The 144,179-nt window shown below is 37.4% G+C and overlaps 2 protein-coding genes and 1 long non-coding RNA gene across 6 annotated transcripts; all 3 read right to left on the bottom strand.

Annotated features, from left to right (window-relative positions):
• Window positions 1–12,362: 12,362 nt before the first annotated feature.
• Window positions 12,363–21,647, bottom strand: LOC133643627 (uncharacterized). Of its 3 annotated transcripts, none has more exons than XR_009824714.1 (4): window positions 21,466–21,647; window positions 21,317–21,391; window positions 15,379–15,503; window positions 12,363–12,671 (listed from the first exon to the last, which is right to left on the bottom strand). It is a non-coding gene; the product is annotated as an uncharacterized LOC133643627 (long non-coding RNA). The 3 variants fall into 3 exon arrangements; XR_009824713.1 differs by having other exon boundaries at window positions 12,363–12,651; XR_009824715.1 differs by having other exon boundaries at window positions 12,363–12,651; window positions 21,321–21,391.
• Window positions 21,648–79,355: 57,708 nt separating this feature from the next.
• On the bottom strand, window positions 79,356–126,619 carry LOC133643443 (ras-related protein Rap-1A-like). Of its 2 annotated transcripts, none has more exons than XM_062038022.1 (8): window positions 120,415–120,435; window positions 101,445–101,533; window positions 92,716–92,784; window positions 92,379–92,435; window positions 91,560–91,700; window positions 84,762–84,905; window positions 83,201–83,333; window positions 79,356–80,398 (listed from the first exon to the last, which is right to left on the bottom strand). In XM_062038022.1, exons 2-7 carry the CDS (start codon window positions 101,499–101,501, stop codon window positions 83,244–83,246), a joined length of 558 nt encoding a protein of 185 aa, XP_061894006.1. In that variant the 5' UTR covers window positions 101,502–101,533; window positions 120,415–120,435; the 3' UTR covers window positions 79,356–80,398; window positions 83,201–83,243. The 2 variants fall into 2 exon arrangements, with proteins under 2 accessions (XP_061894006.1, XP_061894005.1); XM_062038021.1 differs by lacking the exon at window positions 120,415–120,435 and adding an exon at window positions 126,464–126,619 and having other exon boundaries at window positions 79,357–80,398.
• A 2,922-nt stretch (window positions 126,620–129,541) lies between these two features.
• LOC133643575 (mitochondrial import inner membrane translocase subunit Tim17-A) lies at window positions 129,542–142,042 on the bottom strand. Its single transcript, XM_062038234.1, has 6 exons — window positions 141,917–142,042; window positions 135,620–135,719; window positions 134,120–134,183; window positions 133,912–134,040; window positions 133,694–133,804; window positions 129,542–130,536 (listed from the first exon to the last, which is right to left on the bottom strand). Exons 1-6 carry the CDS (start codon window positions 141,940–141,942, stop codon window positions 130,460–130,462), a joined length of 507 nt encoding a protein of 168 aa, XP_061894218.1. The 5' UTR covers window positions 141,943–142,042; the 3' UTR covers window positions 129,542–130,459.
• Between the last annotated feature and the right edge of the window lie 2,137 nt (window positions 142,043–144,179).

Genomic DNA, 144,179 nt, shown 5'->3' with positions numbered 1-144,179 from the left:
CCAGAATTGTGCTGCTGAAGCAAGTCCGTTTTTTGGAATTTTTTTTTGTAAAAAAAAAGTTTTCCCAAAAAAAGCATTTTATGCCATTTTTAGGTTTTGTAGGGACTCCTGATGACGTTTTGAGACATCTCCTACAACTACAGCACCAGAATTGTACTGCTGAAGCAAGTCTGTTTTTTGGCATTTTTACGACAGGGTCCCCCCTTACGACATTTTAGCAAAACATTTTTTTCTTAAAAAATGCATTTTCTTACATTTTCTTACATTTACGGGTTTAGTCGGGACTCCTGATGACGTTTTGAGACATCTCCTACAACTACAGCACCAGAATTGTGCTGCTGAAGCAAGTCTGTTTTTTGAAATTTTTTTTGTAAAAAAAAAGTTTTCCCAAAAAAAGCATTTTCTGCCATTTTTAGGTTTTGTAGGGACTCCTGATGACGTTTTGAGACATCTCCTACAACTACAGCACCAGAATTGTACTGCTGAAGCAAGTCCGTTTTTTGGCATTTTTACGACAGGGTCCCCCCTTACGACATTTTAGCAAAAACTGTTTTTCGTAAAAAATGCATTTTCTTACATTTTCTTACATTTACGGGTTTAGTCGGGACTCCTGATGACGTTTTGAGACATCTCCTACAACTACAGCACCAGAATTGTGCTGCTGAAGCAAGTCTGTTTTTTGAATTTTTTTTTGTGAAAAAAAAGTTTTCCCAAAAAAAGCATTTTCTGCCATTTTTAGGTTTTGTAGGGACTCCTGATGACGTTTTGAGACATCTCCTACAACTACAGCACCAGAATTGTACTGCTGAAGCAAGTCGGTTTTTTGGCATTTTTACGACAGGGTCCCCCCTTACGACATTTTAGCAAAAAATGTTTTTCTTAAAAAATGCATTTTCTTACATTTTCTTACATTTACGGGTTTAGTCGGGACTCCTGATGACGTTTTGAGACATCTCCTACAACTACAGCACCAGAATTGTGCTGCTGAAGTAAGTCAGTTTTTTGGAATTTTTACGACAGGGCCCCTTACGACATTTTAGCAAAAAATGTTTTTCGTAAAAAATGCATTTTCTTACATTTTCTTACATTTACGGGTTTAGTCGGGACTCCTGATGACGTTTTGAGACATCTCCTACAACTACAGCACCAGAATTGTGCTGCTGAAGCAAGTCTGTTTTTTGAATGTTTTTTTGTAAAAAAAAAGTTTTCCCAAAAAAAGCATTTTATGCCATTTTTAGGTTTTGTAGGGACTCCTGATGACTTTTTGAGACATCTCCTACAACTACAGCACCAGAATTGTACTGCTGAAGCAAGTCCGTTTTTTGGCATTTTTACGACAGGGTCCCCCCTTACGACATTTTAGCAAAAAATGTTTTTCTTAAAAAATGCATTTTCTTACATTTTCTTACATTTACGGGTTTAGTCGGGACTCCTGATGACGTTTTGAGACATCTCCTACAACTACAGCACCAGAATTGTGCTGCTGAAGCAAGTCTGTTTTTTGAATTTTTTTTTGTAAAAAAAAAAGTTTTCCCAAAAAAAGCATTTTATGCCATTTTTAGGTTTTGTAGGGACTCCTGATGACGTTTTGAGACATCTCCTACAACTACAGCACCAGAATTGTACTGCTGAAGCAAGTCCGTTTTTTGGCCTTTTTACGACAGGGTCCCCCCTTACGACATTTTAGCAAAAAATGTTTTTCTTAAAAAATGCATTTTCTTACATTTTCTTACATTTACGGGTTTAGTCGGGACTCCTGATGACGTTTTGAGACATCTCCTACAACTACAGCACCAGAATTGTACTGCTGAAGCAAGTCCGTTTTTTGGCATTTTTACGACAGGGTCCCCCCTTACGACACTTTAGCAAAAAATGTTTTTCTTAAAAAATGCATTTTCTTACATTTTCTTACATTTACGGGTTTAGTCGGGACTCCTGATGACGTTTTGAGACATCTCCTACAACTACAGCACCAGAATTGTGCTGCTGAAGCAAGTCCGTTTTTTGTAATTTTTTTTTGGAAAAAAAAAGTTTTCCCAAAAAAAGCATTTTATGCCATTTTTAGGTTTTGTAGGGACTCCTGATGACGTTTTGAGACATCTCCTACAACTACAGCACCAGAATTGTACTGCTGAAGCAAGTCCGTTTTTTGGCATTTTTACGACAGGGTCCCCCCTTACGACATTTTAGCAAAAAATGTTTTTCTTAAAAAATGCATTTTCTTACATTTTCTTACATTTACGGGTTTAGTCGGGACTCCTGATGACGTTTTGAGACATCTCCTACAACTACAGCACCAGAATTGTGCTGCTGAAGCAAGTCCGTTTTTTGTAATTTTTTTTTGGAAAAAAAAAGTTTTCCCAAAAAAAGCATTTTATGCCATTTTTAGGTTTTGTAGGGACTCCTGATGACGTTTTGAGACATCTCCTACAACTACAGCACCAGAATTGTACTGCTGAAGCAAGTCCGTTTTTTGGCATTTTTACGACAGGGTCCCCCCTTACGACATTTTAGCAAAAAATGTTTTTCTTAAAAAATGCATTTTCTTACATTTTCTTACATTTACGGGTTTAGTCGGGACTCCTGATGACGTTTTGAGACATCTCCTACAACTACAGCACCAGAATTGTGCTGCTGAAGCAAGTCCGTTTTTTGTAATTTTTTTGGGGGAAAAAAAAGTTTTCCCAAAAAAAGCATTTTATGCCATTTTTAGGTTTTGTAGGGACTCCTGATGACGTTTTGAGACATCTCCTACAACTACAGCACCAGAATTGTACTGCTGAAGCAAGTCGGTTCTTTGGCATTTTTACGACAGGGTCCCCCCTTACGACATTTTAGCAAAAAATGTTTTTCTTAAAAAATGCATTTTCTTACATTTTCTTACATTTACGGGTTTAGTCGGGACTCCTGATGACGTTTTGAGACATCTCCTACAACTACAGCACCAGAATTGTGCTGCTGAAGCAAGTCTGTTTTTTGAAATTTTTTTTGTAAAAAAAAAGTTTTCCCAAAAAAAGCATTTTCTGCCATTTTTAGGTTTTGTAGGGACTCCTGATGACGTTTTGAGACATCTCCTACAACTACAGCACCAGAATTGTACTGCTGAAGCAAGTCCGTTTTTTGGCATTTTTACAACAGGGTCCCCCCTTACGACATTTTAGCAAAAAATGTTTTTCTTAAAAAATGCATTTTCTTACATTTTCTTACATTTACGGGTTTAGTCGGGACTCCTGATGACGTTTTGAGACATCTCCTACAACTACAGCACCAGAATTGTGCTGCTGAAGCAAGTCCGTTTTTTGGAATTTTTTTTTGTAAAAAAAAAGTTTTCCCAAAAAAAGCATTTTCTGCCATTTTTAGGTTTTGTAGGGACTCCTGATGACGTTTTGAGACATCTCCTACAACTACAGCACCAGAATTGTACTGCTGAAGCAAGTCGGTTTTTTGGCATTTTTACGACAGGGTCCCCCCTTACGACATTTTAGCAAAAAATGTTTTTCTTAAAAAATGCATTTTCTTACATTTTCTTACATTTACGGGTTTAGTCGGGACTCCTGATGACGTTTTGAGACATCTCCTACAACTACAGCACCAGAATTGTACTGCTGAAGCAAGTCGGTTTTTTGGCATTTTTACGACAGGGTCCCCCCTTACGACATTTTAGCAAAAAATGTTTTTCTTAAAAAATGCATTTTCTTACATTTTCTTACATTTACGGGTTTAGTCGGGACTCCTGATGACGTTTTGAGACATCTCCTACAACTACAGCACCAGAATTGTGCTGCTGAAGCAAGTCCGTTTTTTGGAAAAATTTTTTGTAAAAAAAAAGTTTTCCCAAAAAAAGCATTTTATGCCATTTTTAGGTTTTGTAGGGACTCCTGATGACGTTTTGAGACATCTCCGACAACTACAGCACCAGAATTGTACTGCTGAAGCAAGTCGGTTTTTTGGCATTTTTACGACAGGGTCCCCCCTTACGACATTTTAGGAAAAAATGTTTTTCTTAAAAAATGCATTTTCTTACATTTTCTTACATTTACGGGTTTAGTCGGGACTCCTGATGACGTTTTGAGACATCTCCTACAACTACAGCACCAGAATTGTGCTGCTGAAGGAAGTCCGTTTTTTGGAATTTTTTTTTGTAAAAAAAAAGTTTTCCCAAAAAAAGCATTTTATGCCATTTTTAGGTTTTGTAGGGACTCCTGATGACGTTTTGAGACATCTCCTACAACTACAGCACCAGAATTGTACTGCTGAAGCAAGTCCGTTTTTTGGCCTTTTTACGACAGGGTCCCCCCTTACGACATTTTAGCAAAAAATGTTTTTCTTAAAAAATGCATTTTCTTACATTTTCTTACATTTACGGGTTTAGTCGGGACTCCTGATGACGTTTTGAGACATCTCCTACAACTACAGCACCAGAATTGTCCTGCTGAAGCAAATCTGTTTTTTGAATTTTTTTTTGTAAAAAAAAAGTTTTCCCAAAAAAAGCATTTTCTGCCATTTTTAGGTTTTGTAGGGACTCCTGATGACGTTTTGAGACATCTCCTACAACTACAGCACCAGAATTGTACTGCTGAAGCAAGTCGGTTCTTTGGCATTTTTACGACAGGGTCCCCCCTTACGACATTTTAGCAAAAAATGTTTTTCTTAAAAAATGCATTTTCTTACATTTTCTTATATTTACGGGTTTAGTCGGGACTCCTGATGACGTTTTGAGACATCTCCTACAACTACAGCACCAGAATTGTACTGCTGAAGCAAGTCCGTTTTTTGGAATTTTTTTTTGTAAAAAAAAAGTTTTCCCAAAAAAAGCATTTTATGCCATTTTTAGGTTTTGTAGGGACTCCTGATGACGTTTTGAGACATCTCCTACAACTACAGCACCAGAATTGTACTGCTGAAGCAAGTCCGTTTTTTGGCATTTTTACGACAGGGTCCCCCCTTACGACATTTTAGCAAAAAATGTTTTTCTTAAAAAATGCATTTTCTTACATTTTCTTACATTTACGGGTTTAGTCGGGACTCCTGATGACGTTTTGAGAAATCTCCTACAACTACAGCACCAGAATTGTGCTGCTGAAGCAAGTCTGTTTTTTGAATTTTTTTTTTGTAGAAAAAAAAGTTTTCCCAAAAAAAGCATTTTATGCCATTTTTAGGTTTTGTAGGGACTCCTGATGACGTTTTGAGACATCTCCTACAACTACAGCACCAGAATTGTACTGCTGAAGCAAGTCAGTTTTTTGGCATTTTTACGACATTTTAGCAAAAAATGTTTTTCTTAAAAAATGCATTTTCTTACATTTTCTTACATTTACGGGTTTAGTCGGGACTCCTGATGACGTTTTGAGACATCTCCTACAACTACAGCACCAGAATTGTGCTGCTGAAGCAAGTCTGTTTTTTGAATTTTTTTTTTGTAAAAAAAAAGTTTTCCCAAAAAAAGCATTTTATGCCATTTTTAGGTTTTGTAGGGACTCCTGATGACGTTTTGAGACATCTCCTACAACTACAGCACCAGAATTGTACTGCTGAAGCAAGTCAGTTTTTTGGCATTTTTACGACAGGGTCCCCCCTTACGACATTTTAGCAAAAAATGTTTTTCTTAAAAAATGCATTTTCTTACATTTTCTTACATTTACGGGTTTAGTCGGGACTCCTGATGACGTTTTGAGACATCTCCTACAACTACAGCACCAGAATTGTGCTGCTGAAGCAAGTCCGTTTTTTGGAATTTTTTTTTGTAAAAAAAAAGTTTACCCAAAAAAAGCATTTTATGCCATTTTTAGGTTTTGTAGGGACTCCTGATGACGTTTTGAGACATCTCCTACAACTACAGCACCAGAATTGTACTGCTGAAGCAAGTCCGTTTTTTGGCCTTTTTACGACAGGGTCCCCCCTTACGACATTTTAGCAAAAAATGTTTTTCTTAAAAAATGCATTTTCTTACATTTTCTTACATTTACGGGTTTAGTCGGGACTCCTGATGACGTTTTGAGACATCTCCTACAACTACAGCACCAGAATTGTGCTGCTGAAGCAAGTCCGTTTTTTGGAATTTTTTTTTGTAAAAAAAAAGTTTTCCCAAAAAAAGCATTTTATGCCAATTTTAGGTTTTGTAGGGACTCCTGATGACATTTTGAGACATCTCCTACAACTACAGCACCAGAATTGTACTGCTGAAGCAAGTCCGTTTTTTGGCATTTTTACGACAGGGTCCCCCCTTACGACATTTTAGCAAAAAATGTTTTTCTTAAAAAATGCATTTTCTTACATTTTCTTACATTTACGGGTTTAGTCGGGACTCCTGATGACGTTTTGAGACATCTCCTACAACTACAGCACCAGAATTGTACTGCTGAAGCAAGTCCGTTTTTTGGCATTTTTACGACAGGGTCCCCCCTTACGACATTTTAGCAAAAAATGTTTTTCTTAAAAAATGCATTTTCTTACATTTTCTTACATTTACGGGTTTAGTCGGGACTCCTGATGACGTTTTGAGACATCTCCTACAACTACAGCACCAGAATTGTACTGCTGAAGCAAGTCGTTTTTTTGGCATTTTTACGACAGGGTCCCCCCTTACGACATTTTAGCAAAAAATGTTTTTCTTAAAAAATGCATTTTCTTACATTTACGGGTTTAGTCGGGACTCCTGATGACGTTTTGAGACATCTCCTACAACTACAGCACCAGAATTGTGCTGCTGAAGCAAGTCCGTTTTTTGTAATTTTTTTTTGGAAAAAAAAAGTTTTCCCAAAAAAAGCATTTTATGCCATTTTTAGGTTTTGTAGGGACTCCTGATGACGTTTTCAGACATCTCCTACAACTACAGCACCAAAATTGTACTGCTGAAGCAAGTCCGTTTTTTGGCATTTTTACGACAGGGTCCCCCCTTACGACATTTTAGCAAAAAATGTTTTTCTTAAAAAATGCATTTTCTTACATTTTCTTACATTTACGGGTTTAGTCGGGACTCTTGATGACGTTTTGAGACATCTCCTACAACTACAGCACCAGAATTGTGCTGCTGAAGCAAGTCCGTTTTTTGGAATTTTTTTTGGTAAAAAGAAAGTTTTCCCAAAAAAAGCATTTTATGCCATTTTTAGGTTTTGTAGGGACTCCTGATGACGTTTTGAGACATCTCCTACAACTACAGCACCAGAATTGTACTGCTGAAGCAAGTCCGTTTTTTGGCATTTTTACGACAGGGTCCCCCCTTACGACATTTTAGCAAAAAATGGTTTTCGTAAAAAATGCATTTTCTTACATTTACGGGTTTAGTCGGGACTCCTGATGACGTTTTGAGACATCTCCTACAACTACAGCACCAGAATTGTACTGCTGAAGCAAGTCGGTTTTTTGGCATTTTTACGACAGGGTCCCCCCTTACGACATTTTAGCAAAAAATGTTTTTCTTAAAAAATGCATTTTCTTACATTTTCTTACATTTACGGGTTTAGTCGGGACTCCTGATGACGTTTTGAGACATCTCCTACAACTACAGCACCAGAATTGTGCTGCTGAAGCAAGTCCGTTTTTTGGAATTTTTTTTTGTAAAAAAAAAGTTTTCCCAAAAAAAGCATTTTATGCCATTTTTAGGTTTTGTAGGGACTCCTGATGACGTTTTGAGACATCTCCTACAACTACAGCACCAGAATTGTACTGCTGAAGCAAGTCTGTTTTTTGGCATTTTTACGACAGGGTCCCCCCTTACGACATTTTAGCAAAACATTTTTTTCTTAAAAAATGCATTTTCTTACATTTTCTTACATTTACGGGTTTAGTCGGGACTCCTGATGACGTTTTGAGACATCTCCTACAACTACAGCACCAGAATTGTGCTGCTGAAGCAAGTCTGTTTTTTGAATTTTTTTTTGTAAAAAAAAAGTTTTCCCAAAAAAAGCATTTTCTGCCATTTTTAGGTTTTGTAGGGACTCCTGATGACGTTTTGAGACATCTCCTACAACTACAGCACCAGAATTGTACTGCTGAAGCAAGTCCGTTTTTTGGCATTTTTACGACAGGGTCCCCCCTTACGACATTTTAGCAAAAACTGTTTTTCGTAAAAAATGCATTTTCTTACATTTTCTTACATTTACGGGTTTAGTCGGGACTCCTGATGACGTTTTGAGACATCTCCTACAACTACAGCACCAGAATTGTGCTGCTGAAGCAAGTCTGTTTTTTGAATTTTTTTTTGTGAAAAAAAAGTTTTCCCAAAAAAAGCATTTTCTGCCATTTTTAGGTTTTGTAGGGACTCCTGATGACGTTTTGAGACATCTCCTACAACTACAGCACCAGAATTGTACTGCTGAAGCAAGTCGGTTTTTTGGCATTTTTACGACAGGGTCCCCCCTTACGACATTTTAGCAAAAAATGTTTTTCTTAAAAAATGCATTTTCTTACATTTTCTTACATTTACGGGTTTAGTCGGGACTCCTGATGACGTTTTGAGACATCTCCTACAACTACAGCACCAGAATTGTGCTGCTGAAGTAAGTCAGTTTTTTGGAATTTTTACGACAGGGCCCCTTACGACATTTTAGCAAAAAATGTTTTTCGTAAAAAATGCATTTTCTTACATTTTCTTACATTTACGGGTTTAGTCGGGACTCCTGATGACGTTTTGAGACATCTCCTACAACTACAGCACCAGAATTGTGCTGCTGAAGCAAGTCTGTTTTTTGAATGTTTTTTTGTAAAAAAAAAGTTTTCCCAAAAAAAGCATTTTATGCCATTTTTAGGTTTTGTAGGGACTCCTGATGACTTTTTGAGACATCTCCTACAACTACAGCACCAGAATTGTACTGCTGAAGCAAGTCCGTTTTTTGGCATTTTTACGACAGGGTCCCCCCTTACGACATTTTAGCAAAAAATGTTTTTCTTAAAAAATGCATTTTCTTACATTTTCTTACATTTACGGGTTTAGTCGGGACTCCTGATGACGTTTTGAGACATCTCCTACAACTACAGCACCAGAATTGTGCTGCTGAAGCAAGTCTGTTTTTTGAATTTTTTTTTGTAAAAAAAAAAGTTTTCCCAAAAAAAGCATTTTATGCCATTTTTAGGTTTTGTAGGGACTCCTGATGACGTTTTGAGACATCTCCTACAACTACAGCACCAGAATTGTACTGCTGAAGCAAGTCCGTTTTTTGGCATTTTTACGACAGGGTCCCCCCTTACGACATTTTAGCAAAAAATGTTTTTCGTAAAAAATGCATTTTCTGACATTTTCTTACATTTACGGGTTTAGTCGGGACTCCTGATGACGTTTTGAGACATCTCCTACAACTACAGCACCAGAATTGTGCTGCTGAAGCAAGTCTGTTTTTTGAATTTTTTTTTGTAAAAAAAAAGTTTTCCCAAAAAAAGCATTTTATGCCATTTTTAGGTTTTGTAGGGACTCCTGATGACGTTTTAAGACATCTCCTACAACTACAGCACCAGAATTGTGCTGCTGAAGCAAGTCCGTTTTTTGGAATTTTTTTACGACATTTTGCAAAATATTTTTTTTCCCGTAAAATATGCATTTTCTTCTAATTTCTTCCATTTTCGGGTTTTGTCGGGACTCCTGATGACGTTTTGAGACATCTCCTACAACTACAGCACCAGAATTGTGCTGCTGAAGCAAGTCCGTTTTTTGGAATTTTTACGACAGGGTCCCCCCTTACGACATTTTAGCAAAAAATGTTTTTCGTAAAATATGCGTTTTCTTACATTTTCTTACATTTACGGGTTTAGTCGGGACTCCTGATGACGTTTTGAGACATCTCCTACAACTACAGCACCAGAATTGTGCTGCTGAAGCAAGTCTGTTTTTTGAATTTTTTTTTGTAAATAAAAAGTTTTCCCAAAAAAAGCATTTTATGCAATTTTTAGGTTTTGTAGGGACTCCTGATGACGTTTTGAGACATCTCCTACAAAAAAAGCAAGTCCGTTTTTTGGAATTTTTTGTAAGGGTCCCCCCTTACGACATTTTAGCAAAAAAATTGTTTCGTAAAATATGCATTTTCTTCCATTTTCGGGTTGTGTCGGGACTCCTGATGACGTTTTGAGACATCTCCTATAACTACAGCACCAGAATTGTGCTGCTGAAGCAAGTCCGTTTTTTTGAATTTTTTTACGACATTTTAGCAAAAAAAAAATTCCGTAAAATATGCTTTTTTTTACGATTTCTTACATTTACGGGTTTAGTCGGGACTCCTGATGACGTTTTGAGACATCTCTTACAGTTGCGCCTAATGTAATGAACAAGTTTGGTTGAGCTTACCCACCTCGAGGCTATTTTATTTGGTACATGGTGTAATTATAAGTGTGAGCAGTAGATGGCAGTCAAACATAAGAGATACGTGTAGCCTGCACTATGATGGGTTTTAAGTAAACAACAGCAACATTTTAAATGTTCCGTTGAAAATATAGAACATTAGACACGGCGCTCAAAAATCCATCAAAATGTTTTAGCACGACTTTGGTCAGCTATGAAGCCGCACCGCTTGAAGGATTGTCGGCGCATTAAACATACGACTATTATTATGGTGTGTGTATAAGGTAAGACATTATCTGGCGTTTTGTTTCGCAATATTATGCAACTTTTCTTAACTTCTGGTACCTGCTGATCTGTACTTGGGATCTGCATGAGTCCTGAAAAATTGTGTGTCCGCCTTTGTAGTTAATAAGCTTCTTCTTTTTCTCTATCTTCTTGTTATTCATCCTCCGCTGTTGCCATTTCTAATATAAAGTAGTGTCAAGTTCTCACTTATATCTGTCAGTAAACTTGCCATGAAAGCGCTAAAACATACCGGTGTAGTGAGTTTACATTATTCACCCAAGGAAGTTTACCGTAATTTCCGGACTATAAGCCGCACCTGACTATAAGCCGCACCAGCTAAATTTAGGGGAAAATACAGATTGCTCCATATATAAGCCGCACCCGACTATAAGCCGCAGGGTTTTGATGTGTAATTAGCGTAGTATATAGGGGTTCCTGCTACCACGGAGGGGATTGTCGGGACAGAGATGACTGTTTGGGAACGCAAAGCGTCCCATTTATTAACAATAAATCTTTCAATCATTCAATCAAACTTTCACATCTTTGACATGGCGAACAGCATTCGTGCAGAGTACAAATAATTAGGGATGTCCGATAATGGCTTTTTGCCGATATCCGATATTCCGATATTGTCCAACTCTTTAATTACCGATACCGATATCAACCGATGCCGATATCAACCGATATATGCAGTTGTGGAATTAACACATTATTATGCCTAATTTGGACAACCATGTATGGTGAAGATAAGGTACTTTTTTAAAAAATAAAATAAAATAAGATAACTAAATTAAAAACATTTTCTTGAATAAAAAAGAAAGTAAAACAATATAAAAACAGTTACATAGAAACTAGTAATTAATGAAAATGAGTAAAATTAACTGTTAAAGGTTAGTACTATTAGTGGACCAGCAGCACGCACAATCATGTGTGCTTACGGACTGTATCCCTTGCAGACTGTATCGATATATATTGATATATAATGTAGGAACCAGAATATTGATAACAGAAAGAAATGGGGGAGGGAGTTTTTTTGGGTTGGTGCAATAATTGAAAGTGTATCTTGTGTTTTTTATGTTGATTTAATAAAAAACAAAAAAACAAAAAAACGATACAGATAATAAAAAAAACGATACCGATAATTTCCGATATTACATTTTAACGCATTTATCGGCCGATAATATCGGCCTGCCGATATTATCGGACATCCCTAGTGCAAAGTAATACAAAGTGCTCGCCTGTACGTTATCAAAATAACCAGCCTACCGGTATATGAAAAGTCAGTCTTTAATCATTGTGTCATCGTCTTCCTCCTGCGTACTAAAACCACCGAAATCCTCTTCGTCGGTGTCGGAGAAGAACATGCCGTAAATAAGCCGCACCCTTGTATAAGCCGCAGGGACCAGAACAAGGGGAATAAGTAGCGGCTTATAGTCCGGAAATTACGGTAGTTATTAGAGAGTTCCGGTTGAACGGTTTTTCACGGGACACATTTCCGGTGTGGTTGTTTCCGGATGAGGAGATGCTGCTCCATTATTGATTTGATTTTATTTCGTGTAGACCGCAATATGACTCAAGTAAACAACACCAACATTGTATATGCTCCATTGAAAATATAGAACATTACACACGGCGCTCAAAAATCTATCAAAACGTTTTAGTAGGACTTTGGTCAGCTATGAAACTGCACCGCTTGATGGATTGTACTGTGCTTCAACATAGGAGTATTATTATGGTGTGTGTATAAGGTAAGACATATTTTCTGGTGTTTTGTTTTGCAATATTATGCAAAAGAAACTTTTCTTACCTTCTGGTACCTGAAAATTTGTGCAGGTCCGCCTTTGTAGTCCGTGCCGACACCGTAGTCGATAAGCTTCTTCTTTTTCTCCACCTTCTTGTTATGGGACATCCATCCTCTGCTGTTGCCATTTCTAATAAAAAGCAGTGTAAAGTTATTACTTATTTCAGTCAGTAAACTCGCCATGAAAGCCCTAAAACATACCGGTGTAGTGAGTTACCATTATTCACCCAAGGAACTTTAGTTATTAGAGTTCTGGTCGGACGGTTTTTCACGGGACACATTTCTGGTGTTGTTGTTTCTGGATGAGCAGATGCTGCTCTGTTATTGATTGAAGTAAAGTCTGAATGTCATTAAAACAGTTAGCTCCATCTTTTGACACTTCACAACAAAGATGACGGGGAGAAGACGCTGCCGAAGGTGAGCCACGTAAATAAGACCGCCCACAAAACGGCGCACCCGGAAGCGGCTTGAAGATGATGTGTAAAACATCATCTATGCAACATTTTGAGCAAAGAACCACCATTACATGTTATGTAGACCCCAAGGAAGTCTTTTACATTTAGAAAAAAATATATATATTATGACTCCTTTAATGCGCCTTATAATCCGGTGCGCCTTATATATGAAAAAAAGATCAAAAATAGACCATTCATCGGCAGTGCTCCTTATAATCCGGTGTGCCCTATGGTCCGGAAAATACGGTTATGCTTTATATCAATATTTGTGAGGATGTTTACCAATTTATCTAGGCCAGAGGTGTCAAACTCATTTTAGATCGGGGGCCACATTGAGAAAAATCTACTCCCAAGTGGGCCGGACTGGTAAAATCACGGCACGATAACTTAAAAATAAAGACAACTTCAGATTGTTTTCTTTGTTTAAAAATAGAATTTCTCAAAAATAAACAAATCATGTTGTTTTTTTACACTTACATGTTGCAGTTAATAGTGTTCTACCTTTAATTGTCGTTATTTATACTTTCTGAATAAATGACGTGATAATGTTCATCAGTCAACTCATTGGTGTTCATTTTCAATCTAACAAGATTTTTAAAAAAATATCAAAATCAAATTACAGGATGTTATTTATGCAGTTTGCTAATTTTCTTCGACTGTTGCACTAACATCATGTGTTTTATTTTTTTTGTACATACTGTATGTAGCATCATCTACAAAGATACAAAGAATTGCCATTGCCACATCTAGTGGACACATTCAAAACAGCAGTTTCTTTCATACAAAAATTTCAGCTCATTTGTATACTTAGCAAATTCATCCGGATAGAACCTGTTCACGGGCCTGATCCGTTTCATCCCAGCGATCGTATTTGTCACGTTTCATGTGTCAGGTAAAGCGCAATGAATGACTCCGCTTCCTAGTGTAAGAGTGAGCTTTTAGAAGTGTGCCATGACAGCAGACTCTCTAATCGGTGATTAAAACAGCTGAAAAAAAATCAAGTCTTCCAGAGATGGGCACAGTCTACACTACCTGCTGTCTGAGGCGAGTGCACAGCATCCTGCGTGACCAACAACACCCTGCTCCTCACCTGCGGCCCTCAGGTAGAAGGAACAGGTCTATACGTGCCAGGACAACTTGCCAACAGCTCGTCTGTATCCTCAGGCAGTGACCCTCTCTCACATCCCACCCATGAACTGCAACGTCTAATTATCACTTCTATTGATCTGCCCTTTATACTGTACACTGCATCCGGAAAGTATTCACAGCGCTTCATTTTTTGCCACATTTTGCTATGTTACAGCCTTATTCTAAAATGGTATCAATTCATTTTCGTCCTCAAAACTCTGCGTTTCTGGGTGTTGTTGATAAATGCAACAACACCCAGAAACGCCGCTGGCTTCGCTCGGCCCGAGCTCATCTAAGATGGACTGATTGGTTGGAATCTGCGCTTTTGCATGATATACTAGTTACTACGGTAATCTTCTCAGAAAGCACGTAGTCTCAAAGTTGTATTTGTGTTGGTACTGCATCAAAAAGCGACATCAGTGTGTAAAGGATATCACCACATGGACTCAGGAACACTTCAGAAAACCACTGTCAGTAACTACAGTTCGTCGCTACATCTGTAAGTGCAAGTTAAAACTCCACAATGCAAAGCGAATGCCATTTATCAACAACACCCAGAAACGCCGCCGGCTTCGCTCGGCCCGAGCTCATCTAAGATGTACTGATGCAAACTGGAAAAGTGTTCTGTGGTCTGACAAGTCCACATTTCAAATTGTTTTTGGAAACTGTGGACGTCGTGTCCTCCGGTCCAAAGAGGAAAAGAACCATCCGGATTGTTCTAGGCGCAAAGTTGAAAACCCAGCGTCTGTAATTGTATGGAAAACTTGTTTTGTTTTGTTTTTAATGTATGTTTTTATTGTTTTGTTTTTTAATGTATTATATTCTGTTTTTATATGTTTAAATGGATCTGAAGGTCTGCAATAAAGATTGATGATATGGGGGTGTATTAGTGGGTAACTTACACGTTTGTGAAGGCACCATTAATGCTGAAAGGTACATACAGGTTTTGGAGCAACAAAAGTTGCCATCCAAGCGACGTCTTTTTCATGGCCGCCCCTGCTTATTTCAGTAAGATATCGCCGAGCCACATTCTGCACGTGTTACAACAGCGTGGCTTCGTAGTAAAAGAGTGCGGGTACTAGACTGGCCTGCCTGTAGTACGAACTGTGCTCTGTAAATAAACTCGCCTTGCCGACCGTTTTCTGTCGTGGACAACGACAATTTCAATAAACTACAAGTTAAAAAAAAGGCATGAACATTTCCCTCTTTTGGGTATTGAAAAAATGTATCGAACGGCGCCGCTCAAGTACCGATCCATACCAGACTGTGAATTTTGTGCATCGTTCGTGGCACCCTTTGTGTTTACGCGTTTCATGGGTCAGGATTGCACCACCTAACGCATTTTTGATACATGGTTACTATGCAGTGTGTGTGTTATTCACTATGACAATGACAATAAATGCATTGAACTGAATACAAATCATGTTCGAGTAAATGAATACTTCTCTGATTTGAGGGCGAAGGCTTGTTCATGTGTCCTGTGATGAACTGGCGGCCAGTCTAGGGTGTAGGCCGGGGGTCAGCAACCCGCGTCTCTTTAGCACCGCCCTCGTGGCTCCCTGGACCTCTTTCAGAGATGTGTGAAGATGGAAAAAGATGAAGAACATTTTTATTTAAATATATTTTCTGTAGGAGAACAAACATGACACAAACCTTCCTAATTGTTAGAAGTCCCACTGTTTATGTTAAACATGCTTCACTGATGAGAGGATTTAGCAAGCACTGTTTTGTCCTACTAATTTCAGCGATCCTTGAACTCATTGTTGTTTGTTTACATGTACAACTTTCTCCGACGCTGCCACAGAAAGACGTGTTTTATGCCACTTCTTCTTTGTCTCATTTTGTCCACCAAACGTTCTACGCTGTGCGCGAATGCACAAAAGGTGAGCTTTGTTGATGTTATTGACTTGTTGGAGTGCTAATCGGGCATGTTTGGTCAGAGCATGACTGCAAGCTAATCAATGCTAACATGCTATTTAAGCTAGCTGTATGTACATATTGCATCATTATGACTCGTTTTTAGGAATATTTGAGCTCATTTAATTTCCTTTACTTATGTCCTCTGTGCATTTCATTTATATTTGCATGTCTCATGACACATTATCTGTACGTAATATTGGCTGCATTTCTGATAGTTGTTTGTGCGCCATGTTGTTCCAGACCACAGCAAACGTTACCCAGCTTGTAAAGATTGTAATAAATCCATTAGAAGAAGACACCCTGCCTTTTCCTTTAACTTGGACACACACATTTATACCTTTGACCCTTATGAGCCAGTCATTTCCAGAAGTTATCTCATCATGTGAGAAGCCTCCATTTAAATAACATATTATTCTGTTATCTTAATGGATTAAAAATGAACACCAATGAGTTGACTGATGAACATTATCACATCATTTAATCAGAAAGTATACATATCGACAAATAAAGGTAGAATACTATTAACCGCAACATGTAAGTGTAAAAAAAAAAACAACAACATTATGATTTGTACATTTTCAGAATGTGCTTGCTCTATTTTTAACAAAGAAAAAAACAAACAATCTGAAGTTGTCTTTATTTTTAAGTTATCGTGCCTTGATTTTACCAGTCCGGCCCACTTGGGAGTAGATTTTTGTCCATGTGGCCCCCGATCTAAAATGAGTTTGACACCTCTACATTAGAACTTACGAATAATGGATTGGTAGGTTCATCGTAGCCAGCCTTGTGTATTATTCTAATGACCCTTTTTTCAAGTTGAATTATTGAGCCTGTGTTTGTTCTATAAACATTTCCCCAAAGTTCAACACAGTATGTTAGATATGGAAAAATAAAAGAATAATATAACTACAGATGCAGCTATCGAATATTTTAGTAATCGAGTATTCTATCGAATATCCCGATCGATTAATCGAATAAATCATAATTTTGTTTAATTATACACGTTAAGATGTGCCCTCAATTATTGTGGTTGGCCTAATCGTCTTATTTCCTAAAACGCCTGTTTTCATTATTGAAGGCTGACACGCACAGCTAAAAATGTGTATGTGCTAATAAAAACAGGTGCGCTCACAGCCCTATGTGCTGTGTGGTGTGACCGCATAAACAAAGTTCTTGTCTCTCGTGCGTTTTTGATGATTATCATACGGTGCCGTTTAAACGTTTTCTAAACTGGAGCGTACTTAAAAGAGCGGTGTCGTGCAGTGCAAGGGGGGGATGATCTGTGACGTAAACACGCTGTGCAACACCTAAACAGTCTGTGCGAAACGTGAGCTTTGACTACTGTTTAGTGAACCAGGCAAAATGCCGTAAAAAAAAATATATACGACACCTCGAGGCAGCAACTAAGGCTGAAACGACGCGTCGACGTGGTCGACGTCATCGGTTATGTAAATACGTCGACGCCGTTTTTGTGCGTCGACGCGTCGCATAATTACGTCACACTACCGTCATGGCGGAGCGCAAAGCAGACTGTGCGAGCGAGGGGAAAAACGCACGCCAAAAGTCGTCAAAAATGTGGGAGTATTTCAATACACAGCCTAATAATGTTGTTGTATGCACACTGTGTCGAGCGTAAATGGCCTATCATAGCAGCACAACGGCTATGAACGAACATTTGAAAAGAAAACCATCAACCATCAACTAGTCAATCGTCCGCGTTAGCATACGTTGTCATCATTACACAAAAACATGAATGTGTCATTTGTATCTGCTAGGGGTGTAACGTTATGTGTTTTGTATTGAACCGTTTCGGTACGGGGCTTTAGGTTCGGTACGGGGGTGTACCGAACGAGTTTCTAAGCTAAAGCTAACTTTAGCTGCTAAAGTCTTAACAAGTTGCTTTGCTCCTTCTGCGGCTGCCTCTGTCTCAGCACGCAGCATTGTCCCACCCACACAACCATCTGATTGGTACACACGCAGCATTGTCCCACCCATACAACCATCTGATTGGTACACACGCAGCATTGTCCCACCCACACAACCATCTGATTGGTACACACGAAGCATTATCAGCCAATCAGCAGTGCGTATTCAGAGCGCATGTAGTCAGCGCTTCAGCGTCGAGCAGATAGGTGTTTAGCAGGTGAGCATCAGGCAGCGGACTCTCCCCAAATGATAATAAACACCTCCCAGTCAACTACTAGTAACATCACTATGAGCCCGTTGACCTACTAGAAACTTAAACTGCAGCTCAGCTCACTCGCAGTCCTGGCTTGAGGTGAAGGCTAATTACCTCTCAGTTCCAGCCACATCGACCCCTTCTGAGCGCCTATTTTCAGCTGCTGGGAATATTGTAAACAAGAAAAGAAGCAAAGCAAGTAGACATGCTAACCTTTCTTCATTACAACTGTTAGTCACTCACTGGAATGAGTAGAATTGGTTACTGTGTACTGTGTTGGACTGGATGTTTATTTTGCACATTTTAAAAGCAATACTTAACGTTTACAGTGCTCCAGAATATTTAGATTGGCACTTTTTTGTATTGATGTTTATCTTTATTTTTGCACATTTTAGCAAATAAGCAATACTTTCACTTTTGTTGAAATGTTTACAGTGTTACAGAATATTTCGTTTTGCACTTTTTTGTATTGGATGTTTATCTTTATTTTTGCACATTTTAAAGCAAAATAAGCAATACTTTTACTTTTGAAATGCTTAAGATTTGCACTGGATGTTTACTTTTATATTTGCACATTAAAAAGCAAATAAGCTACTTTTAATTTTGTTAAATGTTAAAAGTTTTAAATGTTTACATTGTTACAGAATATTTTGTCATGTTGTTGTCAATGTTGACTGAGTGGCCATACTTTTTTTTTTGTAAATAAAAGCCATGCCTTTTGAAAAAACTGGCCTACTTTTATTTTTTCATCTTCATTTTAAATAAAATAAAATAAAAAATAATCGGTAAAAGGAAAAATAATCTATAGATGAATCGAAAAAATAATCTATAGATTAACTGATTAATCGAAAAAATAATCTATAGATTAATCGATAGAAAAATAATCGTTAGCTGCAGCCTTAGCAGCAACAATTCCTCGAATGTATTTTGTAATCGAATTACTCAAGGAATCATGTGCAGATATCTCTTATTCAGCATGTGTCTTACTTTATATAAAGAATAGCAATGGATTTGGATGTTTTTAGAATAGAATAGAAAGTACTTTATTGATCCCTCGGGGAAATTCAGCACCACAGTTCGCTCACAATAAAAATAAACACTAAGGTATTTTTTACATGTGAATAATATAAATACAGTCTATTATACAGCATTATTCACTTGTGAATAATATAAATACAGTCTATTATACACAGTGTTGGGTTAGTTACTGAAAACCAGTAACTAGTTACAGTTACTAGTTACTTTATTTCAAAAGCAACTCAGTTACTAACTCAGTTACTTACACCAAAAAGTAATGCGTTATTGTGAAAAGTAACTATTTAGTTACTTGTTTTTTTCTTCTTCTTTTTTTAAAGCTACCATTAATGCCCTTTAAGCCTTCATTTAAGTACTGTTATTGCACTGGAGAATAATACAATCTGTTGATCAGCGCTAGGAATTTTCAAAATGGGGTCCCAGGGACCCCATCAAGTCATAAAAATGGGGTCCTACAGTACATTTTTGGGGTCCCACTTTTTGGTAAGCGTTTTGACAACAAAAAAGATAAACGTATGCATTATCCTGTTATATCTCACATTATATATTGTGTTTTGGAAAAAGGTTGTCATAAACGTTACTTAATTCATAAAAAAAAAAAAATAAAGAAAACAAATTTGTATACATATAATGTATTCAGTTATAAACATTCATTCACTTTCTTCTTTCCTTCATGGATCTAAACTTTACCGCTGCTGGTAGTTTTTTCTATGTTTTTATTGAATAAGTTGTAGGTGTATTTATTTCAGTATAAAAGTGTAAAAAGTGTTTTGCTTGGGTCATGAAATGATGATAATGGTGTGCCAGGGCATACAAACATTTTATATTTAACGCTTAAATCTCTGGAGTCTACATCAACTTCAGATCTATCCCTCATTTCAAAATGTTTTAGTTATGTTGTTTTTTTGTCTGTTTGTTTTCCGCCCTTTTTTGTCAAACAAAACTATGTTTTTAATGGCAAACACACAAAATATGCAAAATCTTCCACCAAAAATATTTTTCAAAGTGGAATATTGGATGTGAAGTAATGGGAACCTTGGATAGGTCAATAATTCATAATAACATTGATTTTGATTCAATATTATGTTTTGAGCAATGACAGTTTGAAATAAATTGATTAATGTGGACCCCGATTTAAACAAGTTGAAAAACTTATTGGGGTGTTACCATTTAGTGGTCAATTGTACGGAATATGTACTGTACTGTGCAATCTATTAATAAAAGTCTCAATCAATCAATCCACTCCCTCGCTCTCTCTGTCCCTCCCTCACGAATGCTGCTGCGTGTGCACAATTACTTTGGTTTTTAACCCCATCTTAACCCTGAACGTACATTGAAAATATACGCAACCCTGCCGGACATTTGAGGCATTTAAGAAACTCCGCCCGGACAGCCCCGCAAAGGAAGACACATGGTCAGTCTAGAATATCTCCATGTTAAGAAACTCGGCTTCAGCTCCACCATGATGTCTTGTAAGTAAACACAGACACGCCCCCCCGCCCCCCACCCCTCTCCACACCCACACACAGACACACACACACACACCCACACACAGACACACACACACACACACACACACACACACACACACACACACACACACACACACACACACACACACACACACACACACACACAGCGCCTCTTCTCTTGTCCCCGTTGTGACACAGGAAGAATTAAGTTAAGTTCAAGTTAAAGTACCAATGATTGTCACACACACACTAGGCGTGGTGAAATTTGTCCTCTTTATTTGACCCATCCCCTTGGGGAGCAGTGGGCAGCAGCGGCGCCGCGCCCGGGAATCATTCAGAAGGACGACACTGCAACTCTCCAATAACACACACTCAGATCTTCTGTTTTTAGCCGATACTACATAAGAAATGACATCAAATAACGCAGTAACGCATCATGTAGTAACGGTAACTGAGTTACTGAATATAAAAAATAACGTGTTAGACTACTAGTTACTTTGTAACGCGTTAGTCCCAACACTGATTATACAGCATTATTCACATGTCAATAACATAAATACAGTCTATTATACAGCATCATTCACATTTGAATAATATAAATACATTTAAGCACAGTTAAGTACTGTTTTCCCTTTAACATCACCAATGAGTTTGACATTTGAAGTTAATTGCTGACATGAATGGACTTTTCCAGCATATTATGTGTGTATGACTTTCACCTGTGTAATAGAATGACTTCATGCAACTTTTCTCGGAGGACAATTGAACACTCACCTACCGAAAATGCAAACTTCGTCGCTGCTCGGTGACCTTCGTCTAGCGGCAGAATGTCTCTCTCGTCGTGTTGATCTAAATGAGAAGGAATGAATGACATTGGAACAAATAACAGCGCTGACATGATAGGAGGCGTGTTAGCTAGCAACCTGTTGTATTCTGATGACGTGCTAGCGTCACTTCCGCTGGGACGAGACCAGAGCGGTTACAAAACGTGACTTTCATTTATAATAATTGAATGGTGTGTGTTCAAATAACCCTCCTCGGCCTTATAGTTGTTACAAGTCGCGCTGTTGACATCTTTTCTTGGGAAATGGAGTCGACTCCAGGGGTCTTTCCGCGGGCTCTGCCATTTTGAAATATGACGTCACGACGCGACGTCATCACCACCCGGAAGTGTGGATCTTCTTCTTCTTTTGTTTTTATAGCTGGTTGGCAAGCAACCTTCTGGTGTGCATTACCGCCACCTACTGACATGGAGTGTGGACCACTTCTAGAGATCACCTTAGCACAGACCTGGGCAGATGAACGTCCGGGGGCCACATGCGGCCCCTTAAGCTTTTCAATCTGAATAATATGAATAACATCATTAAAAGTTCAGTTAAAGTGCCAATGATTGTCACACACACACACACTAGGTGTGGCGAAATTATTCTCTGCATTTGAACCATCACCCTTGATCACCCCCAGGGAGGTGAGGGGAGCAGTGAGCAGCAGCGGTGGCCGCGCCCGGGAATCATTTTGGTGATTCAACCCCCAATTCCAACCCTTGATGCTGAGTGCCAAGCAGGGAGGTAAGGGCTCCCATTTTTATATAATAAAATACATGAATAAATCTTATTCATACACTCTTATTCATACACTCTTATTCATACACTCTTATTCATATACTCTTATTCATGAATTCTTATTCATACACTCTTATTCATGCATTCTTATTCATATACTCTTATTCATACACTCTTATTCATATACTCTTATTCATACACTCTTATTCATATACTCTTATTCATACACTCTTATTCATCCACTCTTAGTCATCCACTCTTATTCATCCACTCTTATTCATCCACTCTTATTCATCCACTCTTATTCATATACTCTTATTCATATACTCTTATTCATACACTCTTATTCATATACTCTTATTCATACACTCTTATTCATATAATCTTATTCATCCACTCTTATTCATCCACTCTTATTCATATACTCTTATTCATATACTCTTATTCATACACTCTTATTCATATACTCTTATTCATACACTCTTATTCATATAATCTTATTCATACACTCTTATTCATACACTGTTATTCATATAATCTTATTCATACACTCTTATTCATACACTCTTATTCATACACTGTTATTCATATAATCTTATTCATACACTCTTATTCATACACTCTTAGTCATACACTCTTATTCATGCATTCTTATTCATATAATCTTATTCATACACTCTTATTCATGCATTCTTATTCATATAATCTTATTCATACACTCTTAGTCATCCACTCTTATTCATACACTCTTATTCATACACTGTTATTCATATAATCTTATTCTTACACTCTTATTCATACACTCTTATTCATACACTGTTATTCATATAATCTTATTCATACACTGTTATTCATATACTCTTATTCATCCACTCTTATTCATATACTCTTATTCATACACTCTTATTCATACACTCTTATTCATCCACTCTTATTCATCCACTCTTATTCATATACTCTTATTCATACACTGTTATTCATATAATCTTATTCATACACTCTTAGTCATACACTCTTATTCATACACTCTTATTCATACACTGTTATTCATATAATCTTATTCATACACTCTTATTCATACACTCTTAGTCATACACTCTTATTCATACACTCTTATTCATACACTCTTATTCATGCATTCTTATTCATATAATCTTATTCATACACTCTTATTCATATACTCTTATTCATCCACTCTTATTCATACACTCTTATTCATACACTCTTATTCATACACTGTTATTCATATAATCTTATTCATACACTCTTATTCATATACTCTTATTCATACACTCTTATTCATACACTCTTATTCATCCACTCTTAGTCATCCACTCTTATTCATCCACTCTTATTCATCCACTCTTATTCATCCACTCTTATTCATATACTCTTATTCATATACTCTTATTCATACACTGTTATTCATATAATCTTATTCATACACTCTTATTCATACACTCTTATTCATGCATTCTTATTCATATAATCTTATTCATACACTCTTAGTCATCCACTCTTATTCATATAATCTTATTCATACACTCTTATTCATACACTGTTATTCATATAATCTTATTCTTACACTCTTATTCATACACTGTTATTCATATAATCTTATTCATACACTGTTATTCATATACTCTTATTCATCCACTCTTATTCATATACTCTTATTCATACACTCTTATTCATACACTCTTATTCATCCACTCTTATTCATCCACTCTTATTCATATACTCTTATTCATACACTCTTATTCATATAATCTTATTCATACACTCTTACTCATACACTCTTAGTCATACACTCTTATTCATACACTCTTATTCATACACTGTTATTCATATAATCTTATTCATACACTCTTATTCATACACTCTTATTCATGCATTCTTATTCATACACTCTTATTCATACACTCTTATTCATACACTGTTATTCATATAATCTTATTCATACACTCTTATTCATGCATTCTTATTCATATACTCTTATTCATCCACTCTTATTCATATACTCTTATTCATCCACTCTTATTCATCCACTCTTATTCATATACTCTTATTCATATACTCTTATTCATACACTCTTATTCATATACTCTTATTCATACACTCTTATTCATACACTCTTATTCATATACTCTTATTCATACACTGTTATTCATATACTCTTATTCATACACTCTTATTCATACACTCTTATTCATACACTCTTATTCATATACTCTTAGTCATCCACTCTTATTCATATAATCTTATTCATACACTCTTATTCATACACTCTTATTCATACACTGTTATTCATATAATCTTATTCATACACTCTTATTCATATACTCTTATTCATATACTCTTAGTCATCCACTCTTATTCATACACTCTTAGTCATCCACTCTTATTCATATACTCTTATTCATACACTCTTATTCATACACTGTTATTCATATAATCTTATTCATACACTCTTATTCATATACTCTTATACATACACTCTTATTCATACACTGTTATTCATACACTCTTATTCATCCACTCTTATTCATCCACTCTTAGTCATACACTCTTATTCATATACTCTTATTCATACACTCTTATTCATACACTGTTATTCATATAATCTTATTCATACACTCTTATTCATATACTCTTATACATACACTCTTATTCATACACTGTTATTCATACACTCTTATTCATCCACTCTTATTCATACACTCTTATTCATACACTCTTAGTCATCCACTCTTAGTCATACACTCTTAGTCATATACTCTTATTCATATACTTTTATTCATACACTGTTATTCATACATTCTTATTCATACACTCTTATTCATATAATCTTATTCATATACTCTTATTCATATAATCTTATTCATATACTCTTAGTCATACACTCTTATTCATACACTCTTATTCATGCATTCTTATTCATGCATTCTTATTCATACACTCTTATTCATACACTCTTATTCATATAATCTTATTCATCCACTCTTAGTCATCCACTCTTAGTCATACACTCTTAGTCATCCACTCTTATTCATACACTCTTAGTCATCCACTCTTATTCATACACTCTTATTCATACACTCACACATTATCTCAATTAACTCAATTGTAATTATCTCAATTGCAATTACATGACAGACATGTTTTTTTTAATCTTATTTTTTTATTATCCAATTATTTATTTTTTTTATTTTATCAATTGCAGTTTTTTTATTTTCTCAACTGCAATTAGTCAGACCAGGAGAGCTGATTGGTCAACACTCACAATGAATTAATTATCTATCTTTCTATTCCTGCCCATCCCAGCCAACTTTAGCCTCGGCAAGGAGGAGGAGCTAACCCCCGAGGTTACCCTTGACTTTTGGACTATAGACTATTTGTTATTATTATTACTCATACTTACCTTTTTAACTATAAGTTAATTAACAAGCTACCACTTGACTTTAATCTGTGTTGGGGAGGTGATACACCCCCACATAACGCTACTCCCCTCCCTTGCTTGGACCTTGGACTGGGATTGAACCCATGAACCCTTTGTTGGGAGCTAGATGTTTAACCATTCAGCTCTCCTCGGCCATACAATTGCCAGATTTCCGGGCCCCAATGACATATATAATTGAGAACTGTCTCAGTAAACTTTCATTTAAAAGATTAATTGCTCTGAGTGGATATTTAGTAGTTGTAGAGTGACCAGACTGGGATTGAACCCAGAACCCTTTGATTGTAAGCTAGCTGTTTAACCATTCAGCCATTCTTGTTCTTTTTATTACCAGATTTCCGGGCCCCAATGACATATATATTTGAGAACTGTCTCAGTAAACTTTCATTTAAAAGACTAATTGCTCCGAGTGGATATTTAGTAGTTGTAGAGTGACCTGACTGGGATTGAACCCAGAACCCTTTGATTGAGAGGTAGCTGTTTAACCATTCAGCCATCCTTGCTCTATTTGTTACCAGATTTCCGGGCCCCAATGACATATATAATTGAGAACTGTCTCAGTAAACTTTCATTTAAAAGACTAATTGCTCTGACTCGATATTTACTAGTTGTAGAGTGACCTGACTGGGATTGAACCCAGAACCCTTTGATTGGGAGGTAGCTGTTTAACCCTTCAGCTATCTTTGGTCTTCTAGAACAAAGTTTTCGGGCCCCAATGAAACATTTAATTGAGAACCTGTCTCAGTAAACTATGATATAAAACTGTAAGTGGGACTTGAACCCAGTACCCCTTGGCTAACAGTATTGATGTAACCCACTGAGCTACCTTGGGTTTTCTTAAGACCAGATGTAATGGTGAACCTGTGTCTGTAAACTATGATAGAGATGTGATAAAACACTGTCCACAACACTTTCTCCCATGACTCCTCTGGATCATCCAAATGGTCATTGGCAAACTTAAGACGGGCCTTAACATGTTCTGGTTTAAGCAGGGGAACCTTCCGTGCCATGCATGATTTCAAACCATGACGTTATTACCAACAGTGACCATGGAAACAGTGGTCCCAGCTCTTTTCAGGTCATTGACCAAGTCCTGCCGTGTAGTCCTGGGCTGATTCCTCACCTTTCTTAGCATCATTGAGACCCCACCAGGTGATATCTTGCATGGGGCTCCACTCCCATTGAGATTGACCGTCATGTTTAGCTTCTTCCATTTTCTAATGATTCCTCCAACAGTGGACCTTTTTTCACCAAGCTGCTTGGCAATTTCTCCGTAGCCCTTTCCATCCTTGTGGAGTTGTACCATTTTGTCTCTGGTGTCTTTGGACAGCTCTTTGCTCTTAGCCATGCTGAATGTTTGGCTCTTACTGATTGTATGGGGTGGACAGGTGTCTTTATGCAGCTAACGACCTCACACAGGTGCATCTGATTCAGGATAATACAGTGGAGTGCTCCTGTCACAGAACACTAATCAAAGATCTTGTTTGACGGGAGCACTGTACTGTGGAAAAATGCAGGTCAAAGATCCTTTCTAAGACAGGAGAACTCTGTTGTTTTAAATACATGTTACAAAACACAAATCAAAGATCATTGATCTGACTGGGATTGAACGCAGAACCCTATGATTGGAAGCTAGCTGTTTAACCATTCAGCTATCCTTAGTCTTTTTGTTACTAGATTTTGGGCCCCAATAACATATATAATTGAGAACCTTTAAACTATCACACAAAAGATTTATTTCTCTGACTAGATCTTTACTACCTTCAGAGTGACCTGACTGGGATTTGAACCCAGAACCCTTTGATTGGGAGCTAGCTGCTATAACCATTCAGCTATCTGTGGTCTTCTTGACAGGAGATTTCCGTCCCCAATGACATATTTAGTTGAGAACCTGTCTCAGTAAACTATGATATAAAGGAGTAATTTCTCTGACTGGATCTTTCCTAGTCACCAAACGATCTGACTGGGATTCGAACCCAGTCCCATTTGATTGGGCACTAGCTGCTTTGACCACTAAGCTATTCCTGGTCTTCTTGAAGCTAGATTTCGGGCCCCAATGACATATTTAATTGAGAACGTGTCTCACAAAATCACAATGATAGTGAAACAAAACACTAACTCCCTACTGGGATTTGAACCCAGTAACCCTTGCTTGGTGGCCAACAGTGTTAACCACTCAGGTCTTGCAGAGCTAGATTCCAGGCCCTAATGACAAATATAATCGAGGACCCGTCTTAGTGAACTACGATGGAGGTGAACCAAAACTTTGGAGCTTTGTTAAGTTACTGATCAAGCAAATAGTCAATCATGACATTGCTGGTTTTACTGCTGTTGGGCAGCACACACACACAGAGTACTTACAAGCAGACACAGTGTGTAGACAGAAAAGGGAGAATGGACGCATTTTGGTGTAAAAAGTCAAGATAAAGGTGAAGTTATAACACTGAAACACCCTCAGGAAGAGCTGCTTTAAGACATGGCTAACTAGCTCGCAGCTAACACACATCCACAGTGTTTCAGCTACTTCTAAATCACTAATCCTGGCCTCCATGGCGACAAATAAAGTAAGTTTTTTACAAGTAGCATTATCACTGGAGGACGAGGAATACCTAAACATGCTTCACTACACACCGTAGGAGGATAAAATATCTCACCGCCACCACAATGTAAACAAATGCCATGGGTGGATCTACACCTGACATCTACTGTAATGATACCAAGTACAAGAGCGTATCTAGTCGATACTACTGTGATTACATCGATATTTTTTATCGTCACAAAATCTTTTTTCCTTTTTTTTGTAAATGTATATTATGTTTATAAAGTCAGTAAATACGTCCCTGGACACATGAGGACTTTGAAAATGACCAATGTATGATCCTGTAACTACTTGGTATCAGATCGATACCTAAATGTGTGGTATCATCCAAAACTAATGTAAAGTATCAAAGAAGAGAAGAATGAGTGATTATTACATTTGAACAAAAGTGTAGATAGAAAATGTTGAAACAGAAAATAAGCAGATTTTAACAGCAAATGAACAAGTAGATTAATAATCAATTTTTGCAGTTTGTCCCTCATAATGTGTACAAAATAATAGGTGTATAAATGACACAATATGTTAATGCATACGTCAGCAGACTAATTAGGAGTCTTTGTTTGTTTACTTATTACTAAAAGACAAGTTGTCTAGTATGTTCACTATTTTATTTAAGGACTAAATGACAATAATAAACATATGTTTCATGTACACTAAGATGTTTTGTTCAAATAAAGCTAATAATGCAATTTTTTGTGGTACCCTTTTTTTTTTAGAGAAGTATCAAAATACATTTTACGTAAGACGAAGGGGGAAGGAGACGGTACGACAGCAGGAGGTCTAGCTCAACGGGTTTTATTTGAGCTTGATGATTACGTCGGGTGTGTATGCTACTATGTGTGTGGATGCAGGGCTATGTGTAGAAGTTAACAAATATAAGTTACCAGGGGTTATTGTAAGTGTGTGTTGGTTGTGGCAGCAAAGAAGTCCAGAGGGGCAAAGCAAAAGAGGTTCGTGATCCGAGCGAGGTCCGTGGGGGCAGGAGAGAGGCGTCCAGAAGTCCAGGTCCGAGTGCGGGGGTCGAGGAAGGCAGTCAGAGTCCAGGGGGAAGATCGGCAGGTGAGGCGCACGGCTCACTGCGGAGACACGGATGTACTGTGGGAACAGGAGATGCCATTTTTAGGTTTTGTAGGGACTCCTGATGACGTTTTGAGACATCTCCTACAACTACAGCACCAGAATTGTACTGCTGAAGCAAGTCCGTTTTTTGGCATTTTTTTACGACATTTTGCAAAATATTTTTTTTCCCGTGAAATATGCATTTTCTTCTAATTTCTTCCATTTTAGGGTTTAGTCGGGACTCCTGATGACGTTTTGAGACATCTCCTACAACTACAGCACCAGAATTGTGCTGCTGAAGCAAGTCCGTTTTTTGGAATTTTTACGACAGGGTCCCCCCTTACGACATTTTAGCAAAAAATGTTTTCCGTAAAAAATGCATTTTCTTACATTTTCTTACATTTACGGGTTTAGTCGGGACTCCTGATGACGTTTTAAGACATCTCCTACAACTACAGCACCAGAATTGTGCTGCTGAAGCAAGTCCGTTTTTTTGAATTTTTTTTTACGACATTTTGCAAAATATTTTTTTTCCGTAAAATATGCATTTTCTTCCAATTTCTTCCATTTTCGGGTTTAGTCGGGACTCCTGATGACGTTTTGAGACATCTCCTACAACTACAGCACCAAAATTGTGCTGCTGAATCAAGTCCGTTTTTTGGAATTTTTACGACAGGGTCCCCCCTTACGACATTTTAGCAAAAAATGTTTTTCTTAAAAAATGCATTTTTTTTACATTTTCTTCCATTTACGGGTTTAGTCGGGACTCCTGATGACGTTTTGAGACATCTCCTAAAACTACAGCACCAGAATTGTGCTGCTCAAACAAGTCCGTTTTTTGAATTTTTTTTTGTAAAAAAAAAGTGTTCCCAAAAAAAGCATTTTATGCCATTTTTAGGTTTTGTAGGGACTCCTGATGACGTTTTAAGACATCTCCTACAACTACAGCACCAGAATTGTGCTGCTGAATCAAGTCCGTTTTTTGGAATTTTTACGACAGGGTCCCCCCTTACGACATTTTAGCAAAAAATGTTTTCCGTAAAAAATGCATTTTCTTACATTTTCTTACATTTACGGGTTTAGTCGGGACTCCTGATGACGTTTTAAGACATCTCCTACAACTACAGCACCAGAATTGTGCTGCTGAAGCAAGTCCGTTTTTTTGAATTTTTTTTTACGACATTTTGCAAAATATTTTTTTTCCGTAAAATATGCATTTTCTTCCAATTTCTTCCATTTTCAGGTTTAGTCGGGACTCCTGATGACGTTTTGAGACATCTCCTACAACTACAGCACCAGAATTGTACTGCTGAAGCAAGTCCGTTTTTTGGAATTTTTACGACAGGGTCCCCCCTTACGACATTTTAGCAAAAAATGTTTTTCTTAAAAAATGCATTTTTTTACATTTTCTTCCATTTACGGGTTTAGTCGGGACTCCTGATGACGTTTTGAGACATCTCCTAAAACTACAGCACCAGAATTGTGCTGCTCAAACAAGTCCGTTTTTTGAATTTTTTTTTGTAAAAAAAAAGTGTTCCCAAAAAAAGCATTTTATGCCATTTTTAGGTTTTGTAGGGACTCCTGATGACGTTTTAAGACATCTCCTACAACTACAGCACCAGAATTGTGCTGCTGAATCAAGTCCGTTTTTTGGCATTTTTACGACAGGGTCGCCCCTTACGACATTTTAGCAAAAAATGTTTTTCTTAAAAAATGCATTTTCTTACATTTTCTTACATTTACGGGTTTAGTCGGGACTCCTGGTGACGTTTTGAGACATCTCCTGCAACTACAGCACCAGAATTGTGCTGGTCAAACAAGTCCGTTTTTTGAATTTTTTTTTGTAAAAATTTTTTTTCCCAAAAAAAGCATTTTATGCCATTTTTAGGTTTTGTAGGGACTCCTGATGACGTTTTAAGACATCTCCTACAACTACAGCACCAGAATTGTGCTGCTAAATCAAGTCCGTTTTTTGGAATTTTTACGACAGGGTCCCCCCTTACGACATTTTAGCAAAAAATCTTTTTCGTAAAACATGCCTTTTCTTACATTTTCTTACTTTTACGGGTTTAGTCGGGACTCCTGATGACGTTTTGAGACATCTCCTACAACTACAGCACCAGAATTGTGCTGCTGAAGCAAGTCCGTTTTTTGGAATTTTTACGACATTTTAGCAAAAAATGTTTGTCTTAAAAAATGCATTTTCTTACATTTATGGGTTTAGTCGGGAATCCTGATGACGTTTTGAGACATCTCCTACAACTACAGCACCAGAATTGTGCTGCTGAAGCAAGTCCGTTTTTTTTAATTTTTGCGACAGGGTCCCCCCTTACGACATTTTAGCAAAAAATGTTTTCTTAAAAAATGCATTTTCTTACATTTACGGGTTTAGTAGGGACTCCTGATGACGTTTTGAGACATCTCCTACAACTACAGCACCAAAATTGTGCTGCTGAAGCAAGTCCGTTTTTTTGAATTTCTTTACGACATTTTGCAAAATATTTTTTTCCCCGTAAAATATGCATTTTCTTCTAATTTCTTCCATTTTCGGGTTTTGTCGGGACTCCTGATGACGTTTTGAGACATCTCCTACAACTACAGCACCAGAATTGTGCTGCTGAAGCAAGTCCGTTTTTAGCAAAAAATGTTTTTCGTAAAAAATGCATTTTCTTACATTTAAGTGTTTAGTCGGGACTCCTGGTGACGTTTTGAGACATATCCTACAACTACAGCACCAGAATTGTGCTGCTGAAGCAAGTCTGTTTTTTTGATTTTTTTTTACGACATTTTGCAAAATATTTTTTTTCCGTAAAATATGCATTTTCTTCTAATTTCTTCCATTTTCGGGTTTAGTCGGGACTCCTGATGACGTTTTGAGACATCTCCTACAACTACAGCACCAGAATTGTGCTGCTGAAGCAAGTCTGTTTTTTTGAATTTTTTTTACGACATTTTGCAAAATATTTTTTTTCCGTAAAATATGCATTTTCTTCTAATTTCTTCCATTTTCGGGTTTAGTCGGGACTCCTGATGACGTTTTGAGACATCTACAGCTACAGCACCAGAATTGTGCTGCTGAAGCATGTCCGTTTTTTGGAATTTTTTTACGACATTTTGCAAAATATTTTTTTTCCCGTAAAATATGCATTTTCTTCTAATTTCTTCCATTTTCGGGTTTTGTCGGGACTCCTGATGACGTTTTGAGACATCTCCTACAACTACAGCACCAGAATTGTACTGCTGAAGCAAGTCCGTTTTTTGGCATTTTTACGACAGGGTCCCCCCTTACGACATTTTAGCAAAAAATGTTTTTCGTAAAAAATGCATTTTCTTACATTTTCTTACATTTACGGGTTTAGTCGGGACTCCTGATGACGTTTTGAGACATCTCCTACAACTACAGCAACAGAATTGTGCTGCTGAAGCAAGTCTGTTTTTTGAATTTTTTTTTTGTGAAAAAAAAGTTTTCCCAAAAAAAGCATTTTATGCCATTTTTAGGATTTGTAGGGACTCCTGATGACGTTTTGAGACATCTCCTACAACTACAGCACCAGAATTGTACTGCTGAAGCAAGTCCGTTTTTTTGAATTTCTTTACGACATTTTGCAAAATATTTTTTTCCCCGTAAAATATGCATTTTCTTCTAATTTCTTCCATTTTCGGGTTTTGTCGGGACTCCTGATGACGTTTTGAGACATCTCCTACAACTACAGCACCAGAATTGTGCTGCTGAAGCAAGTCTGTTTTTTTGAATTTTTTTTACGACATTTTGCAAAACATTTTTTTTCCGTAAAATATGCATTTTCTTCTAATTTCTTCCATTTTCGGGTTTAGTCGGGACTCCTGATGACGTTTTGAGACATCTCCTACAACTACAGCACCGGAATTGTGCTGCAGAAGCAAGTCTGTTTTTTTGAATTTTTTTTACGACATTTTGCAAAATATTTTTTTTCCGTAAAATATGCATTTTCTTCTAATTTCTTCCATTTTCGGGTTTTGTCGGGACTCCTGATGACGTTTTGAGACATCTCCTACAACTACAGCACCATAATTGTACTGCTGAAGCAAGTCCGTTTTTTGGCATTTTTACGACAGGGTCCCCCCTTACGACATTTTAGCAAAAAATGTTTTTCGTAAAAAATGCATTTTCTTACATTTTCTTACATTTACGGGTTTAGTCGGGACTCCTGATGACGTTTTGAGACATCTCCTACAACTACAGCACCAGAATTGTACTGCTGAAGCAAGTCCGTTTTTTGGCATTTTTACGACAGGGTCCCCCCTTACGACATTTTAGCAAAAAATGTTTTTCTTAAAAAATGCATTTTCTTACATTTACGGGTTTAGTCGGGACTCCTGATGACGTTTTGAGACATCTCCTACAACTACAGCACCGGAATTGTGCTGCAGAAGCAAGTCCGTTTTTTGGAATTTTTACGACAGGGTCCCCCCTTACGACATTTTAGCAAAAAATGTTTGTCTTAAAAAATGCATTTTCTTGCATTTTCTTACATTTACGGGTTTAGTCGGGACTCCTGATGACGTTTTGAGACATCTCCTAAAACTACAGCACCAGAATTGTGCTGCTCAAACAAGTCCGTTTTTTGAATTTTTTTTTGTAAAAAAAAAGTGTTCCCAAAAAAAGCATTTTATGCCATTTTTAGGTTTTGTAGGGACTCCTGATGACGTTTTAAGACATCTCCTACAACTACAGCACCAGAATTGTGCTGCTGAATCAAGTCCGTTTTTTGGCATTTTTACGACAGGGTCGCCCCTTACGACATTTTAGCAAAAAATGTTTTTCTTAAAAAATGCATTTTCTTACATTTTCTTACATTTACGGGTTTAGTCGGGACTCCTGATGACGTTTTGAGACATCTCCTGCAACTACAGCACCAGAATTGTGCTGGTCAAACAAGTCCGTTTTTTGAATTTTTTTTTGTAAAAATTTTTTTTCCCAAAAAAAGCATTTTATGCCATTTTTAGGTTTTGTAGGGACTCCTGATGACGTTTTAAGACATCTCCTACAACTACAGCACCAGAATTGTGCTGCTAAATCAAGTCCGTTTTTTGGAATTTTTACGACAGGGTCCCCCCTTACGACATTTTAGCAAAAAATCTTTTTCGTAAAACATGCCTTTTCTTACATTTTCTTACTTTTACGGGTTTAGTCGGGACTCCTGATGACGTTTTGAGACATCTCCTACAACTACAGCACCAGAATTGTGCTGCTGAAGCAAGTCCGTTTTTTGGAATTTTTACGACATTTTAGCAAAAAATGTTTGTCTTAAAAAATGCATTTTCTTACATTTATGGGTTTAGTCGGGAATCCTGATGACGTTTTGAGACATCTCCTACAACTACAGCACCAGAATTGTGCTGCTGAAGCAAGTCCGTTTTTTTTAATTTTTGCGACAGGGTCCCCCCTTACGACATTTTAGCAAAAAATGTTTTCTTAAAAAATGCATTTTCTTACATTTACGGGTTTAGTCGGGATTCCTGATGACGTTTTGAGACATCTCCTACAACTACAGCACCAGAATTGTGCTGCTGAAGCAAGTCCGTTTTTAGCAAAAAATGTTTTTCGTAAAAAATGCATTTTCTTACATTTAAGTGTTTAGTCGGGACTCCTGGTGACGTTTTGAGACATATCCTACAACTACAGCATCAGAATTGTGCTGCTGAAGCAAGTCTGTTTTTTTGATTTTTTTTTACGACATTTTGCAAAATATTTTTTTTCCGTAAAATATGCATTTTCTTCTAATTTCTTCCATTTTCGGGTTTAGTCGGGACTCCTGATGACGTTTTGAGACATCTCCTACAACTACAGCACCAGAATTGTGCTGCTGAAGCAAGTCTGTTTTTTTGAATTTTTTTTACGACATTTTGCAAAATATTTTTTTTCCGTAAAATATGCATTTTCTTCTAATTTCTTCCATTTTCGGGTTTAGTCGGGACTCCTGATGACGTTTTGAGACATCTACAGCTACAGCACCAGAATTGTGCTGCTGAAGCATGTCCGTTTTTTGGAATTTTTTTACGACATTTTGCAAAATATTTTTTTTCCCGTAAAATATGCATTTTCTTCTAATTTCTTCCATTTTCGGGTTTTGTCGGGACTCCTGATGACGTTTTGAGACATCTCCTACAACTACAGCACCAGAATTGTACTGCTGAAGCAAGTCCGTTTTTTGGCATTTTTACGACAGGGTCCCCCCTTACGACATTTTAGCAAAAAATGTTTTTCGTAAAAAATGCATTTTCTTACATTTTCTTACATTTACGGGTTTAGTCGGGACTCCTGATGACGTTTTGAGACATCTCCTACAACTACAGCAACAGAATTGTGCTGCTGAAGCAAGTCTGTTTTTTGAATTTTTTTTTTGTGAAAAAAAAGTTTTCCCAAAAAAAGCATTTTATGCCATTTTTAGGATTTGTAGGGACTCCTGATGACGTTTTGAGACATCTCCTACAACTACAGCACCAGAATTGTGCTGCTGAAGCAAGTCTGTTTTTTTGAATTTTTTTTACGACATTTTGCAAAACATTTTTTTTCCGTAAAATATGCATTTTCTTCTAATTTCTTCCATTTTCGGGTTTTGTCGGGACTCCTGATGACGTTTTGAGACATCTCCTACAACTACAGCACCAGAATTGTGCTGCTGAAGCAAGTCTGTTTTTTTGAATTTTTTTTACGACATTTTGCAAAACATTTTTTTTCCGTAAAATATGCATTTTCTTCTAATTTCTTCCATTTTCGGGTTTAGTCGGGACTCCTGATGACGTTTTGAGACATCTCCTACAACTACAGCACCGGAATTGTGCTGCAGAAGCAAGTCTGTTTTTTTGAATTTTTTTTACGACATTTTGCAAAATATTTTTTTTCCGTAAAATATGCATTTTCTTCTAATTTCTTCCATTTTCGGGTTTTGTCGGGACTCCTGATGACGTTTTGAGACATCTCCTACAACTACAGCACCAGAATTGTACTGCTGAAGCAAGTCCGTTTTTTGGCATTTTTACGACAGGGTCCCCCCTTACGACATTTTAGCAAAAAATGTTTTTCGTAAAAAATGCATTTTCTTACATTTTCTTACATTTACGGGTTTAGTCGGGACTCCTGATGACGTTTTGAGACATCTCCTACAACTACAGCACCAGAATTGTACTGCTGAAGCAAGTCCGTTTTTTGGCATTTTTACGACAGGGTCCCCCCTTACGACATTTTAGCAAAAAATGTTTTTCTTAAAAAATGCATTTTCTTACATTTACGGGTTTAGTCGGGACTCCTGATGACGTTTTGAGACATCTCCTACAACTACAGCACCGGAATTGTGCTGCAGAAGCAAGTCCGTTTTTTGGAATTTTTACGACAGGGTCCCCCCTTACGACATTTTAGCAAAAAATGTTTGTCTTAAAAAATGCATTTTCTTGCATTTTCTTACATTTACGGGTTTAGTCGGGACTCCTGATGACGTTTTGAGACATCTCCTACAACTACAGCACCAGAATTGTGCTGGTCAAACAAGTCCGTTTTTTGAATTTTTTTTTGTAAAAAAAAAGTTTTCCCAAAAAAAGCATTTTATGCCATTTTTAGGTTTTGTAGGGACTCCTGATGACGTTTTAAGACATCTCCTACAACTACAGCACCAGAATTGTGCTGCTAAATCAAGTCCGTTTTTTGGAATTTTTACGACAGGGTCCCCCCTTACGACATTTTAGCAAAAAATCTTTTTCGTAAAACATGCATTTTCTTACATTTTCTTACTTTTACGGGTTTAGTCGGGACTCCTGATGACGTTTTGAGACATCTCCTACAACTACAGCACCAGAATTGTGCTGCTGAAGCAAGTCCGTTTTTTGGAATTTTTACGACATTTTAGCAAAAAATGTTTGTCTTAAAAAATGCATTTTCTTACATTTACGGGTTTAGTCGGGAATCCTGATGACGTTTTGAGACATCTCCTACAACTACAGCACCAGAATTGTGCTGCTGAAGCAAGTCCGTTTTTTTTAATTTTTGCGACAGGGTCCCCCCTTACGACATTTTAGCAAAAAATGTTTTCTTAAAAAATGCATTTTCTTACATTTACGGGTTTAGTAGGGACTCCTGATGACGTTTTGAGACATCTCCTACAACTACAGCACCAAAATTGTGCTGCTGAAGCAAGTCCGTTTTTTTGAATTTCTTTACGACATTTTGCAAAATATTTTTTTCCCCGTAAAATATGCATTTTCTTCTAATTTCTTCCATTTTCGGGTTTTGTCGGGACTCCTGATGACGTTTTGAGACATCTCCTACAACTACAGCACCAGAATTGTGCTGCTGAAGCAAGTCTGGTTTTTTGAATTTTTTTTACGACATTTTGCAAAATATTTTTTTTCCGTGAAATATGCATTTTCTTCTAATTTCTTCCATTTTCGGGTTTAGTCGGGACTCCTGATGACGTTTTGAGACATCTCCTACAACTACAGCACCAGAATTGTGCTGCTGAAGCAAGTCTGTTTTTTTGAATTTTTTTTACGACATTTTGCAAAATATTTTTTTTCCGTAAAATATGCATTTTCTTCTAATTTCTTCCATTTTCGGGTTTTGTCGGGACTCCTGATGACGTTTTGAGACATCTCCTACAACTACAGCACCAGAATTGTACTGCTGAAGCAAGTCCGTTTTTTGGCATTTTTACGACAGGGTCCCCCCTTACGACATTTTAGCAAAAAATGTTTTTCGTAAAAAATGCATTTTCTTACATTTTCTTACATTTACGGGTTTAGTCGGGACTCCTGATGACGTTTTGAGACATCTCCTACAACTACAGCACCAGAATTGTACTGCTGAAGCAAGTCCGTTTTTTGGCATTTTTACGACAGGGTCCCCCCTTACGACATTTTAGCAAAAAATGTTTTTCTTAAAAAATGCATTTTCTTACATTTTCTTACATTTACGGGTTTAGTCGGGACTCCTGATGACGTTTTGAGACATCTCCTACAACTACAGCACCAGAATTGTGCTGCTCAAACAAGTCCGTTTTTTGAATTTTTTTTTGTAAAAAAAAAGTTTTCCCAAAAAAAGCATTTTATGCCATTTTTAGGTTTTGTAGGGACTCCTGATGACGTTTTGAGACATCTCCTACAACTAAAGCACCAGAATTGTGCTGCTGAATCAAGTCCGTTTTTTGGAATTTTTACGACAGGGTGCCCCCTTACGACATTTTAGCAAAAAATGTTATTCGTAAAAAATGAATTTTCTTACATTTTCTTACATTTACGGGTTTAGTCGGGACTCCTGATGACGTTTTGAGACATCTCCTACAACTACAGCACCAGAATTGTGCTGCTGAAGCAAGTCTGTTTTTTGAATTATTTTTTGTAAAAAAAAAGTTTTCCCAAAAAAAGCATTTTATGCCATTTTTAGGTTTTGTAGGGACTCCTGATGACGTTTTGAGACATCTCCTACAACTACAGCACCAGAATTGTGCTGCTGAAGCAAGTCCGTTTTTCGGCATTTTTACGACAGGGTCCCCCCTTACGACATTTTAGCAAAAAATGTTTTTCTTAAAAAATGCATTTTCTTACATTTTCTTACATTTACGGGTTTAGTCGGGACTCCTGATGACGTTTTAAGACATCTCCTACAACTACAGCACCAGAATTGTGCTGCTGAATCAAGTCCGTTTTTTGGCATTTTTACGACAGGGTCCCCCCTTACGACATTTTAGCAAAAAATGTTTTTCTTAAAAAATGCATTTTCTTACATTTTCTTACATTTACGGGTTTAGTCGGGACTCCTGATGACGTTTTGAGACATCTCCTACAACTACAGCACCAGAATTGTTCTGCTCAAACAAGTCCGTTTTTTGAATTTTTTTTTGTAAAAAAAAAGTTTTCCCAAAAAAAGCATTTTATGCCATTTTTAGGTTTTGTAGGGACTCCTGATGACGTTTTGAGACATCTCCTACAACTACAGCACCAGAATTGTACTGCTGAAGCAAGTCCGTTTTTGGCATTTTTACGACAGGGTCCCCCCTTACGACATTTTAGCAAAAAATTTTTTTCTTAAAAAATGCATTTTCTTACATTTTCTTACATTTACGGGTTTAGTCGGGACTCCTGATGACGTTTTGAGACATCTCCTACAACTACAGCACCAGAATTGTGCTGCTGAATCAAGTCCGTTTTTTGGCATTTTTACGACAGGGTCCCCCCTTACGACATTTTAGCAAAAAATGTTTTTCTTAAAAATGCATTTTCTTACATTTTCTTACATTTACGGGTTTAGTCGGGACTCCTGATGACGTTTTGAGACATCTCCTACAACTACAGCACCAGAATTGTGCTGCTGAAGCAAGTCTGTTTTTTGAATTTTTTTTTGTAAAAAAAAAGTTTTCCCAAAAAAAGCATTTTATGCCATTTTTAGGTTTTGTAGGGACTCCTGGTGACGTTTTGAGACATCTCCTGCAACTACAGCACCAGAATTGTACTGCTGAAGCAAGTCGGTTTTTTGGCATTTTTACGACAGGGTCCCCCCTTACGACATTTTAGCAAAAAATTTTTTTCTTAAAAAATGCATTTTCTTACATTTTCTTACATTTACGGGTTTAGTCGGGACTCCTGATGACGTTTTGAGACATCTCCTACAACTACAGCACCAGAATTGTACTGCTGAAGCAAGTCCGTTTTTTGGCATTTTTACGACAGGGTCCCCCCTTACGACATTTTAGCAAAAAATGTTTTTCGTAAAAAATGCATTTTCTTACATTTTCTTACATTTACGGGCTTAGTCGGGACTCCTGATGACGTTTTGAGACATCTCCTACAACTACAGCACCAGAATTGTGCTGCTGAAGCAAGTCTGTTTTTTGAATTTTTTTTTGTAAAAAAAAAGTTTTCCCAAAAAAAGCATTTTATGCCATTTTTAGGTTTTGTAGGGACTCCTGGTGACGTTTTGAGACATCTCCTACAACTACAGCACCAGAATTGTACTGCTGAAGCAAGTCGGTTTTTTGGCATTTTTACGACAGGGTCCCCCCTTACGACATTTTAGCAAAAAATGTTTTTCTTAAAAAATGCATTTTCTTACATTTTCTTACATTTACGGGTTTAGTCGGGACTCCTGATGACGTTTTGAGACATCTCCTACAACTACAGCACCAGAATTGTACTGCTGAAGCAAGTCGGTTTTTTGGCATTTTTACGACAGGGTCCCCCCTTACGACATTTTAGCAAAAAATGTTTTTCTTAAAAAATGCATTTTCTTACATTTTCTTACATTTACGGGTTTAGTCGGGACTCCTGATGACGTTTTGAGACATCTCCTACAACTACAGCACCAGAATTGTACTGCTGAAGCAAGTCCGTTTTTTGGCATTTTTACGACAGGGTCCCTACGACATTTTAGCAAAAAATGTTTTTCTTAAAAAATGCATTTTCTTACATTTTCTTACATTTACGGGTTTAGTCGGGACTCCTGATGACGTTTTGAGACATCTCCTACAACTACAGCACCAGAATTGTGCTGCTGAAGCAAGTCTGTTTTTTTGAATTTTTTTTACGACATTTTGCAAAATATTTTTTTTCCGTGAAATATGCATTTTCTTCTAATTTCTTCCATTTTCGGGTTTAGTCGGGACTCCTGATGACGTTTTGAGACATCTCCTACAACTACAGCACCAGAATTGTGCTGCTGAAGCAAGTCTGTTTTTTGAATTTTTTTACGACATTTTGCAAAATATTTTTTTTCCGTAAAATATGCATTTTCTTCTAATTTCTTCCATTTTCGGGTTTAGTCGGGACTCCTGATGACGTTTTGAGACATCTCCTACAACTACAGCACCAGAATTGTACTGCTGAAGCAAGTCCGTTTTTTGGCATTTTTACGACAGGGTCCCCCCTTACGACATTTTAGCAAAAAATGTTTTTCGTAAAAAATGCATTTTCTTACATTTTCTTACATTTACGGGTTTAGTCGGGACTCCTGATGACGTTTTGAGACGTCTCCTACAACTACAGCACCAGAATTGTGCTGCTGAAGCAAGTCTGTTTTTTGAAAAATTTTTTTGTGAAAAAAAAGTTTTCCCAAAAAAAGCATTTTATGCCATTTTTAGGATTTGTAGGGACTCCTGATGACGTTTTGAGACATCTCCTACAACTACAGCACCATAATTGTACTGCTGAAGCAAGTCCGTTTTTTGGCATTTTTACGACAGGGTCCCCCCTTACGACATTTTAGCAAAAAATGTTTTTCTTAAAAAATGCATTTTCTTACATTTACGGGTTTAGTCGGGACTCCTGATGACGTTTTGAGACATCTCCTACAACTACAGCACCAGAATTGTGCTGCTCAAACAAGTCCGTTTTTTGAATTTTTTTTTGTAAAAAAAAAGTTTTCCCAAAAAAAGCATTTTATGCCATTTTTAGGTTTTGTAGGGACTCCTGATGACGTTTTGAGACATCTCCTACAACTAAAGCACCAGAATTGTGCTGCTGAATCAAGTCCGTTTTTTGGAATTTTTACGACAGGGTGCCCCCTTACGACATTTTAGCAAAAAATGTTATTCGTAAAAAATGCATTTTCTTACATTTTCTTACATTTACGGGTTTAGTCGGGACTCCTGATGACCTTTTGAGACATCTCCTACAACTACAGCACCAGAATTGTGCTGCTGAAGCAAGTCTGTTTTTTGAATTATTTTTTGTAAAAAAAAAGTTTTCCCAAAAAAAGCATTTTATGCCATTTTTAGGTTTTGTAGGGACTCCTGATGACGTTTTGAGACATCTCCTACAACTACAGCACCAGAATTGTACTGCTGAAGCAAGTCCGTTTTTCGGCATTTTTACGACAGGGTCCCCCCTTACGACATTTTAGCAAAAAATGTTTTTCTTAAAAAATGCATTTTCTTACATTTTCTTACATTTTCTTACATTTACGGGTTTAGTCGGGACTCCTGATGACGTTTTGAGACATCTCCTACAACTACAGCACCAGAATTGTGCTGCTGAATCAAGTCCGTTTTTTGGCATTTTTACGACAGGGTCCCCCCTTACGACATTTTAGCAAAAAATGTTTTTCTTAAAAAATGCATTTTCTTACATTTTCTTACATTTACGGGTTTAGTCGGGACTCCTGATGACGTTTTGAGACATCTCCTACAACTACAGCACCAGAATTGTTCTGCTCAAACAAGTCCGTTTTTTGAATTTTTTTTTGTAAAAAAAAAGTTTTCCCAAAAAAAGCATTTTATGCCATTTTTAGGTTTTGTAGGGACTCCTGATGACGTTTTGAGACATCTCCTACAACTACAGCACCAGAATTGTGCTGCTGAATCAAGTCCGTTTTTTGGAATTTTTACGACAGGGTGCCCCCTTACGACATTTTAGCAAAAAATGTTATTCGTAAAAAATGCATTTTCTTACATTTTCTTACATTTACGGGTTTAGTCGGGACTCCTGATGACCTTTTGAGACATCTCCTACAACTACAGCACCAGAATTGTGCTGCTGAAGCAAGTCTGTTTTTTGAATTATTTTTTGTAAAAAAAAAGTTTTCCCAAAAAAAGCATTTTATGCCATTTTTAGGTTTTGTAGGGACTCCTGATGACGTTTTGAGACATCTCCTACAACTACAGCACCAGAATTGTACTGCTGAAGCAAGTCCGTTTTTCGGCATTTTTACGACAGGGTCCCCCCTTACGACATTTTAGCAAAAAATGTTTTTCTTAAAAAATGCATTTTCTTACATTTTCTTACATTTTCTTACATTTACGGGTTTAGTCGGGACTCCTGATGACGTTTTGAGACATCTCCTACAACTACAGCACCAGAATTGTGCTGCTGAATCAAGTCCGTTTTTTGGCATTTTTACGACAGGGTCCCCCCTTACGACATTTTAGCAAAAAATGTTTTTCTTAAAAAATGCATTTTCTTACATTTTCTTACATTTACGGGTTTAGTCGGGACTCCTGATGACGTTTTGAGACATCTCCTACAACTACAGCACCAGAATTGTTCTGCTCAAACAAGTCCGTTTTTTGAATTTTTTTTTGTAAAAAAAAAGTTTTCCCAAAAAAAGCATTTTATGCCATTTTTAGGTTTTGTAGGGACTCCTGATGACGTTTTGAGACATCTCCTACAACTACAGCACCAGAATTGTACTGCTGAAGCAAGTCCGTTTTTGGCATTTTTACGACAGGGTCCCCCCTTACGACATTTTAGCAAAAAATGTTTTTCTTAAAAAATGCATTTTCTTACATTTTCTTACATTTACGGGTTTAGTCGGGACTCCTGATGACGTTTTGAGACATCCCCTACAACTACAGCACCAGAATTGTGCTGCTGAATCAAGTCCGTTTTTTGGCATTTTTACGACAGGGTCCCCCCTTACGACATTTTAGCAAAAAATGTTTTTCTTAAAAATGCATTTTCTTACATTTTCTTACATTTACGGGTTTAGTCGGGACTCCTGATGACGTTTTGAGACATCTCCTACAACTACAGCACCAGAATTGTGCTGCTGAAGCAAGTCTGTTTTTTGAATTTTTTTTTGTAAAAAAAAAGTTTTCCCAAAAAAAGCATTTTATGCCATTTTTAGGTTTTGTAGGGACTCCTGATGACGTTTTGAGACATCTCCTACAACTACAGCACCAGAATTGTACTGCTGAAGCAAGTCGTTTTTTTGGCATTTTTACGACAGGGTCCCCCCTTACGACATTTTAGCAAAAAATGTTTTTCTTAAAAAATGCATTTTCTTACATTTTCTTACATTTACGGGTTTAGTCGGGACTCCTGATGACGTTTTGAGACATCTCCTACAACTACAGCACCAGAATTGTGCTGCTGAAGCAAGTCTGTTTTTTGAATTTTTTTTTGTAAAAAAAAAGTTTTCCCAAAAAAAGCATTTTATGCCATTTTTAGGTTTTGTAGGGACTCCTGATGACGTTTTGAGACATCTCCTACAACTACAGCACCAGAATTGTACTGCTGAAGCAAGTCGTTTTTTTGGCATTTTTACGACAGGGTCCCCCCTTACGACATTTTAGCAAAAAATGTTTTTCTTAAAAAATGCATTTTCTTACATTTTCTTACATTTACGGGTTTAGTCGGGACTCCTGATGACGTTTTGAGACATCTCCTACAACTACAGCACCAGAATTGTGCTGCTGAAGCAAGTCCTTTTTTTGGAATTTTTTTTTGTAAAAAAAAAGTTTTCCCAAAAAAAGCATTTTATGCCATTTTTAGGTTTTGTAGGGACTCCTGATGACGTTTTGAGACATCTCCTACAACTACAGCACCAGAATTGTACTGCTGAAGCAAGTCCGTTTTTTGGCATTTTTACGACAGGGTCTCAAAACGTCATCAGGAGTCCCTACAAAACCTAAAAATGGCATAAAATGCTTTTTTTGGGAAAACTTTTTTTTTTATTAAAAAAAATTCAAAAAACAGACTTGCTTCAGCAGCACAATTCTGGTGCTGTAGTTGTAGGAGATGTCTCAAAACGTCATCAGGAGTCCCGACTAAACCCGTAAATGTAAGAAAATGTAAGAAAATGCATTTTTTAAGAAAAACATTTTTTGCTAAAATGTCGTAAGGGGGGACCCTGTCGTAAAAATGCCAAAAAACGGACTTGCTTCAGCAGTACAATTCTGGTGCTGTAGTTGTAGGAGATGTCTCAAAACGTCATCAGGAGTCCCTACAAAACCTAAAAATGGCATAAAATGCTTTTTTTGGGAAAACTTTTTTTTTACAAAAAAAAATTCAAAAAACGGACTTGTTTGAGCAGCACAATTCTGGTGCTGTAGTTGTAGGAGATGTCTCAAAACGTAATCAGGAGTCCCGACTATACCCGTAAATGTAAGAAAATGTAAGAAAATGCATTTTTTAAGAAAAACATTTTTTGCTAAAATGTCGTAAGGGGGGACCCTGTCGTAAAAATGCCAAAAAACGGACTTGCTTCAGCAGTACAATTCTGGTGCTGTAGTTGTAGGAGATGTCTCAAAACGTCATCAGGAGTCCCTACAAAACCTAAAAATGGCATAAAATGCTTTTTTTGGGAAAACTTTTTTTTTACAAAATTTTTTTCAAAAAACAGACTTGCTTAAGCAGCACAATTCTGGTGCTGTAGTTGTAGGAGATGTCTGAAAACGTCATCAGGAGTCCCTACTAAACCCTTAAATGTAAGAAAATGTAAGAAAATGCATTTTTTAAGAAAAACATTTTTTGCTAAAATGTCGTAAGGGGGGACCCTGTCGTAAAAATGCCAAAAAACGGGCTTGCTTCAGCAGCACAATTCTGGTGCTGTAGTTGTATGAGATGTCTCAAAACGTCATCAGGAGTCCCGACTAAACCCGTAAATGTAAGAAAATGTAAGAAAATGCATTTTTTAAGAAAAACATTTTTTGCTAAAATGTCGTAAAAATTCCAAAAAACGGACTTGCTTCAGCAGCACAATTCTGGTGCTGTAGTTGTAGGAGATGTCTCAAAAACGTCATCAGGAGTCCAGACAAAACCTGAAAATGGAATAAAATGCATAATTTCCCAAAAAAAATTCTTGCTAAAATGTCATAAGGGGGCACCCTTACAAAAAATTCAAAAAAACGGACTTGCTTCAACAGCATAATTCTGGTGCTGTAGCTGTAGGAGATGTCTCAAAACGTCATAAGGAGTCCAGACAAAACCTGAAAATTGAATAAAATGCATATTTTCCGGAATTTTTTTTTTGCTAAAATCTCCTAAAGGGGGACCCTTACGAAAAATTAAAAAAAACAGACTTGCTTCAGCAGAATTATTCTGGTGCTGTAGTTGTAGGAGATGTCTCAAAACGTCATCAGGAGTCCCGACAAAACCAGAAAATAGCGGAAAATGCTCTTTTTGGGAAAACTTTTTTCGCTAAAAAAAAAATTCGAAAACGGACTTGCTTCAGCAGCACAATTCTGGTGCTGTAGTTGTAGGAGATGTCTCAAAACAACAACAGGAGTCCCAACAAAATCTGAAAATGAAAGAAAATGCATATTTTACGGAGTAAAATTTTTGCTAAAATGTCGTAAGGGGGGACCCTTACAAAAAAATTAAAAAAACGGACTTGCTTCAACAGCCCAATTCTGGTGCTGTAGTTGTAGGAGATGTCTCAAAATGTCATCAGGAGTCCAGACAAAACCTGAAAATGGAATAAAATGCATATTTTCCGGAATTTTTTTTTCCTAAAATGTCGTAAGGGGGGACCCTTACAAAAAATTCAAAAAAACAGACTTACTTGAACAGCCCAATTCTGGTGCTGTAGTTGTAGGAGATGTCTCAAAACGTCATCAGGAGTCCAGACAAAACCTGAAAATGGAAGAAAATGCATATTTTACGGAAAAAAAATTTTTGCTAAAATGTCGTAATGGGGGACCCTAAAAAAAATTCAAAAAAACGGACTTGCTTGAACAGCCCAATTTTGGTGCTGTAGTTGTAGGAGATGTCTCAAAACGTCATCAGGAGTCCAGACAAAACCTAAAAATATAATAAAATGCATATTTTCCGAAAAACATTTTTTGCTAAAATGTCGTAAAAAAAAATTCAAAAAAACGGACTTCCTTGAACAGCGCAATTCTGGTGCTGTAGTTGTAGGAGATGTCTCAAAACGTCATCAGGAGTCCAGACAAAACCTGAAAATGGAATAAAATGCATATTTTCCGAAAAAAAATTTTTGCTAAATTGTCGTAAGGGGGGACCCTTACAAAAAATTCAAAAAAACAGACTTGCTCGAACAGCCCAATTCTGGTGCTGTAGTTTTAGGAGATGTCTCAAAACGTCATCAGGAGTCCAGACAAAACCTGAAAATGGATTCAAATGGATATTTTCCGAAAAAAATGTTTTGCTAAAATGTCGTTAGGGGGGACCCTTACAAAAAATTTAAAAAAACGGACTTGCTTCAACAGCCCAATTCTGGTGCTGCAGTTGTAGGAGATGTCTCATAACGTCATCAGGAGTCCAGACAAAACCTGAAAATTGAATAAAATGCATTTTTTACGAAAAAAATTTTTTGCTAAAATGTCGTAAGGGGCTACTTTTACAAAATATTCAAAAAAACGGACTTGCATCAACAGCCCAATTCTGGTGCTGTAGTTGTAGGAGATGTCTCAAAACATCATCAGGAGTCCAGACAAAACCTGAAAATGGAATAAAATGCATATTTCCAGAATTTTTTTTTGCTAAAATGTCGTAAGGGGGGTCCCTTACAAAAAATTCAAAAAAACGGACTTGCTTCAACAGCCCAATTCTGGTGCTGTAGTTGTAGGAGATCTCTCAAAATATCATCAGGAGTCCAGACAAAACCTGAAAATGGAATAAAATGCATATTTTCCTGAATTTTTTTTTCGCTAAAATGTCGTGAGGGGGGACCCTTACAAAAAATTCAAAAAAACGGACTTGCTTCAACAGCCCAACTTTGGTGCTGTAGTTGTAGGACAGGGGTCGGCAACCCGCGGCTCCGGAGCCGCATGCGGCTCCTTGACCACTCTGATGCGGCTCAGCTACATACATGCCGACCCCCTCGATTTTCCCAGGAGACTTATGGATGTCAGTGCCTCTCATGGACTACTCTCAGGAAAAAATAATACTATTAACACTCTAATTACTATATAAAGGGCGTGCCCTAATTGCACTGCAGTAATTGTCCTCTATAGCATTTACTTAAAGCGTGCCAGGCCAGTCACATGTTGCATGTTGTTATTACTTGCACACACAGGAGACAGCAAAGCATACTTACTCATCAGCCACACAGCTTACACTGACGGTAGCCGTATCAAACAACTTCAACATTGTTACGTTACAAATATGCGCCACACTGTGAACCCACACCAAAAAAGAATGAAAAACACATTTCTGGAGAACATCCCACTGTAACACAACATAAACACAACACAACCATTACCCAGAATCCCATGCAGTCCTAACTCTTCCGGTCTACATTATACACCCCGCTACCACCAAATCCCCCCACACATCAACCCCCCCTCTTCGTGGTTGGTTGAGCGGAAGAGTTAGGGCTGCATGGGATTCTGGGTATTGGTACCGTCAGTGTAAGATGTGTGGCTTCTGAGTTAGTAGCCTTGCTGTCTCTTACGTGAGCACGCTGACGCTGCATTCCACTTGTGGCCGAGCAGGTACACTGATTGGGCAGACTGTAGAGGGCGCCAAATGCAGTGTCATCACACTCTGGTATTCGGGAGTCTCCCGGGAAAAATGAGAGGGTTGGCAAGTGTGACGCAAGCGACATTCATCCAAAACTCGCGGGCTGCACTAACATCAAATTCCACATTAAAGTGCGTGCCGGTGCGTGTGTCTGAGACCCCTGGTTAACATAGCACAAAGCATGTAAGCTTTGTATGCGGTGTTTTTCATTTTAAATTTTAAAAACATTTTTGTGGCTCCCATTACTTTCTTTAATGTGTGAAACTTGCCAAAATGGCTCTTTGAGTGGTAAAGGTTGCCGACCCCTGTTGTAGGAGATGTCTCAAAACGTCATCAGGAGTCCAGACAAAACCTGAAAATGGAATAAAATGCATATTTTCCGAAAAAAAATGTTAGCTAAAATGTCGTAAGGGGGGACCCTTACAAAAATTCAAAAAAAATGACTTGCTTGAACAGCCCAATCCTGGTGATGTAGTTGTAGGAGATGTCTCAAAATGTCATCAGGAGTCCAGACAAAACCTGAAAATGGAATAAAATGCATACTTTCCAGAATTTTTTTTTTGCTTGATTGTCAAAAGGGGGGACCCTTACAAAAAAATCAAAAAAACGGACTTGCTTGAACAGCCCAATTCTGGTGCTGTAGTTGTAGGAGATGTCTCAAAACATCATCAGGAGTCCAGACAAAACCTGAAAATGGAATAAAATGCATATTTTACGAAAAAAATGTTTTGCTAAAATGTCGTAAGGGGGGACCCTTACAAAAATTTAAAAAAAAAAGACTTGCTTGAACAGCCCAATTCTGGTGCTGTAGTTGTAGGAGATGTCTCAAAACATCATCAGGAGTCCAGACAAAACCTGAAAATGGAATAAAATGCATATTTTCCTGAATTTTTTTTTTGCTAAAATGTCGTGAGGGGGGACCCTTACAAAAAATTAAAAAAAACGGACTTGCTTCAACAGCCCAATTCTGGTGCTGTAGTTGTAGGAGATGTCTCAAAATGTCATCAGGAGTCCAGACAAAACCTGAAAATGGAATAAAATGCATATTTTACGAAAAAAAAAATTTGCTAAAATATCGTAAGGGGCTACCATTACAAAAAATTCAAAAAAACGGACTTGCTTCAACAGCCCAATTCTGGTGCTGTAGTTGTAGGAGATGTCTCAAAATGTCATCAGGAGTCCAGACAAAACCTGAAAATGGAATAAAATGCATATTTTCCAGAAAATTTTTTTGCTAAAATGTTGTAAGGGGGGACCCTTACAAAAAATAAAAAAAAACGGACTTGCTTCAACAGCCCAATCCTGGTGCTGTAGTTGTAGGAGATGTCTCAAAACATCATCAGGAGTCCAGACAAAACCTGAAAATGGAATAAAATGCATATTTTCCGGAAACATTTTTTTGCTAAAATGTCGTAAAAAATTTAAAAAACAGACTTGTTTCAACAGCCCAATTCTGGTGCTGTAGCTGCAGGAAATGTCTCAAAACGTCACCAGGAGTCCAGACAAAACCTGAAAATGGAATGAAATGCATATTTTCCGGAAAAAAAAAATTGCTAAAATGTCGTAAGGGGCTACCCTTACAAACAATTCAAAAAAACGGACTTGCTTCAACAGCCCAATTCTGGTGCTGTAGTTGTAGGAGATGTCTCAAAACGTCATCAGGAGTCCAGAAAAAATCTGAAAATGGAATAAAATGCATATTTCCAGAATTGTTTTTTTGCTAAAATGTCCCTTACAAAAAATTCAAAAAAACGGACTTACTTCAACAGCCCAATTCTGGTGCTGTAGTTGTAGGAGATGTCTCAAAACGTCATCAGGAGTCCAGACAAAACCTGAAAATGGAAGAAAATACATATTTTACGAAAAAAATACAAATAAATAAATGTCGTAAGTGCTTACGAAAAATTCAAAAAAACGGACTTGCTTCAGCAGCACAAGTCTGGTGCTGTAGTTGTAGGAGATGTCTCAAAATGTCATCGGGAACGCAGCCAAAATCTGAAAATGGAATAAAATGCATATTTTACATGAAAAAATGTTGCTAAAATGTCCTAAGGGGGGACCCTTACAAAAAATTCAAAAAAACGGACTTGCTTCAGCAGCACGATTCTGGTGCTGTAGTTGTAGGAGATGTTTCAAAACGTCATCAGGAGTCCCAACAAAACCTGAAAAAGCAAGAAATTGCATATTTTACGAAAAAAAATGTTTGCTAAAATGTCGTTAGGGGGGACCCTTACAAAAAATTCAAAAAAACGGACGTGCTTTGATAGCACATTTATGGTGCTGTAGTTGTAGGAGATGTCTCAAAACATCGGGAGTCCTAACAAAAAATGAAAATGAAAGAAAATGCATATTTTACGGGAAAAAAAATTTCAGGTTTTGGCGGGACTCCTTACGAAAAATTCAAAAAATCGGACTTGCTTCAGCAGCACAATTCTGGTGCTGTACTTGTAGGAGATGTCTCAAAACGTCATTGGGAGTGCCGACAAAACCTGAATATGGAAGAAAATGCATATTTCACGAAAAAAAATGTTTGCTAAAATGTCGTAAGGGAGGACCCTTACGAAAAATTAAAAAAAACGGACTTGCTTCAGCAGCACAATTCTGGTGCTGTAGTTGTAGGAGATGTCTCAAAATGTCATCGGGAGTCCCGCCAAAACCTGAAAATGTTAAAAAAATGCATATTTTACGAAAAAAAATGTTTGATAAAATGTCGTAAGGGGGGACCCTAACAAAAAAACAAAAAAAACGGACTTGCTTCAGCAGCACAATTCTGGTGCTGTAGTTGTAGGAGATGTCTCAAAACATCATCAGGAGTCCCGACAAAACCAGAAAATAGAAGAAAATGCTCTTTTTGGGAAAACTTTTTTTCGCTAAAAAAAAGTTTAAAAAACGGACTTGCTTCAGCAGCACAATTCTGGTGCTGTAGTTGTAGGAGATGTCCCAAAACGTCATCAGGAGTCCCAACAAAACCTGAAAATGGAAGAAAATGCATATTTTACGAAAAAAAATGTTTGCTAAAATGTCGTAAGGGGGGAGGGACCCTTACGAAAAATTCAAAAAAACGGACTTGCTTCAGCAACACAATTCTGGTGCTGTAGTTTTAGGAGATGTCTCAACATTTCCTCGGGAGTCCCGCCAAAACTTGAAAATGTTAAAAAATGCATATTTTACGAAAACATTTTTTTGCTAAAATGTCGTAAGGGGGGACTCTTACAAAAAATAAAAAAAAAACGGACTTGCTTCAGCAGCACAATTCTGGTGCTGTAGTTGTAGGAGATGTCTCAAAACGTCATCAGGAGTCCCGAGAAAATCTAAAAATGGAAGAAAATGCATATTTTAAGAGAACATTTTTTTGTTAAAATGTCGTAAGGGGACCCTTACAGAAAATTCAAAAAAACGGACTTGCTTCAACGGCACAATTCTGGTGCTGTAGTTGTAGGAGATGTCTCAAAATGTCATCAGGAGTCCCGACAAAACCTGAAAATGAAAGAAAATGCATATTTTACGGAAAACATTTTTTGCTAAAATGTCGTAAGCATTTGTGGGTAGCACTGTTGCCAATCAAACTACATTACTGTAAGGTCGGCCGCCGCCTCCTTTCTGAAGCTTCTTTTTGGAACTACCTCAAGTTGAAAAATGTTCCCAAGAAGAATGTTGTCGATTTTTTGCACACAAAAAATGCTAAAATGTTGTAATTGGGGACACTTACAAAAAATTCAAAAAAACAAACCTGCTTCAGTAGCACAATTCTGGTGCTGTAGTTGTAGGAGATGTCTCAAAACGTCATCAGGAGTCCCGACAAAACCTGAAAATGGAAGAAAATGCATATTTTACCAAACAGAATTTTTGCTAAAATGTCGTAAGGGGACCCTTACAAAAAAATTTAAAAAACGGACTTGCTTCAGAAATACAATTCTGGTGCTGTAGTTGTAGGAGATGTCTCAAAATGTCATCAGGAGTCCCGACAAAACCCGAAAATGGCAGAAAATGCTTTTTTTGGGAAAACTTTTTTTCGCTAAAAAAAATTCAAAAAAACTGACTTGCTTAAGCAGCACAATTCTGGTGCTGTAGTTGTAGGAGATGTCTCAAAACGTTATCAGGACTCCCGACAAAACCCGAAAATGGCAGAAAATGCATATTTTAGGGGGAAAAAATGTAGCTAAAATTTTCTTCCATTTGCGGGTTTTGTCTGGACTCCTGACGACGTTTTTAGACATCTCCTACAACTACAGCACCAGAATTATGCTGCTGAAGCAAGTCTGTTTTTTGTTTTGTTTTTTAGCGAAAAAAAGTTTTCCAAAAAAATGCATTTTTTGCCATTTTCGGGTTTTGTCGGGACTCCTGATGACGTTTTGAGACATCTCCTACAACTACAGCACCAGAATTGTGCTGCTGAAGGTTTTGAAAAATTCAAAACCAAAAAGTGAATGCACTGCATAGGTGAGGGTGAGCTGCTTACGTATGCAGTAAGAAACGTGGCATCACAGGCGGGCTTTTTAAAGTGGTCGACATTATAGCTAAAAAATGTTTTCGTAAAATATGCATTTTCTGCCATTTTCGGGTTTTGTCGGGACTAGGGATGATGTTCGAAACCGGTTCTCCCGGTTGTTCGATAAGAAAAGAACCGCTTCCATGGACTCAAATCCCTTTTTGAGAACCGGTTCCCGTTATCGAGGCCACTATAGTAAAGAAAAAGAGTTAGTTTTTTATTCGAATCCTTGGGAACGAATACCTTCCCACAGGAAATGCCCTGTGGGACGGCAATGTTATGCCCATTTGATTGTAGACTCTTACTGACACCTTGCAGCGATATAAAAATACTACGCGTCATTAGTTTGGGCACTTCCGGGTTGGCGACGTCATTTCAGTTCATGAGACATTTGAGAAGTAGACAAGTTTTGTTAGCTCTTACAAGCCTCTGAAAAGATAAGTCTGTAAGTAAACTGTTTAACTGGTTTATGTAACTCAATATTAAGGTGGAAAGTGGTTAAATTTGATACGAAGATGTTTATTGAAAAAATATTTTCAATGGATGATTTGAGGACTTAAAATGGCTACCAGTCGTGTACTACCACCATCGAAATAGGTTCAACACTCAGAAGTATTTGTTTGATGATAGTACTGTATATTTGTGTAAAGCTAACATTTACATATTGTGTATTAAATTTCAGTATGTTCATTGAATCCCATAGCTTATACATTTGTCATTGTGTGTATTTCAGTTTAAAAAAATAAAAAATAACAGTCCAGTGCAAGACAAAAGTAAAGATAGGAAAAGACAAAGCAAGATCAACAACAACAAAGAGCCTAAATGGATTAATCTGCTTTGGAACTTTATTAGACGTCTTGGATTGTTTGTTAGCTGTCTGCCTGTGTGTGAAGTTAGTATGTTCCAATAGCAGCAGAAGTGCACTTTTTGGAGAGCTGTATTATTTTCAGTTTTGTGCCCAAGGGACTGATTTTATTCAACACTATATTATTATTTATACACCTATAGTGATCACAGAGACAGGATGTTTTTGTGTTACTGTATGTATTTGTTTTTCTGGAAAAATCCCACTTAATATACTTTGGGTAACAATAGACAATATTTATTTATTTAATTTTTTTAAGGAGGTAACAGTCAATATTTATTTATTTATTTTAGTTTAGTTTTTTCTTATAAAATAAAAGTGAGCTTTTGTTAAACCAAATATTGTGTTTTTTTTCCATATACAACAACTTATCTGGATTCGATAAGAGACTCGGTTCGATAAGAGGATTCGATAATAGGCTCGAACTCGATCATTTCTTATCAAACATCATCCCTACCTTTGACCTCACAAATATTAGAAGAAAGTCTTCTCAGATGGGGGTAAAGATATTATATTGCTGCAAAGCCAGGGGCGACTCCATATTTGGTCGCGTATTGTCACTTCCTGTAGGTGATGAGTGCAGTAAAAAAAAAAGATGATTTAGACGTAACGAAGCGTGTTCGCCAGGAGGGAGCCTGCAGAGAAGACGAGCAAAGGTGTATTCTGCATCTAACGAGGCGAAGGGCGTGTTACGGCGCTGCTCGGCCCGACGGCCATTTTTAACTGCGCTGTGAGGACTTTAGCCCGTGACAGATAACGAGGCCACGGGAAAATTAATTTCAGCAATATTTCATTGCAGGACTGTTTTATTTATAACCAGAATCAAGCTAACGTCTTTTATTGCCTGCAGCTGGTGTTGATTTAATGCCGGAAGATGAGCGTGTGACTTTCACCTGCAGGCTCAATGTGAGCTAAATGCTATTTTTGTATCTTCACTCTCATTGTGGAAAGGTCTGGATAGTTCCTTTCAACCCTAAAGGGCCCCTCTAACGCTGACAACATTGGCATTTAATTCACGTTGCATAGTAAGGGCCAAACAGAAGAATACGTGATTATTACATTTTAACAGAAGTGCAGATAGAACACGTTGAAAGGGAAAATAACCAGAATTTAACAGTAAATGAACAAGTAGATTAATAATTATTTTTTACAGTTTGTCCCTCATAATGTTGACAAAATAATAGAATGGAAAATGACACAATATGTTACTGCATATGTTAGCATCTAAAATAGGAGCCTTTGTTTGCTTACTTACTACTAAAAGACAAGTTGTCTTGTATGTTCACTATTTTATTTAAGGACTTAACTGCAATAAGAAACATATGTTTAATGTACCCTAAGATTTTTTGTTAAAATAAAGCCAATAATGCAATTGTTTGTGGTACCCTTTATTTAGAAAAGTATCAAAAGGTATCGAAACATATCGAAATACATTTTGGTACCGGTACCGGTACCAAAATATTGGTATCGGGACAACCCTAGTGTGTACTTTTTGTGGGCGTGTTAAGTGTCATCTACTGAAACTGTATGTATAATTGATATCTGCTGCATAATCACCTTTCAATGGTCAACATATGAAATAACAAGTGTGTGTAAAAATTTGAAGTGCTCCCCCTCTGGTCAACATTTGTAATAAGTGTGTGTAAGAAATTGAAATGTGCCCCCTTTGGCCAAAATGTATTTAAAAAAATAAATAAATATGTATATAGAGACATACTGTAATAACTTGAAGTAAATAATGAAGATTAAAAAACAATTACAAAAAAAAACAACTAAAAGCTTACCTTTTTTATATTTGCATGGTATGTATATATTATAATGTGTGTGTGTGTGTGTGTGTGTGTGTGTGTGTGTGTGTGTGTGTGTGTGTGTGTGTGTGTGTGCTCTGTTAAAGAACTGAGATGGCAATGAATGTTGTTGTTTATGTTCAACCTTCTATTCTTATTGTCTTTGCGTTATAATTCAAAAACCATATCCAATATTGTTCACGTTGGATATAATATTGAAGTATTGAAAATATTCACGTAAATATCATTGTTTCCCATTTTTATAGTTTAATTTTCATTTATAAATATATACAGTATGTAGCAATACCAATCAAGTAATATTTTATACAATTTTACTGTGTGTAATAATCCGATTTGTACATAAACAATAACGGAAAAATAAAATTGTATTCAATGTCAAATAAAAAATGAGATTAATGTTAATTTAAAACCTTTTTTTACAGGTATCACTATAAATTTGTTAGTAATTTTAAAATTCATTTTGATAATAACTCCAAAAATATCAATATTTTTGTTTCTGCTCGATTATAATGTATGGAGCCCTGTACATTATAATGGTGGGAAAACATGTCATTTTATATTTGTTCCTGTTTTTAGTTATAAACATTAGTATTCATATCAGAATGATAATTATTATTATCTATTATTATTTAAGTAAAGTGTGCCATAGAAATGAGTGAATTATTACACTGCAAGACAAAAACGGGGAAAAAAAATCATATATATAATTGAAAATAAATCAATAAATCATATAAATCCTTATATAATTTTTCCTTATTACTGATACATTTACATGTATTTTATCATATTTGAGAATTGAAGTCCACTGTATTTGCACCAAATGTATGATTTAACTATAAAATATGAAAGACGATCTTGCCAGTCAAATGAATGTCTTCCATCTGCAGCTTTTCCTAATTGAATAGGGGACTGTTTGTTTTGTACAAACACACACACACACACACACACACACACACACACACACACACACACACACACACACACACACACACACACACACACACACACACACACACACACACACACACACACACACACACACACACACACACACACACACACACACACTATACTATTGTATAGTTTGTCAGGCACAGGTTTTGTCTTTATTTACTCAGCCTGTGTTTGCACAATTAGAGACACACAGTCTGCTGTAGCATGTGTGCCACAGGGATCTATTCTTAGCCCCTTTCCTTTCGGGTATTTATGCCTCATCCTTACAGGAGGCAGGGCTGTTGTATAAGGGGGAAAGGTGATGACAATGCTAAAGGCCCAGGGCCCCCACGTAGCCTCTATGACAAAATGATTATGCATACTCTGGGCATTTATCAACAACACCCAGAAGCGCTGCCGGCTTCGCTGGGCCCGAGCTCAGCTAAGACGGACTGATGCAAAGTGTAAAAGTGTTCTGTGGTCTGACGAGTCCACATTTCTAATTGTTTTTGGAAACTGTGGACGTCGTGTCCTCTGGACCAAAGAGGAAAAGAACCATCCGGATTGTTCTAGGCGCAAAGTTGAAAAGCCAGCATCTGTGATGGTATGGGGGTGTATTAGTGCCCAAGACATGGGTAACTTACACATCTGTGAAGGCACCATTAATGCTGAAAGGTACATACAGGTTTTGGAGCAACGTTATCATGGACGCCCCTGCTTATTTCAGCAAGCCACGTGTTACAACAGCATGGCTTCATAGTAAAAGAGTACTAGACTGGCCTGCCTGTAGTCCAGACCTGTCTCCCATTGAAAATGTGTGGCGCAATATGAAGCCTAAAATACCACAACGGAGACCCCCGGACTGTTGAACAACTTAAGCTGTACTTCAAGCAAGAATGGGTTGGTTCCACAAACGCCACACCAATGTTCCTTCTAAGGTGCGTGACTGCGCAATTGTGCCCTGCTCCCGATGTCTTCCGGGCACTGAAAATCTATGCGGCGCACAAAATCCAATTTAAACTGTAAACAAAATAACCACATAACAACCTATTCCGTACCATTTTTCAACAAGTGGTCACAACAGATAAAACAATGACGACATCAGCTGAGAAGTTTTAAGGAAGATAAGAAGCTTATAATTTTATTGGAGCAAAACTGGTTACTGTGGGCTGTAACCACACCAAAACAAACATATAATATATGTCGTATTGACAGCAGCCGCACTTTTTCATTTGCGCCAAGTGATGCGTTCATGGCCACAAAAACAGTCGGACAACTCGCAAGACCACACATAAATTCCGTTAGGTCGTTAAAATGTGATACGGTCCACACGCAGCCAATCAATGTCATTAACAACGTCTGCTTATGTGTGCGTGTTGCTGTTAGTTTTGCTTATAGCAGCAAAAGTGGTTAAAAGACTTAAATGCTGCATGCTAACTCTTATTTTAAGAACGTGAACAAGCACTGTACACCTAGACCTTGAGCTTATTCTAGTGGCTTGTATTAACAACGTTCATTTACGGATATAAATCATGAAATGATGTTCCTAGATAAAATAATATAAAATCATTTTTAAAAACTCTGCAATGATGTATTTTACAGACAAAATGTAGTACACTGTACTCCATGCACACATACTTAAATCAATAACGGAGCAGCATCTCCTCATCCGGAAACAACAACACCGGAAATGTGTCCCGTGAAAGAAACGTCCGACCGGAACTCTCTAATAACTAACGTTCCTTGGGTGAATAATGTAAACTCACTACACCGGTATGTTTTAGCACTTTCATGGCGAGTTTACTGACAGATATAAGTAAGAACTAGGGATGTCCGATATTGGCTTTTTTGCCGATATCCGACATTCCGATATTGTCCAACTCTTAATTACCGATACCGATATCAACCGATACCGATATATACAGTCGTGGATTTAACACATTATTATGCCTAATTTGGACAACCAGGTATGGTGAAGATAAGGTCCTTTTTTTTTAAAATAATAAAATAAGATAAATTAATTAAAAACATTTTCTTGAATAAGAAAGAAAGTAAAACAATATAAAAACAGTTACATAGAAACTAGTAATTAATGAAAATGAGTAAAATTAGGTTAGTACTATTAGTGGACCAGCAGCACGCACAATCATGTGTGCTTACGGACTGTATCCCTTGCAGACTGTATTGATATATATTGATATATAATGTAGGAACCAGAATATTAATAACAGAAAGAAACAACCCTTTTGTGTGAATGAGTGTAAATGGGGGAGGGAGGTTTTTTGGGTTGGTGCACTAATTGTAAGTGTATCTTGTGTTTTTTATGTTGATTTAATAAAAATAAATTAAAAAAAAAATTTAAAAAAAAAAAAACGATACCGATAATAAACAAAACCGATACCGATATTTTCCGATACTAAATTTTAAAGCATTTATCGGCCGATATTATCGAACATCTCTAAATAAATTTCCCCCAAAAATGCGATTTATGCTCCAGTGCGACTTATATATGTTTTTTTCCATCTTTATTATGCATTTTCAGGCCGGTGCGACTTATACTTATAAAATACGGTAATCTAAAACATTCAATAATTAATCAACATCATCACTGGCATTATTTGATTTACCATTGTCAAAACAATTAATCAATAAATAATATAGATAGGTTCCAACACACCATGTACCCAATAAAATAGCTTCGAGGTCGGTAAGCACAACCAAAATTATTCCGTACATTAGGCGCACCGGGGTTAAAAGGCGCACTGTCGAGTTTCGAGAAAATGAAAGGATTTTAAGTGCGCCTTATAGTCTGAAAAATACGGTAATAATTACGAGCATCTGACGATTCATGGTGTGCTCAATGTGGTCTTGTAAAATGTGTTATTAGTGGGAAAATACTAAATACAAAAAAAGTTAAGACAACTAATAATACATCATTTACAGCAGTGTTTTTCAACCTTTTCTGAGCCAAGGCACATTTTATGCGTTGAAAAATTCACCACCAGCAGAAATCATTAAAAAAATGAAACTCAGTTGACAATAAAAAGTCGTTGTCGCAATTGTTGGATATGACTTTAAAGCATAACCAAGCATGCATCAATATAGCTCTTGTCTCAAAGTAGGTGCACTGTCACCACCTGTCACATCACGCCCTGACTTATTTGGAGTTTTTTGCTGTTTTCCTGTGTGTAGTGTTTTAGTGCTTGTCTTGCGCTCCTATTTTGGTGGCTTTTTCTCTTTTTTTGGTATTTTCCTGTAGCAGTTTCCCGCATCTACTTTGTTTTAGCAAACAAGAATATTTCAGTTGTTTTTATCCTTCTTTGTTGATTGTCATGTCATCTAAAAAGTTGCAAGAATATCTCTGAATTTAAAAAAAAGAGTTCCAAAAAGAGACAACTGGAATTATATCAAACTGATTTTTTGATTTTGATTGGACGAGTCATTTTGAAAATGCTTAAACGAAAATTAAAAGTATGTTGGAGTTCGGGTGTTGGTGGAGTGAACAGTGATAAAGTAATCTAAAATAATTGGTGTTAAAAAGGGGGCAGATAAATATAAGAATAGTATTCTTCCATCTGCTCCTTTCTGATCATGGAAATGTATAAGAAACAAAAAAACAATGAAAGTGTCAACTGTATATGGCTTATATATATGCATTTTCATGAAAGGAATAAAAAGAAATGATGATGTTCGGATGTACATTGTGGACGCCGTCTTTGCTCCACAGTAAGTCTTTGCTGTCGTCCAGCATTCTGTTTTTGTTTACTTTGTAGCCAGTTCAGTTTTAGTTTAGTTCTGCATAGCCTTCCCTAAGCTTCAGTGCCTTTTCTTAGGGGCACTCACCTTTTGTTTATTTTTGGTTTAAGCCTCAGACACCTTTTTACCTGCACACTGCCTCCCGCTGCTTCCGACATCTACAAAGCAATTAGCTACCGGCCGCCACCTACTGATATGGAAGAGTATTACACGGCTACTCTGCAGATCTCTAGACAGCACCGACACTCAACAACTACACATCATTTGCAGACTATAATTACTGGTTTGCAAAAAATATATCGTAAAAAAAAAAATAGCTGGGTGTATTACACCAGGCACCGTCAAGAACAGTAAAAAAGAAGAACATTGAAGGGGGCAATGAATGGGGTAGTGGGGCCCTGACAGGAGGACATGGCTGTGGGAGGTTGTGTTGCATGATCAATTCCCTGCGAGGCCTGTAATGTAACCTCGTCCTCGCTCTCAGAGTGATGAGGCAGCAGCAGAGGTCAGAGCGTGTCACTGTGATTCATGCACTAGACCACATAAACACCCCGCCATGTTGCACTTCTGCCGCCGTGCGCTGGCACAACCCACTAGTTGGCCGAGACTCAGTCAGGTTCATCTTGCCAAACCAAAACACTAATTACGATGGGATGTTTGAACGAAATATGTAGTCAAACAGTTTGGACACCCCGGCTGTAGTTTGAATGCTCGCTGGTGTCATGTGGTTGCTAATGAGGATGGAAGGACATAAACAGGAAGTGGAGAGAATGGTCGTCCTACTGGCTTGGAACTGTCCTTGCAGCACAGCTGCATTGATTTGAAAGGAGCTCGTGATCACATGACTTCCTACTACGGAGACATTGCAGACGGTCGTGGTGGAGGAACACACACACACACACACACACACACACACACACACACACACTTTTTTGTATTTGAGACTTTCTTGAGACCTCCGAAAAATGCCTACCTCTATAGGACCAGCCTTTCTAGATATATAAAGATGTGTTTTTACAACATTAATAATATATACATACTATGCAAGTATAAAAAAAGCTTGTTGTGAAAAATGAGTTGGAATTTCACAAGAAAAATGTCACAATTTCACAAGAAATACCGAGAATTTTAGCCGTATTATAATAAAAGTCGTAATTTTACTCGACGGAAGTCAACATTTTACAAGAAAAACTGAACATTTGTGCAATGTTATGATAAAAGTTGGAGTTTTACTCTAATAGTCGCAATTTTACAAGAAAAAAATTTACATTTTGACAATTCTATGAAAAGAGTCGTAATTTTACTCGACAAAAATCACAATTTTAAAAGAAAACTTTAAAAAATTAGCCAATATTACAATATTCAGAATTTTACTTGGCAAAATTATGACAAAAGTCATAATTGTACCCAAAAATGTTTACTATTTAACAAGAACAACAAAATTGTCACCATTTTACATGAAAAAGTAATATGTTTACGAGTAAATATTGCAATAATACTAAAACACAAAGAATATGAGAAATTGTTAAGTCGACACATTGGAAAAAAAAGACTGCTTTTAGTAAAAAAAAAAATGTTTAGAATTTTTTGTTTGTAATTGCTTTTTAATCTTCATTATTTACTTCGTTATTGCAGTATGTCTCTATATACATATTTTAATTAATTTTGGCCAAAGGGGGTGCATTTACATTTTTTACACACACTTGTTATTTCATATGTTGGCCAGAGGGGGTGCATTTCAATTTTTTCCACACACTTGTTCTTACATATGTTAGCCAAAGGGGGCACATTTCAATTTTTTTACACACACTTGTTATTTCATATGTTGGCCAAAGGGGGAGCATTTCAATTTTGTACACACACTTGTTATTACATATGTTGACCAGAGGGGGAGCACTTTTAAAATTTGAAAAATCCCTCCTTTTTGGGACCACCCTAATTTAGGTAGATTTCACCCCTAGGGGTGTAAATGAGACATTCTCTATTAGATGCAATGGTTTTCCGTATTGGGACCATGATTTATGTCCTAACTTGTTTACCGATCCTCATATGGAAGGTACTTTTCCTTGGTGATGTCTCAAGAAGGGTAGCAATACAAGAACACACACACACGCACACACTTTTTTTGTATTTGTGACCTTCTTGAGACCTCCGAAATGCCTACCTCTTTAGGACCAGCCTTTCTAGATATATAAAGATGTGTATTTACAACATTAATAATATATACATACTATGCAATTATAAAAAAAAGCTTGTTGTGAAAAAAAAGTTGGAATTTCACAAGAAAAATTTCACAAGAAATACCGAGAATTTTAGCAGTATTATAATAAAAGTCGTAATTTTACTCAACCTAAGTCAAAATTTTACAAGAAAAACTTAACATTTGTGCAATGTTATAATAAAAGTTGGAGTTTTACTCAATAACAGTCGCAATTTTACAAGAACATTTTTTAATTTTGACATTTCTACAAAAAGAGTCATAATTTTACTCGACAAAAGTCACAATTTTATAAGGAAACTTTTAAAATTTGGCAATATTCTAATAATAATTGGAATTTTACTTGGCAAAATTATGACAAAAGTCATAATTGTACTCAAAAAATGTCACTATTTTACAAGAACAACAAAAAATTGGCAATATTTTGATTAAAGTCAGAATTTTATATGACAAATGTCACCATTTTACATGAAAAAGTAATAATTTTATGAGAAAATATCGCAATATTACTGAAACAGAAAAATTATGAGAAATTGTTCCCAATTTTATATGCAAAAAGTTGACACATTGTGAGAAAAAGACTGCTTTTAGTAAAAAAAAAATTGGGGGAATTTTTTGTTTTTAATTGGTTTTTAATCTTCATTATTTAGTTCAAGTTATTACATTATGTCTCTATATAGATATTTTAATACATTTTGGCCAAAGGGGGTGCATTTAAATTTTTTACACACACTTGTTATTACATATGTTGGCCAGAGGGGGAGCACTTTTAAAATGTGAAAAATCCCTCCTTTTTGGGACCACCCTAATTTAGATAGATTTCACCACCAAGGGTGTAAATGAGACATTCTCTATTAGATGCAATGGTTTTCCGTATTGGGACCATGATTTATGTCCTAACTTGTTCACGCGGTCCTCATATGGAAGGCACTTTTCCTTGGTGATGTCTCAAGAAGGGTAGAAATACAAGAATTCACACACACACACACACACACACACACATTTTTTGTTTTTTGTGACCTTTGAGACCTCCGAAAAATGCCTACCTCTTTAGGACCAGCCTTTCTAGATATATAAAGATGTGTATTTACAACATTAATAATATATACATACTATGCAAATATAAAAGAGCTTGTTGTGAAAAATGAGTTGAAAATTCACAAAAAAAATGTCACAATTTCACAATAAATACCGAGAATTTTAGCAGTAATATAATAAAAGTCGTAATTTTACTCGACGGAAGTCAACATTTTACAAGAAAAACTGAACATTTGTGCAATGTTATGATAAAAGTTGGAGTTTTACTCAATAACAGTCGCAATTTTACAAGAAAAAATTTAAATTTTGACAATTCTATGAAATGAGTCGTAATTGTACTCGACTAAAGTCACAATTTTATTAGAAAACTTAAAAATGTTGGCAATATTGTAATAATGATCGGAATTTTACTTGGCAAAATTATGACAAAAGTCATAATTGTACTCAAAAAATGTCACTATTTTACAAGAACAACAAAAAATTGGCAATGTTGTGATAAAAGTCAGAATTTTATATGACAAATGTCACCATTTTACATGAAAAAATAATTTTACGAGAAAATATTGCAATATTACTAAAACAGAAAGAATATGAGAAATTGTTCTCAATTTTATATGCAAAGAGTCGACACTGTGAGAAAAAGACTGCTTTTAGTATTAAAAAAAATTGGGGAATTTTTTGTTTGTAATTGGTTTTTAATTTCCATTATTTAATTCAAGTTATTACAGTATGTCACTATATACATATTTTAATAAATTTTGGCCAAAGGGGGCACATTTTAATTTTTTTACACACACTTGTTATTACATATGTTGTACCTTTTAAAATTTGAAGAATCCCTCCTTTTTGGGACCACCTTAATTTAGATAGATTTCACCACCAGGGGTGTAAATGAGACATTCTCTATTAGATGCAATGGTTTTCCGTATTGTGACCAGGATTTATGTCCTAACTTGTTTACCGTCCTCATATGGCAGCTACTTTTCCTTGGTGAAAAAGGGTAGAAATACAAGAATTCACACACACACACACTTTTTTGTATTTGTGACCTTCTTGAGACCTCCGAAAAATGCCTACCTCTTTAGGACCAGCCTTTCTAGATATATATAGATGTGTATTTACAACATTAATAATATATACATACTATGCAAATATAAAAAAGATTGTTGTGAAAAATGAGTTGGAATTTCACAAGAAAAATGTCACAATTTCACAAAAAAATACAGAAAATTTTAGCAGTATTATAGTAAAAGTCGTAATTTTACTCGACGGAAGTCAACATTTTACAAGAAAAACTGAACATTTGTGCAATGTTATGATAAAAGTTGGAGTTTTACTCTAATGGTCGCAATTTTACAAGAAAAATTTACATTTTGACAATTCTATGAAAAGAGTCGTAATTTTACTCGACAAAAATCACAATTTTAAAAGAAAACTTAAAAAATTAGCCAATATTATAATAATCGGAATTTTACTTGGCAAAATGATGACAAAAGTCATAATTGTACCCAAAAAATTTCACTATTTAACAAAAACAACAAAATTGTCACCATTTTACATGAAAAAGTAATATGTTTTTGAGTAAATATTGCAATATTACTCAAACAGAAAGAATATGAGAAATTGTTCTCAATTTTATAAGAAAAAAGTCGACACATTGTGAGAAAAGACTGCTTTTAGTAATAAAAAAAAATGTTTTGCATTTTTTGTTTGTAATTGCTTTTTAATCTTTATTATTTACTTCAAGTTACTACAGTATGTCTCTATATACATATTTTAATTAATTTTGGCCAAAGGGGGCGCATTTACATTTTTTACACACACACATGTTACTATATATGTTGGCCAGAGGGGGCGCATTTCAATTTGTTTACACACACTTGTTATTTCATATGTTGGCTAGAGGGGTGCATTTAAATTTTTACACACACTTGTTATTACATATGCTGGCCAAAGGGGGCGCATTTCAGTTTTTTACACAAACTTGTCATTTCATATGTTGGCCAGAGGGGGTGCATTTCTATTTTTTATACACTTTTTATTACATATGTTGGCCAGAGGAGGAGCACTTTTAAAATTTGAAGAATCCCTCCTTTTTGGGACCACCCTAATTTAGATAGATTTCACCACCAGGGGTGCAAATGAGACATTCTCTATTAGATGCAATGGTTTTCCGTATTGGGACCATGATTTATGTCCTAACTTTTTCACCGTCCTCATATGGAAGCTACTTTTCCTTGGTGATGTCTCAAGAAGGGTAGAAATACAAGAACACACACACACACACACACACACACACACACACACACACACACACACACACACACACACACACACACACACACACACACACACACACACACACACACACACACACACACACACACACAGTCGCCATCTCACCTAGAGGGGATCAGCCCTCCACATCTAGATGATTGCTGTGTGTGCGTGCTGTGAGACAGTATTGATGGTTGCATGAAATGAGAAACCAGTATAATGCTGACTGGGAGGAGTACATACTGTAATACACACGTACATATATAAACACTTACCATATTTTTCGGACAATAAGGCGCACTTAAAGTCCTTTCATTTTCTCAAAAATCGACAGTGCGCCTTATAACCCGGTGCGCCTAATGTACGGCATAATTCTGGTTGTGCTTACTAACCTCGAAGCAATATTATTTGGTACATGGTGTAATGATAAGTGTGACCAGTAGATGGCAGTCATACATAAGAGATACGTGTAGACTGCAATATGATGGCAGTAAACAACACCAAAACTTGAAATGATCCATTGAGAATATAGAACATTACACACGGCGCTCAAAAATCTCTCAAAATGTTTGTAGTACGACTTGATGGATTGTCGGAGCATTACACATACCAGTATTATTATAGTGTGTGTACAAGGACCGCAAAATGGCACCTATTAGCAGACATGTTACCTGCCGTTTTGTTTCGCAATTTTATGCAAAATAAATTTTTCTTACCTTCTGGTACCTGCTGATCTGTATTTTGGATCTGCATAAGCCCTGAAAATACTTGTAACACACACATACATACATATACACTTACATACATATGTATGCAATTTAATACACACGTACATACATACACACATGTATGCAATATAATACACACGTACGTACGTACGTACGTACATACACACATGTATGCAATATAATACACACGTACATACATACACACTTACATATATACACACTTATACATGTGTGCAATAAACACGTACATACATACACACGTACATACATACACACTTACATATACTGTATATGTATGCAATGTAATACATACGTACATACATACACACATGCATGCAATATAATACACACGTACATACATACACACTTACATACATATGTATGCAATTTAATACACACGTACATACATACACACATGTTTGCAATATAATACACACGTACGTACGTACGTACGTACATACACACATGTATGCAATATAATACACACGTACATACATACACACTTACATATATACACACTTATACATATGTGTGCAATAAACACGTACATACATACACACGTACATACATACACACTTACATATACTGTATATGTATGCAATGTAATACATACGTACATACATACACACATGCATGCAATATAATACACACGTACATACATACACACTTACATATATACACACTTATACATATGTATGCAATGTAATACACACGTACATACAGACACTTACATACATATGTATGCAATGTAATACACACGTACATACATACACACATGCATGCAATATAATACACACGTACATACATACACACTTACATATATACACACTTATACATAAGAATGCAATGTAATACACACGTACATACATAGACACTTACATACATATGTATGCAATGTAATACATACGTACATACATACACACATGCATGCAATATAATACACACGTACATACATACACACTTACATATATACACACTTATACATATGTATGCAATGTAATACACACGTACATACATACACACATATGTATGCAATATGATACACACGTACATACATACACACTTACGTACATATGCATGCAATATAATACACACGTACATACATACACACTTACATATATACACACTTATACATATGTATGCAATGTAATACACGCGTACATACATAGACACTTACATACATATGTATGCAATGTAATACACAAGTACATACATAGACACTTGCATACATATGTATGCAATGTAATACACACGTACATACATAGACACTTACATACATATGTATGCAATGTAATACACAAGTACATACATAGACACTTACATACATATGTATGCAATGTAATACACACGTACATACATACACACATTTGTATGCAATATAATACACACATACGTACATACACACATATGTATGCAATGTAATACACACGTACGTACATACACACACGTATGCAATACACATGTACATACAGACACACTTACATATATACATACTTATACATACAGTATGTATGCAATGTAATACACACGTACGTACGTACATACATACATCCATATGTATGCAATGTAATACACAAGTACATACATACACACATATGTATGCAATATAATACACACTTACATACATACACACATATACATACAGTATGTATGCAATGTAATACACACGTACATATGTTTGCAATATAATACACAAGTACATACATACACACATATGTATGCAATATAATACACAAGTACATACATACACACATATGTATGCAATATAATACACACTTACATACATACACACACATATACATACAGTATGTATGCAATGTAACACACACGTACATACATACACACTTACATATGTTTGCAATATAATACACAAGTACATACATACACACATGTTTGCAATATAATACACACGTACATACATCCACACTTACATACATATGTATGCAAAATAATACACACGTACATACATACACACATATGTATGCAATATAATACACACGTACATACATATGTATGCAATGTAATACACACACACTTACATGCATATGTATGCAATATAATACACACGTACATACATACACACTTGCATACATATGTATGCAATGTAATACACACGTACATACATAAACACTTACATACATATGTATGCAATGTAATACACACGTACATACATACACACATTTGTATGCAATATAATACACACATTTGTACATACACACTTACATACATACATATGTATGCAATGTAATACACACGTACGTACATACACACACGTATGCAATACACATGTACATACATACACACTTACATATATACATACTTATACATACAGTATGTATGCAATGTAATACACATGTACGTACGTATACATACACCCATATGTATGCAATGTAATACACAAGTACATACACACATATGTATGCAATATAATACACACTTACATACATACACACATATACATACAGTATGTATGCAATGTAATACACACGTACATATGTTTGCAATATAATACACAAGTACATACATACACACATATGTATGCAATATAATACACACTTACATACATACACACATATACATACAGTATGTATGAAATGTAACACACATGTACATACATACACACTTACATATGTTTGCAATATAATACACAAGTACATACATACACACATATGTATGCAATATAATACACACGTACATACATCCACACTTACATACATATGTATGCAAAATAATACACACGTACATACATACACACATATGTATGCAATATAATACACACGTACATACAAATGTATGCAATATAATACACACGTACATACATACACACTTACATACATATGTATGCAATGTAATACACACACACTTACATGCATATGTATGCAATATAATACACACGTACATACATACACACTTATATACATATGTATGCAATGTAATACACACACACTTACATGCATATGTATGCAATATAATACACACGTACATACATACACACTTATATACATATGTATGCAATGTAATACACACACACTTACATACATATGTACACAATGGCAGCAACATGTCAACATCAAATGATTCCCAGCAACATAGATTTGATGATGTGCTTGCCTCTATTCTTTTAATAATCTGATCTCAGTGCACAGCAGTAATAAACTGACCCCCCCCCCCCCCCCCCCCCCCAAAAAGTCATTTGAGATGAAACTGCTGACTCATCCACTTCTCACTTGGGCTTTGATGTTTAATTACATGGGGCCTTTGGTGGAAATACGCTTAATACTAGCTGAGATAGCCCTGTGATGAGGTGGCGACTTGTCCAGGGTGTACCCCGCCTTCCGCCCGATTGTAGCTGAGATAGGCTCTAGCGCCCCCGTGACCCCCGGAGGGAAATAAGCGGTAGAAAATGGATGGATGGGACTAGCTGAGATAGGCTCCAGCACCCCAAAAAGGACAAGCGGTAGAAAATGGATGGATGGACTTACTCACTTACACTGTTTACCACACATTCATTATTGCCAAAGGTAGGTACGGTGGCAAGGGGGGGTTCATATGGCCAGGGGCGCCGCTTGGGATTTTGGGCCCCATGAAAAGAATCTTTACAGGTCCCCCAACACAGCGGCAACATTATAATTTAATCATCATTAGGGGCCTCTCTGGGCCCCCCTCCATCATGGGCCCCTAGAATCCGTCTCCTTTACCCCCCCTTTTCTGCGCCCCTGCATATGGCCCCCATTCGTCGCAGTTTACCTGACACATGAAACGGTGGCAAATTTGGGGCGTGCACGATACACTTTTGCCGCCAGATGGCAGTAGAGTGTTGGATATCGTCAAATATGTTTTGTGGTACTTCCAACTTTTACCACAGCGCAAGTTGCTGTGTGGAATGGCACTTTCCATCATTTTCAGTAGGACTGCATTGCAAAGAGATTAACCCCCCCCCCCAGTTGATAAACACATCATAATAGGACTGACTGTAAATGTAACTTGTTGTTACAACTCCATGCAGTAGGTGGCAGTATGCAGCTTAACTCTGCTTTATATATAACTACATGCTTATATTGTTATATAAAAGCGTCTTAGCATATTGGGTTAGTTTTAGTCGTTTTTACCACATGAAAGATCAAAAAATGTCAGTATGTGAAGGAAAAAATATCAAACAACTCTTCTGTGTAGTTACAAAATAGGAAAGTAAGTAGATTAACAATACCGTAATTATTATAGAAACTGACATAAGGTTCAAACACTGCTATTAAACAGACAAGAAGCAAGGAATTAAACAGAGACAGAATTCAATTTAGCTCATTGAGGAGAAACATCTGGGCTGTACTATTTGTACAGTCTTCCACCACGCTCTTTTATTTGGACTTTCCCTGATTATGTGGCAACGGCTGTTTCTAAAGGAAGGGGGGGTCGTAAACAGCCGTCGCCTTTGGTTACAAACAGTTCAAAGAAAAAGGTACCTGGAGGGGGGGCAGGTCCTGCTTCCTTTCCGCTGTGTAGATCTCGGGTCAAGACAAAAATCTTCCTGTGGATTACAATAGATCAAAGAAACAGACACCTTCATGTCGCTTCCCATCCTACACAGTGGAGTTTTACAAGCCTTTTGATTAGTAAGATCAAAGGCAGCTTTTGTCTGCTCGCCGGGAATGATTAAATACACATATATACTCTAATACCTTATTGACTCGTAAAAGGACGAATTCAGGATAAATGATATCAGACACTGTGATTGTGTACTGTACAGTGTATTTTTTATTACTGTGCTTTATTTGTTTTAATGTTTATTCATCACTCTACCATAAAATGTGTTTTATTTAGACATTAAAGCACCTCACAGCCCACTATACGGTGAGCTGAGCGTCATGGCGATAAATAAATCAGAGGCAGGAAATGGCGAGCGATGAAACCGTTGGAGGTCAAACTTAAGTGTTGCCTTCTACACTAAAGTCAATATTCCACACCACATTACAACATTTGATATCCTGCTGCTGTCCTCCACACAAGTAGTAGTGGAAAGGAGTGTGTGTGTGTGTGTGTGTGTGTGTTCTTGTATTTCTACCCTTCTTGAGACACGGACAAGGAAAAGTAGCTTCCATATGAGGACCGGTAAACAAGTTAGGACATAAATCATGGTCCAAATAAGGAAAACCATTGCATCTAATAGAGAATGTCTCATTTGCACCCCTGGTGGTGAAATCTATCTAAATTCGGGTGGTCCCAAAAAAGGAGGGATTTTTCAAATTGACTGTGTGTCGGTTTTAAAAGTGCGCTCCCTCTGGTCAGCATATGAAATAACAAGTGTGTGTAAGAATTTGAAATGCGCCCCCTTTGGCCAAAATTAACAAAAATTCAAAAGATTTAAAAATGTGTATAGAGACATACTGTAATAACTTGAAGTAAAAAAAATGAAGATTAAAAACCAATTACAAACAAAAAATAAAATAAAAAGAAAATTAACTAAAAGCAGTCTCTCACAAAGTCGACTTTTTTTTCTTAAAAAATTGGGAACAATTTCTCATATTCTTTCTGTTTCTGTAATATTTTCTCGTAAAATTGTTGCTTTTTTATGTAAAATTACTTTATAATGCAAAATGGTGACATTTGTCATAAAAGTCTGACTTTTATCAAAACATTGCCAATTTTTTTGTTGTTCTTGTAAAATAGTGACATTTCTTGAGTAAAATGATGACTTTTGTTATAATTTTGTTCCTTTACGATTATTACAATATTGCCAAAATGTTAAAGTTTTCGTATAAAGTTGTGACTTTTGTCGAGTAATGTTACGACTCTTTTCATAAATTTGCCAAAATGTTCAGCTTTTCTTGTAAAATTGCGACTGTTATTGAGTAAAATTCCAACTTTTATCATAATATTGCACAAATGTTCCGTTGTTCTTGTAAAATGTTGACTTGTGTTGAGTAAAATGACGATTTTTGTTATAATACTGCCAAATTTCCAAGTTTTTCTTGTGAAACTGTGACCTTTTTCTTGTGAAATTCCAACTCATTTTTCACTACAAGGTTTTTTATATTTACATAGTATGTATAAATTATCAACGTCCGTTGTGTCCTTGGGCAAGACACTTCACCCTTGCTCCTGATGGCTGCTGGTTAGCGCCTTGCATGGCAGCTCCTGCCATCAGTGTGTGAATGTGTGTGTGAATGGGTGAATGTGGAAATACTGTCAAAGCACTTTGAGTACCTTGAAGGTAGAAAAGCGCTATACAAGTATAACCCATTTATCATTTATTTATTTATTTGTTGTAAATAAAAATCTTTACATATCTAGAAAGGGTGGTCCTAAAGACGTAGACATTTTTCAGAGGTCTCAAGAAGATAACAAATGTGTGTGTGTGTGTGTGTGCATGGCCAATATTGAAGAACCATATCATATTTCAAAATGGATCCAAAGACCTCGCTTGGATGAAAGTTCCTTTTAAGCGTTAGTGCATCATTAGATTAGTTGATCAAATTTGATTAAAAAACATCCAAACACCTCCATTGAGGTTTTACTGTATATATATATATGACAGTACATGTAGTAGCAAACACATTTATATTAACATGTAATATTTAAGTATTTTTCTCATTTTAGGCATACGTTTCATTTGAAAAAACGCATCACAACTTTCACTTTTTTTTTTCTTTTAAACAAAACTGATTATTGCACACTGCACTTTGAGAGCCAACAAACGTAATAAAACATCACTTACTGTACAATGTCTGCTGTCATTACGATGCCGACTAATAGGGTGTTCATATATTCCCATTTAGATGATGAATGACTCATAATCCGCGCAAAGAAAAGGGAGGTGGAACCAAGCGTCTATTCGTGTCGTTCTCGTCAATCCTGGGGCTAAATTGGCTGTCAAAGTGTACCGACATGTTGGAATACATCCTCATCCTTCTATTATCCAGGTAAGGCATGGTTTATGATCTAAAATAAACTTTGACAAGCACCGAGGCGAGGAAGCAGCCGATCAGGTCAACGTTGGCACACACGATAGTGATCACGGCGCCGCTATAGATAGTTTGTCTGCGTTAGCGCTTATAATAACAAGATCACTAATACTTGGTTAATATTCAAGTCACAAAATATAAATGTAGTTTTGTTGTTTTTTTTATTGGCGGAATAGAGGAAGTGAAGAGTGAAGTGAATTATATTTATATAACGCTTTTCTCTATAGTGACTCAAAGCGCTTTTGCATAGTGAAACCCAATATCTAAGTTACATTTAAACCAGTGTGGGTGGCACTGGGGGCAGGTGGGTAAAGTGTCTTGCCCAAGGACACAACAGCAGTGACTAGGATGGCGGAAGCGGGGATCGAACCTGGAACCCTCAAGTTGCTGACACGGCCACTCTACCAACCGAGCTATACCGCCCCAATGGAGCCAATGGGAGGTCCTACTTTAATTTACAAGTTAGAATAAATACATTTTAAAAATACATCCGCCGTCATGTCTTTCATAATGATTGTGAAAGGTTGGGAAAATTCCCCAAAAAAGCAGTTCCCCTTTCATTTATTTGTAACATTTAAAACAATTTGTATTTTACATATACATCTATAACAGTTATTCAACATGTTTATTTAAATCATTTAATATATTTAGTCATAAATTTAATTTAACATATTTATAACAATTATTGTATTCATTTATGACCTTGATTTAATATATTAATTTACGTTTTATATATTTATTTATAACATTTACTCAACGTATTTATTCATAACATTTAATATTTTTTTTAAAAATATGTAATTACAACATTCAATGTACGTATTTATAACATTTATATTCATAACATGCATTTAACATATTTATGTATTACATATAATATATTTATGTATTACATATAATTAATATATGATATATTTATAATATTTAATGTATGTATAACATTTTTATTTATATGTATATGATATATTTATAACATTTTATATATATATATATATATATATATATATATATATATATATATATATATATATATATATATATATATATATATATATAAAACATTTAATATCTTTATAAAATTTATTTATTTTAAACATTTATTAACATTTACTTAACATATTTATTCATAACATTTTATGCATTTATTTATAACAGTTAATGCATTCAGTTATAACGGTTACCATATTTAGTATAACATTAAATCCTGTGCTGACATCCAATCAATTCATTGCAGAGACCTTGCTGACTGGTGGACCATGAATCATCATGCACACTTGCAAGAAGAAGGAGCAGAGAAGAGATTTGATGGCCACCCACTACCCAAAGAGTCGTCCTACATGTCCACAGGCAGGAGAAGACAGCACAGGTTTCACAGCACTAACAGGATTAAAGGATTGAAGCACCAGGGCGGCTGCAGTGAAAGTGATAAGAGTGAAAAACAAAGACCAGACACTGAGTCACAGTTAGAAAAAAAACAAAAAACCTTCAAGCTGGAACTTTTGCATCCTATAAGGAGCTTGGGTGATGACGCACTTCTTCTTCCCTCCTCAGGGTCACCAAAAAAATGGAGCTTTCCACGTGACGCCTGATGAAAAGAGGCTTGTGTAACGTGCACACATTTGGATATGACAGGAAGAACTGGAAATTGGTACAAAGCAGTGCAGTATGTGAAGTCGTGTACATGCAAATTACCATAGCCTTTTTTTACACAGACCTCTTTAAACCATCACTTTTTACAAAAAAACGAAAGAGAACAGGTCGACTCCATTTACCAGGGTTTCCCAAACTTTTTTCAGCACGTACCACCTCAGGAAAAAAAGCTCTACAACATTATAATACAGTCGCGTAGAAGGCCTAAGTATTCATTAAAAACAAGGCAGAGGTTTTAATTAACAAGTATATTTAATATTTTTGGCCACTGTCACATTACACACAGTTTGAACAGTAACACTGTTTAGATATAGGAAAATAAAACACTGTACTTTAAGTAATTCTTTGGCGTACTACTAGATAGAGCCCAGGCAGCACAGTTTGAGAATCTCTGCTTTGGAGAATTTGGGGACTTTTTTTCTTCCTGTCAGGGTACATTTTTCATTCATTTTTGGGCATAACTTTGGTTGTGTTACTCCCAATGATTTTTTTTTTCTTTTACAAAGAGGTTTTTTTTCATGTACCGTATTTTCCGCACTATAAGGCATTCAATGAATGGCCTATTTTAAAACTTTGTTCATATATAAGGCGCACCACATTATAAGGCGCATAGACACTACAGTAGAGGCTGGGGTTACGTTATGCATCCCGTAGTTGCGAGACCTGTTGTGGCTCAATATTGGTCCATATATAAGGTGCACTGGATTATAAGGCGCACTGTCAGCTTTTGAGAAAATTTGAGGTTTTTAGGTGCGCCTTATAGTGCGGAAAATACGGTAATTATATTATTTTTAATTATTTCATTTATCAGCAATATCCTGAGAAATCATTTTAGCCCAGTAGAGGCAAAATAAGTGTATAAAACATTTTTTGGGAGTTATATTTTTTGCCCATATTACCTAATAGATTAAATATAGAACATGTATATTTTTATTTGAACCCTTTGAATGACCATTTGACCCAATTATGTCAGTTTTTTTTCATTTTGAAAAATGTGCATACAATGAGTTTTCATCTATACACTGTCAAATTTTGTAAATTCACAGCTAATTTACAGGATGATAATTTCTCGGTAACCTTCACAGTAATTTACTTTGAAATTTGCAACTGCATAGCTGTGAGTTTGCGGTTAATTCCAATAAAGGTAGCAACTAAATGCTGTAACGACACAATTATATAATTTTATAGTTGAATACTCTCGGTTTAACAACATGCCGCCACTTACTGTACAAGAGAGTGCAACGGAACCATTTAAGAAACAAACCAGTTTAAATCTAGTCAATTATTGTGATATTATAGGATTATGATTACAGTATTTTTACCGTGAAATAACAGTTCATTGCTGTAAAATAAACGGATATTGTAATTTATACAGTCATTTGTTTTAATGTCACATTAAAGTATTTTCCTGTGGAAAAATACTTTTAAATGCTGTGCAACCCTAATATTTTTTTTACAGTGCATGTACAGTATGGCAACATGTAGTCCAATTAAAGAGAGAAATCTCTTCACACTATTCACCTGCGCCTTTTTACACAGAAACATGACTCATGTCAGTTTTGGTGCTGTTCACACAGACAATGGTTGGTAAAAGGTCCTCTTTTAGCAGCAGTATAGCCTCTTTCACACAGATATTTGAAATAGTCACATGTGCGCCTTTTACACAGAAAATAGCAACAAATAGACTATAAGCACCAGACTGGCCAAAAATCGACCGATTATCGCCACCAATATTTGGGATTATGTTGTACATCGGTATCGGTCCTTTTTTGTTTTGCGGCGGCACGTAATCTCTACTAAGCGGAGTTGTGTGTAAAAGGCACAAAAAGGCACCTATTTTGTGTGAAAGGGGCTTAGAATAAACAGTATTATCTTTGTAAGAGCATCATCCATATTTATGTGCTTCAACACAGCATTTTTTTTTGCCCAAAGCAGTAAATAAAATTACTGGTTACGCAACCAAGTGTGTGATAAAATGTCAGAAAATAATCATCCAAGCGGTGTTTAAAAAAAGACAATATACGTGTGAAAATGCTCTCCATTGCTTGCGCCATGTTATATAACAGATGGATTTCATGTGAGTCGTGTGATAAAGAGAGTATGACCAACTTGGTTTCAGGGGATCTCCTCACTGATTGGTCAAAAAGGCACTCACGTGACTACAGTGCGCCATGACTGCTACCAACTTTGAGCTGATGCCATGTGCCTGCGGCGCTTCCTCGTTAGTTTCTCGACGTGTAAAAATGCCCTGTTGTGCAGAAGACAAGTATGAGTAGTGAAGGTTCGTTATCAACACTGGAGAGACACACACTTGATGATAAAATAAACTGGAAATCTCGTTAATAATATCCAACATAAAGTGGCAAATAAAAAGTCAATAATGAATAAAGCAAAATATTCCGGACAGAAAAAAAATTCACCCCTTATTCTCTACTGTTCACCAGTGTTACCATTCCGAGTTGTTGTGCAGAAACATGTAATATGATTTATGTAAGTGTACAAAAGTACACTTATTCACTTAGAACAGGGGTGTTAAACTCGTTTTCATTGAGGGCCACGTTGCAGTTTTGGCCGCTTGTAACATTAATAAAAGAAACATACATGTATAGGGGTTAGCCGCATGATATTGTCACACCATTACCTATGCATTTGATTAGCCATATTTTTCGGACTATAAGTCGCAGTTTTTTTTCATAGTTTGGCCGGGGGTGCAACTTATACTCAGGAGCGACTTATGTGTGAAATTATTAACACTTTACCGTAAAATATCAAATAATATTATTTAGCTTATTCACGTAAGAGACTAGACGTATAAGATTTCATGGGATTTAGCGATTAGGAGTGACAGATTGTTTGGTAAACGTATAGCATGTTCTATATGTTATAGTTATTTGAATGACTCTTACCATAATATGTTACGTTAACATACAAGGCACATTCTCAGTTGGTTATTTCAGCCTGTTGTTCACTATTCTTTATTTATTTTAAATTGCCTTTCAAATGTCTATTCTTGGTGTTGGGTTTTATCAAATAAATTTCCCCAAAAAATGCGACTTATACTCCGGTGCGACTTGTATGTTTTTTTCCTTCTTTATTATGCATTTTCGGCCGGTGCGACTTATACTCCAGAGCGACTTATACTCCGAAAAATATGGTAAATGTATATTTTACCTACGTTGTAAGGAAGAAAAAACTGGATTTTGCGGGCAAAAAAATGGCAGAATTTAACCATAAAATTTACAGTAAAATGGTCACACTATTTGACTGTAAAATTCTGGTGATTGAGCTGCTAGTTTTTTGTTTTGTTTTTTTGCATGAAAAATATAGTTTCTGTTTTCACAGTGTATTACTGTAAATGCAAAAATGGTACCACAGCTTTTTTCTTACGGTAGGTACTGTTTTTAAAAAATATATATTGTCATGTTTACAGTGAACGATTTGATGGGTAACTTGCTTTGAAATCATAAGGCTAAGTAAAAATGTGTATGTATGTTTTTATCACAAAAATGTTTAGAATGTATCATAATATATGTTGCATTATTAGATCAAGTTTAAAAGATATATAACTGCATGCAGTACATGTCTTTTTTTCTGTCAAAATAGAAAAAGAAAGAAAGATAAAGTACTTCATTGATGCACATTATTTCCAAGCTTTCACGGGCCATTCAAAATGATGTGACGGGTCAGATCTTGCCCCCCGGGCCTTGAGTTTGACACCTGTGACTTAGAATGTCATGAAACAGAAAGATCAGTTGGAATAATGAGTGATACATACATTAGAGGCAGCCACCACAGTTGACATACTACACACAAAAGTCATATCTCCGGGACTGTTGGTCCAAAGCTAATAAAGATATTGGCAGAATGAGGGTAGTAATCAGTTATTTGGTTGTTCTGTGTTTTGTTTTTTTTAACGCTTATTGTGTCATCGGGTGTGTGTTAAGACCGCCTGCCGGTCACAAAACACTGCAAGAATATAGCAGTCGAGTGCGTCAAATACGGCTGCAAAATTATACTTTGACAAAATAAAAGCATGTTTTATTGTAAATTTATGTTTAGTACTGTATATAGACGTATTATTTTGATTGATTCGTCAGGAAAAACGACAAAATTGCATGCATCCGGGTAGCAAAAATGGCACCTGTTTAGTTGGCCATACTCTCTTCATACCCAACTGTGCAGCGTGGTTATATAGCGCCGCCGTGTGGTCAGTAATCTCCTGCGCCACAAGTATAAATACAGCAAAGGCACTTTGGTTAAAAGTTTAATTCACAAAAATACATTGACCAATATCATGAAAATGTACTAAAATGTACTTTAATAATCCATAAACGCTGGAACATTGTTGACAGAAAAACACAAGAAGCATTATTCGAATTGGTTTAGTATAATATATTTCAGCTTCAAGAGACATAGAAATCATTCCTTATTTCCCCCCCTATTTCTTCTATAAAAGACCCCTTTTTTCGTCTGAAGAAGCATTATGCAAAAAAAATGGCATTAGAATATATTATGTGGGAGCTATGAAATCCCAGTGACTAGTATAAAATGGAGTCACATCAGAGAAGAAGTCCATGAGGAAGAATAGAGAAAAGAATAGATTATAGATCTTAGATTATAGATCTTCATCTATCGTCACTGACATGGTGAACATGTTTGTGGCCATCCAAAAAAAAAAAAAAAATCTGACTTTTCCACTTGGTTATCACACATCTACATTATTAACTGATGGACATTTTTTTCATGCTCGTTTTTGAAGAACATTTAGAAATCACACAACTAAATAGGTTGACTTCCAGGATTTCTGTCAAATACAACATATTGAAAAAGATGAGAAATACTCAATCAGATCGAATGTTTCACTTCCTTCCGCTTTCTTTTTTTTGCTGAACGAGGCAAAGAAAGAAAACGGAAGAGGGCGGGGCCAGGTTGGGGCCGCTGCGTGCGTTTAGCCGCCTTATGGATATTCTGTCAAACAGGCTTTTTTTTTTTACTTGGGTGCAGAAATGAAGTGTCCTTCATGACACACACACACACTCACACACACACATTCATACATACAGGAAGTGTCCTCAGTGGCCAGAGCTGAGTCTTCTCTAGCCGACTGTCTTTCTTTCTCTCACACACAAGCGTTGTATTTGTCTCTGTCGTACATCACCCCACGTCTTTGATAGGAGCAGTTCGGTCAGCTGATTCACCGTTTATGGCTGATGGAGGAAGGTGGGGCATGGGGGGGCTGTTGGAATGCTGGCACGTTCCAATCAGGGCAACAGTTCTTCATTACAGCATTTCTGCAAGACAGCACATTGGCTCTTTTGTTTTCATGTATTTAAAATAAACAGTACCCTCTGCTGGCCACTCCATCAGACTACACCCACTAAAGAACTGAAAATATATTTCAAGATAACCCTATTAATAAGTTCATATAAAAAACTTCCCAAAACATCAGACACGTGTAACATCATTTTAAAAGGTATTTGGACATGGCTCAGCATGTTTGAAGTGCCTACAAACTTCTAATGTGTAATGTAACAATGATTTTAATCTTGTAAAATTATTACATTTGTTTAAATGCAATGTTTTGACTTATTTACAAATTCATTATGGTCCTTATTAAGGTAATATTATCACTTCTTGTCATTTCAGGAGTATTTTTATTACCAGTTTTCTTAATCGCAATACAGCAAATGTACTCTGGTAAAATTATAACTATGTTATATAAATATTACACAATATGAATCTATATTGTTTGAATTTAAGTTGTTTTTATACATATGTATGAAATGTTGTATATATTTATGTATTATGTATATCTGACTTTTTATGATGACAATTTACTTTCTATTCCCTATTTTATAATAATTTTAAGATTTTATTTTTTTAAATAAAATTATGACTTGCTTTTATTTTAGGCATTTAATTTCTGCTAGTTTCTTGCATCTTTAAGTTTAGATAAATGATCCCCAAAAATTGTTCTGCAATTTTTCAACTTAACTCTTGTATAATGTTTTTTTATAAATAACTTTACATGATATATGTTACAGCGCGATTTTTATCGTAAATTCATTCATAGAATATAAATACTTTTTTGGGGAATTTTACCACGTTAGTCTTAATTCTCATAGTATTTTGTAACTACTATTGTTCTATTTTGTTCTCAGAATATTGCAAATGTATTTTGGTAAAACAACAACTTTTAACATATAATTTAATCTTTGTTATAAAAAAATACGTTAAATGATTTTTACCCTTTTTAGACATTAAAAAGAAGCGACAAAAAAAAGTTGAATAAATTGTTTTTCTTTTTATTACTTTTTGTCCCCTCAATGTCATGGCCAATTACACAAGTAAAACAAACGTGTAATGGTAATACTGATAGTTTGTAGATGTTGTTGGTAGTAGTTTGTAGATAGACAAATTTAAAATAATATATAAATACATAAATAGATAACTTAAATGGATAAATAAAAAAAACTTGTGAAAAATGCAAATTAGACATCTTTCGAATAGATTAAAATTGTAAAAATAGTAACGTTCGTAGTTTCTAGATTTTGTTGGTAGTTTTCAGTTTATCAATAAATAGATGATTTTAGAAAGTATATACATTTATAATTTATAATTAAATGTATTTAATTCAATAATAATTCCATTTATAATAATTCCATTTATAATCTATAATAATAAAATTTAATTGTATATGTTTATTCTTAGAACATTGCAAATGTACTCTGGTAAAATGACACTTAACACAGTAATAGTTTAATCTTTGGGGGAAAAAAATACGTATGATTAATTTTACCGTTGTAAAAATTGAACTTTATTTGGGTTAAACATTGTTTTGTATTTCTAAAAACTTTACTCTGACAATACTCATTTTCTGTGCGATCCTAATACATTTATTGAATATACATTTTAAACAAACATCTTTGCATGCTAAAGCAACAGGTGGCGCTATGACTACTGACCATAGAGCCATTTTATCCAGATAGAGGCTTTGAAGATTGTAATGGAAAGCAAAGGACTGCATAAAACATGTTTCAAAACAATAAGTATGAGGTTAAATGTGCACATTGTGATGTGTGATACCAAAAAACAAGCTTATAAAAACAAAAAGTTAGTTTTGGCTGAGTTTCTAGGGTGCGTGCATGATTCCTCATGTTTAATGTGAGCTGTCAAACTGGAGACTAGAGGTCACGGTGCCCTGGGAACGAGGACATAAGTGACACACTGATGATGCAATATTGTGTGTACACTACAAACTCCTGCTCTGCAGTGGCATCAACATGACCATGAACATGTAACCTTCTGTCTGGCCTTCTTTTGGGGTGAAGGTGCAGTGTGTGAGCGCCGGCACAGTTAGGACGTAATCCCATTAGTGTCAGGTCGCCTGGCCTGGCCAGCGTGTGAACTCTCTCTCACACACACACACACACACACACACGGTGGGGGATTCGGACCAGAGGGGAAACTGAGCGAGTGGCTGGAGGCCGCCCTGTTGTCTGAGCCGGGCACAATGCTACTGTCTGTTTTACTAATCCTAGGTTAATATCAAAAAGTCTGGCTTTCATGCTCCGCCCACTTACATGAAGGGAGGGGAAGTTGGGAAGTTTGAGCAAACGAGCTGAGGACAAGTGAGGATTTCCTCATAGGAGTCAGTGGCAGGAATCTGTGACTCCTCATTTGAATCCAGCCTTTGCAGTTACTCATTGTGTCATCCAGATGCCAAAATGCATGCAAATGGAAGCGATTGACACTTTTGAAGGTTGAGTCAGGATCCAGATGCATTTGACATCACGACTACCACTTTTTAAAAGAGGGACAGACCCCATTTTAATCAAGCTTATTTTTAAACAGTTTTCCCCTGTTTAGATTAAGAAACTACACTATCAGCTTCTACATCAACAGGGTCTATGACAGTACATGTTGTACCCATTGCTGCCTGGAGAGGGAGCCCTTTCACAGAGAAAAACATGGTTGCAGCAATGAAATAGTGCATGTAACTTGTGAATGTTGTAAACCAGGACATCATCATTAAAACTGATGAATGTGACGTTTGTGAGATTTAGGGCAAAAACCACAACAAGGACACACACCTGGCTCAGAGCTGCTGCAGGGGCTGGAGGAAAGGGAGCGTCTTTAAAGCAGCACACAGTTGGATTTCTTTTTTGCCTTTTTCTTTTCCACTGGCGTTTTCCTATTTATCTGTCTGACCAGGTCATAGAAGATCTGAGAGAAAGAAATTGAAAAAAGTGAAAAGCACATGGAGAAAATCCAAAGCTCAACAATTGATATATTTTTTAATTAAATTAAATTTGTGGCACCCAATCATGCAGTTAAATGCTAGCCTGCATGTCATACAGATGTCCTCATAGGTTTAGATAGATAGTACTTTATTGATTCCTTCAGGAGAGTTCCCTCAGGAAAATGTACAATCATTACAGAATGATAAATGGACAATAAGTCAGTCCAGTCCTTGGCCCTGCAGACATTTTGCTTGGTGACGGCCATATTTTTGTATTCACGTGCTTGTCAGTAGGGATTGGTAACGTTAACATTTTAACTGATTCCCGTTACCTGGGAATCCATACCGGTACTTTGGTATGTGTTGTTTTTGATGATAAAAATCAAAATTTTCATTGAAACATTCAAAAATTGTGATCGTGATAACTGCTGTCCAGTTGTTTTATTACATTTCTGAGCCTCATTTGCAAGTATGACACAAACTTGCAGTTGCAAGTCCAAGACGTTAGATGGCAGTAGTGTATAGTTTATGGTGGGTGTCAGTTCAGTGACAGCCTTTGGTGTCTGTTAAGACCTAAAACGTGTTAATACTGTAAGTATAGTACTTATTATGCACCAGCTGTCTGATTGTAACATGCATCTTAGTTGTAGTTTTTATTAACTTTGAAGGGGTTGAAATTGCCATGTAAAATCGATAATGCTAATTAATAGCATGTCAACAAGTAAGTATATAAATATCTAGCTAGCATATTTTTGGAAAAGCGGAGCCTTATTTAACTTGAAGGGGAACTGCACTTTTTCTGGAGTTTGGGCTAATACTTTAACAATCATATTACAGTATCTGTTATGTGTTTGTCAGTACAGGTTATTGTCCTATTGCACTGTGTTGTGCATTACAAACTCAAAACACATTTCGTGCTGATGTAGACGCTAGCTTCTCCCTTTCCGTAGTTAGCTTCTACGGCTAATACCGATGTGTTACGTCGATAGAAAAAGAGTTCCTCAGTGTTCGCTCTTACAATAACAATGTTGCTACAGTTTGGTTATTATACAGGTTACGAAAGTATTGTTGACATTTTTGCTCCCATTAGCTGCATTGCTAGCCACTCAGAACGAGACGATTTTTATATGTTAAAAAGCAACAACAAAAAAAAAACCTTTTGTCTTCTTGTCTTTCATAATGATAGTGAATGATATGCACAATTTAAAAAAAAAAGTGCAGTTCCCCTATAAGTTGGAGCATTTTGGTTTTTTTTTGTTAATTGTTCTGTTGGCATTCAAAATTGCAAAATTACCAGCAGGTGTTGACACATTTTTACCCTTGTGGCTGCAGCGGTTCAAGGGTAGAAAAGTTAGCTTCCACACATAAAAATGAACATCATTGGAATGAAATGAAGTGTGTTATTAACGCACATCGAGGACGTTGATCTTTGACTTAGCAGAGGACTCTAAAAAGGCACAGTGATTCCACTGTCTGGCCAGGTTCTGGCCCTGCTCCTTGCCCACCACGCGCTCATCCTCCAAGTCGCACTTGTTGCCCACCAGGATCATCGGGACCTGAGGAAACAACGTCACATAACATTTAGTACGTATACAAAAACATGAATGCAAAAATGTTACTTTATGGAGAGTTAAAACTAAACTACTTTAAAAAAGGTTAACTGACAAGGAGACGGTGGAAGATGTTCTTCCTTTTGACTGCTATCATTGACTTGCATAGATTACATTTGTAGTGACTGTACAAAAACATAGTTATGTTGATAATTAAAACAACAGGTGGCCCACTGGCATGCATATTCAGATGGCATCCTTGTCCTTCAAATATTAGTCTTTCTGCATCCTGAAAGTCGAGCAGTAACACATTTGGTAAGACACAATTAATGCTTCTAGTAAATAAAGTATGCATATGCAGGTGTGGAAGTAGGAAACCCCCTGAAACCCAATACTTTTTATGAACTCTACAAGATGGCAGTAGCTGATTTGAAGTATCATGAGTGATCGACATACAACAGCTTTATCTACCTCAGTGTGCATCTTAAAATGTTGGCTGCGCTACTCAGCTTTTAGTGTGAAACTCATGCGTGTTAATAAACGCATCAGCTGTATTAATGATGGCTGAGCAGTGTGTGCCTTTGCGCAATTAAAAAATGTGTTGTGTCACTCTCGTGTTGTGCAATATACCTGTACTTAATTTAGTATGTAATGAATATGTGGTCAAAGGGAGCTTTGCCTTTCCACTCTCTCATGCACTACTAATCCTCACTAAAGTAAAAACGGAACGGTTGTCTTCTCCAAGATACACCACATCCTATTTGCAGTTTAAGTACATAAACATCCCACTTTATTAGGCACAGCAGCACAAGCCAATGAGAAAATGTTGCGCAATTCGACCAATTGAGATGAACGGTTACAGTATATTGGTAAAGCTTCAACATGACAGCCACAAGGACAACCCAAATGGATCAATCCATCCCCTCCGGGAAGGCATTCAGCTCATTTAGGTTACATAATGATGGCATACATGATGGCTGCTACTTGATGCGTTCTTACAGAATTGTCACTTCTAGCCAGGCGAGTGAAGAAGGTTTCAGAAAAACGCCCACTTCTCCTTTTGTACCCACTGTTATGATTTCCTGGAATAAACAGAACTCTAAAAAAAAAAGAGCCTACAACATGAGCTCTGTCGGGGTGTCTGGATGCGTCTCATCCTGCCTGCTGTTTCCTGAGCGGCTATCTGAAGAGCTCGCCTGCCCGCAGGAAGTCATGGTGGGACCCCGCCCCAGGTCCCGGGATAACATCGCTTTCCTTCCTGAATGTTTGCAAAAATTGCAGCTGGATTCTATGATATGGACACCCTGTGCCATACACAGCAGTGTGGGACTGTGTGTATCTAAATGACAGTGCTTGAAAATATTGAAACATCCCCTAATAAGCACCAGTAATACATATTTTGTGGTGGGCTTGTGAAAAGTACATCCCTGCAAGGGGATTCCTGCCTTTGCTCCCTGCAATCCGGAAAAACTGGATATTTACAAGACATGTGGGATCATCCAGACATGTGCTAGCTTGCTGCAGCTCCTCCTCTTTAGAGGGAATTTGCAAGAAAATGTAAAGGAGGTGTAGGACAAAATCCACCAGGGTATATTATCCGTTTTCCCTTCTGGCTGCAGGGCAGGCGACAGGAAACTGGGATGTTTGTATTAACTCCACCACAGAGGTTGCTGCTTGATGTTTGATATCCAAACAAGCCGCTCGGACTGGACTGCCCAACCACATTTCTCCCAGGGGGTCTCTGGGAGAACCGTGGTATGCCCTGCTAACACAAACTTTGAGCCAAGCTGCGATAAACGGATAGTGAGAGGAGTGGAAGGATGGAGCTTGTGCTGAGAAGGAAAAATGTTAAGAGTCAGCAGCCCACTGCAAGACCACGACGTTCTTACATGCTACAGGTCCTATCCTGTAGCACCACAGTGGCATATTCGAAAGATTGGATTTCAGGGGAACCGCGACCTGATTGAACAGACAACAGCAGTGAGTCACACAGACTTGCCATCCTAAACACACGAAGCAGACAGATATGGTCCGGAAAAGTGACGACATGTGGAAGAAAGCTCGGGAAGTCAGCTGTTGATGCACTGCTGGCTGCTCGCTTAGTTTAATTTGCCCACAATGTGCTCATCATGGAGTCATTAAAAGTCTGGTAACTGAGTGCTGTAGAAATCTGGTTGGATTGAGGGCCCTCCACGAGCATGTCGGTTTTCTAACCTCAAAACAATATGCCCAAAAAACTCCACGCTTCAACGCAGCACCACCAAAACCTCCCAAGGACGCCCATTGAAGACTTGTAACTGAACTTAGCCATATTAATGTACATTTTGCCACCTTGGCCCTTTAATGGCGTGTGAAGAGTGAAAACAGCTGCAGCAGCGGCAGCCGGGAAGGTGCACTCCAGATCCTCAAGGACCTTTAAAAGCATTCTGCAAATACGAATGCTGATGAAAAAGAAAACAGTCGAAGAGTATTCCTTGTCGAGGGGGAAAAGTTAAACAGATGTCAAGGCCAGAGCAGGGTTAAAAAAAAGGTTTGACTCACCAATGGGGCTGAGACTGGATGTGACAAAGTGGACAGAAAAACAGTTACTGTAGAATAGTAAAAGCTTAAAATCAGGTTTTTACCACAAATTCATGCTGCCAAACCTTAAACATTTAAGATACAACTTGTATCTTAACTGGCATACTAGTGTAAAAAGACGTCAGCCACTGTAAAAACAATAAATCCTGCACACACACTCAACTTTGGGACAGACGTGCAGATTACCCTCTAACAAATTCTGCAAAGTTTTATATTACTAATATTGTTGACTCTTTAGCCATGTTGTAACGAGCAATGATTCATTAACATTGTCGACAAAAATCCACAATGAAATTTGACGCCAACAAATTCATTTGTCAATAATATATTGTACCGAGCAATGATTCATTAACATTGTCGACAAAAATCCACAATGAAATTTGACGCCAACAAATTCATTTGTCAATAATAGTTGGTGCTGTCATCACCAATGTTTTTACAGAGGGAAACAAACATAAGCAAGTTAGCGCGATCTGTGACCAACAGAAAGAGAAAAATGGCTGTGACGATTGGCAACAACACCACGGGTAAATATATCGAAAGTATGGCAACATTTAACACATCAAGGCAGACATTGCTTTTAATGGCAGTACATCTGTGATGCGGGAGCATTCAAAGTGAATGCTCGTCGACCATGTGGTCTGCAACTTTCCTCAGTAAGATAGTTTGTTACCCGGCTGGCCAGCAACAGTGAGATGACGTGTGAAAAATAGATTTCACCATTATTTTAGCCAAATGATAATTCAATATTATGCCGTTATAAAAAAAACTATACTAAACAGAACAGTTGAGTATAAAAAAATATTTCTGAATGAGATGGTCACCTTTATTGTTAGTAAGTGCATGCCTAAAAATCTGAAGCTGAATTTAAAAGACGATGGCTACTAGGGGGAATTTGTCTACATTTCATAATCCGATTAGTCCAATAATCGTCAAGATAGTCAATGACTTGTCGACAATCAACAAACAAGTTGTTAGTTGCAGCCCGACTGAGCAGCCAGACAGCGACCGGTGTATCACTTCCCTAAAAATCACAACCAATCTCATTTCCGGTTCTATGGTTCTTAGGCCATGTGGCGCAGCGACTGAAATCTCCCTCTCAACGAGGCGAAGACAAAAGAGATTGAGGTGGACTTCAGGAGAGTCAACACCAAGCAAACTCTAGTAACTATCACGCTGTGGAAAAGTGAGCAGCACAAAGTTCATGGGCACGCATATTACCGAGGACCTCTACTGGAACCCCAACACCGTATCAGTGGCCAAGAATGCCTAGCTTTATTTATTTCGCAATATCAGGGAAGCCAAAGCCCCAGTCCCCATAATGCGCTCTTTCGACCGTAGCACCACAGAGAGCCTCCTATCAAGCTGCATCACTGTGCGGTACGGAGGCTGCACCGCTTCCGGGAAAACGACCCTGCAGTGCATAGTGAAAGCAGCCATGAAGACCGTTGGCACCTCTCTCCTCTCCCTCCAAGACATTTACAACACACGCCTGACTCTTCAGTCCCCTGCCACCTGGAAGGAGGCTAATCCCGGCTTTCCACTGGATGCGTAACGGCTGCTGAACGGCGCAACCATGGAACGTTTACGCCATCCACCAATCCCCACCACTGTTTTGATGTGCACTGTTGCAGCTGCCCCGTGCAGCAAAATAGCGCCGATTTTATCAAGATCTCGCGAATCCGTGCGTAATCAATTAAAGGGAGTTGTTATAAAAGCAAACCACAAACAGTTTATTCTATCCTTCCTTAAGAGCAGAAGCAAATGAGCGTCCTGCCATTCGAGATACTGCACGCAACGGCTGCTGATTGGCAATACAGCGGTACGTCTCGAGTTTTGCCGTCCATCAATACGCACAGACAGACTTGTCTTGTCAAAAAGATGACAGTTTTACCTTGAAGAAAGACAACTTTATTTGTGTCTTTGTCGCAAGCAAACAACACAGCAGTAACATCATCCCTGGCAATCAGCTTTGTACACACGTACACACACACATCTTATTCAAATCCAGCGAACAACTCCCCTGCTTCCCCGGCCCCTGTATCAGCTGGTATTTGCCAAAAGACACCAGGATATGCCTGTAATATGGTTCTTTGATTTTGGACCGCCAGAATTAGCATGTCCCTATCCATTTGTGTTAACGAGATGAAATTATTTCGGAAAAGCTTTACAAATTGACTTCAGAGCCACAATTAGGACGTTTTAAAGTGTAAAATACGAAAAATTTATTTTGAAAGTAAACCGGGTAATTTACTTTGTGTTTGTGCACGACTCCGTGTCCAACACAAGTAGATTTAAGCTAAATTGATCTGCCATGTTGCCATGTCTGGCAAATATAGAACCTCTGTGTATATTTAGCCAGAGATGCCATACAGCACTAGCATGGCGGTGCTGTTCGCATATAGTCCACACACAGTGGAAACTTACACTCTGACTTGAATATAAACGGAAAACGTCAACTGCCATGGCGATACCGTTCTGCATCTAGTGGAAATCCGGGGTAAGGAGCATGCAAGCAAGGACCAGCAGGCTGAGGGACAGTTTCATCCATCAGGCTGTCAGTATGCTAAACACTCTCTTAGCCTTACTCCCACCACAACTATAAATTTTGACTACGCCCACCTGGTCATCGTATGACCCTCAAACAAACCCCTTTTCTCACCGTCCTCTGCCCCGATAAACTGGACACTGTGGGCTACATTCATTGGCAACATGTACATTATGCCTTAGAATTATAAATTAATCCTACCTCATATCTGACATTTTCCACTTCATATGTTTTGCATATTGGCAGTGTTTGCAGTTGTTTTCTGTTCACATATTATACATACTTTAAATGCACTGTCATATTGGTTATTGTTGTATACTAACTATGTAGTGATAACACCGTAGAGAAAGGAAAACGTAATTTTGATGCTCTGTGTGTCTTGAAAACACGCTGAATTGAAAAAGAAAGAATCTTGAATCATCACCTTTGCTCTTTGCTAACACTGGTGCACTTACATAGCCACAGCTAAACAATGTATCCTTAGATCCCAGGTATCAAACTCATGGCCTAGCCAGGTCCGCATCATTTTATGTAGCCAGCAAAAGCCAGGAAATCTATTTACTTAATCATTTTAGAGGAAGATTCAAACCCAAATTGTAAGAATTTTGAAGTTCCACTGCATTCAGAAAAAAGAAGAGGAAACTCTTGTGAGAGCCTATCAACTCCTCACCTTAAATCTTGCAATCAGAGCAAGCCTAAGGCCGACCATGGCTCCCTAACCACAGGGACTACTTATAATTAAAAAAAATATGAATACACCACAACCTCATAGCAAAGTGTGGCTTTATTGAACTCAGACTTCCTTTGCACATCCTGCTCTACGGTCCAATCATTCACACAAGAGTGCCAGACCACAGTGGCCATGGAGTGTAGCAGGAGAAGGGGGAAACATTGAAACAAGGACTAGCTGAAAATAAAAGTACAAGTTGGACAGAGAGGAACATTGTTAACCACAAAGTATGATTTTATAGAGGTGGAGGAAAGAAACAGAAAAAAACGAGTGACATTAGTTCCCCTGCAAGGATGTCCAAAAAAGGGCATCCTTGATCCTGCTGACGTGATATCTGCAGTACCAGAAAAACGGATTTATTCTAAAAAGGGCCTCACTGTGTTGCACACATACCAAAGAGTGGGAAGACTAACAATAATGAGATCATCTGCTAAATGTCTTTTGATAACAATTACTGTACTCATTAGAGCTTTGGCGTTTTAACAGGGATCGAACCAATTCACTCCGGGCATGCACTATGTGCCCTCTCATTGTTTTTGTACACACACACACACGCACACACTAGTGGAGTGGAACACCGCCTCCATTGTGTTAAGCTAATACAAATGTGTAATTGCTCTGCCGAAAATGCCCGGATTTTGGAGATGAATGGTCTCCATAGAAACTGAACAATGTAGGCGGCTGAGAACATGGAAGCAGAAGGTGGGAGGGGCACTATAATCTATGTACTCTCTGGTCTCTGAGCCTTTTAAACATGATGTGGAATCAAAACAATGAGCACATGCGGCGAGTGTACACTTACATCCTCGGTGTCCTTTACTCGTAGAATCTGTTCTCTCAGGTCCTGGAGGTCATTAAATGTAGACTGTGCTGTGATGGAGTAAACCAGAGCAAAGCCTTGGCCGTTCTTCATGTACAAGTCCCTCATTGCCGTGAACTGCTCCTATACAGAAAGCACGGGGGAGAAAAGGCCATGAGTCCAGCCATATTTCCACTGTGGAACATTGCTTGTAAAGTAGTCAGCTGATAAAGTGAGCCGTGTTGTGCACAGGAATTGATGTGTCAGGTTTTTCCTTTGGGAACTCATTGCTACAAGCGGTGTGGGTGGATTATCAGCACTTATTGGTCTGTTCGTTCACCATCAAGCCACCTGATGTATGACAACACAACATTCCAGGAGCGTCCAGTGGCTCTTGATTTGTTCCAACCCTCAGATCATTAAAAAGACCTCAACCAGTTAGCAAGCCAGCGGTTGACTACTGCTAAGGATGGACAGAATTAAAAAGGAGATGACCAAAGGTGTGATTATGTCCCATCTGGGATTTTCTAAAAATAATTTTACTTGGAAACTGTGAATTATTTTAAACAGCAGGTGTCAACAGACTCAGTCTGTTTACCAAGCTAATGAAACCGTCATAGTGAAAGGCCATGGCTAGCGAGAATCAATATTTGGAAAACATTGTATCAAGTCGTGAAGATATCTCTGACAGCAACCTTTAGCCTGGGGCCATGAAAAAAATGTTTTATATATCGGTTATGTAAATAAGCTCTTACGATTCACACACTAAGATTGATTCCTAAAATCAGGTGTAGAAATGTCAACGGCATGCAGGCCACTTACTGTGCCGGCTGTGTCGAGTATTTCAAGCATACATTGCTGCCCGTCTACCTCCACTTGCTGTAAGGGGAAAAAACAGATGGCTTATCAAACATGGATACGCACAGCCGGTAATTGCAGGCTTCATTATAGTTTCCACTCTGCATATGATAAAAGAAGCACTGTCAGAGGTCAAAAGTTTTAGGAATGATAGCATTGGGACAGAGGGAAAGAAAAGCAGACAAGAAGTTGAAGGACGAAGGGCGTGATGGCCCACTGGAGACGACGAGAGCAAAACATGACGTGAACCTACAGAGCAGCTGCTAGCAATCAAACCGCCGTGCCTTTCCCTCGCACTCACCTTTCTGTAGGAGTCTTCTATTGTTGGGTCATATTTTTCCACAAAGATTCCCTGTACGAACTGAACTGTCTGAAAAAAACAAACAGAGTGGACAAAATGACGCACGTTTCCATCATAAGAAGCAATGGAAAAGACTTATTGCCTTAATAATTCCTCGATAACTGTATTTGCTTAACTCAAACAGACGCCGTGTCTCAATTAGTCGTTCACGTAAGACAAATAACCGTCTTTCCCAAAATAGACGTCTGCCTGATTTCCCTCGTGAAAAAAACGGGACTAACAGTAGTTTCCTTGGTTAATAGAGGCCAAAGTTAAAAAAGACTGAGTGTTGAGATCATTTGAACTCCATTGCTAACCAAAGAAGCAGTATCTATGGATGTCAGTCCAGTGTAAAGTAAATTAGTTTCTTACATGCTCTTACATTTTTTACATGTTTTTTATTGGCAATTAGTGTTCCTGTTGTAGGCCTGGGGGGTAAATAAGTTTGTTGAAGATTATATAAAAATGGTAAATTAATTATACTTTTATAGCGCTTTATTTACCTTCAAGGTACTCAAAGCACTATGACGCTATTTCCACATTCATCCATTCATACACACATTCACACACTGATGGTGGGAGCTGCCATGCAAGGCCCTAACCACGACCCATCAGGAGCAAGGGTAAAGTGTCTTGCCCAAGGACACAACGGACATGACTCGGAGCATGGTTTCTGCCACGTTTTCTCAAGCCAAAACGGTGAAGTGAGCGGCGTTGCTTAAAATGCATTAATAGATGACAGTTTTTCGATAACTACAAATTTAAACGGTATTACTAACCATCTGAAATTTTACTGCGGTTTATCATTATACCCCTACTTAAATGCATATGGATAGGTGTGTCGTTAAGGGGATTTTTATAATGATAAATAATATTAAACATTTTGCCTTCATATTACAATTTATGTGCAAGAAAAATAATCCAAGGCAGATTTGGCAGAACAAATGTCTTTTTGATATCAGGCACATAAACATGGACCCATGCAAGAATGTAGGCCTGGGTGATATGGCCTAAAATAAAATCTCATATTTATTCACAAAAAATTAGATTTACTCCAGAGATGTTCCCTCCTAGTACGGAGTTGATCGCTTCGTTTTACTTCATTTCGCTTGCTTCCTCTTCCGTAGAGTCTAGGCGTGCGTTTAACACTGCACTGCCGTTATTAAATGGCGACAGGTGTGGACAATATTAGAGACAGACGTAGACTTAAAGTTTGTCTAAGTCTAAGTTGTCCCACACAAAAAGTATACCATGGAGGAGAAACATTTTTGGAGTTTATTTCATTTTGGAAGTGCAACACAGCGTCCTTCCCTCATCTGCTTTGACAGTTAATGATGTAAGGAAAAACATGCAGCAGGCAATCTGTACAGAATGTTGCCACAACTTGTTTACAAAGTATTGCTGTTTCTTTACAAGGATGGTCACCCGTCCTTTATTTAAATGCTAACTTCGTCAGTGTTCCAATAACATCAATACTAGCTCAAATGTTTTGTCATCTATCGAATTGAACACATGCGGTAAGGTATTAACCCGCTGAGTTGTCAGGGAGATGGGAAGATTGTGTCTTAGATATGTGAGGTATGACTTCCATTTCATTTTTTTTTGCCAAACTGTTACACTGACCCACCCACATGTTGGAGAAGAACAAAGCTTGTGTATTTGACTTTATCTTCATTAGCCAAACGGCTTTGTGTTTTTTACTAATATTAAAAAATAAACACCATGTATTACATTACTTGTTAGGCCGTTTTTAATGTCACAAATGTAGTAGTTTAAAAACCATTCATGTGACATAGCATTTTGTTAATGTTTTATGTTAAATTAATTACTATACGATATTTCTGCTCAAACGCCTAATGGATCTGTCCCGATACACCATGTATATGTACATACATTTAGTACATGTAAAAGTACACAAAATGTACACATAACTTATTAAAAAAAACTATCAAAATGTAAAAATAAAGATAAAGGCATCATGTAATAAGAAAAAGTGGATACTATTAATGAACAAAAACACAAATATTTGTCTTTAAACATATGGATAGCGTTAACCCATAGCCTTTTTATTAGACATTACAAATTACATGATGGCTTCGCATTCGCACCCTACCCCAACACTGTTTGACCTAACATAATGAATAATCAGGATTAATAATCGTGCAGTCCTGTGTAAGACTAGATCTCATATATGAACACTATTTTTATCTATAATATCGATAAAAATATAATATACCGTAGATAAAAATAGCACATACACACACCGGGCCCCAAACACATTTTCACCGACCCATCTGGCCACTGACTCAAAATAATTGCCCAATTATAGATTATATATGGACAAAAAGTGCAGGTATGGCTTACGGCCATCAGGTGCTATCTTGCAAAATTCTTAAATTTGTTTTTATTTGTTCATCTCATGTCCATAAGGTGCATTCTTGCACAACTTTTACACCTATTTTAATTTATCAATGTTATGATTTTGTTTCTGCCATATTACTTTGTTTATAATGCGTGTGTTGCTTTCATATGTACATTCAATTTCTACTTAAGGTACATGAAACAGTGTTATCTGCAGTAATGTTTCTTCTACAAAGGAAATCATTTTGAATGTTTTTTTAAATCAAACTTGGTTAAAATATTTCAGTATAAGTACTTAAAACATTTTTTTTGCACAATCCAAAATACCGCAATAATAATGATGACTGTGCTCATTTTGGTCACAATAACCGTGATAAGAAATGTTCTATACCGTGACATCCCTACATAGGTGAATAAATGCCAGTATTTATTTTCATACAATGTATTGTATAAGTAGTATTCTGTGGGGAAAGAAAATATGTACCACAAAAATGCATGTATGCAAATAAAGACCTGCCTTCTCTCTGCAGGTAAGTAAATGAACACTCTTGGCCATCACTATATAAGGAATGTTACTATTTGTGTAACAGAAGCTATTAAAAGGTTTTTGCCTACAGCGGAAGCCACCTCAGGGATTTATCGTTTGATATGAACTGACGGCTCTGTGGGACATTAGATTAGCGGAAGACTAAAGTTCATCCACACTTTCAAACATGTCAGGCTGCCAGTCTTAAGGGCTAAGAAAACAGCTGGTTGGAGTTAGCTATGCAGTGCACTGAAAAATGTCTGTTGACAGGCCTTGTGGTGTGAAAAGAAACACTTTGCCGTATGTTCTTGATTTAGACCCATTAAAATGTCAATGAAAAACTAGGTAAATGATGATTTTTCAGGAGAATTCACCAAAAGGTGCATGTACACAAAAAAATAAAACTGAAAGGGTCATTGATTCTGAACTGGTGGGTGTCAGGTAGAGATGTGACGTTTGGGCGAGATTAATCTTTTAGACAGCTTTTTTCAATGAATAATGAGAACTGATTCACAATTGCGATTTATCAAATCCACGTATTTCTTAAAAAAGTTACTTGATTTAAGGAGTTCAATAAAAACAAAAACCCCAAACTAAGGCTCATGACAATTTTGCAATAAATGTTTTAATGAAAGAAAAATTTAACGGGGAACTGTGATGAATTTCATCTTTTCTGACTTTTAAATGTTGAACTAATGTTGGATACTCGTGATAAATAATGGCAATGTATCAAATCATAAGGTTCATGCATTCGGGCGACAGCTTGCATGCAGTTCTGGATGCCTCTGTTCACGGGGTTTTGCAGTCCGGTTACGTCATAACGTCACGGCGAGGTGGACGTATTTGACATTAAAAGGGTTCCTATTATGCAAAACAAACTTTCGTTTTTGTGTATCTATGAACCCCATAAGTCCGAAAATTTGAAATCAAATCATGGAGGCATGGCGGAGATATTTATAAAACAATATTGCCTTCTTCCAAACAAGCTGTTTGAAACTTGAGTAGCTACTGACGTATGTATCGTTAGTTACGTCAACAATGTATATATATATATATATATATATATATATATATATATATATATATATATATATATATATATATATATATATATATATATATATATATATATATATTGATGTAACTAACGATACATACGTCAGTAGCTACTCAAGTTTCAAATAGCTTGTATATATATATATATATATATATATATATATATATATATATATATATATATATATATATATATATATATATATATATATATATATATATATATATTGATGTAACTAACGATACATACGTCAGTAGCTACTCAAGTTTCAAATAGCTTGTTTGGAAGAAGGCAATATTGTTTTATAAATATCTCCGCCATGCCTCCATGATTTGATTTCAAATTTTCGGACTTATGGGGTTCATAGATACACAAAAACGAAAGTTTGTTTTGCATAATAGGAACCCTTTTAATGTCAAATACGTCCACCTCGCTGTGACGTTATGACATAACCGGACTGCAAAACCCCGTGAACAGAGGCATCCAGAATAGACTAGGGACTACATTGTCAGACGGGTGGCGGATATATAGTCGGACGGGTGGCGGATTGACGCAAAGCTTTTCAGGAAAACTATATATATATATATATAGTTTTACCTGAAAAGCTTTGCGTATATATATATATATGGGACGGCGTGGCGAAGTTGGTAGAGTGGCCGGGCCAGCAATCGGAGGGTTGCTGGTTACTGGGGTTCAATCCCCACCTTCTACCATCCTAGTCACGTCCGTTGTGTCCTTGGGCAAGACACTTCACCCTTGCTCCTGATGGCTGCTGGTTAGCGCCTTGCATGGCAGCTCCCGCCATCAGTGTGTGTGAATGTGGGAATACTGTCAAAGCACTTTGAGTACCTTGAAGGTAGAAAAGTGCTGTATATACCGTATTTTCCGCACCATAAGCCGCACCTAAAAACCACAATTTTTGTCAAAAGCAGACAGTGCGGCTAATAACCCGGTGCGCCTTATATATGGATTAATATTCATATTTATTTTCATAAGGTTTAGGTCTCGCAACTACGGTAAACAGTCGCCATCTTTTTTCCCCGTAAAAGAGGAAGCGCTTCTTCTTCTACGGTAAGCAACCGCCCCATAGAAGAGGAAGCGCTTCTTCTTCTACTGTAAGCAACCGCCAAGGTGAGCACCCGCCCCCGGAGAAGAAGAAGCTCGCGGATATTTAATTTCATTTGTTTTTCTGTAAAGACAACAAAATGTCTCCTAAGAGACACGCGTACAAGGTTCCACTGGCTTTTGATATTCATGTGAACCGCACTGTGGATACAACGGGAGCACGTACGGTGAATATTCGCACCACAGGGAATGAGAAGTCGTCCTACTGTGGTTCTAGCTTGCCATGCTAACGGCCAGAAACTTCCACCCATGGTGATATTCAAAAGGAAGACCTTGCCAAAAGAGAACTTTCCAGCCGGCGTCATCATAAAAGCTAACTCGAAGGGATGGATGGATGAAGAAAAGATGAGCGAGTGGTTGATAGACGTTTACGCGAAGACACCGGGTGACTTTTTTCACGCAGCGCCGTTCCTGTTGATCTACGACTGCATGCGCGTCCACATCACAGATGGTGTCAAAAAACAAGTGAAGCACACCGAAGAAGAATAATTCGAGGGATTTGTAGATGAGTAATAACTTCAGAAAGTGAGCTTTACATGTTTATTTTGTGTGTTGTGTGACACTAACGTATGAGCAACGTTGAGTTATTGATGTTGCTATTGCTCTGCACTATTTTGAGTGTTACTATTTTTGTGATTGCACATTTGCACATTACATTTTGGGAGTGAACAGAGTTGTTAGAACGCTGGTTTGTAATATATTATTAAAGTTTGACTGACCTATCTGACTGTTTTGTTGACATTCCCTTTAGCGTAGCGTAGGTGCGGCTAATAGCACGGGGCGGCTAACAGGTAAACAAAGTTTTGAAATATGCCGTTCATTAAACGTGCGGCTAATAACACGGGGCGCCTTATGGTGCGGAAAATACGGTAACCATATATATATATATATATATATATATATATATATATATATATATATATATATATATATATATATATATATATATATATATATATATATATATATATATATATATATATAGTTTTACCTGAAAAGCTTTGCGTCAATCCGCCACTCGTCCGACGACGTAGTCCCTAAGTTACTTATTTTTGTCTAACCTCTTGTTATGGGGTAGACTGGCTAAATCCTTTGCTCGCCATTTTTAATAAAAAGTAGCGTGAAGTTGTAACTTATATCAGTCAGTAGACTCCATATTAAAAGTGCTAAAAACTACAACATGGCTGACGGGATGGATACACAGTCGAAGTGGTGGCGCGTAAATAAGACCGCCCAGAAAACGGCGCATCTTAAAGAGACAGTCAGAAAGCAGTTTGAAGATGGTCTGTAAAAGATAATCTATGCAATATTTTGACTAAAGAACCGGCATTACATGTAGAATATAAATCCTTTAAGCCGAGCTATTAGCCAGTCCTTTAGGCTGTGAGAAATATAAAAATACGAACGTATAAGGGGTGTCAAAAAATATTAGAATGAATCGCGATTCTTATTTGGAACGATTCTTAATCGATTAAAAGAAATCAAAAATCGATTTAAAAACATTTAAATATATATACACATATACAGTATATTTAAAAAGACATGCGCCACGCAGGGACATAAATCAGCTGGGTTTTTTTTATGTGGCACTGATTCGAATGGGTGAATGTGGAAATACTGTCAAAGCGCTTTGAGTACCTTGAAGGTAGAACAAAAGTTGTGATCGGGCGACTATATGTTTATGAAGTTTATTTTCGAATGTGTCTGGGGGGAAAAAAGCAATGATAAGATACGTATACCGTTTTTCTCGGATTATAAATTGCAGTTTTTTTAATAGTTTGGCTGGGGGTGTGATTTATACTGTGGAGCAATTTGTGTGTGAAATTATTAACACATTACCGTAAAATTGAGTTTGAGTTTATTTCGAACATGTAAGCATACAACATGATACATCACAATTTCCAGTTTCTCTTTTCAACATGTTCGAAAAGGAGTAGGAAGAACCAGAGCTTATTTAATCTTACCCCTTTTCCTTTACATAACAGTTGCTAAAACTTTTGTTCACTTCCTGTTCTCAATTTATTCACAATATACTCCATAAGTAATCACAATAATGTTTCTAAACTTGACTTAGGTGATCTATATATACAACTGATGAATATGTTTTTGCTTTTTTCCTGACATATTTCAATGGTTATACATTCTAAAGTATTATCTATAGCAAATGACATGTTTTTTTACCACTTTGTAGTTCAGGTTCTTCATCATGTACACAGCTACTCCTCCTCCATTTTTGTTGGTTCTGTTGATGTAGTTTAGTTCATATCCTTCCAGATCAAAATCTATTCCTTTTTTAAAATAATATAATGGTATATATAAAATAAAAAAATATCAAATAATATTATTTATCTCATTCACGTAAGAGACTAGGCGTATATCAGCAATCATCTCACACACACGTCAACCAATAAAAATTTGGCAGGGGCGGGTCATGGCAGAAGTGCATTGTGAAAAAAAAGATGCTACCTGCTACTACTTCCGTACCTATGAAAATGTATAATTTCAACATCGGCGGTAACTTATAAAAAGTGAGAAGGGCTTTAAAAGGCAGTCCTGCGCAACCTGTGGGAGCAGTGGATGATGGATGGAGAGCACAGCTTCACGGCAACCGGGAGAATGCGCCATGCAACTTTTCTGGATGTCATTGGATGGATCGACAAAGCATGGGCTTCAGTGACAACCGAAACCATCCTGTCTGGATTCAGAAAGGCTGGAATAATTGGAAATGCAACTGACGATGACTCTGACGTAAGCGACGTACCAATAGAAGAGGAAGCGGCGCATGGTCTACCTTTGGAGTTGGCAGAGTTGTTTAGAAGCGACACAGAGGAAGAAGATTTCATCGGATTTAGCGATTAGGAGTGACAGATTGTTTGGTAAATATAGCATGTTCTATATGTTATAGTTATTTGAATGACTCTTACCATAATATGTTACGTTAACATACCAGGCACGTTCTCAGTTGGTTATTTATGCGTCATATAACGTACACTTATTCAGCCTGTTGTTCACTATTCTTTATTTATTTTAAATTGCCTTTCAAATGTCTATTCTTGGTGTTGGATTTTATCAACTACATTTCCCCAAAAAATGTGACTTATACTCCAGTGCAACTGATATATGTTTTTTTCCTTCTTTATTATGCATTTTCGGCTGGTGCGACTTATACTCCGGAGCGATTTATAATCCGAAAAATACGGTATATTTAAACAGTTTACATTTACATAAATTATTATACTTTTGAAAAGGTAGGGGTGCGGCTTAATTTTCAGTCTGGGAACGCCGCCACAACGGACAGCTTGCAAACAGACTTAGAGAATGTCTAAGCAATTGTTGCACCAAAGCATAGCATCTTGTCCACAAGGAAGTTTTTAAATGTACCGGTAGATTGAAATCATTTTAAAGATTAAAGATAAATCATTGCCCTCTTTTAACTTTTTTTAAATGTATGAGATACTGCAATTGACAAAGTACATTGTAATTCACCCAGGTTATTGAGGAGCAATTTGGGTCGCTGATTGCCATTCAGAAGTGACGGTGGGCCTCGCAGCCAAACCGGTTAAGAACCACTGCCCTGATGAATAAGGAGGTAGAGTTGAATATTTAGGAAGGAAAACTTACCAGAGCGGACTTGCCCACACCACCAGAGCCTAACACCACTAGCTTGTATTCACGCATGGCGGGATCACTTCAGCAGACAGCCAAACCGTCTGCAAGGCACACATGGGGAGAGAATACAGGCGAATTAGGATACAAGAGGACATATTAAAACGATAACACATTGAGTAGAACTAAGGAATTTTCCAGCCCGCTTCCTGAGATTTCCCACTCCAGAAAGGAAGGATTCTAGTCATTCCTGGAGGTTATGGACAACAGGCAAAACAACAATGGAGGGAACACCCATAAGTGGCGCTCCTTCAGGGAGGAGGAGGTGAAGAATATGTGACCTCTTTCTAACACAAGCCAGCTGTGGTGTGCTGGAGTGTGTGCTGGTGGTAGTGGGAGATGATTCATGGATCCTGCATATATTCCACTCAATGACACAATCAGCTGGCTTTCATGCGCCAGGGCGCACCCTGCAGACAAGACTTTTTGGTCAATTGCCTCCTTGTAGATGCTGTGAAACATCTGTGTGCTGATTTCTGCAGCAAATAAAAAACAGCTGCTGGGGGGCAAGTGTGAGCTGCAATGAGGAAGAAAAGGTGCAGTAACTGGACTATGGCTTTCGGGGTTGCAGTCCTTGGCGCACAATGTGGCGCTAAGTCAGTTGGGTTAGCCAAGTGGGTCATTGGAATTGGGCCACAGAGACCAGAACTGGGTGAAGTAGGATTTTTTGGATCCTGTGTTGACTTTTTAACGTGTTAAATTAACATATCTAAAAAGGATGCAATAATTTCTTCACCGGCACAAAATACACAAACGCAGTCATTTATTGCAAAATTTTTAATAACATTTTCCCAATGACTGCATGCAAAATGGTAGGTAAATGGGTGACTTTTTGTATGCCCCACTTTTCTAATGAATGAATTTTCAACTGAAACTTTTGCAAAAATGATGTCCCAGTTTTTGTACATTGCCTCAATATTTCCAGCCAGCCAAATATTATGCGTAACAAACTAGTCAGTCCACCCGTGTATCACTCCACGGAATCGTGCAGAGCCAAAAGTATCCCACGTGTTCAGAATGTTTTATTTTTTGGTTATTATTTTGATTATCTTTTTTTTTTAAATATTCCAGCATTTGTTGCAAGTGCCAGCACTTTGATAAGGAAAGTGAGAAAAACTTAATTTCAAGAAAGAACTTGTAGCAAAGTCTTTGCTCACAAGAGTCCTCAATCAAGGTCAAACTAAACTTTTCATTTCATTTCACCTCCATTGAGCCGTGCAAGCACTTAAACCGACCATTCTGCTACCTTCTCAGATGAATGTAAAACCATGTTAAATTGATCTAAATTAGCATGGAGCTACCACATTTTAAAAGTGGAGCCCTTTCTTTGTGGGCATGGGAAACTGCAACAATACCTAAATAAAAGAAGTCGGCTAAATTGTGCGTGTTGCTCGCCAAGTGCTTGACAAGGCCGGGTAGAGATGTGGCTTCGTGTATAACATCCACCCATCCATTTTCTACCGCTTGTCCCGTTCTGGATCTTGGGGGTGCTGGAGCCTATCTCAGCTGCATTCGGGCGGAAGGCGGGGTACACCCTAGACAAGTCGCCACCTCATCGCAGGGCCAACACAGATAGACAACATTCACACTCACATTCACACACCAGGGCCAATTTAGTGTATAACAAAGTTATCAAAATATAGTACAGTTTTATTTTACATGAATCAGCACCCAGAATTTGGTACTGAATCAGTAACCATCCCTATACATAGCATATATATATTTCTTCTTAAGCATTTCAAGCACAACACATAGGGGGCGACATTGATGTCAGCAGCACAGTAAGAAATGTTTTCCAACATTGTCAGTGTCACCCTTTTGTGTGCTGTGGTAGAGGAGTTAGCTTACAACAGGGCTATTCCACTAAAATGTTGTAGGGACCACATTTCCGGGAAGCTAAGGACCGGGGGACCGGACCTCTCCCTTCCTTATTATTCCTATTTTGAGAACCAGCATAGTCTGCAGTAAAAATACATTTTTGGTCTATTTATTTCATCAGTTATACATTTCTGTATAAAACAGCCCTGTTATGCAAAATACACGTGTCCGCTGTAGTGGATGCTAGCTTTTAGTAGATTAAAATGTCAAAGCAAGTATCCTTAAATGTGTTAACTGGTCCAACTTCTTCTATTCAACAGAAGCACTTTTGTGTTTTTAGGAATTTGCTGCAAAAATTGTTTACCATGTCGCTGATGATTTCAGTGCTGGACTGATATATTGCGGGTTTGTCTCTGTGCGATGTAGACAATGACTATATCGTGAGTATTCGAGTACACGTTCTCACGCAGTTGCTTTTAGCTGGGGGCATTACAGTACAAGTTTTTCTCACTCTTTCTTGTCTCTCCTTTCAGGCGATATTTCGATAAATCTGACTTTTTTGATGCAGACCATTTAAAAAATAAAACAATCAATGTTTGTCTCCTCTTCCACTGACATACTTTTTGCCCCCACGAACTTCCGTCGCCTTTGTCGCCTCCTATTACCTTAGCGGAGACCCACAAGCCCAGCAAAACATCGCTAATGTTAATGCAAACGCTAAGGAGAGCGAGACTTTTGTTACAAAGAAAAGAAAAGTGTTGACAGAATTGCTGCAACAGGCGTGGAACAAGTGACTGCTCGCTGGTTTAAAAAATACAAACTTAATCCAGCATCTGACACAGCATCGAGTCGAGTGGGAGAGACGAACAAGACCACAACAACAACAAACTCAAGCTAAAAAGCAGCTTTCTGTGATGGAATCATTTACACAAGGTATGTATGATGATACCATGTATGGTGAGACAGTGAACAATGCACAGAGCGAATACTACAGCAGTCGCTCTGCACAACCAAACTGGACAGCTCATGCAAACTCTTGTAGAATTATAACAAATGTCATCATTAATATAGTGATATTACATTTGCAATAAAGTGTGCATTGTCTTTAACATCAGTACATACTAAGAATACTTCATGTAAATTATTACTAAAACTATAATGCACACATTAGGCCTTGTTTATTTGTTTGCATTAGGGCTGCAACTAACGATTCATTTGATAATCGATTAATCTGTCGATTATTACTTCGATTGATCGATTAATAATCGGATAAAAGAGACAAACTACATTTCTATCCTTTCCAGTATTTTATTGGGGAAAAACAGCATACTGGCACCATACTTATTTTGATTATTGTTTCTCAACTGTTTGTACATGTTGCAGTTTATAAATAAAGGTTTATTAAAAAAATATATATCTATATTTAAAAAAAAAAAAAATTGCCTCTGCGCATGCGCATAGCATAGATCCAACGAATCGATGACAAAATTAATCGCCAACTATTTTTATAATCGATTTAATCGATTAGTTGTTGCAGCCCTAGTTTGCATATAATGTACAATACTACATTTTTATATATGGATTTATTTTATTTAAGAAAACAAATTTAAGATTGCACTTTATTGATCTTTATTACTATTTAATCATTATTGGTGTCTCCATTGATTTACTGGAGTTTATCTGCATGCAATGTGCAATGCTACATTTTTGTTAACAAGTATTTTATTCAAGCAAGTTTTACATTTTCACTTTATTAATCTCAATGTTGGAGACTATTGTTTATTAGCATGCAATGTACAATGCTACGTTTTTGTTGACAGAAAATGATTTTATTCAAGACAGACGTATTGCATCTTATGGGAAGCTCCTAATTTAGTTCATTGAAAATTATCACATAAAAAGTACAATTATTAACTGGTCTAAAAAGAACATTTTACAAATTTGAATTTTGCTAATAGTAAAATGCAGCGTCATTTCAATCTGCCGGTACTAGTTTTTGATCAAATAAAAGAAAAACTTGTTTCTATTTAGCTTTTATTTGTATTCAATTGTTTTAAAAAGTACTGGTAAAAAAAATAAATCGTAAATCACATTATTGGTGAAAATCAGAGATTTTAATTTTAAGCCATAACACCCAGGCCTAATGTGTGCATTAAATAAGTCATATTGCGATTTACTTTCTACATTTAAAACACTTCCATGTGGTCTACATATTGTAACACGTAAGGGTGGTCCTTTTTTGACCAGACGGTTTTCATGACTTGTACAGCCCTTTGAGACACTTGTGATTTAGGGCTATATAAATAAACATTGATTGATTGATTGATAATGCTTTCTGACCATGTCTTCAGAATGCCCCGTTTGTGGGCGGTCTTATTCATGTGGCTCTACTTCGACTGAGTCTTTTTCACCGCCATCTCTGTTGTAGTTTTTAGCACTTCCATATACTCGGCTGACAGATTAAAGTTTGAACTAGAGCTGGGCAGTATACCTATACTATAGTTAATACCGGTATATTTTAGAAAGAGATATATATTTGAGACAATACCGCCATTCCGGTATCTTTTGACGTGCCTTTGTTAGGGCCCTTTGCTCCGGTCTGCATCTGATGAGCAAAGCACAGGGCATTCCCTTTGGCTCAGCCCCTTGCGTGTTTACGTAGGCTTATCTGGCGCAACATAAACTTTTCAGAAGAATATGGTGACTCAAGGGTTCCGGTGCAGACTTCTCAACCCCCGAGTGATGCAATACTTTGGTCACCGACTGCCTTTGGCTATTGGTGAGTGACTACAGCTTTATTTAAACATACACCAATTTGCTTGAGAACCTATGTCTCTCCTAGAGACTTTATCATTAATCTCGTCGGTTTATGTTCAGTTCTGTTAGCTACTTAGCACAGCAGCTAGCGATAGCTCCTCTCTGCTGTTCGCTCGGTGTGTCAGATTAGAGCTCGGCGAACATGGCAATAAAAATTACCACAATTAATTTTTTCATATGTATAGGTCCATCCATTTTCTACTGCTTGTCCCTTTAGGGATCGCGGGGGTGCCAGAGCCTATCTCAGCTGCAGGCGGGGTACACCCTGGACCTCATCGCAGGGCCAACACAGACAGACGGACAACATTCACACACACAATCACACACTTGGGCCAATTTTGTGTTGCCAATTTGATTATTATCACGATTTTGTTTTTAATTGAAGCTAATTGTCCCATGCATGATTCTAATGAGTACGACATCCCTACTGTTTACTACTGCAGTATCTTGTAACAAGCATTTCCGCCATGTTTGATAGAGGTAATATACGCTAACAGCTGACAACTGTCATTTTGTTCATATACTGTATATACACAATTGTGCTTACTAGAAGTGCAACGGTACAGATAATCCACGCTACGATCCGTACCTGGTTTTAGGGCCGCGGTCTGGCTTCTTTTTGGTACGTTTGAGGGTAAAAAGAACAACTTTTTTCCCCTCAAAGCTATTTTGTTTTTTTTCTTGTCATTAAAATCATTCTGCAGTAAACAAAGTATCATCGGTGTACTGAATACTTTAAGACTTATTTAAATTTAACATTTACTAAAAAACACTTTCACATGAGTTCGGAGATCAAGCTGGCCCCATCCATTAAAGCTATTTTTGCACATGCCTTGGCTGAATATAAACAACTTATGGGAAAAATTTTTCTACAACCTTCAAGCACGGTGGATGAAGAGGAATCATATGCTACTGCTAGCGACGTACATCACATAAAATAAATGTAGTTTGCACTACATCATTGTTTACATTCAGAGCAGCCATCTTTGAAACAAACTCGGGGGTGGTGAGAATGCTCCGACTTTCCGAGTCGGAAATCTGACTTCAAAGGGCGTTTTAGTTTAAAATTCCAACTAGGAACTCTGAAATTTCAACTTTCCAGTACAAATGGAACGCCTAATGTGTCATGTATCTTACGTTTTGGGCACACCATGCAGTCCGGATTTGATCTTTTTTTTTTTTTAAATTTTTATTAGTCTCACTCAAACGATTAATCAAAGCAACAGAATATAAATCAAAGGGGTTTCTTTCATAGATTATTGTTGCAGCCCTACTCCAACACATGGCTGTATATATAAATTATACTCTTATCTTTTATTAATCACACTATATACATTAATGTATCACTGATGAGTGTGCAGCTTCCCAAATGAGGTCTCTGCAATGAAAACAAAAGCCTCATTTGATAACTAACCATTTTGCAAAGCTTCAAAAGCAAATGTGATACACTGTGTGAAGCAGATGACTCCTCCCACACAGTTTTTTTAACAGCACACTTCATCGCGCGGTGCACAAAGACTGCAGACGGCCAACTTCAATGGTGAGCGGTGACCGTGTGGTCAGGGTGTGAATAATTCATGTTTGCTAATCTCCACGCGCGCAAGGAAAGCTGTCTTTGCACAAAACACAGAGAAGCAATTGTTAAGTAGAGATCACAGATACGCGTGTGCAATGCGTCTTGTAAGGACTTGACACCCTAAGCTTAAGAGGTCTGATCCTCCACAAAGTGGGCAGACAATTTTTCTGGAGTGTTAGTTAGAAACATAAACTTAAACATTTTAAGACAACTGTAAATAAGGCAAAATGGGAGAGCAGCTCTGGTTTGCTCAGGTTGTCAAGGTGGCAAAGCATGCTGCCATGATACAAATACCACCCACCAACACAAAGGCCTCTTGTGATCAACACTCGCCAGTCACAACATTAGGTACACCTGCACTGTCTAATTAGGAGGATTATTTTTGGCCAACAACCACGAGCCGACTTTTAGATCCGGTCAGATTTCGAGTCCCAATCAAATACTTTACCGGACGTGGGCTCATATCAGGGAATGTCGTGGTTTGTGAAGTCCGTTGAGGCACTGGTGATTAAGGGATTAAGTGATTGAGAACTGAAAATGTTTTATAGCAAGTAAGGAAACAGAATAAAACATTTTAAAAGCTTATCTTATTAAATGTAGAATTTGCTAGTATTGTTGTAAACCAGATTTGTTAAATGTATGCTATTGAATGCTACATACACTATTTACCATAATTAAGTTGGTAGTGCACAATCACACAAAAAAAAGCAAAATCTACTACATGTGTATTATCATTACATCAGTGGTTAATTTGGTCTTTAAAAAATAATGGCAAAATATAGTTAATCTGCAATAATTTGGAGGTCAATATATCGTCGCGCAAAATGTATTATCTGCCCAGGCCTACTTTTTTGTATTTATTTTCGTGCCTTCTTTAACCACAGATTGCCCAAACACTTTGCCCCCAGTCGCCGTAAACTTGCAGCTCTAAGGTGTGTCGTAGCTACTATCTACACATTCACATGGTCTTTGCACTGATTAATATTCTCTCTCCTGAAGTCTTAATCTACTTGCCAACTTCTTCTTTTCGCTGCTGTAACGCAGTTCCAGTTAGACTTCTGTTGAAAAGTGCAAAGCATTTATTATTTTCCTGTTTGACTACTTCACTATCAAGCTATTTTAGTGCCGTGGATAGCATAGCTTGAACTCTCCTCCTCCATCTTTGTCCACACTAGATCTGCATTACATTATTAAACATATATAAATAATCGATATTTGGACATTTGTCCATCGATTCAGAATTGTCCCCATTCCAATTGCTATACATCGATACATCATACATTTTTTTAATCTCTGTTAGGCAGTGGTATGCATTGTAACTCATGTTTCCCAAAGAGGGACCTATTATACTCATTTGTGTATTAGATTTTTTTGACTGCTTTAGAGAAAGCTACAGGATTGCTAACAGAGAGTGTTGTAGATCTGCATCATTGCCTGAAAAACTGATTTACTCACCCTCCTGTCCTTCTTCCGTGTACACCTCCCGCCAAATGTTAAACTCATTCTTATGCCCTTGGATGTTAACCATCATGCATCGTTGAGTCTGGAGACAAGTTTCCATGGAGTGCCAACCAGGGCTGCACGATTTTGAGAAAACACCTCATTGAAATTTTTCTCTCAAAAATAGCGATTGTGATTAGATTTGCGATTTTTATGTATTATACATTAAATGCATAAAACTGTGAAAATAACGAGTGAAGGAAGACATGTCATGTCAGTCAACAAGGCGCCACACAACACAATACGCAATGATTTACTTTCAAATATATTTGGCTTCATGCAGACACTCAGATCTTTTGTCTACATTATACTCTTAAACTAAAGACATAACTGATACAATTATACAGTGTTTATAATGTAATGGTATGATAATATTTAACAATGGAAGTAACCATTCAAAAGGATATACACTTGTATTTCTCATTACTGTAGAATTGTTTACCATTGTACTGTAACCATATTTTTTCCTCTTAATTTGTGTTACTTTGCATTGTGAGTAGAGAGGCAACGTCTGTCAATTCTGTGTGTGTAAGCAAGCGGTCTTGCTCTCTGCCCACCAAGGCGAAGATTGTGAAAAAAATGAAAGGAGAGCTCACTCTGTTCAGCCAATTTTGTGACTCCGGTTACTTTAATGTGAAAATCAGTGGAGAAGGAGAGACACAGTCATAGAGATATACTCTGAGGCGCTTTAATAACAAGATTTTAAGATTGCAAGAGTAACTCCCCTCTTTAAAAAAGGAAGCAAATTGGAACCTGGCAACTACCGACTTGTTTCTATTCTCAGTTCCATTTCGAAAGTAATGGAAAAAATTGTTTATGAACAGGTCGATAGTTACCTTGCCACTAATAAACTCATGTACAAATTCCAATCCGGCTTCAGAACTAACCACTCCACTGACACATGCCTTCTCTATCTGACCGACCACATCAAACATGAGGTGGACGCGGGCAAATACTGCGGCATGGTCATGCTGGACCTTCAGAAGGCCTTTGACACCGTTAACCACGCTATACTGTTGGATAAGCTCAGAGCAATCGGATTTAACAAAAACTCATGGAGCTGGATGCAATCTTACTTGGAGGGGAGGGAGCAGGTGGTAGAGGTGAACGGCACCGTGTCCCCCCCCCCCCCTCTGTGAGCTGTGGAGTCCCCCAAGGCAGTATATTGGGACCTTTACTGTTCCTAATATACATAAACGACATGTCATCGGCATGCGACTGTGAATTGTTTTTGTTTGCGGATGACTCTGCCTTGCTGGTATCCGGCAAGGACAAGTCACAGGTGGAGAAAATCCTCAGTGCTGAGCTCTGTAGAACTTGCACCTGGCTCGCTGACAACAAGCTATCCATACACTTGGGTAAAACAGAATCCATCCTGTTTGGGTCCCACATCAACCTCAAGAAAGTCAATGACTTCACCATAAAAGTGGGTGACATTGTTATCACCAGGAAAGATGAGGTCACCTACCTAGGTTCCATTCTAGAGGCTAACCTTTCCTGTGATAAAATGGCAACCAAGGTAATCAAAAAGGTTAACCAACGAACGAGATTTCTCTACAGAATCTCCTCTCTGGTCAACAAAAGCACCTTGAGGATTCTAGCGGGAACTCTTGTTCAACCCTTTTTCGATTACGCATGCACCTCCTGGTACCCTAGCACCTCCAAAACCCTCAAATCTAAACTCCAAACATCTCAGAACAAGCTAGTCAGGTTACTGCTAGACCTCCACCCCAGATCCCACCTCACTCCTACCCACTTCTCCAAAGTGGGCTGGCTCAAGGTGGAGGACAGAGTTAAACAACTAGCACTGAGCCTAGTCTACAAAATCCACTACACCTCCCTGATACCGAAGTACATGTCAAACTACTTCCTTAACGTAAATGACCGCCATAACCACAACACCAGGGGGAGCTCCACTAACCACGTTAAACCCAAATTCCGAACTAACAAAGGTCTTAACTCATTCTCTTTCTATGCCACATCAATGTGGAATGCGCTCCCAACAGGTATAAAAGAAAGGGCATCTCTATCCTCCTTCAAAACCGCAATAAAAGTTCACCTCCAGGCAGCTACAACCCTAAACTAACACCCTCCCCGGATTGCTAACAATCAAATGTAAACAAACAAATGCAGATACTTTTTCTTATGCCTTCTGATCTCTCTCTCTCTCTCTCTCTCTCTATGTCCACTACTTGATGTCCATATCCTAACCCCCCCCCCTCCACACCCCTGATTGTAAATAATTAATTGTGATTATCTTGTGTGATGACTGTATTATGATGATAGTATATATGATAGTATATATCTGTATCATGAATCAATTTAAGTGGACCCCGACTTAAACAAGTTGAAAAACTTATTCGGGTGTTACCATTTAGTGGTCAATTGTACGGAATATGTACTTCACTGTGCAACCTACTAATAAAAGTCTCAATCAATCAATCAATCAATCGGTAACAAACTCAGGGTGTAAAAACACACATATACAAAAGCTGCTGTTTGCCACAACTCACGTATAGACACGCATCACATGTTCCCAAACTCTCGCTGTACTCAGTTCACTAGTCTGCCACACTCGCAAACGTCACACACAACAGCACCACCCCTTCGGGGCACAGAGACACACAAGTCACAGATATTACACTATTGTCTTGTGGCGTTTGCTGTGACCGTTCTCGATCACCGTAGATAGCCGCTATTCTTGTTTTGATTTTATCGTTTTGACATATTTAACATTTTTGCTTTTCGTACAAGGTACTTTGTTGAGATTTTTCCAAGTGTTTACACACTTTTAAAGGCTTTTTTAAAATCATCAATCAATGATCAATGTTTATTTATATAGCCCTAAATCACAAGTGTCTCAAAGGGCTGCACAAGCCACAACGACATCCTCGGTTTCAGAGAAATGAAAAACAAGCAATAAATCTAGCATCTTCTAGTGATATTATAGAATGTACTTGTGTTTAGAGACTCTACTTCTGTCTCTCGATGTTCCTGACTAACGAGGCTGAAGCGAGCATGACGTCACACTTGCTTTGCGCTGTTGCTCTAGTTGGACTTTTTTTTTAAGCCGCCACTGTCTTAATATTTGCTCATTTTGTAGATGGCTGTCCGCGGGTATATCTGCAATATATACAAAAATCACGTCCACATTGCAAACATGCTATATATATATATACATATAAAAATCACGTCTGCGACCAGCTAATGTTATATTTTATGTTTGTGTGGTTTGGATTTGATGTCAGTTTTGCCCATGTATGCAAATACACCGTCCGTGCCTGAAAGGTGATTGGCGGAAAATGAGGAAGTGTTGTGTGTCGGTGGGGAAGCGAGGGCTCAAGAAGACGAAAGTGTTTTCATGGCAAGTAAAACCTGTAAAACCTGTTGGAATTGTGCCGTTGTTTGTTATTATAAGATTTGTAATACGAGTTAAAAATAGCGTCAGACTTTGTGCGATTTCTTCTGGGGGCTATAATGTATTGTGTTACTTTAATTTGTTTTCGAGTACAAAATAGCTGTTATTTTCAAGGTGTGGCGGTAATAAAAATGCACTGGCGGTAGGGATGTGCGCATCGATCCTGTGGTATCGATATATCGATACTCACACGCTACTCATTTGGCATCACTTTTCTGAAAAAAGTATCGATATAAACCAAAAAACGGCATGTGGGGGGTGCAAGTATCACTTTCAGATGTTTTTGATTATTTACTTAACTTACTATGTGCTGGGACACCCCTGTACCTGGCAGAGTATAGAGCTGGCCCAGTCGCGTCACAGGAGACAGCGAATGAGCGTCGTCAACGTGCAACACACACACAGCCAGCCGACAGTGTTGTTACTTTTCCTGAACAGCAATCTGAGACTTCAGTAAAGTGTGACGTGTGACGACATATCTCGAGTACACTAAAGGTGTGATGGTGTCAGACATTTTTGTAGATAATTTTTCCAAGTTCATTTTCTCAGGGAACTGTCTTTCGTATGCAGGTTTATAGGACAAGGAAACCCTAGTTTATTGTGATAAGGAAATGATTGACTTTGCTTCAGAGAAGTGTTATAAGTTTACTTCCACAAAGAGGTTTGAAACATAACATTGTTATGAATAATAGTTTTTTTAAGCTTTTTCTACCAATACTTTTTTTTTGAGGAATAAGAAAAGTGAAAATGTGTATATTTTAATTCATTTTCATATTTATGTTATTTATTTTAATTTTACTTTTATTGTATATTGACAATAATAAATGTGGTATAAATGGTCTGTATTTGTCTTGTGATTTGTCTTAAATAATAACAATAGTAATAATATTTTTGACTGACAAAAATTGCCAATAAGAAATTAATGGTATCGGTATCAGTATCGATGAAAATGCAAGAAAAAGTATCGGTATCGTATCGAATCCTAAAAGTGTGGTATCGCCCATCCCTAACTGGCGGCGCGCTACATTAAGGGGAAACCCTGCATATATATACATACATCAGGGTCTCTGCAGGTTTCAACATGTCAAATTTAAGACTTTTTAAGACCGTCTTGAAAATAATTTAAGATTATTTCACATCCACACGGACAAAAAATACGAAAAACTAAAATCAGAGGTCCAGAATTAATTTTAAGTATATGAATTCATTCACTGCTCTTTCACATTGGAAAACAAAATGGTTGAACTAACTAAATACACCAGGAGCTTCTCTAGTGTAAAATAATTGAAAATAATATTATCAAACATCTTAACAGCCAATTTTCAGATTTGCCATAGAATTGTTTTCTTGCAAAAAGTGCAGTGTGTTTCATATCAAGTGTTTTCATGTAACATCAACATCAGCAATGGTAGAGGAAAGCACAACAATATATTGTCTGCGAAAGGCACAGTTAGCATTTCTGCTAATGCTAAATGGTTAACTTTGGTAATGTTTTTTTCGGCTGTCAGAATTGAGCAAACCTATAAAAACATCTACAGTACTACTGTATCTGCACAAAGTTGTGAAAAACAGGGTGTGCAGACAGAGTGATAGTCTAAAAAGAAGGAAGGCCATTATGGCTTGCAAGCCTGAAACAGAATTTGGATGTGAATAATGTGGATAACATTCAAATGTGCTCAGCTCATTTTGTATCTGGTGTGTATGGACACATTTTTACCTGTTTGTTGTGACTTTTTTGATAACATATTGCTAATACACAAAGATTAGTTTTTATTTAGGCATGACAAAATGACATTCGCAAATCTCCAGTGCTTTCCTCAACCCACAATAAGATTAGTGTAAACACTAAACATGCTTTTAATGCTTTTAATGTCGGTTGCTTTATAAACTTGGAGAAAAGATTAGGCATGAAAAGCTGACCTGACATTAGAACAAATAATAGAAAAATATAATACAATTATGTTTGTTTTTTTAAATAGTTTTACTGCTGAGTACACTACTACCACAGAGAAATTAGCATGTGCTTACTATATGTAATAGTATGATTTCACTACTAAACATCTCATATTGATCTCCTTCGGCAATTGGCGCAACTTAACCCACATAACACTCCTTTGGGGGGTTATGTTTATCTTTGTAAAGTTGTGCAAGTGTTTGTGGCGTTTCAGCATCTTTTGACACGGACTTATCCCGCATTTTTGACTTTTACATTATCATTCCATTCACTTTCACCACCATGTTTACAAACGCTTCCCTCCTCGATGGCTGCACATTTGGGTACTAAACCCTTTATACGTTTCCATTTACCGGGTTCAACCATGCATAAAATTGATCGTTCAGGAGACACAACTCGTTTAACTTTTACTTACCCATCAAATGCAAGTAATTTGGCTTTGCTGTGGGCTTTAGTTACGTTTTCTCTGTTGCTATGCTAACTAAGCTGTCAACACACAGCTGCGCACGCACAGCAATAGCTGGTGGTGTTCCATAAATTCTGACCGGGCAGTACAGTTAGTTCCGCTGTGTAGTTACTTTATAGCGTCCTCAAAAATCGAAACATTTCAAAGCGAGACTGAAGTTTATGCATGTTTTAAAACAAAGTAACGTCAATAGATTGAGACCTTTTATGAGATTTTAGGAGAATTTTTGACATTTTAAGGCCTTAAATTAAAATTATTAGATTTGAGACTTTTTAAGACCCCGCGGATACCCTGATACATACCGTATTTTTCGGAGTATAAGTCGCTCCGGAGCATAAGTCGCACCGGCCGAAAATGCATAATAAAGAAGGAAAAAAACATATATAAGTCGCACTGGAGTATAAGTAGCATTTTTTGGGGAAACCCAAAGAAACCCAACACCAAGAATAGACATTTGAAAGGCAATTTAAAATAAATAAAGAATAGTGAACAACAGGCTGAATAAGTGTACGTTATATGACGCATAAATAACCAACTCAGAACATGCCTGGTATGTTAACGTAACATATTATGGTAAGAGTCATTCAAATAACTATAACATATAGAACATGCTATACGTTTACCAAACAATCTGTCACTCCTAATCGCTAAATCCCATGAAATCTTATACGTCTAGTCCAGGGGTCGGCAACCTTTACCACTCAAAGAGCCATTTTGGCAAGTTTCACAAATTAAAGAAAGTGATGGGAGCCACAAAAAAAATTTACAATTTAAAATGAAAAACACTGCATACAGAGCTTAAATGCTTTATGCTATATTAACCAGGGGTCTCCGACACACGCACCGGCACGCACTTTAATGTGGACATTTGATGTTAGTGCAGCCCGCGAGTTTTGAACGAATGGCGCTTGATAGCGTCAAACTTGCCAATCCTCTCATTTTTCCCCGGGAGACCCCCGAATATCAGAGCGTGATGACACCGCCCTCTACAGTCTGCCCTAACAGCGCACCTGCTTGACCACACGTAAGTGACAGCAAGGCGTACTACCTCAGCAACCACACATCTTACACTGACGGTGCCAATACCCAGAATCCCATGCAGCACTAACTCTTCCGTACTAGTTCAGCAACCACACATCTTACACTGACGGTACCAATACACATCTGACACTGACGGTACCAATACACATCTTACACTGACGGTACCAATACCCAGAATCCCATGCAGCACTAACTCTTCCGCTCAACCAACGCAAGGAGAGGGGGGGGGGTTGATGTGTGGGGGGGTTGTGGTAGCGGGGTGTATAATCTAGACCGGAAGAGTTAGGACTGCATGGGATTCTGGGTAATGGTTGTGTTGTGTTTATGTTGTGTTACAGTGCAGATGTTCTCCAGAAATGTGTTTTTCATTCTTTTTTGGTGTGGGTTCACAGTGTGGCGCATATTTGTAACGTAACAATGTTAAAGTTGTTTGATACGGCTACCGTCAGTGTAAGCTGTGTGGCTGATGAGTAAGTATGCTTTGCTGTCTCCTGTGTGTGCGATTAATAACAACATGCAACATGCGGCTGGACTGGCACGCTGTATGTAAATGCTATAGAGGACAATTACTGCAGTGCAATCAGGGCACGCCCTTTATCTAGTATTTATAGTCTAAATAGGATTACTTTTTCCCTGGGAGTTATTTATGAGAGACACTGAGATCCATAAGTCTCCTGGGAAAATCGGGGGGTCGGCAAGTATGTAGCTGAGCCGCATCAGAGTGGTCAAAGAGCCGCATGCGGCTCCGGAGCCGCGGGTTGCCGACCCCTGGTCTAGTCTCTTACGTGAATTAGCTAAATAATATTATTTGATATTTTACGGTAATGTGTTAATAATTTCACACATAAGTCGCTCCTGAGTATAAGTCGCACCCCCGGCCAAACTATGAAAAAAACTGACTTATAGTCCGAAAAATACGGTACATACACACACATATATACACACACACACATAGTGTTAGCGTTAACGCACTGTGTCTTTTGACGCATTGAAATCAGAAAGGACGCGCAATTCCGGAAGCCCGCGTGTCCCCTGGACACAGATTTGTATTTTTTTTACCACCCTGTTTGCTTGTTTTATTTAATTTTATCGATTATCGCTTTCCGCCTGGGTTTTGTTTTGTTTTGTTTATATTTGCCGGGTCAAATTTTCGTCCCCGTTTATTGCGTTTTTATTGGTCGTAAATTTTGATTTGCCGAAAGTTTTATCAATGACAAATACTGCCTCAGTTTGCTCTCTGACAACTTTACCGCGAGGGGCTGTCAAAACAAAAGACTTGATAGTAAACACTAAGGTGAGTGTAAAGTCAACCTTTTTAACTTCATCATGTGCCATGTCTCCAGTAAATGACTTGTTTTAGTCTTTGTGAGTCCATGGAAACTTCACTTTTATCTCCCGCTGAAGCGACATCGTTCGAGGATGGAGACAGGCTAGCTGTTAGCTTCAAGCTAACAAGGACCGGACCAGACTCCTCCACCCCAAAAACTTACTTTGCAGGTCAACAAACAGGGCAAATATGTGCCTTTTGAGGTGATAATGTGTGAGGAGTGTTCAAAAAGGAGTCTCTTGGAGAAGTGGCTGACAAGTTAGCAGGTGTCGCTCGCATCACTGACAGTGATGTCATCGCCGTCATGGTTTACTGAAGCAGAGATGCTGTCTGTGCGTTATGATAAACGCGCATGCATCGCCAGGCTTTGCTTTTTATCGATGGACTTCCATCCATCCATTCATTTTCTACCGCTTGTCCCTTTCGGGGTGGCGGGGGTTGCTGGAGCCTATCTCAGCTTTATTATCTACAGCAGGGGTGTCAAAAGTGTGGCCCGCAGGCCATTTGCTGCCCGCAGCTAATGTTTTAAAAGGCCCACGGCACATTCTAAAAATACTATTAAAATAAACAAAAACATAGCAAAAGTGGAATAAAAAAATCTTACAGGTGTAATGTAATTTAGAAAAAATTGCAATGTTGACTAATAAAACAAAAGTTTTTTTCTTTAAAATTGTCATTGCTCAAAACATAATATTGAATCAAAATCAATGTTTTTTTATGAATTATTGACCTATCCAAGGCTCTGATTACTTCACATCAAATATTCCACTTTGAAAAATATTTTTTGTGGAAGATTTTGCATATTTTGTGTGCTTGCCGTAAAAAAACAGTTTTCTTTGACAAAAAGGGCAGAAAACAAACAAAAAAACATTTAAAAAAAAAAATTAGAATTGACGGATAGATCTGAAGTTGATTTAAGTGTTAAATAATTAATGTATGTACGTATGCCCTGGAACACGAGTATCATTTCATGACCGAAGCAAACAACTTTTTACACTTTTATACTGAAATAAATACGCCTACAACTTATTAAATACAAATATAGAAAAAAATAGCGGCAACGGTAAAGTTTAGATCCATGAAGGAAAGAAGAAAGTGAATGAATGTTTATAACTGAATACATTTACATATGCATAAACATTTGTTTTCTTTTGTATTATTTTTTTAATGAATTAAGTAACGTTCATGACAACCTTTTTCCAAAACACAATATAGAATGTGAGATATAGCAGGATAATGCATACATTTACCTTTATTTTTTTAATTGCTTACAAAAAAGTGGGACCACAAAAATTTACTGTGGGACCCCATTTTGAAAATTCATAGCGCCAACACATATACATATACATATATATATTACAGATGTCCGATAATATCGGCCTGCCGATATTATCGGCCGATATATGCGTTAAAATGTAATATCGGAAATTATCGGTATCGGTTTTTTTATTATCGGTATCGTTTTTTTTTCATTATTAAATCAACATAAAAAACACAAGATACACTTACAATTAGTGCACCAACCCAAAAAACCTCCCTCCCCCATTTACACTCATTCACACAAAAGGGTTGTTTCTTTCTGTTATTAATATTCTGGTTCCTACATTATATATCAATATATATCAATACAGTCTGCAAGGGATACAGTCCGTAAGCACACATGATTGTGTGTGCTGCTGGTCCACTAACAGTACTAACCTTTAACAGTTAATTTTACTAATTTTCATTCATTATTAGTTTCTATGTAACTGTTTTTATATTGTTGTACTTTCTTTTTTATTCAAGAAAATGTTTTTAATTTATTTATCTTATTTTACTAATTTTTTAAAAAAGTACCTTATCTTCACCATACCTGGTTGTCCAAATTAGGCATAATAATGTGTTAATTCCACGACTGCATATATCGGTTTAAATCGGTATCGGTTGATATCGGTATCGGTAATTAAAGAGTTGGACAATATCGGAATATCGGAAAAAAGCCATTATCGGACATCCCTAATATATATATATACATACACACATACATACATACATACATACATACATACATACATACATACATACATACATACATATATATATATACATACATACACACATATATATATATATATACATACACACACACATATATACATATATATATACACACACATATATACATATATATATATATATATGTATATATATATATATATATACACATATATATATATATATGTATATACACATACATATACATATGTATATACACATACATATGTATATACACATACATACATATATATGGATATACACATACACATACAATATATATATATATATTTTTTTATTTTTTTTTTATTTTTTAATATATATATATATATATATATATATATATATATATATATATATATATAATGTAATACATTAAGAATACATATATGATATATTAACAATAAATAATAAGATACAATGATATAATGCTTAAAATGATCAAAGTATGTAAATATCATTACATTACATGTATACTTACCGCATGTATATAAAATGTTAAATGAGGTTTTGGGATGTTTAGAGGGCTTTATAGGCGGAATAGATCAAATCCTTATAACCTACATTTGTAGCTTGTTGCTATTGCTACTGTACGACTTAGAATACATAAAAAAAAGAGAAAGGCATATGTGTTCTTGTCTCACATAGGGATTGTGAGTGATAGGCAATTTTCCTTTAAAAAGTGCAGATCCCACTCTAAGTAACAATACCGATTCCCAGGTAGAAGGAATTGGTACCGCATCAGTTTGAATATGAACGGTACCTTTACTGACCTAAGAAACACCATTTAAGGGTATCTTGCTGAACTCGACGCACCTCTTCCCCCAGTTTGCACCCCCCTGAAACAATCTGACACGCTGTCATTCCCAACATAACAAAAGGCAGCTCTCTGGTAGTAAAAAGATGGCGGCAAATAAGGAGCGAAGGGAAGGCACGCCGGCGAACACGCACACTCCAACAGTGACATCACTCACCCTGCAGAGCTAAAAGGTATGTATCCATGTAGGGCCAAGAGGCGCAAGTGTGACCGGCGACACATTTCTCACAAACAAAAACACGCAGCTGCGGGTGACACGTTCGGGATTTCCTGGTCGGGCGAGGCTAATCTGACATAAGCGAGGCTGTCATAGCGGCTGACTCAGCAGGGCGGGATTATGATTGACAGCCGTTGCCCCCTCTTCTTGTGAGGGGAGGGTGTGGAGACACGCGTCCGTTAGTTAAGCGGCTCTTGTGCCATCTTCTTACTCACACGCTGACGACCACATCCACTTGAGGTTTCCATGCAGATAAATTGTTGCTCTGGTGAATGGCTGATAAGATGCCACTTATTACACCAACAACACACCCTGCAGGCAGCCAACATTTACAATGATATTTAATGTCATCAAGTCTTTGCTCATTTAATTCTCCACAGCCCCTAAAAGGCCAAATGTTATATCCCATCAGAATATGTAAAATGTATACAGCGGTATGGATTACTTTGACACATTTCTTGTGTTTGTACCAATACTCAAAAGTCTCAACATAGCGCGAGAATACTACTGCACTGAACAAAAGTGAGATCAACTCTCGTTGGGGGACAATACTGTAGAAATTAAACATGGATTGTGAACGATAGGCAAAATCCCAAAAATAAGTGCAGTTCCCCTTACAAAAAGAAACTTCTTGACATTGCCGTGACAAAACCTCAGCAGAACGCATCTACATCGTGACAGCAACGGGCGCATTGACCCGTCACCACATTCTCTTTCCCTATTTATCATATTTTGGTCTTTTTATGCATTACCGGAACTTCTTTCCTCGCATTTATTTCCATTTGCATAGCAGATCACTTCCTACTTCCGGAAATGTGTTGTAATCATGGCGGACTTGGGAGAAGACAACAAAGACGACTATTTTTGGACAAATGAGGATTCACAACCTTATCTTTTTGAGGCTGAATATATTGAGGATGAACTCCTGATTAGAAAAAGTGATCACAAAAAGAGGGTGAAATTTTGGAGCAGGTGAAAAAGTGAGGTCGGTGTGACTAAATGTGGAACTTGGAGGCACAAATGGCGTGCTTGCCCAAAGTCAACTTGAAAAAAAGTTTGGTCAGCTGGACCAAACAGACATCTGTCCATTGAGTGAGTCGATATAATATTGATCAAGATACACGCAGCACACCATGCTTGTTATCGCAACGACAGTACACACACTGTCGGGCTAGCTGTGTACGAACAAAACGGAAAATATGGGCTAATACTTTACAGGTACTGTAACATGATGGTTCAAGTTTTGTGTTGTGCGTCACCAACTCAAAAGCGATTCAGCTGCTGGCACAAGCTAGCTTACGGCTAATGCCGTAGCAAGACGATGTGCTACTACGGTTGATTAACAGTTCCTCAGTGTTTGCTCTTACAAAAACAATGTTGCTACAGCTTGGTTATTATACAGGTTACGCAACGTGAATGAGGTATTGTTAGTGGTTTTTGGATGCAAGCGGTAGAAAATGTATGGTTATACAAAATAAAATGCAAAAAACCAAACCTTTTGTCATTTTGTCTTTCATTAGGATTGTGAACGATAGGCAAAATCCCAAAAATAAGTGCAGTTCCCCTTAAAAAACGAAACTTCTCGACATTGCCGTGACAAAACCTCAGCAGAACGCATCTACATTGTGACAGCAACAGGCGCATTGACCCGTCACCACATTCTCTTTCCCTATTTATCATATTTTGGTCTTTTTATGCATTACCGGAACTTCTTTCCTCAGCACATTTATTTCTGTTTGCATAGCAGTGCACTTCCTACTTCCGGAAATGTGTTGTAATCATGGCAGACTTGGGAGAAGACAACAAAGACGACTATTTTTGGACAAATGAGGATTCACAACCTCATCTTTTTGAGGCTGAATATATTGAGGATGAACTCCTGATTATAAAAAGTGATCACAAAAAGAGGGTGAAACTTTGGAGCAGGTGAAAAAGTGAGGTCGGTGTGACTAAATGTGGAACTTGGAGCCAAGCTATGCCGACATAAAAGGCGTGCTTGCCCAAAGTCAACTTGAAAAAATGTTTGGTCAGCTGGACCAAACAGACATCTGCCCATTGAGTGAGTCGCTATAACATTGATCAAGATACTGCGTGCACACCATGCGTGTTATTGCAACGACAGTACACACACTGTCGGGCTAGCTGTGTACGAACAAAACGGAAAATATGGGCTAATACTTTACAGGTACTGTAATATGATGGTTCATGTTTTGTGTTGTGCGTCACAACTCAAAAGCGATTCAGCTGCTGGCACAAGTTAGCTTACAGCTAATGCCGTAGCATGCCGTCGCAAGACGATGCGCTACTACGGTTGATAAACAGTTCCTCAGTGTTTGCTCTTACAAAAACAATGTTGCTACAGCTTGGTTATTATAGAGGTTAAGCAACGTAAATGAAGTATTGTTAGTGGTTTTTGGATGCAAAAAACCAAACCTTTTGTCTTTCATTAGGATTGTGAACAATAGGCCAAATTCAAAAAATAAGTGCAGTTCCCCTTACAAAACGAAACTTCTCCACATTGCCGTTACAAAACCTCAGCAGAACGCATCTACATCGTGACAGCAACGGGCGCATTGACCCGTCACCACATTCTCTTTCCCTATTTATCATATTTTGGTCTTTTTATGCATTACCACAGTGGTTCTTAACCTGGGTTCAAACTAACCCTAGGGTTTCGGCGGAGGTCAAAACACACCCGACTCATCGTGTAAATAAAAACTTCTCCCTATCGGCGTATTACGGATAAGACAACAGCAGAAGTCAGACTGATTTGCAGGTGTGTACTTTGTTGTGAGTTCATGCACTGTGTTGGTTTTGTTCTTTGAACAAGGTGATGTTCATGCACGGTTCATTTTGTGCACCAGTAAAAAAAACATGGTAACACTTTAGTATGGGGAACATATTTACCATTAATTAGTTGCCTATTAACATGCAATTTAGTAACATATTGGCTCTTAACTAATCATTAAGTACTTATTAATGCCTTATTCGGCATGGCCTTATTATAACCCTAACCCTCTAACCCTGGCCCTAACCCTAACCCTAACCAAATAACTCTAAATTAAGTCTTTGTTACTTAGAATATGTTCCCCATACTAAAGTGTTACCAAAAACATATAACTTTGTCTTGAATTTGAAAAAAAAAAAAATTCTATTTTTCACTCTTGAAGGGTTCGGTGAATGCGCATATCAAAACTGGTGGGGTTCGGTACCTCCAACAAGGTTAAGAACCACTGCATTACCGGAACTTCTTTCCTCAGCGCATTTATTTCCGTTTGCGTAGCAGCGCACTTCCTACTTCCGGAAATGTGTTGTAATCATGGCAGACTTGGGAGAAGACAACAAAGACGACTATTTTTGGACAAATGAGGATTCACAACCTTTTCTTTTTGAGGCTGAATATATTGAGGACGAACTGCTAATTACAACAAGCGATCACAAAGACAGGGCGAAACTTTTGAGCAGGTGAAAAAGTGAGGTCGGTGTGACTAAATGTGAAACCAAACCTTTTGTCTTTCATTAGGATTGTGAACGATAGGCAAAATTCCAAAAAAAAAAAAAGGTGCAGTGCCAGTTCCCCTTACAAATTCAAACTTCTCGACATCGCGGTGACAAAACCTCCATATCGTGACAGCAACGGGCGCCTTGACCTGTCACCACATTCTCTTTCCCTATTTATCATATCTTGGTCTTTTTGTGCGTTACCGGAACTTCTTTCCTCGCATTTATTTCCGTTTGCATAGCAGCGCACTTCCTACTTCCGGAAATGTGTTGTAATCATGGCAAACTTGATAACAGACAACCAAGACGACTATTTTTGGACAAATGAGGATACACAACCTTATCTTTTTGAGGCTGAACATATTGAGGATGAACTCCTGATTATAACAAGCGATCACAAAGACAGGGCGAAACTTTGGAGCAGGTGAAAAAGTGAGGTCGGTGAGACTAAATGTGAAACCAAACCTTTTGGCTTTCATTAGGATTGTGAAAGATAGGCAAAATTCCCCCCCCAAAAAAGGTGCAGTGCCAGTTTCCCTTACAAATTCAAACTTCTCGACATCGCGGTGACAAAACCTCCATATCGTGACAGCAACGGGCGCCTTGACCTGTCACCACATTCTCTTTCCCTATTTATCATATCTTGGTCTTTTTGTGCGTTACCGGAACTTCTTTCCTCGCATTTATTTCCGTTTGCATAGCAGCGCACTTCCTACTTCCGGAAATGTGTTGTAATCATGGCAAACTTGATAACAGACAACCAAGACGACTATTTTTGGACAAATGAGGATTCACAACCTTATCTTTTTGACGCTGAACATATTGAGGATGAACTCCTGATTGTAACAAGCGATCACAAAGACAGGGCGAAACTTTGGAGCAGGTGAAAAAGTGAGGTCGGTGAGACTAAATGTGAAACCAAACCTTTTGTCTTTCATTAGGATTGTGAACGATAGGCAAATCTCCAAAAAAAAAAAAAGGTGCAGTGCCAGTTCCCCTTACAAATTCTAACTTCTCGACTTTGCGGTGATAAAACCTCCATATCGTGACAGCAACGGGCGCCTTGACCTGTCACCACATTCTCTTTCCCTATTTATCATATCTTGGTCTTTTTGTGCGTTACCGGAACTTCTTTCCTCGCAGTTATTTCCGTTTGCATAGCAGCGCACTTCCTACTTCCGGAAATGTGTTGTAATCATGGCAAACTTGATAACAGACAACCAAGACGACTATTTTTGGACAAATGAGGATTCACAACCTTATCTTTTTGACGCTGAACATATTGAGGATGAACTCCTGATTATAACAAGCAGTCACAAAGACAGGGCGAAACTTTGGAGCAGGTGAAAAAGTGAGGTCGGTGAGACTAAATGTGAAACCAAACCTTTTGTCTTTCATTAGGATTGTAAACAATAGGCAAAATTCCAAAAAAAAAAAAAAAAGGTGCAGTGCCAGTTCCCCTTACAAATTCAAACTTCTCGACATCGCGGTGACAAAACCTCCATATCGTGACAGCAACGGGCGCCTTGACCTGTCACCACATCCTCTTTCCAGAGACACCCTTCATGCTGACCTCCTAAAATAGCCTCCTAAAAAGTCCAGTCTCTGTTCCTGTTCAAGACTCGGCAGGGGGGGGAAGTGTTTGTTTCCAGTCAGCATCTCACACTTGGAAGGACATGAAAGTAGTCGCGTCTTCCTTCTTTTTAAGGCGGCAACACGCGTGCGAACAAACCCCCCCGGCCACGCCGAATGAACGTATTTAAACTCCTACAAAGTGTGAAAGTACATATTTGCACACAATAGTAGTAATAAAGTTGATTCACGCAGGGCGAGCTCAATCTGTGCAAATGTGTAGGCGCGGCTGTAGCAAGCAGTCGCACGTCGACGTGCCAATAGCAATAACATTTAGGTCACTTTTGGCCGGGTGATGAATAAACCCGCTACCAGATGAGGCGGAATTAATATTTTGATCCGCGTAAATGAGATAAACGGCGTGGCTTCACCGGGGCGACAACACCACTAAGTCCCGTTACAAAGCTCGTTAGCTAACTAGCTAGCTTTAACGGGCCGCCGCAAGCTAAAAGGCCAGTTAGCATGTTAGCCGGCTAGCAGGCTAACGAGCACATTCCTTCCCTCCGAGGAGAAACACACCACAATAAATGCGCAATTTACCGCTCTTTCCGATACCGCTTTAACGCTTCTTTAAAAATAACGCACCCGCGTTGAGGTGTATTCGCCGGCATACACGCTAGCTGTGCTACGCTAAGCTAGCGTTACCTGCTCTTCCGCCCGGCCTTGCCTTAAAATGGGAGTGCACACTTCCGAGCTACTTGCGGCGGACCTTTAATGTCCTTTTATCCGCCGAAGCGGTTCGCCGGGCGGGCTCGCCGCGGCGGCCGCTCGACAAAGCGCGACGACACGGGGGGAGGACAAAGACTCCGTGTCTCGGTTGTTATTTCGCGACGTGAAGTAAAAAGTTTGCGCTCACCCGTTTGTCGCTCGCTGTCTTCTGCGCGCTCCGCAAAGTGTCAGCTCGCGTGTGTGCGTGCGCAACCCACGTCACTCACTTGCTGAACGCTGCTGGTCCACTTCTGCTTTTTTTCCTCGGAATAAAAGCGAACCATCCATTTTTAACGTGAAAAATAATCACAATTACCGAGGGAAATGTCTACAAAAAAACACACCTGTAATCCCTGTTGTATTCAATTTATCACACAAGTGCTGCATACATATGGTATGTTAAAAAAAAAATTTTTAAATTATATTTAACGTTTTTACTGGAAATTTTTATATTTATTAATTATCTAGTAACTTGTGTTTTCTTATATTTCAAATATATCATTCTATTTGGGAAAATACGTGTTTATTCTTTAATTTATTATTTCGGTTTTTCATTATTACTACTTTGTGTAGTTATTAATAGGGATGTCAGATAATGGCTTTTTGCCGATATCCGATATTGTCCAACTCTTAATTACCAATACCGACATCAACCGATACCGATATATACAGTCGTGGAATTAACACATTATTATGCTTAATTTGGACAACCAGGTATGGTGAAGATAAGGTCCTTTTTTTAAAAAAACAATAAAATAAAATAAAATAAATTAAAAACATTTTCTTGAATAAAAAATAAAGTAAAACAATATAAAAACAGTTACATAGAAACTACTAATTAATGAAAATCAGTAAAATTAACTGTTAAAGGTAAGTACTATTAGTGAACCAGCAGCACGCACAATCATGTGTGCTTACGGACTGTATCCCTTGCAGACTGTATTGATATATATTGATATATAATGTAGGAACAAGAATATTAATAACAGAAAGAAACAACCCTTTTGTGTGAATGAGTGTAAATGGGGGGGGGGGGGGTTTGGGTTGGTGCACTAATTGTAAGTGTATCTTGTGTTTTTTATGTTGATTTAATAAAAAAATAAAAATAAAAAAATAAAAACAATACCGATAATTAAAAAAACGATACCGATAATTTCCGATATTACATTTTAAAGCATTTATCGGCCGATAATATCGGCAGGCCAATATTTACGGACATCTCTAGTTATTACTAACATTAAGACTGTATAGTTTTTTTATTAGAGCTATTTTTAAACTTTTTTACCATATATTAATTATAAAAATATGTTTTCGGTAGGGAAATGTCTACAAAAACCCCAGTAATCCCTGTTGTATTCAATTTACCACACAAGTGCTGCATACATATTGCACATATGTTATGTTATATATATTTTATTGAATTTAACGTTTTTACTGGATATGTTTATATTAATTATCTAGTAACTTGTTTTGTTATGTTTTAATTATATCACACTATTTGTGAAAATATGTGTATTTATTCCTTAATTTGTTTCGATTTTTTATTGTTACTATTTTAATGTGTGTGTAGTTATTAGTAACATTAAGACTGTATTGTTATTTATTAGAACTTTTAACTATTTTACCATATATTAATTATAAAAATATTTTTTCTTTAGCAAAGTGTTTGTTTTTTCAATTATTACCACAAAATTATTATTATTTTGTTGTATTTTAGTTTAAATAGAGGGACAAGCGGTAGAAATAAAAATGTTATTAATTTTTTTTTTTTTTTTTTCCTTAGCAAAGTGTTCTGTTTTTCAATTACCACAAAAAGTATTATTTTGAATTATCTGGTCACTTATTTTGTTGTATTGCTGTTTAAATAGAGGGACAAGCGGTATAAAAAACATTTTTTTAATTATATCATATTTGTGAAAATATGTGTATTTATTCCTTAATTTGTTTCTAGTTTTTATTGTTACTATTTTAATGTTTGTGTAGTTATTACTACCATTAAGACTGTATTGTTATTTATATATATTTATATTATTCTATCGTTTAACTTTTTGTAACTATTTTACCATATATTAATTATGAAAATATTTGTCCTTAGCAAAGTGTTCTGTTTTTCAATTACCACAAAAAGTATTATTTTGAATTATCTGGTTACTTATTTTGTTGTATTGTTGTTTAAATAGAGGGACAAGCGGTATAAAAAACTTTTTTTTAAATTATATCATATTTGTGAAAATATGTGTATTTATTCCTTAATTTATTGTTTCTATGTTTTATTGTTACTATTTTAATGTTTGTGCAGTTATTACTAACATTAAGACTGTATTGTTCTTAGAACTATCTTTTAAGTTTTTGTAACTATTTTACCATATATTAATTATAAAAAATATTTTTTCTTTAGCGAAGTGTTTGTTTTTTCAATTATTACCACAAAAAGTCCTATTTGGCTTAATTGTCGTAAAATGGAAACATGGCTTTGTAGTCGCCAACATTGAAAGTCCATTGTTTTATTTTTTTAAAATAGAGGGATGATAAATAATTTAAATTTTTAACTTCTTTCTGCTCCTTTTCATTCATAATTTACATTAATGTGATGTGGTTTTATTTTTTACTGTTTGATTTTTTTTACGAGTGAAATAAATAAATGAACGATACTGAACTCCAGTATAAACACGCATATAGTCTGGTTACTTGTTTTATTTTAGTTTAAATAGAGGGACAAGCGGCAGAAAATGGATGGATGGATATAAAAGTGTGAATATATGCATTGTTTTTTTATATTTGTTGCTAATTTTATAATTATTGCCATACACGATATTAATATAGTTAATGGCTCTTGTTTTCCTGTTATAATTAAGTATGCATCAAATTATATATACATTGTACATCTTTGTATTTTCTTAGTATTTATTTTGTGTTATTTTATTTATCTTAGCAATGTTATTCATCGCTTCGTTGTGACAAATATCTACACGTAAGTTTTGCTGGATTGTAGCTTATATTTTTACATTTGTTTGTTATGCTGCTTTAAATTTTATCAATGATTTCCCAATTTTTAAATATTATTTCAGGATACTTGTAAATTCATCTTACGAGAAGACTACAGTGATCACACATCCCTACTAATATTTTGTAAGTCAAATGCCTAATTGAGTAAATACAAATACAATAAGTTATTTCAAATATCTTATTTATATGTAAGATATTAGAACACACATGTACATTTAAGTGTGAAAGTTCAACTTCCTACCTTGATAAACGATACATTTGTGTGGTTGACTGCTACCACTGATATAGAAAATACCCCCAAAAAACATTTTGCAAGTGAAATATTTCCAGTGTGTAATAGTTCCTTAAGTCTTCTGAGAAAAATGTGTGACTAATTTAAAACCAGGAACTCACAGGCTTCATTAGTAAGTTTGATCACATGACTTAATTCATTAATATTTTCCCCTAATTGGCCAACAGTACTACGAAACATGGTACTAAAACAAGGAAGTGAGTGAAGGTACTTTCCAAACTCCAGTCTGTACAAAATGAAAGGATTCAAATACATACCAACATTTGGATCACTCACAAGAATGCTGTTCACTTCCTTTTTGGACTATTTATTAAGCCATTATGGCAAAGGGAATCCTATTTATGCAATCAAAAATGGTGCTTTTGAAACGGCTGCCCTCTAGTGGCCAAAGAGCAGTCCTGCTGAGGCAGCCAATAAACATTGTGTCCTTCACACAGACTAGACTGCATACATCATGTCGCCACTCCTTCCGCCATCTTTTGAGTATTGCTCACACAGGAGCAGCATTCCCAACAGTAAATGTACAAATAAATAAATCACTTTAAAACAAACTAATAACTCTGGAATAGTTGTATTGTAAGCGATCATGAGGATGTGGGGTGCCTCAAGCGTACTTAAGGCGAATAAAGATGCGCGAGGGAAAGCTTTGAACGTATTTACACAAAAGTATCCGAGTGATATTAAGTACAATAGATATTTAGGCTGAGCAATGGCGACATGTCCCTTTGCAGTATCTGTTCATCTGGTGGGGAGGAGGTTGCTATGGTTACGCGAATCATTGTCAGCCTTTAATATCTTTGGAACTCCAGAAAGAATTTTAAAAAGGCAGCAGCAGGTCAGTCCTCTTCACTGATATTGTCTGTAATCTCCAAAGGGGGCGGCGGGCATTGAGGTGGGGGCTGGTTCCTCCGCAAACTGAGGACCTGAAGGGAGACCACAAATTGATGAGAAGAATAAGCTCATATTTCATAGTGCAAGTCAAATATTAAAGGTCTCTTGGAATCGTACTTGCCAACCTTGAGACCTTTGAATTCGGGAGATTGGGGGGGGCGGGGTTGAAGTGGGCGGGGTTTGGTGGTAGCGGGGGGGTGTACATTGTAGCCCGGAAGAGTTAGGCATGCAAGGGATTCTGGGTATTTGTTGTGTTGTGTATGTTCTCCCGAAATGTGTTTGTCATTCTTGTTTGGTGTGGGTTCACAGTGTGGCGCATATTTGTAACAGTGTTACAGTTGTTTGTACGGTCCACCCTCAGTGTGACCTGTATGGCTGTTGACCAATTATGCCTTGCATTCACTAGTGTGTGTGAAAAGCCGCAGATATTATGTGATTGGGCCGGCACGCAAAGGCAGTGACTTTAAGGTTTATTGGCGCTCTGTACTTCTCCCTACGCCCGTGTACACAGCGGCGTTTTAAAAAGTAAAAAATGTTACTTTTTGAAACCGATACCGATCATTTTGAAACCGATACCGATAATTTCCGATATTTCATTTTAAAGCATTTATCAGCCGATAATATCGGCAGTCCGATATTATCGGACATCTCTAGTGGAGTGCCATCTCCGGGTTGGGGAGGAGACCCTGCTCCATGTGTAGGAGTTCAAGTACCTCGGAGTCTTGCTCACGAGTGAGGGAAGAGTGGATCGTGAGATCGACAGGCGGATCGGTGCGGCGTCTTCGGTAATGCGGACGCTGTATCGATCCGTTGTGGTGGGGAAGGAGCTGAGCCGGAAGGCAAAGCTCTCAATTTACCGGTCGCTCTATGATCCCATCCTCACCTATGGTCATGAGCTTTGGGTTATGACCAAAAGGACAAGATCACGGGTACAAGCGGCCGAAATGAGTTTCCTCCGCCGGGTGGCGGGACTCTCCCTTAGAGATAGGGTGAGAAGCTCTGTCATCCGGGAGGAACTCCAAGTAAAGTAGCTGCTCCTCCACATCGAGAGGACCCAGATGAGGTGGTTCGGGCATCTGGTCAGGATGCCACCTGAACGCCTCCCTAGGGAGGTGTTTAGAGCACGTCCGACGAGTAGGAGGCCACGGGGGAAGACCCAGGACACGTTGGGAAGACTAAGTCTCCCGACTGGACTGGCAACGCCTCGGGATCCCCCGGTAGGAGCTGGACAAAGTGGCTGGGGAGAAGGAAGTCTGGGCTTCTCTGCTTAGGCTGCTGCCCCCGCGACCCGACCTTGGATAAGCGGAAGAAGATGGATGGACGGACAGCAAACTTTGCTCGTCTTCCACCGTGGTTACAGTGAAGAGGAGTGCTACATACTCCATCTTATTCTGGTATGGCGAAAAAATAATGATCCCAGAGGCAACACACGGACGGCGTTGCTGTCGTTATATTTGCGGTGGCTCCAAACATTAAAATAATGTTTATAAATGGTTGATTTATATAGGCTAGTAAGGTCAAGATTTGTACCTGACAAGTTTCGGCTACCTTGCTGCTGCAGCCTTCATCAGAGGTGTCACGTGATGTTAGCGCAGGGGTCACCAACCTTTTTGAAAGCAAGAGCTACTTCTTGGGTACTGATTAATGCGAAGGGCTACCAGTTTGATACTCACTTAAATAAATTGCCAGAAATAGCCAATTTGCTCAATTTACCTTTAACTCTATGTTATTATTAATAATTAATGATATTTACACTTAATTGAACGGTTTAAAAGAGGAGAAAACACGGAAAAAAATGACAATTAAATTTTGAAACAGTTTATTTTCAATTTCGACTCTTTAAAATTCAAAATTCAAACAAAAAAAAGGAGAAAAACTAGCTAATTCGAATCTTTTTATGGAACATCATTAGTAATTTTTCCTGATTAAGATTAATTTTAGAATTTTGATGACATGTTTTAAATAGGTTAAAATCCAATCTACACTTTGTTAGAATATATAACAAATTGGACCAAGCTATATTGCTAACAAAGACAAATCATTATTTCTTCTAGATTTTCCAGAACAAAAATTTTAAAAGAAATTCAAAAGACTTTGAAATAAGATTTAAATTTGATTCTACAGATTTTCTAGATTTGCCAGAATATTTTTTTTGAATTTTAATCATAATAAGTTTGAAGAAATATTTCACAAATATTCTTTGTAGAAAAAACAGAAGCTAAAATGAAGAATTAAATTAAAATGTATTTATTATTCTTTACAATAAAAAAAATAAATTTACTTGAACATTGATTTAAATTGTCAGGAAAGAAGAGGAAGGAATTTAAAAGGTAAAAAGGTATATGTGTTTAAAAATCCTAAAATAATTTTTAAGGTTGTATTTTTTCTCTAAAACTGTCTTTCTGAAAGTTATAAGAAGCAAAGGGAAAAAAAGAATGAATTTATTTAAACAAGTGAAGACCAAGTCTTTAAAATATTTTCTTGGATTTTCAAATTCTATTTGAGTTTTGTCTCTCTTAGAATTAAAAATGTCGAGCAAAGAGAGACCAGCTTTCTAGTAAATAAATAAAATTTAAAAAATAGAGGCAGCTCACTGGTAAGTGCTGCTATTTGAGCTATTTTTAAGAACAGGCCAGCGGGCTACTCATCTGGTCCTTACGGGTTACCTGGTGCCCGCGGGCACCGCGTTGGTGACCCCTGTGTTAGCGTGACGTCGTCTGTGAAGATGACGTGTTATATAGATTGTTCCATCCCACCTTAAGTGGCGGGATGGTGGTGTCCCCTGGTGTGCGCCGCGGCACCCCCTGTCGTCTGGATGTCCACCAAACAGCCAGGGGCGGCCCTGCAGGACTGTGTCCCAGGTGTGGGATAGTTGGTAGGCTCCTTCGTCCCTGTTGACAGTCTTTGGGGCCCGCTTCCTGATTTCAACCGCCTTTTTGATCCACCGATGTAATTTGTTGCTTTCCATTCTAATGACCTTGCTACAAAACTTTACCTTACTAGCCTATATAAATCAACCATTTATAAATACACATCAGTAGGCTAAATGAACCTCTTCAACATATTAAAATAATGATATAAACAATAGAGAATGATATCGTCTGATAGACATTTTTATGTCACACTACAATGTACAGTATATGGCCTTACTGCACAGCGCTAACATGGTGGGTTGAAGTGCAAACTCACCTGTTGGGAACTGTGACGAGGCAAACCTAGAGAGCATGATTCCGGCGCCCTCTATCAAAGCTAGTAGGATGCCCCCCATGGCTGCAGAACCCACCATGGCCACTGGGCCATCTGCACAGGACAGGGTTGCGGAGTTAATCGCGTGACAATGTGGTGCAAAAGCAATAATCAGTGGAAACAGGGACATTGTTAATCTTTGTGAAAGTGCACACGCTTACTCCTGGCGGCGAGGATTGCTCCTGTCATGGCGCCGCTGGTGATTGAATTCCAGGGGTCCTCCTTCCCTCGCACCTTCACTAAGCCACAGTCGATCATGGAGAAGAGGCCTCCCCACACCGCGAAACTGCCTGACACACACACAAGCAAGGATTCTTAGAGTGTCAGTATCAGCTGTGGACGTGAAGAATCTACGCTCAAAATAATTACCTCCAAGCTGTGGCGCTCTGGTTTTGATGGCTGTCATGCTGCCTCTCATTCTGTGACTCATGCCCTGCACGACAACACAAACACTCTCATGACCACCAACAATTAGGGAAGCTGTGATCGGGGTTTTATTTATTTATGTCCCATGCTAAAGTGGCCTTCTGCGTGTTCTCCTGTCGACTTTAGTTATTAAGTTTATACATGCGTTATGTAGAAAGCCATCTACCAACCACACTACAACCTCTACCTATGCACCTAGGCCCTGTTGTCCCACGCTAAAGTGGCCTTCTGTGTGTTCTCCTGTCAACTTTAGTATGGGGCTGCAACTAACGATTAATTTGATAATCGATTAATCTGTCGATTATTACTTCGATTAATCGATTAATAATCGGATAAAAGAGACAAACTACATTTCTATCCTATCCAGTATTTTATTGAAAAAAAAACAGCATACTGGCGCCATACTTATTTTGATTATTGTTTCTCAGCTGTTTGTACATGTTGCAGTTCATAAATAAAGGTTTATTAAAAAAAATAAAAAAACAATTTAACGAATCGATGACTAAATTAATCGGCAACTATTTTAATAATCGATTTTAATCGATTAGTTGTTGCAGCCCTACTTTAGTACTTAGGTTCTTACATACAGAGTTAAATATAAAAAAAGTGTATGAATTAGAGATAAATGCTTTAAAATGTAATATCGGAAATGATCGGTATCGGTTTCAAAAAGTAAAATGTATGACTTTTTAAAACGCCGCTGTGTACACGGACGTAGGGAGAAGTACAGAGCGCCTATAAACCTTAAAGGCACTGCCTTTGCGTGCCGGCCCAATTACATAATATCTACGGCTTTTCACATACACAAGTGAATGCAAGGCGTACTTGGTCAACAGCCATACAGGTCACACTGTGGGTGGCCGTATAAACAACTTCAACACTGTTACAAATATGCGCCACACTGTGAACCCACACCAAACAAGACACTCCAGCTTTCTGAGACTCTTATTTTGTTAGCGCAGGCAGGATGAAGCAGCGCTTTTATTGTGAAGACAGGAACTGTGCAGTCGGTCTGTCGAGTTTTGACGACAGGTACGGCACGAGAGTCTGTTGAAATAAAAAGTGTTTCTCGCCTTCCTGCCGGTCATTTTTTCTTAATAATGATCTGGCAGCAGCCAGCGTCATCTCACAAGACCCTCGGGTGCTGTCTGTGAATGTCAATCAAGTGACGAAAGTGACGTCTTGGTGAAGATTGATGATCACTAATTTTTAGGTGTATTTTTTAAATGCCTGGCTGGCGATCGACGTAATGGGCACCCCTGGTCTTGACAAAATAAAAGACATGAACATGCGTCATGGCCAATTATGGACATTGAGACAATCACGCCATTGAGACTCCCGCCTGCTGGTGATAGAGATACAAATAAAAAAATAATGCCAAACACAAAGGTAACCTAAGAACTCATACAAAACAGTAAAAACCAGAATACAGTGTTTTCTTACCGCAGGTGCATTCCTGAAGCCTTTGACTGCCTGGAATAGTCCTCCTGCAATGGCCCCCATGGTGAACGCACCCCCACAGTCATCCACAATCCTCCAGGGACTACAAGCAAGCGACAGGTCGTTATTAAATAGGAAAAGTCCCCCTTTGCTAAATAAACTACTGTGCACCAACTTAACAATCACACATTCTAATGACATAAGAACTGGGTCATAACGTGGGAAATAAAATTCATAACGCTCAGGCCCCTTCTACACTAAGCCGGCTAAGGTTATCCAGGGTAAATCCCAACTAACCTTATCCTTGTTCACACAAACAGAATGGTCGTTTAAGACCCCCTTCTTCCCTCCGTCAGCCGGCGCAACGCAACCTATTACGCATGCGCGGAAAGCGCGCACGTCATAGTCACCTCTGGTGTTGCTTTGTGTGCAAGTTCTTAAATGTAACTTATCTGAACGATACCCAGTGTTGTGGTATTTCAATTACCTGGCATCCAGTGTGCTGTGGGGTCCTATTGTAGTGAATCACACCTGAGCCATCATAAATTAATCAAATCTTTAATGGACATGTGAAAGTAAACAATGTGACAAAAAACATTTGACAACAATCAATCTCTGTATCTAGATATCTGGTCAGGACACTCCTCACTCTTTTGCCTTCACCTTCATTGTCCATTCCTTTTTGCTGACTTAATATACTCTGGACCTAGACGTTGAGTCTGTGACATACATGGCGGACAACAACTGATACAGTCTGCTTTGCCAGTCCAAAAGCATTCGCTGTTTTCCGTAGTCTTCCCTCGTCGGCCAGGTAATACAAAGCACACACTACATTTTTTCATTCTCGTTGTCTCTCCTTCGACAAATGGACAAAGTTTTTCGCTAAGTAGAATCACAGCTGACCTGGACATTCGAATGTTCTCTTGCCGTCTGAGAAGTGTTGTATCCCAAATAGCTGCAATCGCTTTCTCTTAAGGTATTCATGTGTGATTTCCACAAACGTCTGTACAGACGTAAAGAGAAACAAAGGCATGTCTGGATGACTTGCCTCCATATTTCCAGCGGCTAGCTCCGAGTTACGAAACCACTTTATTATGAAGCTGGCTGTGGCGCCTTTTTTCTGACGTCACTTCCCGTGTGGGGCGCTGTCTTTCTGGCGTCACTTCCTCTCCGAACTCCGTTTGTAAACGATCAATGAGTCCATACAAAGCTAAGAGCCGGAGATTCAAGAAATATACGGCGCACTTACCTATGTAAAAAATTATCCAAGGAGCGGGACCGTAAACGAAAGTTTAGTGTGGCTGAAACGGGGCTTAAGCTAAATAATTATTCATTTAATATAGACATAGCCTCAGCTTAGATTGATTCAATCATTGGTTTTATGGTTTATTGCCATATTGTAGGGCTGCAACAACTAATCGATTAAATCGATTATAAAAATAGTTGGCGATTAATTTAGTCATCAATACGTTGGATCTAAGCTATGCGCATGCGCAGAGGCTACTTTTTCTTTCTTTCTTTTTTTATTCATTTATTTTTTTTATAAACCTTTATTTATAAACTGCAACATTTACAAACAGCTGAGAAACAATACTCAAAATAAGTATGGTGCCAGTATACTGTTTTCTTTTCAATAAAATACGGGAAAGGATAGAAATGTAGTTTGTCTCTTTTATCCGATTATTAATCGAAGTAATAATCGACAGATTAATCGATTATCAAATTACTTGTTAGTTGCAGCCCTACTATATTGAATGGTTATCTGATGTAATGTTAGGAGAGTGTACTATAAGAAGAAGTAATTCATACTGGGTCAACTAAACGTAGATAAATACACATGGAAGACACATTATTAATAATAGGTTTTAAGGCTCTCATTCAAGTACCTCGGGGTGTGGGTGGACAATAAGCTGGACTGGACTGTTAACACAGACCACTTGTACAGGAAAGGACAGAGCCGGCTGTACTTCCTGAGGAGGCTGCACTCCTTCAACATCTGTAAAAAACTCTTGTGGATGTACTACCAGTCTGTGGTTGCCAGTGTTCTGTACTACATCGTAGTGTGCTGGGGGGGCAGCATATCTAAGAAGGACAGCTCCAGACTGGAGAAACTGATCAGGCGGGCCGGTTCTACGATCGGAATAAAACTGGACTCACTGGTGACGGTGGCAGAGAAGAAAACTGTGGAAAAACTAGTGAGCATCCTGGATGATGCCAGTCACCCTCTGCATACCGTTGTCAGTAGCCAGAGGAGCCTGTTCAGTGCTAGACTGCTTCATCCCAAGTGCAGGACTAATAGACTCAAAAACTCCTTTGTCCCACACGCCATTAGACTGTACAACTCCTTTCTGGGGGGGAGGGGGGTACTAGGATGACAGGGGATGCAAAACAATAACAGTGAAATACTTTTTCATAACATGGTCACTACTGCCTAGTTTCTCTTGTTATATTCTTATTTTACTGTTATATTTTTATTCTCATCGTTGCTTTTTATTTTTATTCTATTGTAATATTTTTCTATTTTGTCTCCATTTATACCCCCATTATTTACTTTTTACAATTTTGTACACTGCTGCTGGAATTTAAATTTTCCTGAGGGAACTCTCCTGAAGGAATCAATAAAGTACTATCTATCTATCTTTGAGCTGTATACCTGAGCACCACATGTTTCGCCAGAAAATACGTAAGTAAACTGTGGAATGTTTACTTTCAAACTAGAGGCTAAATGTAAGGTTATTAAAGCAAAATAGCGATGAAAATATAACATAAGAATGTCGTTGTGCAATGGTCTACAGCGGGGGTCAGCAACCCGCGGCTCTTGAGCGGTGCCCTGGTGGCTCCATGGAGCCTTTTCAAAAATGTATGGAAATGGGAAAAAAATGGGGTGAAAAATATATTTTTTGTTGTAATATAGTTTCTGTAGGAAGACAAACACGACACAAACTTTCCTAATTGTTAGAAAGCCCAGTGTTTAATATGTTTGTGTTTATGCTTCACTGATGAGAGTATTTGGCCAGCGCTGTTTTGTCCTACTTATTTAAGCGGCCCTTGAACTCACCGTTGTCGACTGTGACGACAGTTTGTTTACATGTATAACTTTCTTTGACGCTGCCTAGTGATGGGTCCGGCAACACCGATGCATCGGCGCATGCGTCGAGCTCATAGAGCAAAACCCTGTGTCGGTGCGCATACCGCTTTTAGAAAGTCACGTGACCGATCATGAGCTGTTTCGGTCACATGACCGATACGCGAACTGCGTCGCACTGACGCCTCCTCTGTGCCCTGTGAGCGGGTCTTTTCTACAGCCGGAGAAATATTAACTAAGAAGAGAAATCGTCTAAAGTTTAATACGTTGGAAAAACTGTTTATTTTTAAATAAAAATGTGTAAAAAAAATAAATAATAATAATAAAAATTCCCAGTCCACAAGCATCCTCATTCACAACACGTTCTCTTAGATTTCCATGTTATGATACATGTTCACATTATTTATTGACTGTATCTAAAAAAGATAAAAATATATTTTTATTTAAATGAAGATATGAAATAATCCTAAATGAAATACAATGACTTGGTTTATATTATTGTATATACTAGGTCATAAAATCAGTGTCAGTTGAGTCGGTCCATAGGTTGCCTGTAGGGATTTTTAATGTCCAGCAGATGTCAGTATTTAAAGTTAAAGTTAAAGTACCAATGACTGTCACACACACACTAGGTGTGGTGAAATGTGTCCTCTGCATTTGACACATCCCCTTGATCACCCCCTGGGAGGTGCAGGGAGCAGTGGGCAGCAGCGTAGCCGCGCCCGGGAATCATTTTTGGTGATTTAACCCCCAATTCCAACCCTTGATGCTGAGTGCCAAGCAGGGAGGTAATGGGTCCCATTTTTATAGTCTTTGGTATGACCCGGCCGGGATTTGAACTCACAACCTACCGATCTCAGGGCGGACACTCTAACCACTAGGCCACTGAGTAGGTGACACAGTATCGACACAGTATCAATACAGTTTTGCAATGTGTCGAAACGCTTCATGACGCCTCATCAACCCATCACAAACGCTGCCACAGAAAGACATATTTTATGCCATTTCTTCTTTGTCTCATTTTGTCCACCAAATGTTTTATACTGTACGTGAAGGTACAAAGGTGAGCTTTGTTGATGTTATTGACTTGTTACAGAGTGCTAATCAGGCATATTTGGTCACTGCATGACTGCAAGCTAATCGATGCTAACATGCTGTTTAGGCTAGCTGTATGTACATATTGCATCATTATTAGGGATGATGCTCGAACCCGGTTTTCCCGGTTGTTCGATAAGAAAAGAACCGAGTCCTCGGATTCTAATCCCTTTTTGAGAACCGGTACCCGTTATCGAGACCACTATAGTAAAGAAAAAGAGTTGGTTCTTTATTCGTATCCCTGGGAACGAATCCCGTCCCGACAAAAAGTGCCCCGTAGGACATCACAAGAAATTACGTCACGTAACTCAGTCATTTGTCACGGTGGGGTGCAGCGGTTCGTTCTCCCGGGACGCAAAATTGACGGCTCCGGACGAAAGCGTGCAGGTAGGAGATGATTTATTTCTAATAAATCTTACACATTACAACAGACAGGAACGAAACAAAAGGAAAGCGTGCCGTTCGCACGAGAAGCTAAAGCAAAAACTTACTTAGCACAGGAATACTAGAAGCTAAGGTAACTTAGCACAGAAATCATGAGATCGAAAACCAGAATGCCAACGTAACTTTTGCAAATGCAAACAATGAAACCACGACAAGTGACTGGAAAAGGCAGGCTTAAATAGTCTCTGATGAGCAACAGGTGCGAATAATATCTTATTTTCAATAAGGTTGAAAGTATTTCTCATAAATCTTCTTCTTTGTACTTTGTAAGCACTATTCATTTGAACAACCTCTTAAACTGGATCATATCAGTACAATGTTTAACTTCTTTACTTAATCCATTCCATCATTTAATTCCACATCATTTTGGCTGTTTGCAATTGCAATTTTACCAACTTTAATATTTTTGACTCAATAAATAAAGTGTTTGTATGTTGTATACATCCAACATTATGTATCAGTCTAATTGATCTTATTTTGTAACACGGTTAACGAATGTAGCGCACATTTGTAGTTTTTTCCCCACATTTCTGCCCAATAACTCAGATATGGTAATACTTTAGTAGCGAGCAGTAGAGAATGTGAAGTGATTTGTTAAACCAAATATTGTGGGTTTTTTCCATATACAACAACCTATCTGGACTCGATAAGGAATCGGTTTGATAAGAGGATTCGATAATAGGATTCGATAATAGGCTCGAACTCAATAATTTCTTATCAAACATCATCCCTAATCATTATGCCTCGTTTGTAGGTATATTTGAGCTCATTTAATTTCCTTTACTTATGTCCTCTGTGTATTTAGTTTATTTTTCCATGTTTCATGACACATTATCTGTATGCAATATTGGCTGCATTTCTGATAGTTGTTAGTGTGCCAAGTTGTTCCAGACCACAGCAAACGTTACCCTGCTTCCATTAGAAGAAGACTTGGACTTGGACACACACATCTATACCTTTGGCAAGTCTAAGACAGTCATTTCCAGGAGTTATCTCACCCTCTGAGAAGTTTTACTAATGTTTTCCAATGTTGTAAATAAATATTACATTTCAACATTTCTGTCAACAAAGATTTGGGTCAGCCTGCGACACATAGTCATTTTGATAGTAGGCAAGTATAGCTAATATAGACACTTATATCATGTGTTGCCTTCATTATAACACTTATATAAGTCTTTTAATTTTTTGCAGCTCCAGACAGATTACTTTTATGTATTTTTGGTCCAATATGGCTCTTTCAACATTTTGGGTTGGGGACCCCTCGTCTACAGCATGCAGGTAACATGGCTAGCCAGCATGCTAATACGTCCTCTACTCAGTCCCAGGCATCTTTGTTTAATGTATGCTTTATAAATGTTACCGTACAATTGTTAGTGGGTGTCGAGATAGTGGTTAAATTTCGCGACATTTGACGTGATGACATAACGTGTACGTCTGGGAGGGGGCACCGACAAGGTCACTACAACGTGCTTTTTTAGCCTTGTCGTCACGGCTAGCGCATTCTAACGTGATTTTAGCATCCATGCTAACTAGCCGGGTTTGAAGAGTTTCGGCTAATAGCGGTGTGCCGACTAGAAAACGCCACCACACACACACATACTAGCGCGTCCAAAAAAAACTCCTTTAGGAGAAAATATGGCGTGAATATTTGTTTTATTTGGGCTAAAATGACTCACCACGGCTCTCTGGCATATTCCTCCATTTTGTTCGTCGACTGTTTCCCCGCCCCGTGATGACGCAACTTGTGATGACGCAACAAGTGACGTAAAAACAACACGACGTTTAGTCGAAATGAGGCGTTCAGGTGCACAAACAGAAGTGGGAAAATAGCACGTCACGATGAAAGATTTTGAACATAGTGACCGTAAATATTCACATAAATGAGTTGTTAGCAAAAAATGAAAGCGGTCTACTTTCATTTTTTTAATTTTATGTATCTCCTTCATTGATGTGCATCTTTGATCGATAGACAATTAAACCTCAAAAACTAAACACACATTTACACACCAATGCCTGAGAAGGAGCAGGATGAACAAAAATCTTATATTTTCCTGCCCCCTAAACACAATACATATTCTTATTCAATGGATATCCAGTGTTTCCCACACATTAATTTATTTGTGGCGGCCCGCCACAAAATAATTAAGGCCGCCACAAAAAAAAATGTTTTTGTTGTTGTTTTTTGATTATTTTTTTTTTCTTTGAATTTTTTTTTTTTTTTGTTGAATTTTTTTTGTGTGCTTCTCAGGCAAATCATATAGTTGATGTCGATGCCCATATCGGCTGTTCAGATTTACTTTACAAAAGAGAAGTGTAGGATCAAGATTTTTGGAGCTCTTTGTTCAGTGGATCAGATGTTTGATGAAGCTTTGTGTCTATCTACCACCACTCCTGTTTTCTGTTTATTTGTTACTGACTGTGGCAGGACACCTCTGCCTCTGTTTCACTTTATGTTGCTGGTAAATAATATTGTTGTATTAGTAGGCTAAAGTTAAATGATTTAGTATGCACTAATTAAAGGGGCAGAGCTTTAAGAGACATTTTAGCTTTTATATTTTTATAAGATATATTTTTTGTAAGAACCACAATTAATAAATATATTTCAGTGAATAACTTATTGTTCAAATCTGTATATAAATATGTACATAAAGTGTTGTAATTATATTGTCAAATGGATGGATGGATGGATGGATGGATGGATGGATGGACGTTTAAAACAAAACTGTTATTATTAATTAGTAAGTATACATTTTTTTAGCCTTTTTAGAGAAAATCATATCATTGTAGTATATTATGCAAATTTATCGATGATGTCTTGGTGACCACGCCCATAGTCACGCCCATAGTCACGCCCCCACCGCCACAGGTATCTTGGCAGTTTATGGGAAACACTGATATCATACAAACCAAACAAATATATCCAAATATAATGAAAACAAACAAAAAAACACAAGTGCAAAATCGAACAAAAAAAGTAATATACACCTCACGGGATGATACAAAACAAATACAAAACCAGACAAAAAAACAAGTAAATTCATAAATATTAAGCAAAATGTAAACACTTATGGCTGACCATAAGATCTTATTGTTCTGTCTTTATATATTTTTTTTCAATTGGAATATATTTTTACAGTCTTTTATCTCGTTGTAAAGAGAATTCCATATAGTTTAACCCCCACCACTGATATGCACATTTGTTTTAAAGTTGTCCTTGACTACTGATGTTGGAAATGACCTTTTTTTCTACGCTCTTCATTCTCAGAAGTGATGACAAACATTTTTTTGTAAATTTTGCTGGCAATGTTTTACTTTTAGCCTTAAACATAACACATAACATAATGTCTGTAACTTTACTTGCTCCTGTAGTTTCAATAAACCAGAATTAATAAATAATATGTTAGTGTGTTCTAAGTCATCTACTTTATGAATAATCCTTATAGCTCTTTTCTGTAGTTGATACAATGCCTTTATGTTACTCTTATATGTGTTCCCCACTTGTTTTGAGATGGTAGCTCATTTTTAGAAATGATCACCTCTTAAATACTTATTACAGTATTTTGCACATTGCTGTTTACCATACTGTCTCAGAATAGGAATAAATTATTTACTAAATTAGTAATGATTTAAGTTTATGACAATGACTTTCATGAAATGCTCTAACTTTTTTTCTTTTTCTTTTTCATTTTTTTTTTTTTTCAGGCATTGACATAAAAAAGTACAAAGTTGACAACACATAATAATATAAATTAATGTAGTGCAAAAGGTAATGTACAGTATGTAATGCATGATTGTCCAGTTTTGCCTGAAAGGGAGTGGGAAGAAGATAATTGATTTAATCCCACCCCCAGTTCTCCATTCAGTGATTATTCACATGAGTTCACTGTTACTTTGTTCAAGGATTATAATACAGATGTTGTATCATAGTGGCATTACCAC

Source organism: Entelurus aequoreus, linkage group LG26 (assembly GCF_033978785.1).
Source record: "Entelurus aequoreus isolate RoL-2023_Sb linkage group LG26, RoL_Eaeq_v1.1, whole genome shotgun sequence".
Taxonomy (NCBI): domain Eukaryota; kingdom Metazoa; phylum Chordata; class Actinopteri; order Syngnathiformes; family Syngnathidae; genus Entelurus; species Entelurus aequoreus.
This window is presented reverse-complemented; position numbering and strand designations above follow the sequence as displayed.

Bases quoted from the DNA above. Each gene is read 5' to 3' on its own strand.
- LOC133643575 (XM_062038234.1), bottom strand. From the start codon at position 141,942: ATGGAGGAATATGCCAGAGAGCCGTG. The intron at 134,041-134,119 runs GTAATTATTTTG...TGTGTGTGTCAG, and splicing joins CAGAGCGCCACAGCTTGGAG to GCAGTTTCGCGGTGTGGGGA. The intron at 133,805-133,911 runs GTAAGCGTGTGC...TGTCCTGTGCAG, and splicing joins AGCAATCCTCGCCGCCAGGA to ATGGCCCAGTGGCCATGGTG.
- LOC133643443 (XM_062038021.1), bottom strand. From the start codon at position 101,501: ATGCGTGAATACAAGCTAGTGGTGTTAGGCTCTGGTGGTGTGGGCAAG. The intron at 92,436-92,715 runs GTGAGTGCGAGG...TTCCCCTTACAG, and splicing joins TAGAAGACTCCTACAGAAAG to CAAGTGGAGGTAGACGGGCA. The intron at 84,906-91,559 runs GTAAGTGTACAC...TTGTTTCCTCAG, and splicing joins GAGTAAAGGACACCGAGGAT to GTCCCGATGATCCTGGTGGG.